This window comes from Schistocerca piceifrons, chromosome 4 (assembly GCF_021461385.2).
Source record: "Schistocerca piceifrons isolate TAMUIC-IGC-003096 chromosome 4, iqSchPice1.1, whole genome shotgun sequence".
In the NCBI taxonomy this organism is placed as follows: domain Eukaryota; kingdom Metazoa; phylum Arthropoda; class Insecta; order Orthoptera; family Acrididae; genus Schistocerca; species Schistocerca piceifrons.
Genome location: NC_060141.1, coordinates 316,087,243 through 316,231,421, shown reverse-complemented (window position 1 = coordinate 316,231,421; position 144,179 = coordinate 316,087,243). Strand labels below are relative to the sequence as shown.

Sequence of the window (144,179 nt, the reverse complement as noted above, 5' to 3'; positions counted from 1 at the left end):
GTTTCCCCCAAAAGACTTAGTCTCTCAGAGGCATCAGTCCTTTCCAAAGGACTTACCTTTTGCTCCACACGAAAATTCAATCATGCTGGACTTGTCAAAGATCTTCCCTCCTTCTCCCCCCATCTCTACAACAGAAACACTTTTTTACCATTAACCCTACCAATGAAACTCATCCCAATGCCAATGCCTGAACCCTGCCTCATTCAGTTCACTCCTCCATCTAACTGTGGATCCATCCCCACAGCCACCCAAATCACCCCCATTTATTTTCCAGAATTTCTTAACCTCATGCCTTGCCTCACCATCATTCCCAAATCCCTCAGCATGGAAGCTAACCTTACATCTGCAGAAAGAACTGCAGTCCACTACCTAAAAACTGATCCTGACCTTACAGTCCTATCTGCCAATTGTGGACTGTGGTTTTGAATCATAGGAATTACCTCTATGCCAGCTGACAGATTCATCCACCTACAAAACCTACCACAGTGACCCCATTGCAAAAACACAACAGGATATCCAGTATCTCCTGAAATCCTTGGGCCCCATTGAAAATCTCTCCCCTAAGTCTATCTGTCTACTCACTCCTTCTATTTCTCGCAGTTGAACCTTCTACATACTTCCTAAAGTCCATAAACCAAGCACCTAAGACACCCCACTGTGCCCGGAGAGTGTGCCCTCCACTGAGAGAATCTCTGCTCTCATTGATCAACACCATCAGCCTATCTCATAACCTATCCTCCTATACTAAAGACACCAATCATTTCCTCCACTGACTCTCCACAGCTCCTGTTACTTTACCACACAATGCCCTGCTCATCACTATTAATTCCATCTCCCTCTACACCAACATCCTTGATGCCCGTGGCCTTGTTGGTATTGAATACTACCTATCCCAGTACTGACTGATTCCTAGCCTACAGCCTCCTTCCTAGCTACCAAGACCAACTATATCCTCACCCACAATTTCTTCACCTTTGAAGGCATCATTTACAAACAAATTCATGGTACTGTCTTGGGCAGCAGCATAGCACCATCCTATGCCAACCCATTCCTGGGCCATCTAGGGGAATCCTTCCTAACCATCTAGAATCCCAAACTCTTCAGCTGGTTCACATTTGTTGACGATATTTTTGTGATCTGGACCGAGGGTAAGGACATCCTATCCACATTCCTTCAAGCCATTTTTCTTGATGTTGACCCCCACCTCAATGGCTACATCAGTACCTCTGTCCACATCAGTCCTACCAGTTATCAGCAATACCTCCATTTCGACAGCTGCCATCCATTCCATACTAAGAAGTCCCATCCATACAGCCTAGCCACATGTGGCCATAGCATCTGTGGTGACAAGCATTCCCTCTCTAAATATACCAAGGGTCTTCACAGACCTAAATTACCATCCCAACTTTGTACAGTAACAGATCTCCCATGCCTTGTCTCTCAAGTCACCTACCAGCTCCCACATTCCCACCATCCAACCACAAAAGAGCACTCCCCTTGTGACTCAGTACCACCCAGGACTGGAGCAACTGAATCACATTTTCTGCCAGAGTTTGGACAACCTTTCATTGTTCCCTAAAATGAGGAATATCCTACCCAATGTCCTTACCACCATACTGACAGTGGTATTCTGCCACCCACAGGAACTGTGCAATATCTTTGACACTACTCCATCCCTGTCCAAACCCCTAGTTTCATGGCCCATATTCCTGTAATAGACCTAGTCACAAGACCTGTCCCCATATTCTCCCACCACCACCACCACCACCTGCTCCAGTCAGGTCACAAGCATCACCTATCCTATCAAGGGCAGGTATACCTCTGAAAGCAGTCATGCAATCTACAAACTAAGCTGCAACCACTGTGCTGCATTCTGTGAGTGCATGACGTCAGCTTTTCTGAATTGCACATACGGGAACTCTCCCTGCAATATATCCTACATTCCCGTAAGCCCCCTGGCCTCAACCTTCACTAGTCCCTGTCCCTCACCCACCTACCCCTTCCGTGCTTCCACTGCAGCACTACACAGCCTTCTATTCCACCAAAACACTCTTTTGTCCCCCTCATCTACTTCTCTCCTTTTCCTCTGCCCCACCCCCCAACCCTACCCTACTCGTCTAACCTGCTGAACTTTAGTATAAGGCTGATACAATCCCACCAGTCCTAATAAAGAACATAAGTGCCTCACATTTCTAGGTTCTGGATGATCCTTGATTGCTCTTATTCATTCTACATCTGCTTTAATTCCTCAAATTCCTACTAGGTGTCCTAAGAATTTTAGTTCTTCCGTATCACAGTGTGATTTCAATAGACGCCAAGTGAAGTGAAATGTGGTCAAGGAAGTTTGATTTGTGGAAATTATGATCTGTCACCCTTTTGACCTTAATGATGACATGTACTAATAAAATTTCTTGCAGTCACATATATTTATGTTTTGCTGATTTGGACCTGTTGCAGTAGCAGTTTATGGACTTCATCTCCCATTGCACTGTTTGGGTGCTGAAAGAGGGACTGGATTTTCTTCCAAACTACCAAAATAAGCCAGAAGAATTCCATGTTAACATGTGTATTAATTCTTCTTAATACAATAACTTACACTCACAATAATTTTCACAGTCTTCAAAATCTGTTGTTATGAGTAAGTGATCTTTACAGCATCTTAGTTCAGAGAAGATTCAACTGACTGCTCATTAGATTTTTGCTTGTCACACCATTTACATTGTTGTCATGAGAACCCTTTTCTCAGAGGCTGCAAAACATCTCCAAGCCTACGTCGTTTGTCACACCTGCAAATATTGCAAACCATTCTTCCCACAGTGTGACATCCAAAACTTAACTGCTAATAAAATCAACTTCCTTCATATCTCACAAGCACCTTCCACCATTATGAAAGCTTGAGAAATGTGATACATCTTTTTATCAAAATTGACACTTCACATCTCAGTGCTAAGTCAGAATGTACTATCCTCTCGTGAAAGTTGTATGATTTATTTTATTTAATACTGCTTTGTAATTTCATTAACAGAGAAATTAATTGAGAGGGATAACCATTTTAATAGAGAACTCAGAACTCTGAACATATTGCAGTTTGACATCAGCTTCTAAATGCTTTGTTAAAATCATATTTAATATTTCATAAGTTACAGTGCAGAAAGTGAAATCGTTATCCCTGATCGTGGTCTTGTTTAGATGACCTTTCTGATGATGAGTAAAAATATGAAAATTAACTGTCCCAGCCACATGTACAGTTTGCATTAAAATGAAAGTCAGACAAAATAACTGAAAGATGCAGGCTTGATTTCAGTACTTAATTGGTTTGCGGTAGGGCCACTATTGCTATAGATTTTAAACACCTCAGTGGACTGCAAATCATGTTTTAAGTTGGGGCAGATGGTGAAAGGAGCCAACTACCATAGATAAAGCAGGCAAAGTTATGAACATTGAGTTATTATTAAAATTATGAAAAATAAAAATTACATGTTACCAAAGAAACTTACATGGTTACTCTATGACCTCTTGATGAGAAAAGACAATGTAAAGTCAGTATTGCAACTATTTAAAAGATATGGTTACAAAGTGTAAGATACACTGCAGGGTCATGGATTATGTCTCTGATTAGTTAATGTCTCTGATTAGATACATCTCAATTACCAATGTCGTTAATTGTTACACAGAATATTATCGATGTAGCTGTAAGTTATGCTACATGATCAGCTACATAAAAAACTCAGATATATGGGTTGTTTTGGGGAAGGAGACCAGACAATGAGGTCATCGGTCTCATCGAATTAGGGAAGTACGGGGAAGGAAGTCGGCTGTGCCTTTTGAAAGGAACCATCTCGGCATTTGCCTGGAGCGATTTAGGGAAATCACAGAAAACCTAAATCAGGATGGCCGGACGCAGGATTGAACTGTCGTCCTCCCGAATGTGAGTCCAGTGTCTAACCACTGTGCCACCTCGCTCGGTCAACTCAGATACTATAAAACAATGTATTTAAATGAAATTGCCCCTAATAATGATTACGCAAAATGTAAAAAATCTTTAAGGTTGAATTTACGTTGTGCTTATTCATTATTAGGGACAGTTATGTTTAAATAGGGTGATTCTAACATTGTTTTTCATTGTAGAGCACCACCATCCCAAGGATATTTCACCACTCACGGGAATAAAGAGCCAAAAACCAATGTAAACATCAAATAAATAAATAAATTTACATCTAGATGTGAACAGCTATCGGAAGATGAAGCTGTTGGTTCAAAACTGGTCATGGTGCTAATTGTGCACATAAAAGTAGCATTATCAATAGTGGCTAGTTGCTGTTTTCCTCTTTGTAAGAATCAACCAGTATGTTAGCACTTCAAAGCAATTTTGTTGCCACCTTACTCACAGCTACACATTTTGGGCCACATCAAACTTTCATGTTCTCTTAATGAAGTTTATTACACCCTTCAGATATTTAAAAATATCGTTACTGCTGTAAAGTTGCAAAGAAAAGAAGAAGGAAACGAAGAAAATGCCTATTAGGTAAGGATTAGGTTCAAAGTCATATAACTTCTTATGCTGATTTAGAATAAAGTTATTCATTTGCTTCATACTTTCATTTTGGTTTCTACTTAACATTTTATAACATGTAAAAATCCTGACCACCACCACCATCACTATAATTTATTGCACATAAACAGGTGATTTAGGCCCATGTCAGAAGACAAAAGTCCATGAATCATGACTAAACAGAATTGTAATATCACAAAAATTTATTACATTTGTATAAACTTCTTTATTACGTCAGTCTTTGTGAATCACAATCAGCAATACCAAAATTAGTCCTTGAAATGAAAGCAAAGAATAGAGGAATGGTTGAACAGCTTAATATATTTGATGGGTACATTACTTTGAGGTAATTAAATCCCTCTGTAATCTTTAGTTGATTGTGTCACCTGGCATGAAACCAATTACACAACTCAATAAAAGTTTGGAATACTATTGTAAAATGTAGACTGTGGTAGTAGGGATCTCACTGACCTAGGCACTTCTTTCATTATCCAGTTATAGCCCATATACTGAATGTTGTTTACTACTGGCATGCTTTTTGGGCATTTCCCAGTCATGTAAACATACCTCTTCTGCAGCAGCACGACACGAGCAGTCCGCTGTCAACAACAACTTCATTCAGTTTGTGTTCCACACAGCAGTAACATGCCATGTCGAGGTATACAACACTTTGATAGAGTCAGTGTAGTGGCTTTACTTTCAGCAGGTCATACACAGCAAGATGTTGCCAATCAGTTACGTATCACTCGAACTGGTATGTCTAAAGTATGGAGGAAGTAGGGAGATGGGAAATTTGAACGACAGACTTCGTGGTGATAGTGTTCATATGACAACACCAATGCGGGGTCACAGGCCCTAACATCAACTGCCAGAAATATTGGAAATGACTCCTCCTGGGCAGTAGGGGTTTTTATCTCACACCAAACAGTACATGGAATATTGCATCAGTGTGGTCCTCATTCCAGAAGACCAATGAGAAGTTTTGCACTGAACCAATGGAACTGATGCAGTCAGAGGACCTATGCTCTTTTACATCGACATTGGACCATTGCAGACTGGAGTAATGTCATGTTTGCTGACAAGACCAGGATTGATTTGCAACCAGACACTAGATGTGTTAGGGTTTGGAGAAGTGCTAGAGGACACCAGGAATGCCAGTACATTCAGCAAGTCCATCCATTTGCAGGTGGAAGTGTAATGTTCTGGGAAGCAATAATGATGGGACTGTGGATCTCTCTAATTCTCATTTATGACAATTTGACTGGTCCCCTATACCTCCAAGAGGTCCTACAAATGATTGTAAGGCCCTACAGATGTGAATTCAGTGACAACTTCGTAGTTGATCATAACTTTCTATTCGATGACAATGCAAGGTCACATCATACTCTAGCAGTGTCTCGACATCTTCAAAGATGCAACATCAATCAGTGCATTGGCCAGCACAGTCCCCAGACATGTATGCAATTGAATGTGCAAGGGACCTGTTGAAGGCCGCCATTGCACAGTGACCAAATCCACCTAACATTCTTCAGGACCTCACTGAAGCCGCCATTGAGGAGTAGGACCTCATACCTCAAGATTAACTTGATGGTCTCATCCAGTGCATGCCTCATAAAGTGTACAAACTTATCTGTGTGCGGGGAGGACATACTACTAAAGACTGATAATCATCATCATGAGATAAAGATTTTCTGTTTTTGTTTTCAAGATGTACCCTTAGGAGAGAGCCTATTTTGTTTTGTAATGATTTTTTTGTAACTGACAAAAATCATTCTTGTTTTCAGAAGCAATTATGCTTAGTTTGTTAATAAGGTATTCTACACTTCTCGATGGGTGTACTATAATTAGTCATTGTAATAAACTCTATGATATTCCAAACTTTTGTTGGAGTGTGCAGATAATGACAGAAGCACAAATTTTGGAATAGTTTATGATAAGGTTTAAGTGATGTTTGTCTGCTTACTTGTTTTTCTAAAATTTAATTACTTCCTCAATTGTGTTTATTGATTAATTTTGATGCTGAAAACTCATTACACTGACCATATCTATTCTTGTCCCTCAAGAGCACTGTCTGTATATTCCTCATTTTATTGGATAGCATATTTGTGAACTCACTTCTCAGATGTCATCCAGATATGTTTGATTACAAAGTAATTGAAGAATATTCAAAATGAGATCTATGTATATGTGCTAGAAAAACTGGCTATTTGATAGTTTGCAGAAATAAAATTGTATTTAACTAGACAATACTATTAAAGGATGTATGAAATATACATATCTCGGAAGCTCTCATAAGAAAACTGAAAGAACAGAACAAGTGTACAAAATTTGCTAACATAAGGGAGGAACTTCCTCCAAACTCTCAACTCATGTCAAATGAAATAAGAATAAATTTAAAACTCAACAAACACAGAGCAGACATAGTAGCGCACATTTCTTAACATAGCAGTGTATTGGCAACTGAATATCCATGAAGTGAGGGAAAAAGAAAGCACTAGAAATGGATTACCTCAGGTGAGTTGCCTTTTGTGAGCAATTGCTCTACTGACTGAGGTACCCAAACATGACTCATGACCCATCCGCACAGCTTTACTTCTGCTAGTACCTCATCTCATACCATCCTGACTTCACAGAAGCTCTCCTGCAAAACCTGCGCAAGACTAACATTCTTGGAAGAAATGCTATTGTGGAGACATGGGTTAGCAACATCCTGGAGGTATTTCCAGAATGAAATCTGTGCTCTGCATTGGCGTGTGTGATGATATGAAACTTCCTGGTAGAATAAAATTGTGTGCCAGACAGAGACTCAAACTCAGGTCTCAAGTCTGTGAATTATCGGGAGTACCATTTCCCCTATTCCCACTGCACAATTTTCCAATGAGAAACAAAAATCCAAGAATACAAGACCTTTGACTGAGTCCAAAAGAAATATGATCACGTACATTCTAAATGTGTGACAATAACATGGTCTCCCGCTACAATGATGTCATCCTCTCTTGCGACTGTGCCATTGCCCTCTGTGTCATCTACATCAGGCCCTCAGGGTTGCCTGGCTACACCTGTGACCCTGGTGGTTGGGGCCACTCTCCCTACTGTTTACTGCATCTCTTTTGGGAGCATCAACTTCCTACCTGCTACTCAGTCCCCAACCACCAGCTGGAGTAGCAATGCCTTCCTCTGGAATTCCTTACCAGGAAGGGGTCCCTCGGTTGTCCCTTCGCAGGAATCTGCTAGCCTGCAACTGGATACCTACCAGCGACTGAAGGAGCCACAGGCTGGGGTTGTAGAACTTCATATTCTTCCTTTGCACCAGAATCTGGAGCAGACAAGCCCTTACAGAAGTAAAAATCATCTAAGGAGAAGAAGGACAAGAAGAAGAAGTCCTCCAAGAAGGAGGAGATTCTGGTGGCCACTTGTTGCTGGACCCCACATGTTCCACCTGTGTATCAAAGGTGGCATTCCTGGTGACCCCTGACTCCCCCCTGTACCCTGATATGGAACAAATGTGTACTGATGCCATATCCTCACAAGTGGTGGCAGGAGACAGACATGAGGCATGACCTGCCTAACTGGTCCCTTCATGCCCCCACAGGGTACTGATACCATGATCCTCCAGTGGAACTGAAGCGGTTTTTTCTACCACATGGCTGAGCTACTACATCTGCTGTGCATTTCCCCTGTTTTTTGCATCACCCTCCAGGAAACCTGTTTCCCAGCAATGCGGACCCCTACCCTCTGTGGGCTATTGGGGCTATTTTAAGAATTGAACTGACTTTGAAAGAGCATTGGGTGGTGTTTGCATGTACTTCCTGGACTCTGTTTACAGCAAACATGTGTCACTTGATATGAGTTTGGAGGCTGTGGCTATTAATGTGAAGACATCTCTGGAATTTACCATCTTTAATGGGTACCTGTGGAACAACAGCTGTCATTTTTCCCGAGGGCATTCAGCTTTACTGTATGGTTAAATGACGATGGCATCCTCTAGGGTAAAATATTCCGGAAACGTGGACGATAAATAGTTTGGACTAGAAGAGAAGCTTTCAAAATGTGGTGCTACAGAAGAATGCTGAAGATTAGATGGGTAGATCACATAACTAATGAGGAGGTATTGAATAGAATTGGGGAGAAGAGAAATTTGTGGCACAACTTGACTAGAAGAAGGGATTAGTTGGTAGGACATATTCTGAGGCATCAAGGGATCATCAATTTAGTATTGGAGGGCAGTGTGGAGGGTAAAAATCGTAGAGGGAGACCAAGAGATGAATACACTAAACAGATTCAGAAGGATGTAGGTTGCAGTAGGTACTGGGAGATGAAGCTTGCACAGGATAGAGTACATGGAGAGCTGCATCAAACCAGTCTCTGGACTGAAAACCACAACAACAACAATGTATATCTCCCTCCAAAGATGAAGTGACCCAGAACATATTGTCTGCACTGTTTTCTCAGCTTTCCCCACTCTTCTTAATATTCATTGCCTTCAATGCCATCAACTTTTTTGGGATGGAACTACAATTACTGGCTGTAGTAAAGCTGTTGAACACTCACTCACAGAGCTCGATCTTTCCTTTTTGAATACTGGTGTTCCCACAACTTTCAGTGTGAAATATGGGTCTTATTCAGCCATTGGTGTTTCCTTTTGCAACCCTGGTCTTCTTCCCTCCATCTGTTGGAGAGTCCATAATGACCTATGTGATAACGATCATTTTCCAATTGTTTTGACCTTCTCTCAGCATCACTCACCCGGGTGTTCTCCCAGGTGGGCTTTCTACAAAGCTGACTGTGATGTTCCCACCACTTACTTTGCCCTTCACACACTGCTACACAGAGGTATCAATGTGTTTGTCCAGAGCACATTGCATCCATTCTTCAAGCAACTGACTTAGTGATCCTCTCTTCCTTGTGACCCCTCATCAGAAGACAGAATCTTGGTGGACTCCTGAAATCACCGGGGCCATTTGAGATTGCAGACAGGCTCTCCAAGACCACAAGTAACATTCATTAATGGGGCACCTCATTCCCTTTAAATGGCTCCATGCACAGGTCTGCCACTTCATAAAAGACTAGAACAAGAATGCTGGGAATGGTATGTTACTACAGCTGTACCACGGTCTCTCCTTTGCAGATTTGGGCTAAGATTCTACTCCTCTATGAACACTAGCCCACTGTAGGTGTACCGATATCTCTATGACTAGAGTTGTCCACACTGATCCAGACAGTGTTGCTGAACATTTTGGTTTGCATTACACTCGAGCTTCTGCATCTGTCAGTTATCAGCCTGCATTTTGTTTTCTCAAACAGCGGTTAGAGCGACTTCATGTGGAGCCCTACAATGCTCCATTCTGAGCGGGAATTCCTCAGTGCCTTAACCCTTTGCCCTAACAAATGTTCAGGGCCAGACCACATCCATAGCAAAATGCTCAAACACTTATCAGTGGATTGCCAATATCATGTCTTTGCCACGTTCAACCACATCTGGAGTGAGGGTGGGTCACCATTCATTGGCAAGAAAGCATGGTCGTCACAATGCTGAAACCAGGTAGACACTCCCCTGAGACGGAAAATTATAGCCCAATTAATCTCACTAATGTTCTCTGCAAGTTGCTTGAACACACGGTGAGCAGGTTGCTGTGCTGATACTTTGAATCTTGGGGTTTTTTGGGTCCATCCCAAGGTGGTTTCTGTCAAGGCCATTCTGCTGCTGAGAATTTGGTCCACCTAGAGCCTGCTATCTGGTCGGCTCTTGCCCAGTGTCAACATCTTATTGCTGTCTTCTTCACCTTGCGAATAGCTTACGCCACTACATGGCATCACTACATCCTTGTTACGCTATACGAGTGGGGTCTCCAGTGCTCACTCTCAATTTTTGTCCAGAACTTCTTGTCCCACAAGAGATTCGAGGTTCAAGTTGGCGCTTCTCCGCAGTACCTGCCATCCACAAGGGAACAATTCCCCACATAGCTCTGTGGAGTGTGTTCTCCTTTTTCTAGTGGCCTTCAGTGGTCTCGCTGCAGTTGTGGGGTCTACAATGTCACTCTCCCTGTAGGCTGAGGTCTTTTGCATCTACTATTGCTCCTCAATTGTAGGCGTTTCTGAACATTGACTGCAAGGTGCCATATGAAAGGCACAGTGCACTCATGTCTATGGCTTCCAGTTTTCCACTGCCAAGACGTGTCATGCACTTCGGTCACCATCTTACTGTTCATCCCCAACCAGAACTCTACCTTGATGATGAAGTGCTCAATGCCTTATTGTTTTCTGGGTTTGGTCTTTGAGCCCAGTTGATGTAACTTCCCCACCTTCGACAACTTAAGCAAACATGGTGGTGACATCTTAATATACTTCTCTCTCTCAGAAACACCAGCTGGGATGCAGACTGCTCTACACTTTTTGTGTGTCTACAAAGCTATGATGCTGTCCTTGATTGGTTATGGGAACCTAGCATGTGGCTTGGCATTGCCTTCAGCATTGTGGATGCTGGACCTGATATGCCCTTGAGGCGTCCATCTAGCGGTAGGTGTCTTTCAGACTTGCCCTGTGCATGGCCTACTTCCAGAGGTGGAGCTCCTTCCTTTCAGACCAGGCACCAACAACTGCTGCTCAACAATGTGGTACATCTTTTCTGCTGCCCAGAGCATCCAAATTACCATGTTATTATTGCTGGTAGGGGGATTTGGCTCCCACAGCAGAGGCTAAGGGCTGGAGTCATGATTGCAGTTTGCCTACAGAGTCTCTGCTCTCAACTCCAGATTCCCCCACAGCTGCTTCTCGTCAGGGAGAAATCGTGTGAAACCCCTTGGTGTATACTATTTCCTTTGATCTGTTTCGATGTACCCTTTGGACCAAAAGACTGTAGACCCCATGGGTTTTCACTGCCTGTTTCTGGGCATTCTTGACACATTTCTGCACTAGTAACATTATAATTTGATGGCCGAACTCGTTTAACTTACCCACTTGCAAGGTGCAATGAACTACACTCCCTGCCGGATGGACACAATGTATTCACTGCAGAATTGTGCCCTTTGCTTGAGCCTCAGCCACTTTTGTTCTTGTTCCAATGAGAAATTCTTAATTTGTAGTAACTCCCCGAATAGTCTTCAGGCTATCAACCAGTGCTATCCTTGACAACCAATGGTTGCGACTATCCAGGATCTCCTGCATGACCTCCATCAATCTGGATGGCTGATCGTTTTTCTATGAACTCTTGGTCACACTGGGATCCCAGGGACTGGTTGGTCAAATAGGCTATCAGGATGCCGACTTCGGAGTTGGGAGTATTGGAATTGGAGGCTTGGAATTTGGATTGATGTGCTCTGGTTTCTCCAAATAAACTGCAAACCATAAACCTCTCCCATGGCAGTCCTCTCCCAGAGATTCAAATGTGGGATATTCCAGAATCTTTCGCCAGTGGAGAGATCATCATGACACCTTTTTCAATTACAGGCTACAGGTCCTATGGATACACATTATGTGTCTTTAATGCAGCAGTTTCCATTGCCTTCTGCATCCTCATGGCATTGATCATTTTACTGATTCTTCCACCTTTAAGGAGAGTTTACCACCCCAAGGGCAAGAGAGTGCCCTGAACCTCTGTCCACGCCTCCACCCTCTTTTTAAGATGAAAGTCTTTGGCCACCAATGCTGATTATTATTTAAAATTTAAGCAGTGGCATAGTTTGTACCCAGGACTGAGGACATTTTGATTACTAATCAAGAACACTACCCCTAGACCATGGGTGCAAGTCACATTGGTGTGTAGAATGTATGAGTCTGGCGATGTACCATCTGACTTCCAGAAAAATATCATCCACATAATTCTGAAGACTGCAAGATCTGACAAGTGTGAAATTTATCACACAATCAGCTTAACTGCTGATGCATCCAAGTTGCCAACAAGAATAATATACAGAAGAATGGAAAAGAAAATTGAGGATGTGTTAGATGATGATAAGTTTGGCATTAGGAAAATTAAAAGCACCACAGAGGCAACCCTGACACTACAGTTGATAATGGAAGCAAGACTAAAAAAAAAATCAAGACACGTTCATGCGATTTGTTGACGTGGAAAAATCATTTGAAAATGTCATATGGTACAAGATGTTTGAAATTCTGAGGAAAATAAGGGTAAGCTGTAGGGTCAAAAGGGAATATTAAGTGTGGAAGATCAAGAATGAAGTGCTCGGATTAAAAAGGGTGTAAGGCAGGGATGTAGTATCACTCCTACGAAAGAAGCAATTATGGAAGTAAAAGAAAGGTTCAAGAGTGGAATTAAAATACATTGTGAAAGGGTATCAATGATATGATGACGTTGCTATCCTCAGTGAAAGTGAAGAAGTTTTGATGATCTGCTGAATAGAATGACTAATCTGATGACTACAGGATGTGGATTGAGAGTACATAAAAAAAAGAATGAAAGCAATGAGAAGCAGCAGAAATGAGAACAGTGAGAAACTTACTATCAGACTGATGGTCACAAAATAGATGAAGTTAAGGAATTCATCTACCTAGGTAGCAAAATAACAAATGATGGATGGAGCAAGTAGGACATCAAAAGCAGACTAGCACTGGCAAAAAGGGCATTCCTGGGCAAGAGGAGTCTACTAGTATCAAACATAGGCCTTAATTTGAGGAAGAAATTTCTAAGAATGTACGTTTAGCACATCATTGTATGTTAGTGAAACATGAAACATGGACCGTGTGAAAATCAGAACAGAAGAGAACTGAAGCATTTGAGATGTGGTGCTATGGATGAATGTTGAAAATTGGGTGGACTGATAAGGTAAGAAATGAGGAAGTTCAGTGCAGAATTGGAGAGGAAAGGAATATGTGGAAAACACTGACACGAAGAAGAAACAGGATGATAAGATATCTGTTAAAGCATTAGGTAATAACTTCCATGGTATGAGAAGAGGGTGTAGAGGGTAAAAATGGTAGAGGAGGACAGGGACTGGAATACATCCAGCAAATGATTAAGAACGTAAGTTGCAACTACTACTCTGAGATGAAGAGGGTGGCACAGGAGAGGAACTCGTGGGGCAGGCCACATCAAACCAGTCAGAAAACTGATGACTAATAATAATAATAATCAATGAGTACTGCTTTAGAAACAGGGAATGCAGTGACAATGAAATGAGAAATGAAAGGGAAAGACTAGAGTGGCCGGCACAAAAGTACTGTCCTCAAGGTCACGGCTGCTGCCAGCCACCAGTAGGGTGACAGGGTGATTCGCCCGCCTCTCGGCTTTGTTGCCATGTAGGTACCGTTAGTGGTGTGGTAGGTCAGAGTAGCTCAAAGCTCAATGTTACACTGCTATATCGAGTGTTTACTTCTGAGCTCAGTGTCTTAGTGTCTTTATAAAGGTGCTTTCACGTGTGTTCGGTGGTGAAGAACAATGAAAGAGCAATGGCCTACTTGTAGTACTCCTCCGGTTGGTGTGCATAAAGGGCGGAAAGACATTCATAAACAATTGAAAATTATCATATCAAATATACTCAATTTTTTTTACTGATCTGGCCGACAATGAAAAAATGAGGAATAACTTAAATTTTGCACATATTCATAAACTTATTGTTAAAGCGTGTGGTGTCTCCAAGTCAACTGTAGGCCATATTAGCAAATCTGTATCATTGGCAAAATCTCCAGATATGAATGAGCATTTAAATTCTCCAATAAAGGAATATGAACGTGAACGGAAATCAACCAACTTTGACAATTTTAACAAAGAGCTCGTGCATAGAACTGTACTTCGATATTACGACAGAGGAGAGTATCCAATGGCTAAAAAAATACAGGCTGACCACCATGAAACAATTAATTACTTGGGCTCAGAGACCTCCATTCTTCGTCTTCTCCGCTCCCTTGGTTTACAATTCAGGAACTGTAATGACAGACGGAAGTTCGTAATGTAACGCAGAGATATTGCAGCAGCAAGAGCAAAGCTTTTGTGTACAATGCACTTCTTGCATGCGGAAGACAGCAGGCCTGTATTGTACTGGGAAGAAACTTAGGTTTCACAGAACCACACCAATAAGTATATATAGCACGTCTAAAAAGGAAATGGCAGTTTGAAAATGCCTACTGGTAGAGGTGGTCGATTAATCATTGCCCACGCTGGTTCATTAACCACAGGCTTCACATCAGAGGCCAAACTCGTTTTTTGTGGTGGGAAAAGTTCTTGCCAATCCAATTACCATTCAGAAGTGAATGGAGAAGTTTTTAAGAATTGGTTTATTCGACTGTTGTCTGCACTGGAAGAAGGATCAGTTATCACGATGGATAACACCAGCCACCACTCCATTCAGATAGAAAAGCTGCCAGGTTCAAATTGGCTTGTGGCAGATATTATTATTATTATTATTATTGTGGAGTGGTTAAAGAGAAAGAATGTTTCATTTTCTGTCAGTGAAACGAAGGCTGAATTCCTGTCTAAGGAAGAAATCGTAGGTGCCAAAAAGATTTATGAATTAGATCAACTGGCAACTGAAATGAAACCCCAAGTGGTATGGCTACCACTGTATCACTGCCACTATAATCCCATTGAATTGATATGGGTCCAAGTAAAGCGATAAGTAGCGAAAAGACATACTACTTTCAAACTTGCTGATGTCGAGAAACTAACACACGAAGCTCTTGACAACATTACTTAGCATGACTGAGAGAGGTGCATAAAACACGCAGAAACATTGCAAGAAACTGATTTCTTGAAACAGGGTTTGAGAGAGACCATAGTGGAATCTGATAATACACCTGGCTGAAACAAGCAACAGTGAATCTGACGACATGGAGCCAGAAGATCCTTCAGTTTGAGTAAGTGCCATCTATGTAAAAAGCTGACTTGATTTAAATGTTTGTCTCTTCATTTCAGTTATAGAGGACATACTGCACATGTTTTCCCCTCACAGTAGATGTCTGGTAAATTTATCACAAGCGGTGGCGATTAGTTTACTTGACAGTAACATTAATTAAAATAATATTGTCAATTCTGCATTAATTAACAGCGGTTTTCCTAAAAATATGTATTGAATGTCTTTACATTCAGATATAATCTTACTGCATTCAGTTTACTTGTACATTCGAAATTTAACTCCCTTTTTTCATAGAAGGATTTACTGGCTGTTTCGTAGTAAGGGTAATGCAGTTTATAAAATGACAAAACACTGTGATGCTTCTGTATTGACTGTATAAATAATCAATGCAGTAACATCAGAACAGTCCCAGCACCTATTCTGATTCTCCAGGAAGAGCATAGAACTCTATGATATTTGACAAATTTACAAAAATCTAGAATGTAGAATTGTGTTACTTTAGTATGACAGAGGTTAGTATCTGATGGGTAGAGAAATACAGGATAATGTCCATGATAAAATTGATTATTTTGGCCAGTCACTTCAGTGCACTGTCTTCTCTGCCCACTTGGTTTTTAATTCAGAAATTGTAATGATGGACGATATTTGTAACACAAGACAGGGACATTGCAGTAGGAAGATCAAAGTTTTTGTATACCAAGCACTACTGCCTGCTGAGAATGATAGGCTTACAGCAAATTAAGAAAAAACTTGAGTTTCACAAAACCTTTCGAACAAATATTTTGCTCAACCTGAGTGAATGACGAAGGATATGTACTGGCAGCCAGTAAAATATTTTTGGGAAGTAGGGAATATCCTCAGTCATATTAAAGTGAGCTGTCCGAACAAAACTCTTGGTGATGGCCTATGATGACTTGGGCGCTGTTGCACACGGGATATCGCAGAAGTAATTTGCCTCTGTACATGGTATGATACAATAATGATGTCTGAAATGTTAGTAGTTGTCTTAACAACTTTCTCGCAGGAAGTTTCTTTGCAGTCTTACAGAACAAAAATTCATCATCGACCACATTTTCCACTATGCTGTAGGCACAGTTTCACACCTCTTGTAATATTTTATTTTTTATCTCAGAATACTTTTTATGCTTCCAAAATAAAAGACACAGCATATCCATCTGTAAACTTTGAGGATTTTCATACATTTTTGTTTTCAGTCCAATTACATTAGTGATTCTGTTACGACCATAGGTTGAAGTAAGAAATTATTTTCCTTCAAAATTTCATGTAATGTTAGTTTTAATTTTTTTTCATAGCAGTATTCCGTCATATTCTAGACTGAAAATAGAACTGCCCAAGGATTTCTTTTTCTTTTTTAATTTCTATGAACATTTGAAATTATCACTATGAAAAAAAAACTGGCAATGCTGTAAGACGGCGAGATGACCTTGAAGCCCTATTTCTGTGCCAGCCACTATAGCTGTTGCGGTTGTGGAGAAACGAGTGTTTGAAGTGGTTGCCACCACATTATGGTGATCACCAGGCCATATTATAAAAGAAATGAACATGAAATGGATTAATGTGTCATAGAAGGACACAAATGTTGATGGTGTGTCACTAGAAGGACCAGGTACAGCTTCTTCTTCTCTTTTTTTTTTTTGTGGTAGTATTACCATCGCTATGCACAACACTGCATGCTACAGCGCACAATACTGTTACGTAGCTAAGACTGGCAGAGGGTAAAAATTCCAGACGTGCACAAAGTCACCAGACTTTAGCTGATCAGAGAGGGGCCAAGTTAAATTGTGCAGTCTGGGGTACTTCCAGTAAAATGAATCATCTTCAAACAGGTCAGATAAGTTTTGTAATAGAATACTAATTGAAGTGGCACAATGATTAAAATACTGGACCCATATTCTAGAGGAGGAGGGCATTATCCTCATATAGCTTCCCTGATGTTTTTTTTTTTTTTTTTTCTGAACCACTTGAGGTTGTTCAACTCTTTGAGCACTGTGACTGCCACAAGGGGTGTTCAAATACAGAATTCAGTTGTATATGCAGGCAAGCTATGTGGTACATGGAACTTGTTTCATGAACAGATGCACACAATGTGACAAAATGAAGGAGCCTTCTATATCTAGGCTGAACATTGAATTTGGATATAAATACAGATCTATTTGTGTTGTTATTCTTAATTTATGAGTGATATCAAGTTATTAGTTTGATTATGAAGTAAAGAATTTTTATAACTATAACTTTCATCAGAGCTTGAGGACAACTTAGGAGTAACCCATCTTCCATTCCCATATTTAATACAGTCAAGGTTCTCTTTACTGTAAAAGAACTTAAGATCAGAGGGATCCTCACTACCACCTTTTAACAATTTATAGTTAAGTGTGTCAGCCCATCTGTTAATTATAGAAAATTAAACTTATAAGTTAATTAACTGGAAAGGACCCACTTTGCTTCGTCATTTTTTCAATGTACTTTCTGAATTGCAAAAAATTTGCAGTTAATGATTTCATTTATGCAGCATCTCACTTATTTAAAGTATATTTTTTGTAAACTGCTTTTCATGTTTTGTTTTTGGATGTGAAGGTGAACATGCTATGTATAGGTATATGTGAAAGAGACACTGTTCCTTTAAATTCAGTATGTGGAACTGGAAATTTTGCCGTAGTGCTCTACTGACAGTCACTCTGTTCATTGATTTTGTTGGAACGTGGAGCCTTTCAAAGCTGAATGGTAAATTAGTTGAAATGAATGAAGTTCATGGTATGAATATTGATTTGTCTTCTTCTATTCCAGTTAATATTTCTGCCCCTATGATGTTGTTTACAAGCTTTCTTTGGGAGGGTATGCTGGGGACATTGAGCAAATTTATGAATTCTATTGGGAAGTTTACACTTTTCTCTCAGTTCATCATTGTATCGATGGATACAATGATGAGAGTACTCTACGGCATTGGCCCCTTACATAGCTTGCATTTATTGTGAATCTCTAACCCAGAACAAAGTCCCAAATGAATGGAAAAAAGTGCAGGTGACTCCTGTTTACAAGTAGGGCAAAATAACAGACTCACAAAATTGTAGACCAATATCCTTAACATCAGTTTGCTGCAGAATTCTTGAACATATTCTCATTTTGTATGTAATACATTTCCTGGATGTGGAAAAGCTTCTCTCAACAAATCATCAGGGATTTAGAAAGCATTACTTATGCAAAGCTCAGCTTGCTCTTTTCTCACAGGATACTGTGTGAAACATACAGGAAGGATGAGAGGCAGATTTCGTATTCCCAGGTCTCTGGAAAGTACTCGACACAGTGCCCACTGCAGACTTTTAAGGAAGTTATGAGCATACGGAATAGGTTCCCAGATAAAAGAGTGGCTCAAAGACTTCATAAGTAATAACACACAGTATGTTTCCTTGACATCAAGTGTTCATCAGACACGAGGGTGTTGTCAGAAATGCCCCAGGGAATGTGATAGGACTAGTCTTATTCGCTACATACATAAATGACCTGACAGACAGGATGAACAGCCGTCTGCAGCTGTTTGCTGTGGTGTAAGGGAAGGTGTCATCATTGAGTGACTGTAGGAGGATATGAAAAGACAGAATTTCTACCTGGTGTTATAAATGGCAGGTTGCTTTTAATGTGTAAAAATGTAAGTTAATGCACATGAGTAGGAAAAACAATCCTGTAATATTTGAATACAGCATTAGCAGTGTACTACTGGACACAGTCATTTAAATATCTGGGTGTTATACTACAGTGATAAAATGGAGTAAACACATAAGGACAGAAGTAGGGAAAAGAAGAGGAATCATCAACTTCAGTTTATTGGGAGAATTTTAGTAAAGTGTAGCTCAACTGTAAAGGAGACTGTAAACAGAACACTAGAGTGACCCATTCTTGGATACTGCTCAAGTCTTTGGGATCCTCGTCAGATTGGATTAAACAAAGACAATGAAGTAATTCAGACGCATGCTGCTAGATTTGTTACCAGTAGGTTCTATCAACCTGTGACTATTACGGAGGTGACTTGTGAACTCAAACAGGAATCGCTATTAAAATGTAGAGAAAACCGGCATTTGAAGCTGACTGAAAAACAGTTCTACTGCCACCAATATACGTTTCACTTAAGGACCATGAAGACAAGATAACAGAAATTAGGATTCACACGGAAACATGAAGACAGTTGTTTTTCCTGTGCTCTATTTGGGAATTGAACAGGAAAGGAAATGACTTGGAAGTGGTACAAGGTACCCTCTGCCATGCACCATATTGTGCTGGCGGATTATTTATGTAGATGCAGAAGTAGATTTAAAAATTTGTCCTCCCTGGATATCATGTTCTGGATTCGCCGATCTGTTTGTTGAACTACGTCATTTTTCGTTGCTAAAATTGTTTGCTCACATAACCATTTTTTGTTTATGTAGTTTCTCTCTATAAGCAGATACACTCTCTCTTTTTGAGTTTCTCCTGTGTTATTGTGATGCAAAATTCTTTGGTTAAGATGATTTTTACAAAGTTTGATGTCTACCCACTTTCATACAGTCTTTCCTTTTCAGTATAAAGTTGGGAAAGTCCTATTTCACCATTTTAAGCACGAGAGTCTCTCAAGGAGTGTTCTAAGTGTTGTGGCATTTGCTATTGCGATGAACAGTGCTATGTCCACAGTATCGCATCCTGTACTGTGTTACTTGTTTGTGGACAACTTCTCCATTTTCTGTGTGTCCTTTAATCCTGCAATGGCTACTCGGCAATTGCATTTGATGATCAGATAGTTGATGAATAGTCAAACAACACAGGTTTTAATTCTCATTGGACGAAACTGTTTGGGTTGACGTTTTTTTCCTCTCCCACTCTCTTTTAATTTACTGATTTTAAGTGGGTAGACCAGGGTGACACTTGATTTTGGAACTGATATGTGTTGTTTTCATTACAATAACAAACAAAATAACAGAACTGACTTCAGACCTTTATTGTAATCCTTAAGATTGTATTATGTATTTTAAAGTGAAAAATGTGTACCCAGAGGATATTACACAACGCCAATGAAAGGCCTTCACAGAGCATGAAGGCACTTGGTTGGAACTCTGAATGTCCAATTGTCAACCTAGAACCAAAGTTCAAAAACTGCTTTGAAGTTGGTGATATTATGTAATGTAGTATGTGAGGATACTAAAAAATTAAAAAATGGCAGCACTCTGAAATAAAAATAAATTTTTTTGACAAAAAAGTCATAAAAACATGCACCAAAAATCAAAATCATAGTATATAGCAAAAATACTACATTTTTGTTGTTGTTACCTTCGGTCCAAAGACTGTTTTGACCCAGTTCTCTATGCTATTCTATCTTGTGCATCCTCTTCATCCCTGAATAACTACTGCAACCTAAGTCTTTATGAATCTGCTTATTGTATTCATCTCTTGGTCTCCCTCTACAATTTTTACAACCCACACTTCCATCCAATACTGAATTGGTGATCTGTTGATCTCAGAATGTGTCCCAGTAACCGATCCCTTCTTTTGGTCAAGTTGGACCACAAATTCATTGTCTCCCCAATCTATTCAGTACCTCCTCTTTAGTTTCATGATTAACCCATCTAATCTTCAGCATTCTTCTGTAGCAAACACATATCAAAATCTTCTGTCCTCTCTTTCATACATGGCTACAATCCAGACAAATATCTTCAGAAAAGATTTCCTAACACTTAAATATATCTTTGATGTTAACAAATTTCTCTTATTCAGAAATGCTTTTCTTGCCATTGCCAGTCTACATTTTATATCGTCTCTACTTCGGCCATCATCAATTATTTTGCTGCCCAAATAGCAAAACCCCCCACTACTTTAAGTATTTCATTTCCTAATCTAATTCCATAGCATCACCTATTTTAATTCAACTACATTCCATTATCCTTGTTTTGCTATTGTTGATTTTCATCTTATATACTCCTTTCAAGACACTGTTCATTCCGTTCAACTGCTCTTCCAAGTCCTTTGCTGTCTCTGACAGAATTACGTCATTGGCAAATCTCAAAGTCTTTATTCTTCTCCCTGAAATTTAATCCCTACTCCAAATTTTTTTTTGTTCCTTTACTGCTTCTTCAAATCCTATGTACTACAGTAGAAAAAACTCCAACTCATATGTTACAAAAAGATATAATGTAGTTGCACTTATACTTCATGAGTTATAGCTCCCGCCATCTTGAAAAATGGCATTTTGAAAATAAAAGCATCTAAAGTTTCAACTTGCATTTTTAATATTGAAACTCCAGACCTTTAATTGGCAATGCCAGCACTGGGATTACTTTTCACAGCTTTTTCTCTATGTATAAATATGTTAGTTTGTCATTTTCAAGCACTTGTGATTTACTTGATGTAAAAACCAAGCGAAACGACAAGTTAAGCAGATGCGAGACAAGCACATGCTTTCAGACTGTTTACCACAAACGGATCATGTTACAATGAGAAATCTTGTTGGGAATGGTATTTTAGTTGATACTAATGCAGTCTGTGATACTATCCAAGACTAACAGGGCCTCGGTTCTATTGGTAACTACTATAGTATTGTATCAATTGCTTTCTAGCATTCGGATGCACCAGACTCCCCTGCAGTAAGTCGAAGTTTTAACATATTTTAACATTTATGGGACACACTGTATGAATGAGTCTTAAAAATATTCATTCTAAGGAATATTTTAAGCCAATAAAAAATCAGGCTAAAAAACATTACCCTTGTCTACCTTCATAAGACTTGGGGATACTGTTCTCACTTTTAAGGTAAAGGTGGAATATCTGGGCTTCACTTTTGTTGAGAAGGTAACATGGCTGCCACATCTTAAAGAACTAAAACTGAGATGTCCCAAGGGGCCTTTGTGTGACCCCAACCTTAATACAGTTGCCAGGTTTACAGATCAGCAAGGCCTTCGAACCTCAACGTTGACTATGAGCGTGTTAAGCTGTAATTGGGGGCTTATTGTACGAGTTAAATTGCTAGCCTGGGTGCAGAGGCCGGTGAGACTCTGCTGTCTATTAGACATCATCTCCTCATGGTACACCAAGCATACAAGACTTTGTCCATTCAAAAATCGTTAGCATCCATCTCCATTGCACAGCTGTCATTGGAACAGCTGTTTCATCACTGTCCGTAAGCAACGAGACTGTGTGGGATCCATGCATGGGAGAACCTTGAGTTAATACAGGTGGGGGCGTTTAAGGCCCAAAGCCAGGGGTGGAGTAGGGGATTCCCCTGACTACTAAAGACACACAGCTTAGTTTTTGAACTGCTTATAGTAATAACTGTACACCAGACAATTTTTTCAAAATTAAATTTAACAATATTTTACATTGACACTTGGATTTTAATACTGTTTACACTGATGAGTCTAAGCAGCTGGATTTTATCAGCTGATCTATCATGTTCCCCAACAATGTCCTCAGGGTGGGGCCCCTAGAGTCATTTTCTGTTTATTACATGAAATTCCTTGCTATTCTGAGGGCACTGGGGCAGATGGGACAGCAACATGGCAAGAAATTCTTCATCTGTTCAGATTCTCACAGTGCCCTTCTTGCTATTGGTCAGATGCAGCCAGCAGATTGGATGGCGCAAGAAGTGCAGGATGCTCTACTTCTCTTGCAAGGGCAAGTTAAGGAAATAATTTTATGATGGGTCCCATGGCACATAGGGATCTGGGGGAATGAATTTGCTGATCCAGCTGCCAAGGAAGCTCGATCCCTCCTATCTCCTGCTCCCTGCTCAATCCTGCAGCACGCTGTCATGTCCTTTGTGACCAAGAAGACCATGTGTTGGTGGGGGGCTCAGTCGTTGGAAGTGAGGAAAAGTAAGCTACATTCCTTAGAAACTTCAGGGTGACAATGGCTTAGATCCTTCTGACAATGATAAGCTGAAAAAGTAGCCGTTACATGGCTTACAGTGGGACATTGTCCATTGACACATGGCTTTCTCTCGTGTAGTGAGGAGCCATCAGTGTGTCACACATAAGGTACACAGCTGTTGACATGACATATTTCATTTGAGTGCATTTTATATGACAGCCTGAGGTCTAATCTGGGTCTCCACAGGATCTGCCCTCTATTTTAACTGGTAATGGAGTGAGTGTGGTTTGTGTTCTAAGAATTAGTGTGATGTCCAGGATTTTTCCCCAAAATGTTGGATGTGAGATATTACTGTGTCATAGTGTGACTCAGTCATCCATTTTTTCTAGGTAATCATCTAGCCACAGTCATCTGACCCCTTTTTAACTGTGTCTGTACCGGTATTTTATCCTTGATTTTATCTAGTTATTCTGCCATATTTTGTCTGAATTGTATTGAGGGCATTTCGGATTAATATTTGGTGGCCTCATCCACAAATAATAGTAATAATACGAAGTGTAGACATATGCAATACTTGCTGTTTCAGAGTTTTTTTTTTCCTAGAACACTTGATAATATTGTATAACATTCAAGAATATATGTAAAACCTTTAGAACATTATAGATCACCCTTAAAGTTTTTCCATTTAAAAATATGGAAGAGAGAGATCCTGGTGACCATAATGTGGTGATGACCACTTGAAACACTCATTTCTCCTCAACCACAACAGCTAGACTTTCCATTCACTCTTCCTCCTCCCAACATTCCCTGTTTCTAAACAAGTACCTAAAGTTATTTTTTATATTGTCAATTAATTTTCCCCTCTATAAATTGTAACAATATGAGTATGTGGGTGAGTTACCCACCTAGGCCTGGTATTGAGTTGTTGTTGTTGTGGTCTTCAGTCCTGACAAGGGAACCTCCCCATCGCACCCCCCTCAGATTTAGTTATAAGTTGGCACAGTGGATAGGCCTTGAAAAACTGAACACAGATCAATCGAGAAAACAGGAAGAAGTTGTGTGGAAGTATGAAAAAATAAGCAAAATATACAAACTGAGTAGTCCATGCGCAAGATAGGTAACATCAAGGATGATGTAAGCATAGGTGTGTCGTGGTCTCGTGGTTAGTGTGAGCAGCTGCAGAACGAGAGGTCTTTGGTTCAAGTCTTCCCTCGAGTGATAAGTTTATTTTCGTAAAGTTTTGATCTGTTCGTTCGTTCGTTGACGTCTCTGTTCACTGTAATAAGTTTAGTGTCTGTGTTTTGCGACCCCACCGCAAAACTGTGCGATTAGTCGACGAAAGGACGTGCCTCTTCAATGGGAACAGAAAACATTTGATCGCAAGGTCACAGGTCAACCGATTCCTCCACAGGAAAACACGTCTGATATATTCTATACGACACTGGTGACGGCATGTGCGTCACATGACAGGAATATGTTGTCGACCCACCTAACTTGTACACTTGGTGAATGGTTAAAAAGATTCTTCTACCTTTCCCGATTTAGGTTTTCTTGTGGATGTGATAATCACTCCCAAAAAAGTGATGTGACATAAACTGAAAACAAAAAATTAAAATTTCCACTCCAGGGAGGACTTGAACCAAGTACCTCTCGTTCCGCATCTGCTCACGCTAACCACACGACCACGACGCTCCTGAGTTCACCTTGTCCTAGATTTTAATTATATTACACATGAACTACTCAGTTTGTATATTTTGCTTATTTTTTCATAGTTTCACACAACTTCTTCCTGTTTTCTCGATTCATCTGTGTTCAGTTTTTCAAGGTATATCCACTGTGCCAACTTAGAATTAAATCTGAGGGGGGTGTGATGGGGAGGTTCCCTTGTGAGACTGGTTTGATGCAGCTCTCCATGCTACTGTATCCTGTGCAAGCTTCTTCATCTCCCAGTACCTACTGCAGCCTACATCCTTCTGAATCTGCTTAGTGTATTCATCTCTTGGTCTCCCTCTAATGCTAAATTTGTGATCCCTTGATGCCTCAAAACATGTCCTACCAACCGATCCCTTCTTCTAGTCAAGTTGTGCCACAAACTTCTCTTCTCCCCAATCCTATTCAATACCTCCTCATTAGTTACGTGATCTACCCACCTTATCTTCAGCATTCTTCTGTAGCACCACATTTCGAAAGCTTCTATTCTCTTCTTGTCCAAACTGGTTATCGTCCATGTTTCACTTCCATACATGGCTACACTCCATACAAATACTTTCAGAAACGACTTCCTGACACTTAAATCTATACTCGATGTTAACAAATTTCTCTTCTTCAGAAATGCTTTCCTTGCCATTGCCAGTCTACATTTTATATCCTCTCTACTTCGACCATCATCAGTTATTTTGCTCCCCAAATAGCAAAACTCCTTTACTACTTTAAGTGTCTTATTTCCTAATCTAATTCTCTCAGCATCACCCGATTTAACTCGAATACGTTCCATTATCCTCGTTTTGCTTTTGTTGATGTTCATCTTATACCCTCCTTTCAATACACTGTCCATTCCGTTCAACTGCTCTTCCAAGTCCTTTGCTGTCTCTGACAGAATTACAATGTCATCGGCGAACCTCAAAGTTTTTATTTCTTCTCCATGGATTTTAATACCTACTCCGAACTTTTCTTTTGTTTCCTTTATTGCTTGCTCAATATACAGATTGAACAACATCGGGGATAGGCTACAACCCTGTCTCACTCCCTTCCCAACCACTGCTTCCCTTTCATACCCCTCGACTCTTATAACTGCCATCTGGTTTCTGTACAAATTGTAAATAGCCTTTCGCTCCCAGTATTTTACCCCTGCCACCTTTAGAATTTGATTGAGAGTATTCCAATCAACATTGTCAAAAGCTTTCTCTAAGTCTTCAAATGCTAAAAACGTAGGTTTGCCTTTTCTTAATCTTTCTTCTAAGATAAGTCGTAGGGTCAGTATTGCCTCAGGTGTTCCAACATTTCTACGGAATCCAAACTGATCTTCCCCGATGTCGGCTTCTATCAGTTTTTCCATTCGTCTGTAAAGAATTCGGTTTAGTATTTTACAACTGTGACTTATTAAACTGATAGTTCGGTAATTTTCACATCTGTCAACACCTGCTTTCTTTGGGATTGGAATTATTATATTCTTCTTGAAGTCTGAGGGTATTTCGCCTGTCTCATACATCTTGCTCACCAGATGATAGAGTTTTGTCATGACTGGCTCTCCGAAGGCCGTCAGTAGTTCTAATGCAATGTTGTCTATTCCCGGGGCCTTGTTTCGACTCAGGTCTTTCAGTGCTCTGTCAAACTCTTCACGCAGTATTGTATCTCCTATTTCATTTTTATCTACATCCTCTTCCATTTCCATAATATTGTCCTCAAGTACATCGCCCTTGTATAGGCCCTCTATATACTCCTTCCACCTTTCTGCTTTCCCTTCTTTGCTTAGAACTGGGTTTCCATCAAAGCTCTTGATATTCATGCAAGTGGTTCTCCTTTCTCCAAAGGTCTCTTTAATTTTCCTGTAAGCAGTATCTATCTTACCTCTAGTGAGATAAGCCTCTACATCTTTACATTTGTCCTCTAGCCATCCCTGCTTAGCCATTTTGCACTTCCTGTCGATCTCATTTTTGAGACGATTGTATTCCTTTTTGCCTGCTTCATTTACTGCATTTTTATACTTTCTCCTTTCATCAATTAAATTCAATATTTCTTCTGTTACCCAAGGATTTCTACTAGCCCTCATCTTTTTACCTACTTGATCCTCTGCTGCCTTCACTATTTCATCCCTCAAAGCTACCCATTCTTCTTCTACTGTATTTCTTTCCCCCATTCCTGTCAATTGTTCCCTTATGCTCTCCCTGAAACTCTGTACAACCTCTGGTTCTTTCAGTTTATCCAGGTCCCGTCTCCTTAACTTCCCACCTTTTTGCAGTTTCTTCCGTTTTAATCTACAGGTCATAACCAATAGATTGTGGTCAGAGTGCACATCTGCCCCTGGAAATGTCTTACAATTTAAAACCTGGTTCCTAAATCTCTGTCTTACCATTATATAATCTATCTGATACCTTTTAGTATCTCCAGGGTTCTTCCATGTATACAACCTTCTTTCATGATTCTTAAACCAAGTATTAGCTATGATTAAGTTATGCTCTGTGCAAAATTCTACCAGGCGGCTTCCTCTTTCATTTCTTAGCCCCAATCCATATTCACCTACTATGTTTCCTTCTCTGTCTTTTCCCACTGGCGAATTCCAGTCACCCATGACTTTTAATTTTCGTCTCCCTTCACTACCAGAATAATTTCTTTTATCTCATCATACATTTCATCAATGTCTTCGTCATCTATAGAGCTAGTTGGCATATAAACTTGTACTATTGTAGTAGGCATGGGCTTCGTGTCTATCTTGGCCACAATAATGTGTTCACTATGCTGTTTGTAGTAGCTTACCCATACACCTATTTTTTTATTCATTATTAAACCTACTCCTGCATTACCCCTATTTGATTTTGTATTTATAATCCTGTATTCACCTGACCAGAAGTCTTGTTCCTCCTGCCACCGAACTTCACTAATTCCCAGTATATCTAACTTTAACCTATCCATTTCCCTTTGTAAATTTTCTAATCTACCTGCCCGATTAAGGTATCTGACATTTCACGCTCCGATCCTTAGAACGCCAGTTTTCTTTCTCTTGATAACGAGGTCCTCTTGAGTAGTCCCCGCCCGGAGATCCGAATGGAGGACTATTTTACCTCCGGAACATTTTACCCAAGAGGACGCCATCATCATTTAATCATACAGTAAAGCTGCATGCCCTCGGGAAAAATTACAGCTGTAGTTTCGCATTGCTTTCAGCCGTTCGCAGTACCAGAACAGCAAGGCCATTTTGGTTAGTGTTGCAAGGCCAGATCAGTCAATCATCCAGACTGTTGCCCCTGCAACTACTGAAGAGGCTGCTGCCCCTCTTCAGGAACCACATGTTTGTCTGGCCTCTCAACAGATACCCCTCCGTTGTGGTTGCACCTACGGTACGGCTATCTGTATCGTTGAGGCATGCAAGCCTCCCCACCAACGGCAAGGTCCATGGTTCATGGGGGGAAGTGGTATTGAGGAGAGATGAATTTGTTGCACAGCTAAACATTAGCAGGTCCCAGGCCAAACGCACAGGGCGCGCTGCAGCCAACTTGGCTAGTTGACCATTTCCGTCTCAGGTGAGCATGTCATTAGAAACAGGTAAATCCCAGATCTGTGAGGTAGGAGACAATGTACTGAAGGAACTAAGGCTGTACGTACAGGTTGGGACTTGTACTCAAGTAGCTCAGTTGGTAGACCACTTGCCCGTGAATGGCAAGTTTCCAGATTCAAGTTTCAGTCAGGCACACAGTTTGGATCTGCCAGGAATTTTCAAATGTCATTTTGTTAGTGTACCATTAAAGAGAGAGAGAGAGAGAGAGAGAGAGAGAGAGAGAGAGAGAGAGAGCGCAATCATCAGGACTGAGTACACTATAAGGTCTCTCTATGGGTCATTAATCATTCTGTTTCCCCTAAAAATTTTGAAAATTGTAAGACTGTTATTCCAAGTTGAGTAAATAATCAATTAAAAATAATATATAAATCATCTCATACATAAAAAACAATCTAAAACATGCTCCCTAATAGTGATGATAATTCATTAGCAGCCTATTCTATTGAAGGACTGTTCACAGCTGCCATTCCACAAATAGGAAATAGTTGAGTGAATAAACACAGTTGATTTGATCTACTGTACATTTGTGCACGTCTGATATATTGGATGTGTCAGGTAATGCTTCACTGTAGTTGTCTGCTATACACAGACTGAACACACAGAGTAACTGAAGATGTATGTACCATGCAGAAATAGTCTATAAACATGTTTAGTCAATGGAGTGCAACCAGTTTTCATACGACTCCTAGAAATCTGTAACTTCAAACACCCTGCCAAAATGGAGTGCCTCAATTGCACAAAAACTAGATCCTTTTTATCTGATATAATAAAAGGCAGTTATAAGATTAAAACCAGTTCTACAGGGTGATGGACAGCATCCCATATTGTCTTTGGTCCATGTCTCCTCCACAATTAGTGACAATGCATTGTCATGGGGCAGCATTCAGGTATATGGCAACCTCCCTTTAGACCTGATGAAGCCTAACTCCCAAAAATGTCTTTTGTGTAAGATATGCACAAACATCTTCTGAATCATACTTAAAAAATTCATGCCTGATTTGTTCATGCTGGCCACTTTTGTCCAAGAACCACGTGTATGCCATTCAGCACCTTACCTTTATTGCCCTGAAATGTGATTAAAAAAAGGTTTGTTACCAGTTACCGTTTGGCCAAAAAGATTTGGATTTGTCTCCAAAAATTTCAATTTCTATGATGCGGTATGACGCCTGGTACTTGGCAAAAAAACTTCTTTGTCTTTCCCTTCTGCATATAAGAAGTTGATAGCACCACCAACCAACCAACCTTGTACTGTGGCGTTCTTGCCATGTGGCTCACTGCTTCTTCCTGTTTCTCCAGTGCTTGTGTATTTTCTCTCTGTACTCTATTCCAAATTTCCCTAATCACTGTGGCAAATTCCTTAACACCCTCTCCAATCTTCCCTTTCTTTGCTTTCAATATGTCGAACAGCGATGGCATTTTATGACCATATGGCTATAATGCTGTATTCATATGCTGTTCTGAGTTGTAGACGGAGACGACGTACTTCAAATAGACATCCCACTTGGTGTGACTGGATGCAACGTAGTATCCAAGCATCTTCCCAATTGTCCTGTGCACCCTTTCAGTTCTTCCATTGGCTTGTGGATGAAAGGACTTGTTCTTAACTTCTTCACATTCAATAACACGTACACAATTCCTTGAATAGATCTGAAATGGAATTCATTCCCTGGTCTGTTACTACTATTCGAGGCACTCCAAACTTCAGTATACAGTTATTAACAGATCCATGTCCCACTGTTGCTGCCTGCTGGTTTGGCATTGTGATCATTTCTACATATTGTGAAAAATGTTCTATGATTGTGAGTACATACTTATTTCCTGCAGGTGTTTCATTTGAATGGACCTAAAACATCAATCCCCAGAATTTCGAATGGTGCTAATCATTCGGGTGACCTCTGCAACGGAACTCTTGCTCAATACAAATCTGCTCTCTGTGCACACTGTAAGCAATGCTGCACACACTGGTTTACATCTGTCTGTGTATTTCTCCACCAATACCTTTCTGCTACCTTTTGTTGTTAGATCTGCAATCTCCATCATCCGCTAATACATGACGTGAGCTTCTTGTAGCAGTCTATTCTTTAGCTTCGCTGGTACCACTACCCATGATCCCAGCTTGGTTTCCCTGCATAGCAACCCATCCTGCATACAATACTGCTTAAAATACTGCTCACAATCGTCATCCATTGTCTGTGTAGTTTATCATTCCTTATGCTTGTTACCCCCAATACATAAAACATCTATTTTTCTACTTAAGCCATCCACATTTCCATGCTTCTTCCCAGGTTTACGAGTGTCTTTGAAATTAAATTCAATTATTGTTACTGCCCATGGCATCAACCTACCAGAAGAATCCTTTAATCCCAACAACCACTTTAATGCCACGTGATATGCTATTAATCTTCAACTTTTTACCAAAAAGATAACCTTTCATATATGTAATTCCATAAATAAGGCTTTGCATAATTTGTCTTGTTGGGCAAGCTACTGGATGTCCTGTGCCTTCTATCTCTTGGACAACACACAGCCAAGTGCATGGTTTGATGCATCACACGATAAAAACAAATTCTCTATTACAATCCGGAAATACGAATATCAGACTCCATGTTAAAGCTTCTTTTAGCTCCTCAAAAGCATGCTGGCACTCTTCTAGTACCCTTTTTTAACAATTGTGTCAATGGTCTGGTAATATCCGCAAATCCTTTTATGAACTGATGGTAATAGTTATGTCTTCCATGAACATACGCACAGCCTATGTAACCATCAGGCATAGTCGTCTGCGTAAACCACTTCATGGCCCCGGTACATGTCGAGAATCGAGAGGAAGTGATAGTGGAGAGCCACAGGGTTAACGGAGTCCTTAGGGCCATGCGAAAGGTCCAGAAGAATCTGCGGCCTAGGTATATACCATGGAGGTGCACAAGAAAGGACCTCGAGGAGAGGTGGTAATGGGAAGGACTGCAGTTCAGACAGAAGGGACCAGATGCGAACCCCAACCTTAAGCCCTAACCTAGACCACTGATGTGGGAGATGAACAGCTAAGGTTGGGAAAAGTAGATGGTAATTTGGATGCGCAGGAGAATTATGAACATGCGCAACATAACTGGTGGGCGATTTTGCATGCCTAACCTTCAATGGAGGGACTATGGCCTCCACCAGGACACTGGTCAACGGACTCGCTCTAAAAGCTCCCGTCGCTAGGCGAATGCCACAGTGGTGCACTGGGTCGAGTAAACGCAACGCTGAGGGCACCGCTGAACCATAAACCAGACAACCATAGTCAAAGTGGGATTGAACAAGGGCTCTGTAGAGCTGCAGCAGCCTCAGCAACTTCCAGCGACCACCAAGGGACTGTCTTTCGGCAGGGGCACCCTAAAGAATGAGAGATCGCGTTTTCCGCCGCAGAAACAATCGTCGTAGTGACCTGCTCAACGACAACACTGATGGCACCATGTGGGGGAGATTTAGTGGTGACAGCAGAGGTGAAGGCTTCCCAGTCTGCCTTGTTTAAAGCCCATCTGGGTAGGCGTCTGTGGCTATGACGCCAGGGGAGTGACAGGAATATGTGGAAGTGGTCCTTACCACACAGGTTGTCATGAGCTCTCCGTTTGGGAACGATTTGGGGTCATGTTTCTTAGCATTGAAGTTACATCTTGATCGCTTGGAGACTGCTGGTGTTTGACCACCAGCAAGAGATGACGTACTACACTTCATGGCGCATCACCTGCCCTGAAGCCACCCACTCCTCCCATGGGCGCCACCCAGCTGCAGCAAAGGCCACCTGGCAGGATGGCCACTGCCAGCAGACCCGATGCCCCGGGGTGACAGGCATCTACTCCTTGGCATATGTGGGTAGTTAACAGCGCAGGCATCAGCAGAGCGATCCGTGTGGTCAGGGGTCTACAACCAACAGGGTACATGGTGGCCCCATCACAACAGACTGGCTACCGTGCTGGACATCAGGCACAAACAAGCTAAGAAATCCACTATCGTCGACAGCACAGAAAGTGATACTGCACAGAGGATGAGGAAAATGGGAGGGTGACCTCTCACAACAGCTGGAGAATGAGTGGAATTGCAGATCCATGTTGACGAAGGATGGGAGAGGTCTCAGCAGCGCATGATGGACACTATGAGCCATGTAAGGCACCCTTCCCCAGTTGGCTCGCTCTTCAGGAAAATTTTGAACAATGGCGGTAAAACCCTACAGGGGACCATCACATAAATGCTGAAACATGGGACACTCCTTTTAGTTGCCTCTTACGACAGGCAGGTATACCTCAGGCCTATTCTAACCCCTGGACCCGCAGGGGGATCGGGCACCTTGTCTGTACACATCTCATTTCCGCATGCAACCCTCTTAAAAAGAGTGTCAAGCACCCTTTGCTCAGTTTCTTGCAAAATAATTTCATTGACTGCAGCATCCTGTCCTAATTCGTAGGTACTGTCTTATCCGCAAATTATTCACAGTTTCTGTATTTGTCTTAGTTATTACCCCTAACTGTTCCTTATAGCGTCTGGGACTATTTTGTTTCGTATGTCTCAGAATTAACCCTTTTTTAAATTTTTCAAATGATGTTGCTCTCTTAGAGCTTCTGTATACCCTTCATGTTTTTGCTTCTCCTGTTAGTCTCAATTTTGCCACACTCAATAATTCCTTACCAGACCAATCTTCCGACTGAGCGTTTTCCAAGGTCTCCCACAAAGGCCTGCACATCCTTGGTTTCCAACTTGTGACTGACAAATTTATACCCCATTGTGATGGTTGCAATTCTACCAAGCCATGCAGTTCTGTGTTATGTGCTGTTAATAATGCTACTTTTCCTAACAGTATGTGTACTGCTTCCAGTTCTGACACATCTTGTGTTTCTGGTTCTGTCGAAGCTTTGTCCTTGACAACACTCAGTTTCAGAACTAACACTTGCAAGACAAGGACATAAAATACATTAACTTAATTCTAATGTCTAACCATGAGCCATCTCAACTCCTGGCATTGCCTAGCCATATGTCCCCAACAGTTACATGTATAACATTTTACTGAAACTTATTTCGTAGATGATGCTGAATGACCCCTCAAAGTTACACTGTGCACATGTAACAGGCACTAACAATCATGTCTTCCATTACCTCTAAAACTAAGCAAATCCACTGGTTCTGTACTCGCAATAAAACCTACTTTACAAAATGCGCAATTGTCAAACTGCTCCTCCATGATCAAAATACAATAAAAAAAAAACTTTTTTGACTTGTCGTACCATAGGCTGTGGGCTCAGTTGGTGCTCTATGGCGATATCAATATTCTGACAGTGTTGAATGATGCTTGGATTGTCACCTGTGGAGAGTGAAATGAATCAGTACAACAATAGATTTGTTCAATTAATTTCGTTGGCCCCTAGTTCATCAGAAACAGCAGGGGGGAGGTGTCCAGTTGCCTCTCTTGTGAAACAATATATCTCTGGCTTTGCTGAAAGCACAAAGAGCAGGGCCAAGAGTGGCGTCACTCGAATGCCGCTGTCAGTGACATCTCTGGCTGCATCCACGATGACAGTGCAGCAGCGCAGCCGATGATGGCTGTGAACTTCCTCCAGTGATCAGGCGGCTACCTTGTGACTCAGGGCAGGCTGACCTGCCTTTTGCGGTCGAACAGCGGACCCTGTATTGTATTCCAGTTGTCACCCTGGGCGTCACAGTCTTGTGGTGTAGGCTGTCATAATGAGAAGAGAATCATTTAGTACACAATGGTTGAGTATTTATATGCTCCAGGCTATGTTCATTTAGGGCTTAAGTCAAATACTCTAAACACTTGTGGTGATAAGTGAGGAAAAGTTTCCATCCCTCCACTAGCATACTGCATGTCAGTCACCAATGTTTTGCTTTGCAGTGCATAGCCCTTCACCTCCACCCAGCATGTCATTCTCAATGGAGAGCAGTCTTCCGAAGTAAGAGTGATTTCAGGTGTGCCGCGGGGGAGTGTCGTAGGACTGTTGCTATTCACAATATACATAAATGACCTTGTGGATGACATCGGAAGTTCACTGAGGCTTTTTGTGGATGATGCTGTGGTGATTTGAGAGGTTATAACAATGAAAAATTGTACTGAAATGCAGGAGGTTCTGCAGCGTACTGACGCATGGTGCAGGGAATGGCAATTTAATCTCAATGTAGACAAGTGTAATGTGCTGTGAATACATAGAAAGATAGATCCCTTATCATTTATAGCAGGTCAGCAACTGGAAGTGGTTAATTCCATAAATTATCTGGGAGTACGCATTAGGAGTGATTTAAAATGGAATGATCATATAAAGTTGATCGTCAATAAAGCGGATGCCAGACTGAGATTCATTGGAAGAATCCTAAGGAAATGCAATCCGAAAACAAAGGAAGTAGGTTACAGTACGCTTGTTCACCCACTGCTCAGCAGTGTGGGATCCGTACGAGATAGGATTGATAGAAGAGAGAGAGAGAGAGAGAGAGAGAGAGAGAGAGAGAGAGAGAGAGAGAGAAGATCCAACGGAGAGAAGCGCACTTCGTTACAGGATCATTTCGTAATCGCGAAACGTTACGGAGATGATAAACTCCAGTGAAAGACTCTGCAGGAGAGACGCTCAGTAGCTTGGTACGAGTTTTTGTTGAAGTTTCGAGAACATACCTTCACTGAGGAGTCAAGCAGTATATTGCTCCCTCCTACGTATATCTCGCGAAGAGACCACGAGTATAAAATCAGAGAGATTAGAGTCCACACAGAGGAATACCAACAATCCTCCTTTCCACGAACAATACGAGGCTGGAATAGAAGGGAGAACCGATAGAGGTACTCAAGGTACCCTCTGCCACACACCGTCAGGTGGCTTCCAGAGTATGGATGTAGATTTAGATCTGCTTTATCTTTCTTGGCATTCTTTCTCGTAATTTCATTCTTATCTCCTGGCTTCACAGAATTACTCAGGATGTTTATTTGTTCCGTTTGCCTTTTCCTTTGGTTCCAATTATCTACCACTACTTAGTTTTCTACAGCTGCAATTGACTGTAAATTATCTTTTTCTGATTTGTTACGTATTATTCTTCCACACTTTGTGACCAACTTTCTTCCTCATTTTAGTGCTGGCTTCAGATCATCTACCACCAAGTCTTCTGACTCCTCAACTGTTGTAGGCTCCTGATTTGTACCCAATCTATAAAATTATTGCTTTCAGAGTTAGTTAAATTTATGTTATTACATGATGAGGGTCCATTTTGTGGTGAGAATGATGCTGGTGATGCATTTGAAACTTTTAAGCAAGAAATGTCATAATTATAGGACTATCTCCAATATTCTACTTCCCCTTGATCCAATAATTATTTACATAGTGTCAGGTTTCCTGCAATATCAAGGAGGGTGGAAAAATAGCAGAAAATTCGCCGATCGGATGTAAAATTTATATACTGTGTATTAGTGGACTACTCTGTATGCTTATTATAGGCCCATAGCACGAAATTACTATCTACATACACATAGAAGGATATGCAATATGGCGATTACTCTTTGGTACAATAAAATACGCTAAAAAGGAGAAAGAATTGCATTATTCAGATCTAAGCTAACTTTTTTTTTTTTTTTTTTTTTTTTTTTTTTACGGTGAGTATGTTTAATAGGCCTAAACTTTTCTTCCTGAAAACAGCACACGACATTATTATGCACTTGCCATTTTCGGTTAGTCTGTTCAATCTACTGCATACATCAACTAATCATTGAACCATTAATAACTCATTGCACGTTAATCACTACACTGCTAAACAAAGTTATTCATCACCAACATACTAATTATTGCAATGACATAACAATGAACGCAATATATTAAATTTCCAGGCAGAAACATTCTTCTGAGGTTCAATGTTCCATACCTAAGAATTGAATGTTACAGAATATGATGTTTTCATACTTTGCTATGGAAGAGCTGAGCATATCTGTATTGAGGTAAAGGAGTTTTCATCTGACTTAATACGTAGAGCCATGTAAAACTGACAATTTTTTAGTTACTTGCGTTTGCTGTCTGAATAATTACATTAAAAAAGTTTTTGTTTTAAATACTACACCATCTACTCGATGTTTACGAAGCCTCACATTTATTCTTCACTAAAGGTGATCATTTGTTCCCTTGTTTTAATTTATTGTGTTTGCGCTGGAAATAAATCGAAGGCGTTGTCAAAACTGTCTGAAATAACATTTGTGTCAGACAGCATGCAGGCTTTATCACACAATCCCAATGCATTGGATACATATGTGCATTTTTGCTTTTAGTGCAGAATCCCAATAAGCAAACAGCTGTCAGTATTATGTAAGTGGAGAACATGAGAGCTCTAGACTTTGCAAGTGCACGAGTTCACCTACTCATCTCTTCATATTGGCCAGGAAAAAGAATCCATCACAATATTTACTGGACACACTTAGTACTTGGCGCATTTTACAATGCAACTAGTTTTCAAGTCATCAGGGGGCTTCATCATCTCTCTTTCCATCACTGTTGGATACCCATCACCCATAGACTAGCTATAATTGTTACCTTAAGGCATTTGCCAAGGATCACTGCATGGTCCACATGATGGAACAAGGCAGTTTGCCTTGCAGCACATTGTAGTTGATGGGACGCAGACCTCAAATTTATTGCAGTGGCTCTATGAAGGCTGCCTTCTGCATATGGAGTTTCAGAAAAGCACACAAGAAGGTATTCCTTAATGCAATATAACTTCATGAATATATGTCAATATGCAGTGTTCGCCTGATTTGCCTTTCACATGACCTGCTTCCATGGACAGAGGTTGCTTTAGCATCTACATGTGGGGCAGAATACAGGGAAGTACTTGTTGACAGATTGGGTGACTGCATTAAGGTATTGATGATTTTTCACAAAAAAGCACATTTCAGACAGATTATGGTTCCAATGTGATAACGCCTTCCAGGTACAAGGAACACAGAAGTGTATTCACGGATCATTTTTCTGGGAAATGGATAAATGTGGAGGCCTAGTTTCATGGTCTCTGTATGCCCATCCTACCCTTCATAATGTTTTCATTTCCTATTCGATCACACCCCCCCCCCCCCCTCCCTTCTTCACTCGTGTCCATTGGTCCATTGCAGATAGCACTCTTAGTTTAAATTTACCTGTCTGTGATTTGTTCATGAACAGTACATAAATTTTCCCACTGTTTATGTCATAGTAATTTCCCTTCCTGATGGCCCTAATCCTGTGCCAGGTTAAATAAATCAGATAATGATAAATACGCTGTATTTCTTCCTGTGAGGGAAAGTATTCTTCTCTGCCTCTAAATGTTGAAGGCATGGTAGTGTGCATTAATGAAGGTCTAACTATTGATCAGCATATAGTTCAGTGATAAAGATCCCAAGTAGTCTAACTGTTTTGAGAGACAGGAAAATCACTTTGAACACTTGCTGTGAAGGCAACATATTTTTTGTGACAAATAAGCTGTCATTAATAGGTGGGGACAGGGAAAATTGTTTTATTTTTTGTTTTTTAGCAAATTTGGCGTTATTTTTTGATTTTTTTAAACAGATTTGCTCTTATTTCTGCAAACCTCGTTGTTACTTTTGTGCTACATTTTGTGTTATTTTTTCCACACTTCTAACTAGATTTTGCTAAAGGTTGTGCTGTTTGTCATATCAGTTTTATTTTTGCCAAAATCCGATATTGTTTTTATAAAATTCATTTTTTGGCCAAATTAGCTTTTTTGAACATTGATTGCATTTCTTTTAGTGTAAGTTGATGCTGTCTTTTTGCCCAAGTCAGAATTTTTTCCAAATTAGATTTGTCTGCTAAATTTGGTTTGTTTATTCATCATTTCAATGTCCCCCCCCCCCCCCCCCCCACTGTAATTTCATCATGTGGGTTGCATGGGAAATGAACTGAGATTTTAAGATTGTACACCAAAATCAGTCTTGAGAGAATTTGAAAGCTGCAGTTTTAACATTTAATACCTATTAATCATCCACTTTCTAAAACTGAGTGGTTTGAATACTAAATCTTGTTCAACATTTACACATTGAAAAACTTTATAGTTATTCTTGTTTTATAACAATGTTTGTTCAAGTAACTTATCCTTAACTGAACAGTTAATCACGTATGTTCACCATCGAGACTAGTGTTCTACTTATTTGTATATGTTTGGTTAAGGAAACAGGACGTACTATAGGGAAGACAAAAGTTAGCACATACAACCGAATCTACCTAGAAGCAATCCTTCCAGCTACTGGGTAGCACTGTTGCACTGTACTGGTTAAAGATTCTTAAGAATGCTATTACGAAATTGACATTTTATGTCAACCTAATCATTAAAGCAGTAACAGTTGTTAAAAACTAATAGGAAAAGTAATTGTAGGTGTTGCTATCTTCATTTCAATAAAATATTACATTTATTTCCATATTAGCATGGTATGATGGCATGTTTTAAAAGATAACAAAGATAGACAAGTCTTATTCAGCAATTCAAACCCCATTCTGGAAAACAGTCCTACTGACAATTTTCAGTTTTCGATTTGACTTTAGTACATTTTCACTCAGTAAACAGATACATACAATAGGGTGAAAAAAATTTTGCATTTTACAATAAAGGAAAAAGGAACCCTGAGCACAATAAACTATATGGAATATTTTGTCAACAACTTTATTTACCATCTGTTTAAACACATCCCCAAAATCCACCAGAGTATTTAGCCATCATAATCTGCAACTCAATAAGGTAGATAACGTAAACCTCAACATCTGTTGCCATTCATTCTATAAAAATCAAACAAAAAAACTCTAAAAAACTGTCAGTCATTGTCTGAGACATTCCCTGCCGATTTTACATGTTTACTGTCTACTCAATGAAATAGTTCTTAATACTAAGCAAATATGTTGCTACTGTGAATCAATAGGTCTCATTATACATGAAATGGCACATCACAAGACTGAGTCCAGTGTTGATAGTTTTTAATCACATGAATATCTCGTATTCAGCACATTCTGTACTTATGGCTCTCTCTCTCTCTCTCTCTCTCTCTCTCTCACACCCACACACACCCACACACACACACACACACTTTTTTAAAAAATTTTTACAAAAATGCTAGACAGTCACTTATCACAGTAACTATTACTGTGTCATTTAAATTTCATCATTCCAAAGAAAGCATAGACATGCGAACTCTCTTCCAATATGCAAAATTGAATCAGGTACACTAAATGTAATTGTTAATGATTTTTAAAAATTATATGTATTATTCTGAGTTCTTAAATTTACTATCACTTTTAAATCTGAGTTTTTGTGAAATGCACTGACAGTGTTTTATGCCATAGTGTACCAGTGTCTACTTTCAGTGCTCTAGATGTAAATAATAGTTTCTCATACAGAAAAGGAAAAAGTCCTGTCTGTAACCTCACAATAAATTTAAAAATTTTATTCATATTAACAAATACACTGCTAATTTTCCAACAGTGTTGCAAACTATGTGGAGGAAATAACTCCACCCCTGAATGCAATAACAAAATATGAAAGCTTTCAAACCTACAGCTGGCAGGACAGTGAATCCAATAAACAAAGAAACTTTCAGGAAATAGATTAAAGACTTTAACATAAGGCTTTATATTTTCAGGAACATACTCAGTTGATTTAATATTGTACCATCCATTTTTTCTGTCGAATGTATTTTCTTCCATTACATGGACTTTCCATGAAGTGTACGGATATAAGCAAAATTGGAGTACAAGTAATTACAAAACTTTATATTCTTTCTTTTTCATCACAGCTATAAAAACTTATTCCTTCCTTCAATTAAACATTCATAATATGCTCTACATTGATAATCTCTCAATATTACAGTAACCAAAACTTAAGTGAATGTAAAGTGTTTTACTAAATGAGTACAAAAATCTATACTCTAGTACACAAACAAAATTTCTCACATTTAAAATTCTAGTATTCCTGCAAGGGCAAGCTAAATTAATATACATAATCTTAAAAGTCACATGATGCATCACAGCTCATGCAGTAAAATATTTTATGTAATCTGGCAACACTGGTTATCTGAAACAATCATAATACACAATCAAGGACATGCCATTTCTCACTGTGACCTAAAAAGTAATCAATTGCTTCAATAATTCAATGGGTGTAATAAATACTGTGATGATCAATAAGAACTGTCATGAATACATTTCTCATTTACTCATTAAAATCAATAAATACAATGAATTTTTGTTTGCTCTTTCTTGTGGTTTACGTGTTTACCATTCCTGATAAGAATTCATGTTATTTCTGTTTTCCTCCCTGTTGCAGGCACCACTGTTTCTGCATTCAAAGCCATTTTCATTTAACGACCCAAACCAAATTCTTTAGCATCATCATCTCTAATGTCACCATATTCCCACACATTGAGGTGATTCTTCTTTGCCACTTCTTCTGCAGCTTTGTATTCTTCAACCTTAAAAAGCAAATATTTGAAAAGATTATAACATCAACAAGATACTCAATATTATCCATAGTATTTAAGCAACTATTTGAGCACAACAGTATAATAATAAAAACAATCTCCTCCCCCCCCCCCCCCCCCCCCCCCGACACTCTGTCTGTCTGTGGAGAAGGAATTAGTCTAAACAATTAGTATATTTTTTCCTTTCTGTATGTGTATTGCCTAGTTTCATTTCGTTGAGGCACTAACTACACTGATATACTAAATTAAATTCCATTTTGGAATATTTATTAATTTCTTTGTTATTAAGTTATGGCAGACATCTTCAGTGTTTCCTATCATTACCACTTACAGCATTACAATCAGCTGTCTTGCTGTTGTCGCCAAAGTAATTCTCATTGATGCTGTACTTTGGTCCTGAGCTAGCAAATTTATTTAATTAATTATTTCTTAAGTTTTTAATTAAACATGGCTTGCCACGCAGTATTTTTGTATTGAATCATCATGTGTTATTCCAAAAAGTTATATTAATAGCCTTGATCAGATTAGACCGTACATAAATGTGCCGGTAAACATTATTGTGTTGTGGCACAATTTGCATTATTACATGTGTGTTGTTTGTGTCACAATAACTACACTACAAATTTTTGTATTAGTCTTTCTTAAACATTTGGTCGGAAGTATGTTTCTTTTAATCAGAGAATTTGAACTGAAAAGGGTAATTTTCACTTTGCATTTGCATCACATTTATGTAATAGAAAATGGCCACATATTGTTGCAACAGTAGTTTTCAGGCATTTGCAATCAACCAAAGGTAATTGAACGAGCCATTAGGACAATTCTGCAGCTAGGCACTCCAATAGTACTGGCTCATCATCCTGCAACACCTCTCTCTGCTGTCAGTGGCGAACAGGACTGCTACATGCTGTAGAACAGTGCAGGGTATCCACAGCCACCTACTTGACGGGAACCTCATTCCTAAACACTGTCGGAGCAAGTATAAATTCTCCCTGCTCAGCTGGTAGCAGAATTCCTTCACAAGCATGCATTCCAGTCATCAGCTGAATGCGTGACTAAGCTATCAGAGCCTCATCGAGTGTGTCACCAAAAAGGCCAAGCTACTGAGCTACAAGCTGTCAGCTAGCGTTGACGATTCCAGGCTGCTAACTGGAATCATTTAAATGAGGCCACCTTATGGGTGACAATGCTCGACACTAAAGCCACACTCTGAAGATTGTGGGTTGAACTAGGAATGTTGTCACATTCCTGCCACCTGCCTCGTGTAGCTTACACTAGCCAAGCCAACTAACTCTGCTGTGCCGCGGAGCTGACGCCTAGGTTGGGGTCAGCAAAGGCAACGTCGACATCAGTTGCTGTCCCAGCAGGCTTTACAGGCTGCTATGGTGATGATAATGATGATGATGATTGGTTTGTGGGGTGCTCAACTGCGCAGTGCCTGTACAAATTCCCAACCTTTGCAACACCCAGTCATCTCGAGGCAGGTGCTATGAGCCAGTAGGGTCAGCATGTGTTGCCGTCATCACTGTATGAAAACAACTAATAATAAAAATGTTCTTGTTAGAAAGCACTCTTATCTCTGAGCTCGCCTCTGTATTGGAGGTCCCATCCCTCAGCTTCCCAAATACAGCTCGCCTGAGGCAGATGTTATAGTCCTTCAACACTGGTGTTAGCCAATTGTAGCAGTATGAATGAATTACAAGAGCCTCTTTTGGAATAACTAGCTAGTTATGTAGTGGACTAACAACCGTATTGTACTAAAATTATTTTGTTCTTTTATACTTAAGCAACTAGTGAGCACTTCTAGTGATTCAGACTCAAAACAATTTACACTGCAGTCACGAAAACTGCCATAAAGTTTCATTTAAAGTTCAACAGTAGATGTACATTTCTTCTCAATCCCTTCAGTTGTGCTTCTAATTCCAGTACCACATATTAGTTTCTTCTCATTCAAATAGCATGGTGAGCACTGGAAGATTTGATTGCTCCAATGAATCCATATGCGCTGTAATTAGTTTAATCTTTTCATCATAGTTTCCACGGGAGTGGTGATTAGAGGGCCTGAAATATATTCCAAGTTCTTCACTTGATACTAACAATAGAAATTCCTAAATGGAATAATACCCGAGACTGGTTGTTGAAACTTTGTGAACACAGTTCCAGAGCTAACTGGTATACATCCTCAAACATTTCATGACACCCTTCTTTGCAAACATTCGAAATTCTGGTTAGTCCTATTTGGTATGAAGAACATACAATTGAGCAATATTTTATTATTGGATGCACAAACATTCACCTTGTGGACTGACTGTGGACCCAGTATTCAGACAATGATGATGCCGAGACTGAACCTACATGATAATTCTATTTCATATACATGCAGACTGTTACATCTAGTTATGTGTATGGCTTGACTGACACCAGTTGTGAATTACTGATTTTTGGCTCAGGGTGTAGTTAGTGCCGACTTGACATCAAAAATAATATGCTGCATTCTTCCTACCAAGCAATCAACCCAATTACAAATTTTATATCTATCAAAAGCGCTGGCAGGTCAATAGACACACAAACAAACACAAACACACACACAAAATTCAAGCTTTTGCAACAAACGGTTGCTTTATCAGGAAAGAGGGAAGGAGAGGGAAAGAAGAAAGGATGTGGGTTTTAAGGGAGAGGGTAAGGAGTCATTCCAATCCCGGGAGCGGAAAGACTTACCTTAGGGGGAAAAAAGGACAGGTATACACTTGCGCTAGCCTTCTTGTAGATAGCTAGATAGGACCTGTGGTTCCTTCCAACTACTGACCATAATGTTTTTTTATTTGAGGGATCTATGGTTTGCAGGTGTAGCTTTACAAACTTTTACAAATGACCACTAGAGGACACTACGGAGATGAGATACTACTACTGTTTCAAATTATTTCATCTGTTGTGGTAAAAAATTGAATATTCAATCCTAAATGAATATTTATCTGTGAAGATAATTGTTTCTGATCGCTTTCGCGTTATATTATCAAAGCTCTAAACCGAGATCATCTCAACTGGCACAAGGAAATGCCAAAGCCACACACAACACTGTAACAGGAGGTGAAACTTTTATATATTTGTATGAACCTGAAACTAAGCAGCAATCAACATGTTTGTGTATGCTAACAAGGGAACCTCCCCATCGCACCCCCCTCAGATTTAGTAATAAGTTGGCACAGTGGATAGGGCTTGATAAACTGAACACAGATCAATTGAGAAAACAGGAAGAAGTTTTGTGGAACTGTGAAAAAATAAGCAAAATATACAAACTGAGTAGTTCAAGGGAAGATAAGCAACAATAAGTAGAATACGAACACAGGAGCGCCGTGGTCTCGTGGTAACGTGAGGAGCCAAATACAATTTCTATCAGTTCAGTCACTAATTTAGTTTTGTTCAACTGAGCTCTCAAGTTGATGTTTACTTTAATTACTAATCATTTCTGATGTTTATGCATGTCATCACATATGCTCGATGTCTTGGATTGATGTATGGGGTCACCTAACTTTCCTTTTAAATTGGGATGGAGGTAGGGAGAAGGTGTCCTATTCTTAATGGATATCTATTTCCAACAACCTCATTCTTACAAGTGGGTTCCTCTCAGCCTAGTTTGAGTGATCTGCCCTTTATAATGTTCCCCATTTTATTCCTCCATTCCCTTGATGTGGAAGACACTACTAGTTTCAAAACAATGATAGTATAAACACATTCCTGTGTGTATCAGAAATACTGACATTTCTTACATGCTGGACAGCAATTGTCTTTTTTCTAATAAAAACATAATACGGTTAAGAACACAAACACGGAGCATTAAGTGAGAATACTTACTAATTTTTGGAGTCTTTTTTCTCTTCTACTGTCAACCAAAAGGAGACCATCTTTAATAAGATTTTTAACGATATCTTCTTCATGGTCATTAACTTCAACCAATGTTACATGGGGCAGGTTGCCTATCCTGTATTCTACGTTAAGTAAAACAGGACGATTTTCCACATCACTGATGAAAGCTTTGACTGCTTCTTCTCTGTAGTCATTCTGCAAAGAGAAAAGATTAAAAATATTTTTAAATGAAGGGATAACAGCAAGTAGGCAACTGCATGAAGGCCAGCAATGGGTTTTTCTCACTTTGTGTAATCATAAGCAATGGAAGATCAGATAGTTCATGTAAGCTCTTCGCAGCGGTACATTTCTGTATGGCACCCCTCTATGGGCGGCTCATAAGTGCCATAAATGAAATGCGTGAAATTTGTGGAAACTTCATGTACTCTTTTTTATTTAGATAGCAAGTGTTCCATGTAAGTCTACTGTTCCAAACACTAACTCAAAGAATATGCCAGATTGTGTGTTACTGATAACAATGGAAACCCCCATGGCAATATTATGAAAAAGATACATTTCTACTCACCACACAGCGGAGTTGCCGAGTCACAGATAGGCACAACAAAAAGACTGTCTAACAAGTAAGCTTTCAGCCAAAAAGGCCTAGACAATACACTAGACGACACACATGTGTAGGCAACTCGCACACATGACCACAGTCATTGCCTGCCGAGGCCAGACTGTGAGCAGCAGTACGTAATGGGAGAAGCAATCCAGGTGGTGAGGGTCAGGAGGAGGCCGGGGCAGGAAGGAGAAGGATATCAGGGTAGGGATGGGGGACAGTAGAGTGATGCTTGTAGCAGCATACAGTGTGTGTGTGTGTGTGTGTGTGTGTGTGTGTGTGTGTGGGCAGGCGTGCGTGCATATGTACGTGTCTCTCCACTGGATGGTGAGTAGTAATCTATCCTTTTCATAACGCTGTCACTATTCCATACTGGATTTTCCACTGTTTGGATTCCTCAATGAGTAAGACAATCATCACAGTCTAACAAACACAGCTTTCAGAGTGTAACTGGCTTATGTACAATACTAACAAAATTCTACTATTGTAAGCATATACAGTGTCATACGCATGTACTGCACAATTTTCATGAAGTTATATGAAAGAATTTTTAAAGAAAAAGAGCAAAATAACTAATTCACAGGAATGACCTAGACGACACTAACCCACATCTTAACACTGCTAGTTCATGTGTCTTTCAGAGAACTTGGGGTGGGTGGGGGAACACGGCAATCAGGTGTAGCAACACCTGTCGACAATGGAAAAGTAGTCACTGGTACCAAAAAATTTACCACTTAAAAAATACTCTGTGTCCATCAGCAGCAACATCTAGACAATAGCTAAATTTGTTATAAACTTTAAACAATGTATCCACTTTTACAGAAGTTATGGTAGCTGTTATTCTGTTTTTCACTTCTTCTATGTCATGAGGTAAAGTGGAGATGAACACAGTTTAGTAACAGTCAAAGTTTTCATCACTGAAGTGATGTTTCATACTAAGTTAAGTCAGTACTATGACTGGACTCTATATTCTTTTTAGTTTTTGGAATCAAATGAAAACAGAAAATAATTTTCCCCCATGCACACACACACACACACACACACACACACACACACACACACACACACACACACACAAAAACCCGAAGTTCCATCGGCTAACTTAATAGAGGAAAGGACTATGGGAAACAACACAGCTTAACATCTCATATTTTTCTACACCTTCAGCTCCACTCCTTTTGTGGCACCAAATGCTCGACTGCCCCCTACAGTTTTCTCTCCCGTTTTTCTTTCTTTCTCCTCTACTACTCTTCAATCTCCATAGCTTTTAATCTCTCACTTATCACACAACAAATGTCTAAAACAAAATTCTACTACTGTCTCCCCATTTTGTTCTACAGGATAGTACCAAATAATCATTTCATAACAATTTGCTTTAACAGATTAAACGTAAGAGAAATATCAAACCTTCTTGTAAATTATCATTTGCTAACTTTTTATACCTCTCCATGCTCCCACAGTTATCTCTTGCTTTTTTTGTAAGTCAGTATAATTTTTTTAGTTAAATCAAATTTCTAGTTTGGAAACTGTAAGCCGATGCTGAAGTAATTCATACTTTGTGATTGAGCTAGGATTTATTAAAGGTAACAGGAAAGTGATGACAACATGTCATACTTTCATTCCAAAATTATAGTAGAGGAAATTGCTGAAAAGTGATTTTGGGTTAAATGCATCACCAAATCAGCAGCTATTTGTGCCACCCGATATAAAAGTAACAAGAGTGTAGGGCTGTCAAACTCAAATATGTAACTATTCTTTAGATATCATCAGTTTACTTTTTCTGTGGGACATTTAATGAAAGTATCTTTCTATGGCAGTGTGGCGAAATTTGGCATTAATGAGTTATGGCAGCAGATGAACGATGCGAATGTCTTTGCTAATAGCTTGAAACTGCCTGCAGTGTGTCTCCTGGGCTCATCACCATATTGGTTGGACTACAGATCAGGCTCATCCAAGAATTGTACCCAGGGGGTGCGGCCGCAAGGCAGTGTAGTTCAGCACCCCGTACATGACCGTGTCACTAGTGCCTGCATAGGAGCAAGATAGAGAGCTGTGGAGCGAGTGAGACTGCACAGCACTGCTCTGCGCTGGACTGCCCCGCTGTCAGATCCAACATAAACAAAACAACAGAGGAAGCGCAGCTCTATAAAAGTGGTCGATGAGCGGTAAAACAAGCAAACCATCTCCGGTTTAGTTGACAATTAGTGTTCATGTCGCAGAGTTACTATGTGAAGCTTTAGAAAACATTATCCAAAACAAGAATGGAAGGATTCTACTAGTACTGCACATGCACACTCGTCATATGTATGGTAGGCATCTTCTAAAAGAAGATCAAGTTCTTAAATGAACTAGTGTCATAAATATCCTATTTTAGAAATAATTTGATGTAAGGGATATAGTGTCTCATTGTTACTGTTAGTAGTTACAAGTAAATGCTTTTGTTGTACTTCTTTTTTGTATCCCTTTTCAGAGCTTAGACATCGGATCCTTAGTTTGCTGTTTTGTACGCAATAATTTTAATTGACGAAGTTTGAAAACTTATTAAGTAAATAGAATTAAGGTTATAAAGATCTTTAATCCTTACACTCAACATTGTTAAAGAAGACAATTAACTCTTTTTCGCGAAAATGATTTTGTCTAGGTTTGGCACAATATTCCGGGAGACTGATAATCTCAAAGATTTAGTCAAATTTTTATTGCGAAATAGTGAACGGTTCTTAGTCTTAGCAAAGCTTTAAAACCGAAAAATGCACTCACTCACAAATACACATGGAACCCAACATTGAGAGAACTTTGGCCACGTGCTTGTGTAATAGAGGATACTTCTCTCATGGAAAACAACTGTAAAAGTCATCCGAAGTTTTACAAATAAGAATGCAGTCCTTCAGGCAGATATTGCACTACAGGTCGATCAGTTCTAGTTGAAACACTTGTGAGATGTCCTCCGCCCGAAGGGAAAACGGGTGAACAAATATATCTAAGGCTGGTTGAAGCTCACTTATCTCCAAAAATCTGTTTCCAAACACTTCTTCTAATTCGCAACTGATTTGTACATAATCTGATATATCCACACCATCTTTAATTCTGTCTAATGCAGGGAAGTGTTGACAATTCTCCTTACGCAACTGTTTTTCCCCACAATTAAGTTCTTTTTTTAAATGTTTGAATCGTCTGCACTAAATAAACAACAGACTGATTTTCACCTTGTTCGAAGTATTTAAATGACCAGTTGGGTCACTCACAAAAGTCAAATTTGCCACCCATTTAGGATCAGGAGTAATTCTGGACATCCTTCCATTTCCAAAAATGTATTGATTACATCCATCAAGCAGAAAACCTGATGAAGCACCTTCCCATTTTACTTCGGCATGGTAGGGGACGTCCGGGTATTCCGCTTTGATATCAGCCAGAAATTCTTGAAGTTGGCGACTTGGGAGTCCATGTGAGCAAAGATAATTAACTGTTCGAACAACTGTGTCCATTACATTTTTTAGTTTGACAATCTTTGCACAAAGTGTCACCTGGTGTATCAGACAATGGACTGCGGCGAATAAGGAACAGCTGACTTCAGCTCTTTTTGACGTGACGTAACCCAATAATTCAGTGTGTATCCCTCGTAGCACAGAGGCTCCGTCCGTTGTTACACTGGTTAGGCATTACCATTTTAAACCCACTGACCTGAACACGTTTTTCACAGCTAGAAAAATATTCAAACCCGTGGTTGTGTCTTTTAATGGTATAAGGTCGACAAATTCTTCGGTGACACACACTGTCGTTGACAGCCCGAATAAATATAACGAGGTGAGATATGTCTGCAACGTCCATGGACTCGTCAGGAGCAATAGAAAATGAAACAGTGTTTGCCCCTATCTCCAGTAATTGCTGATCCATATCTGAGGCGAAAGAGATATTTTTTTCAAATTTTTCCACGAGATCTGCTGGACAAATACAAATCACCAAGTCGACCAGGCAATCCTTGATGAGATTTCCAGCTGCAAAGGATTTCCCTGCTTTCGCAATTCTCAGCGAGCATTTGTAACTTGAGCGCAAACTTTGCCCTCCTGTTTCCTGCTCTAACCAAGTGGAAAAACCTTACAATTAATTTTGTATGATCCTGCTTTTAAAACACTTTTTATCATTTTAACAATTAATTGTTTCATTCATTGAAACCCAAATAAAAAAGTATCAAAAAGATTGGTTTCCGATTCGTTTTCCCCCCAATTCCTCTCAAAAGTGGCCATAGACACTAGCAAGGACAGTGAAATGTGGTTGCAAAATAAATTTTTATCTGCTGGAATATTTGCATTTTAATTAATTGAAAACATAGATCAAACTACAATATATGTTTTCCCATCCATCAAAACACAAATACACAAAAACAAAGAATGACTCTTAATGACACTTTACTGCCGGAGAGAGCATTTGTCACGGTTTTTCAGAAAGTACCAAAAAATAACGCATCTGAAACTTTTGTCTGTGCGACGCAATTTAATGCAACCTAAATATAAAAATTAACCGAAAATAAATGTTCCTTGTTGCTCAGGAAGTTTCATATCAGCGCACACTCCACTGCAGAGTGGAAACTTCATTCTGGAAACATCCCCCAGACTGGCAAAGCCACGTCTCCACAATATCCTTTCTTCCAGGAGTCCTAGTTCTGCAAGTTTCACAGGAGAGCTTCTATGAAGTTTGGAAGGTAGGAGACGAGGTACTGGTGGAAGTAAAGCTATGACGACACGGTGTGAGTCTTGTTTGGGTAGCTCAGGCGGTAGAGCACTTGCCCGCAAAAGGCAAAGGCCCGAGTTCGAGTCTCGGTCTGGCACACAGTTTTAATCTGCCAGTACATTTCATATCAGCGCACACTCCGCTGAAGAGTAAAAACTTCGTTCTGGAATCTGATATTCGTTAACTGGCACACTGCTAAGTGACATATCAGATTATTAAATATAATTTTATTTATTTCCCACTGGGTTTAAATAGTGCGGATGCGCCGCTGCTCCTTTTTTGTCTGCTGCTGTTGACTATCTTGATCCACTGTAGCCTTACGTCTGTTGACTAACGGTTTTGTGTCGTATCAATGCTTTTGACCCCTGCTGTCACGGTGGTCTGTCTTCCGTACGAAGCACACGTACAGCGGCATGGCGAGGCGCGGTAGGTGGACCGCACGGGCATCCAAGCAACACGGCTCGGCCACTGCAGCAACATACAAATTCGCCGGGGTCCAGCGCCCTACATATAAAAATTAACCGAAAATAAACGTTCCTTGTTGCTGACAATCTGCCAGGAAGTTTCATATCAGCTAGCGCCCCCCAAGGGCACAGTTTGGATGAGCCTGCCCTAGATAACAGGGAAACCGTGGCCTAGTCAGATGAGTTCCAAATTCAGTTGGTAACAGCTGATTGTAGGTTTTGAGTGTGGTGCATACCCCGAGAAGCCATGGACCAAGTTGTCAGCAAGGTACTGTGCAAGCTAGTAAAGGCTCAATAATGGTGTGCGTCGTGTTTACATATGTATTGGTTCCTCTGTTCTGTTCGGCTATTTGGAGACCATTTGCAGCCATTATGGACTTCAGTTCCGAAACAAAGATGGAATTTGTGTGGATGCCAATGCGCCATGTCGCCAAGACACACTGTTAGCGATTGGTTTGCAGAACATCCTGGAGAATCTGACCAAATGATTTGGCCACTCGATCACCTGACATGAAGCCCATTGAACATTTTTGGGACATAATTGAGATGTCTGTTCGGGCACAAAATTCTGCACGGGGACCACTTTTGCAATTAAGGATGGCTACTGAAACAGCATGGCTCAATATTTCTGCAAGGGGACTTCCAACAACTTTTTGAATCCATGCCACTTCGAGTTGACGCACTATGTATGGCAAAAGAAGTTTCGACACGATATTGCAAGGTATTTCATGACTTTTGTCACCTCAGTGTGTATCCATTCACTTTGACACAAGTGATTCTTTAGTATGTCGCATTTTTCTCTTAGTAAGTGCAAATTTTTGTTCCAAAAAATCAAATTTTCTACTGGTACAACGTTGTAGTTTTCCTTTACTTTATTTCTGCCTCTTGTAGAATCTTATTATTTCTTGGCTACAAGTCTTAGTTTGAGCAGCATCCGTTTCTTCTTACATTCCTCTCATATCATTGCAGTCTTTTTTCCATTACATCCTACATTTTGAATGTATGAAGAATGTGCGTTTTCAACATCAAGTACAACAGATTTTCTTCCATATTTTCTCAGCTAAGACACACTGCTTCCAAAGAAGAGTCTTCCTTTACAAGGGTGGACTGAAAGATAATGCCTCTGAGTTTTAACATAAAAACTGGTAAGGCTTTTTAAATAAAGCAAATGTTATTAACATTCTACATCTTTATTCTTCATGTCTACATACATGCAGCCTTCTGCTACTAGAGGGCTCCAAATTGTAGCGCATAATATGGTGGTGTGTAATATAACTGTCAGTGCCTGAGAAACAGCATGCAGTAGTTGAATTTTGAGACTGAAGAGTTCGTCCACACATGGAGCACCCTCTTTTTCACAACGACAATGCTAGAACTCATATGCACTGCAATATCTGCAACAATCCAATGGCTTGTGTTCACTATCATTGATCATCCTCCATACAATCCTTTCTGACTTGCCCCCCATTCAATTTTCAGCTGCTTCAAAAATTTAAAGAACACCTTTGAGGACTTCACTTTAATAGTGATGAAGTGGTGCAAGCAGAAGTGAGGATGTGGCTAAGTCAACGAAGTCCAATGTTCTACAGTAATGGTATCAACAAACTGATCTCTTGTTGGGGGGAAAAATATGTTCATTGCCAGGATGACTATGTTGGGGTATGAATATGTACACACGAAGAATAAAGGTGTGAAATGTTAATAATGTTTGTTTTATTCACAAAGCTTTATGAGTTTTCACATAAAAAATTCAGAGGCATTACTGTTTAGAATGCCCTCTTTCTTACATTCCTACTACTGCTGGCCAGAGAGGCATGTCAAAACACCCAAGTTTTATTAGCAGTAAGCATGCCTGGCAGCTCGAAAACCCATGTGCAATAAGGAAGACTCCTGAGGACGTTGCAGTCCAAGAGAGTATAGACTGTTATTAAATACAAATTAGGTGCTACTGTTTGCAGCAAAGAATTTTCTAAAATGATGTTACAGGGCAAAGCTATTGTAAATGCTCCCAGTCAGTCCCACGATTTTTTCCAAAAAATGCATCTAACCATGGTTGATGGTATTGGTTACCTAAACAATATGAAATTTCTTAAGAATCTGGAGGAAAAGGGACTTATAACTGTGTGTAAGCAAACTGTGAGAAAAACAAAAGAAACAGAACGAGTAATTTAATCCTGTGGAATGGGATACCATAAATTCAAAGAGGAAGTTGAATGAGAAAGACAGGTGAACAAGGTAAGTAAACTTTTTCTTACTGCAAAATTGCCTTAACTGTTAATACGAGGGCCGTTCAGAAAGTAACCTCCGGTTGATTTAAAAAAATACACCAAGTTAAATAAAAATATTTTAATATATACATCTTACAACTACATCTTTGCACTATTTTTCTACATAGTCTCCATAGCGATTGAGGCACTTATCGTATCTCTTCACAAGCTTTGAAATTCCTTCTGCATAAAAATCACCCGCTTGTGCCTGGAGCCAGCCTGTGACCGCATCTTTGAGCTCTTCATCGTCATCAAACCGCTGTGACCCGAGCCATTTCTTCAAATGCATGAAGAGGTGATAATCACTTGGCGCCAGGTCTGGGCTGTAAGGTGGATGGTTGATAACGTCCCACTTGAAGGACTCAAGAAGGGCCGTTGTTCTGCGAGCAGAGTGAGGACGGGCGTTATCGTGCAAAAAAACGATACCGGAAGTCAGCATACCACGGCGTTTGTTCTGTATAGCCCGTCGTAACTTTTTTATTGTTTCACAGTACACGTCTTGATTAATGGTCGTACCACATTCCATGAATTCAACCAACAACACCCCTTTGGCATCCCAAAACACCGTTGCCATCAGTTTTCTGGCAGAAAAATCTTGCGAGGCTTTTCTTGGTTTGGTAGGCGAATTTGAATGTGCCCACATCTTTGATTGTTCTTTTGTCTCAGGGTTCACGTACTTAATCCAGGTTTCGTCACCGGTCACGATTCTGTTTAACAATGGTTCTCCTTCGTCCTCATAACGTGACAGAAAGTCTAATGCAGAGGCCATTCTTTGAGTTTTGTGGTGGTCGGTAAGAATTTTGGGCACCCATCGTGCACAGAACTTACGGTAACCCAATCTTGCTGTCACTTTGTCTTACAAGAGAGTCTTAGAAATCTGTGGAAAACCAGTAGACAACTCCGACATTGAGAAACGTCGATTTTCACGAACTTTTGCATCAACTGTCTGAACGAGTTCGTCAGTCACCAATGATGGTCTACCACTCCTCTCTTCATCATGAACGTTTTCTTGTCCACTTTTAAATAAACGTACCCATTCACGGACAACTCCTTCACTCATAACTCTTGGTCCGTACACGGCACAAAGCTCACGATGAATAGCAGCTGCAGAATATCCTTTGGCTGTAAAAAACCTTATGACAGCACGCACTTCACATTTGGCGGGGTTTTCTATTGCAGCACACATTTCAAACTGCCATAAAAACTAAACTAGCGCAGGTACGATGTTCACTCGACCACGGCTTGATGCCGACTGACCTGTTGAGTGCGTGAACGCACAGATGGCGTCGCTACTCCCCCCACAACCTGCACTGTGACCAATCGGAGGTTACTTTCTTAACCGCCCTCGTATATTTATCCCACTGTGAGAGAAGACAGTCAAATACCTTTATGGAAAAATATTTGATGTTGCCTGTGGAACCGTGACTGTATCCAGATGTGCATCTTAGTCCAAAGTCAACTGACAGTCAGGAATGTCTTTCCTCAGGGCTCCAGAAATATGGAAATCACACAGGAAGAGATTGGAACATTTTGGAAGGTGTATGGGCTTCCCAGCCAAATTTTACAGCTTAGTCAAAACTACCTACAAACAAAATAAGACACACGTTGCTGAGGTTGTTTCGACTGTACGGATGTTTTGCTGGGAAGTGCTTGCACATCCTCCAAGCAGCCCTGATCTCTTCCCATGTGATTTCCATATTTTTGGAGCCCTGAAGAAAGACACTTGTGGCCATCTATTTGCTATGGACAAATAGCTTGGGGGGAGTCACTGACTGTCTTATCACACAGTGGGAGAAATTTATTAACAGTTATGGTGATTGCTTTTGAAATAATAAACCATTTACTTTTTTCCCCATGTGGTTCATCTTCATTTGATTGCCCCCTTATAAAAAAGGCAATTTATAAAGAAATGACATATTCACATTTGTACTAATAAATCAGGTCATTAAATGAAGGACACATCTAAATTTCACAAGAGATAATGCTACTATGCAAGAAAAGCCTGAAAGAGGATATGTCCAAGTTCCCTTCCTTTGATAAGAAAGTTTAATAAGAAAGTTCAATATCATTTGGTCCTCAAATATACAAAACAACTATGCAAGCCATAAATGAATTTGGAGAGAACATAAGCTGCTTAAAACAAAAAAGGTTGTTATAATTTTCTGTGGACTTCCAACAGTATCTGATAGCAAGAACCTGTCTTCCTGGTAAACTAGAAAGATGTGGGTTTAGGGGAAATGTTTTGCAGGTGATTGATCATGTTATACCTGTCAAACAAAAAACTAAGACTGGTTATAGCTTCAAATAAAAAAATAATCTGTAGTAATGGAAAACTGTTTTATAAGGTTTAATTCTAGATCCAAATCTTTTCATATTTTACATAAATTATTTACCTGTTGACATAAATTCTATTTAGTACTATTAACAGGTAATACCTGAGAGGTGACTAAAACCAATAGCTTTGAGAAAATTCCACAATTTTTCTCTATTTCAAAAATAATGCAGCTACGTGGTTTTGATTAAATAGCTTACTATCAAGGTTCTGAGTAAAACTTAATTATGTAATTTAAAATTATACAATCAAGAAGAAATGAACTCCAAGTCACTCACAAAACCCAGAAACTATAGGAAGCAGATAACAGCAAATTCTGAAGACTATATTTGAACAAAAATCTGTTCTGGTCCATAATCTATTCAGCAAACAAATTGAAGAGTTCAGTGCTTGTAATGTCTAATCTTTCAAGACAATGAACAGGAACGTGAAAAGGTTATGGACAAGTCTTTTTTGAATCGGTTATAAGATACAAAATTATTACTTTTATTATTATTTGGATTGCCAACTATTCTGTCTGAACAATTTTTATCTGCTTTGCTTCATGCAGCACAAATCCTCAAATTTATTTGATTTAATACATTTCCAACATAATTATTGTAATGTAACAGGACATTTGACTGAATACTTTGGTCCACTATTGATATTCATACCAGCTAAAGATGATTGTGGTAGTGGCTATTTGTTAAGTAGTGTATAAAAAAGGAGCAGGTATTGTGCATCCCAGTCTGCATTTGTAAGGTGGGTGCATGCACTCTAATAACATGGGCAGTGGCGAGCAGTCGTGAAATGCTCACTGTTCATTTGCCTTACGAGGCTGTGTGTTGTTGTTGTTGTTGTTGTGGCCTTCAGTCCTGAGACTGGTTTGATGCAGCTCTCCATGCTACTCTATCCTGTGCAAGCTGCTTCATCTCCCAGTACCTACTGCAGCCTACATCCTTCTGAATCTGCTTAGTGTATTCATCTCTTGGTCTCCCTCTACGATTTTTACCCTCCACGCTGCCCTCCAATACTAAATTGGTGATCCCTTGATGCCTCAGAACATGTTCTACCAACCGATCCCTTCTTCTGGTCAAGTTGTGCCACAAACTTCTCTTCTCCCCAATCCTATTCAATACTTCCTCATTAGTTACGTGATCTACCCATCTAATCTTCAGCATTCTTCTGTAGCACCACATTTCGAAAGCTTCTATTCTCTTCTTGTCCAAACTATTTATCGTCCATGTTTCACTTCCATACATGGCTGCACTCCACACAAATACTTTCAGAAACAACTTCCTGACACTTAAATCTATACTCGATGTTAACAAATTTCTCTTCTTCAGAAATGCTTTCCTTGCCATTGCCAGTCTACATTTCATATCCTCTCTACTTCGACCATCATCAGTTATTTTGCTCCCCAAATAGCAAAACTCGTTTACTACTTTAAGTGTCTCATTTCCTAATCTAATTCCCTCAGCATCACCCGACTTAATTCGACTACATTCCATTATCCTCGTTTTGCTTTTGTTGATGTTCATCTTATATCCTCCTTTCAAGACGCTATCCATTCCGTTCAACTGCTCTTCCAAGTCCTTTGCTGTCTCTGACAGAATTACAATGTCATCGGCGAACCTCAAAGTTTTTATTTCTTATCCATGGATTTTAATACCTACTCCGAATTTTTCTTTTGTTTCCTTTACTGCTTGCTCAATATACAGATTGAATAACATCGGGAGAGGCTACAACCTTGTCTTACTCCCTTCCCAACAACTGCTTCCCTGTCATGTCCCTCGACTCTTATAACTGCCACCTGGTTTCTGTACAAATTGTAAATAGCCTTTCGCTCCCTGTATTTTACCCCTGCCACCTTCAGAATTTGAGAGAGAGTATTCCAGTCAACATTGTCAAAAGCTTTCTCTAAGTCTACAAATGCTAGAAACGTAAGTTTGCCTTTCCTTAATCTTTCTTCTAAAATAAGTCGTAAGGTCAGTATTGCCTCACATGTTCCAGTATTTCTACGGAATCCAAACTGATCTTCCCCAAGGTCAGCTTCTACTAGTTTTTCCATTCGTCTGTAAAGAATTCGTGTTAGTATTTTGCAGCTGTGGCTTATTAAACTGACTGTACGGTAATTTTCACATCTGTCTGCACCTGCTTTCTTTGGGATTGGAATTATTATATTCTTCTTGAAGTCTGAGGGTATTTCGCCTGTTTCATACAACTTGCTCACCAGATGGTAGAGTTTTGTCAGGACTGGCTCTCCCAAGGCCGTCAGTAGTTCCAATGGAATGTCTACTCCGGGGGCCTTGTTTCGACTCAGGTCTTTCAGTGCTCTGTCAAACTCTTCACGCAGTATCGTACCTCCCATTTCATCTTCATCTACATCCTCTTCCATTTCGATAATATTGTCCTCAAGTACATCGCTCTTGTATAGACCCTCTATATACTCCTTCCACCTTTCTGCTTTCCCTTCTTTGCTTAGAACTGGGTTTCCATCTGAGCTCTTGATATTCATACAAGTCGTTCTCTTATCTCCAAAGGTCTCTCTAATTTTCCTGTAGGCAGTATCTATCTTACCCCTAGTGAGATAAGCCTCTACATCCTTACATTTATCCTCTAGCCATCCCTGCTTAGCCATTTTGCACTTCCTGTCGATCTCATTTTTGAGATGTTTGTATTCCTTTTTGCCTGCTCCATTTACTGCATTTTTATATTTTCCCCTTCCATCAATTAAATTCAATATTTCTTCTGTTACCCAAGGATTTCTACTAGCCCTCGTCTTTTTACCTACTTGATCTTCTGCTGCCTTCACTACTTCATCCCTCAAAGCTACCCATTCTTCTTCTACTGTATTTGTTTCCCCCATTCCTGTCAATTGTTCCCTTATGCTCTCCCTGAAACTCTGTACAACCTCTGGTTCTTTCAGTTTATCCAGGTCCCATCTCCTTTAGTTCCCACCTTTGTGCAGTTTCTTCCGTTTTAATCTACAGGTCATAACCAATAGATTGTGGTCAGAGTTCACATCTGCCCCTGGAAATGTCTTACAATTTAAAACCTGGTTCCTAAATCTCTGTCTTACCATTATATAATCTATCTGATACCTTTTAGTATCTCCAGGGTTCTTCCATGTATACAACCTTCTTTCATGATTCTTAAACCAAGTGTTAGTTATGATTATGTTGTGCTCTGTGCAAAATTCTACCAGGCGGCTTCCTCTTTCATTTCTGTCCCCCAGTCCATATTCACCTACTATGTTTCCTTCTCTCCCTTTTCCTACACTCGAATTCCAGTCACCCATGACTATTAAATTTTCGTCTCCCTTCACAATCTGAATAATTTCTTTTATTTCATCATACATTTCTTCAATTTCTTCGTCATCTGCAGATCTAATTGGCATATAAACTTGTACTACTGTAGTAGGTGTGGGCTTCGTATCTATCTTGGCCACAATAATGCGTTCACTATGCTGTTTGCAGTAGCTTACCCGCATTCCTGTTTCCCTATTCATTATTAAACCTACTCCTGCATTACCCCTATTTGATTTTGTATTTATAACCCTGTAGTCACCTGACCAGAAGTCTTGCTCCTCCTTCCACCGAACTTCACTAATTCCCACTATATCTAACTGTAACCTATCCATTTCTCTTTTCTAACCTACCTGCCTGGTTAAGGGATCTGACATTCCATGCTCCGATCCGTAGAACACCAGTTTTCTTTCTCCTGATAACGAGATCCTCTTGAGTAGTCCCCACCCGGAGATCCGAATGGGGGACTATTTTACCTCTGGAATATTTTACCCAAGAGGACGCCATCATCATTTAATCATACAGTAAAGCTGCATGCCCTCGGGAAAAATTACGGCCGTAGTGTCCCCTTGCTTTCAGCCGTTCGCAGTACCAGCACAGCAAGGCTGTTTTTGTTATTGTTACAAGGCCTAATCAGTCAATCATCCAGACTGTTGCCCTTGCAACTACTGAAAAGGCTGCTGCCCCTCTTCAGAAACCACACATTTGTCTGGCCTCTCAACAGATACCCCTCCGTTGTGGTTGCACCTACGGTATGGCTATCTGTATCGCTGGGGCTCGCAAGCCTCCCCACCAACGGCAAGGTCCATGGTTCATGGGGGGAGGCTGTGTGTATGCTTTGGTAGTCCAAGCTGGCAGTGTCATGGATGGCTTTGAGTAAGAGGGCCACTGACAATGTAAATGGGGACCCAAAACAGATTAATTACTTTTATGTTAAAGAGAACTTTAATGAATGGCACAAGGATCAGACATAATGGGTCTGCAAATGCTAATGTTTTATATTTGGTTATAGTACTTTAAGTTCTAATTATTAAGATCTGTCATTGTGAGACTAAGACTTTAAATACCTCTAAGTAGTAGTCGTGATCTAGTACCGCATTATCACCAAGCAAGGATCAAAGTCCAGAACAAAAGACAGTTTATAAACAGTAGTGGGACAGAGCAGCTGGACCACCAGAACAATTTCTAAAAGTGACCATTCATCAGCAAGATTAATAACAGGTAACTGGCAGCACATCTGACATGGTGAAAATGTATCAAGCGCAGACAGCAGCTAAATTACACCAGTAAGAAGAAAACAACATCAATCTCTCATTGCATTATGAAACCAGGAATAACAGAAGTTTCATGTTTTCAAAAGATTTAAGATGTATGCTCAAGTTCTACAATAAATTTTTATGAAAATGTACAAAAACATAAAGACTAGGAATATACAATTAATGTAATTCAGCATTTAAAACTGAACTGTAACAAATGTCTTAACAGTTCATCTGTATGTGATGAGATAATAAAATTGACCTGAGTACACCATAAACATCCATTCCTGAGCATCTAATACAGTAACAACTCAATGCACTGCTTTAACTTCCTCATATAACATCTAATTTTACTACAAAGCAGAATCTCAAAGGAATAAATAAACTGCCTCAATATATCTGTTTTAATCAACAGATCTTGAAATCTCCAAGAGTCTTCCAGAGTTCTCTGATTTCTTTTATAAACAGTGGTGGGACAGAGTAGCTGGACCACCAGATTTTTTCCACAGTAAAATCCACCTCCCTGAAAATGTCATGATTTCCTGACAAAATCACCCTGCGTCAACAGCATCCACGTTGGAACCCAAATTTAATCATCATCAGACCACAGCAACTGATGACTTGTGGCATTTTATTAGGAATCTATAATTTTCTATGCAACCTAAGAAAGGTACCTTTCTCATACTGTGCCTCACACTGGCCTGTGGCTCTACTACTGCTGCCCATAATCCCAGCTCTTAATTACTGCAGTTCCTTATAGGAACTCTTAACAACCCAAAGAGCTTACTATCTCTTCCAAGAGATTTTCATTATGCTCCCACATGGTGGCTACTCAAATTTAGAAAAAAAAGAAAAAAAAATCCTGAGAATTCCAGATGAGAGAAGGCAAATGGCATCAAGAAGCTCCTGATAAATTAATCGTGTGGGAGGGTGGCAGCATACCAGAATAACGACTTTTCTTTCCTCTCAGCTGAGAGATATACCAGGCATATACAGTGTTTAACCACAGTTTTTAAACATACATAATTTATATGGAATAACATTCATATAATTAACGCACTTTGAGATATTAAGTATTTTAAAATTTGCGAGTCATAAAACTCAATAAAATTCAATTTCAATGCTCGATCAAAAACAAAGAATTCCCTGAGATTTTATGAAATTCCCTGATTTTTTTCAGGTAAAATTTAATTCCCTGAGAATTCCAGGTTTTCCAAGTGAATTGCCACCCTGTCCCAACATAACCACCACCTCTGCACAAAATCTCCTCAAACCTGTTACCTAACTTCTGCGGCCTACTGTCTAAAAGCTGTATTTATACAGAAGCCAGGCCTGCACCAGTATTATTTCCATTCCACATACTACTAATTACTACGTCACCTTAACCTATGACAATGGGCATGGTTGGATGTTGGCAGAATATTTATACCAACCAGTACCCACATGAAAGCAATATTAAGGAATCCTTTCCTCACACCTTCATTTCATACATAAATGTCTATTTCATCTTTGGTGGGTGAAGTGAAAAATGATGAGATCATCAAACTGCTCTGGAATCAAAGGTGGCATACCTACCGTACACTTTTCATAGATTTCTTGAGCGGGCTTTTTCTTAACTTGAGTGAACAAATCCAAAGAAATGGTAATATTGCACATCATGTCCATAATTAACATTTAACTGATTTTTTCCTTAGTGATGATTAACTCAGAATCAATCCCTATTTCAAGAACATGCAGCCCACTAACAACAGTTGTTTGCCTTTCTAAGTGAAACACACACTTGCAACCCTGGCAAGACACTCCTTGCTACACAAGCACACTGCCTCACCCTTGTCTTCATTCCCTCCACTTGCATGAATACCCTAGTCTATAAACTTTGTTATGTCACCTAGCCCAATAAGAACAAATTTGACTTGGCAATATTTTGACACAAATTACTGTATTGGCATGGAATGCATCGATCAACTTCTCCACCTGAGTTGTTATTTCCGGAAGCCATGAAATGAAACAAGGCTCTCACTACCTATTACTTTCCTCACACCACACAGTGTACCCATTACATTTCAACCTCTGAAATTTCCATCTCAAATTCTATACTCCTTCTCCAGATCATTTTCTTGCCTTATGCATTGATGGCATACCATACCACAATATAATTCCCGCACATACTACTATTATTCTTGCACTTACATACACTAACAGTGTATGCACAACTGTTCAACTTTATATGACGACACACATTTGTCAAAAAGAAAGAATTAGCACATTCTATTCCGTCTGCCAAAGGACAAAATAACCATTAACCCAGTAACAATGTGTCTGGATGTCACCCGTCAGTATTGTTTTACAACAGGTGCTCTGTTCTCAATACCCAACTGTGCTCAAATTAAATTAACTAACACTATCATGATCTGCTTCCTTTCTCCTCTTCCTCCTCACAACATTTTTCCTATATCTCTTTCCAATTTAGTTTTCCATTTTGTATCTCCTACACCTTTCTAGCTTGCTCTCTCTCAGCTGCCTCTAGTGCCATTTGCTTCCTCCCACCTCCACACCTACAGTGTTACCTATTGCTGCCCATTTTTGCTGGATTTGCACTTTTTATGTTCAGGCAATCCATCTCTTACATCCCTCTGGTTTCTTCACAACTCCATCACTTTTCGCATTTTCTAATATCTGTGGTTAGCATGGTTTACTTAATTAATCCCTTATTAGCCTTATTCCTTCCAACCTCCTCCTCTCATTTGCTGGATGAAAAAATCACCAGTGATTAAAGTAATGAAGTCTACTAGACTACGTTTGAGCAGCACTAGTGTGCACACATACTACTATGTAGGCATACTATAGAAACTTAAAAAAAAAAAAAATTTTTTTTTTGGGTTTCAGGAGTAAATGCAAATAAAATGTTGCATCCTAACCGCATACAAGGAATATGCTGCATCTCAATTGGAGTGTGGATTGTGTAGGGTGGGGTGAGTGAGAGTAGAAAAAAGTTGGGAAGGGGAAGAAGGGTAAAGGGACACCAAAGATATGGAGGCAAGAATGTGCCCCTCCCAGAGGACCTGTGTATGGCACTTGAAATGGATTGGGAAAACAAAAACACAACACAAGGAGACTGCAGAAAGAAAAGTCGGGTTGAAGTGAGTGGGATAAGAACTAGAAGAGATTGAAGCCAGAAAGATTGCAGGATGTGTTGTAAGGACAGGTTTATTCTATGTAATTGGCAGAAACTGGTAATTGGGAGGGGTGGTTGGGGGTGGGGGCTAGGGAGAGAGGAGGAGGAGGAGGAGGAGGAGGAGGAGGAGGAGGATCTGGATCTGAATGGGATGGGTTGTGAAATGGCCAATGAAGTTAAACGGAAAACTAACAAAATACATACATGGTAATAGTTCTGCTGCATTGAAACATTGATTGGAAACCAGAAAATATCAATATATTACTGTTTAACACATGATTTAGTCAATAGTTTCTAATACAGTTAATTAACACGTATGCAACTGCTTTAGAAGAAAGACTAACAATTAACTACTTACATCATTCCTTGGTAGCTGAACACAAGCCAGTGCATATTCCTGAGCAAAATATTTCTCAGAAGAATATTCAGCTGGCAGTTTTGCACAATCTGAAACATTAATTGTTTCCCTGTTGCCATAGTCCACATAAAAAACAGACACATTGGAGCCAGAAATCTTCTCTACTTTTGCTCTGTACCACTCACGATCCAAACTAAACCTGGCAGCACAAAGTTCACCTTTCTTAGGTGTGTGAGCACCAGGTAACGGAGGATTAGTTGTGAATTCTTGTCTTATTTTTGCCATCAGCTGTTCTAAGTTTGGAACTTGGTCAACCATCTGAGCATAGAAATGCAGATCCGGAGTAGCTTCAATAATGAGTACTTTCTGGTAGTCTATTTTTCTTTCCACTACCCTCTCTTCTTCAATTTTTTTCTCTTCTTCATTTTCTTCAACATAGTCCTTCCATATCTAGGTACCACAGAAATACAATGTTAATATAAAAAATTAATTAGAACACTTAATTAATAATACTTGACTAATTTTGTAATAAACAGGTTAAATCTCCACGTTTCACACAAAGACCTACAATTTCAATACATCTAAAAAATTACAATAAAGGAAACTAGAGGTGAAGGAACATTATGTAATAGTTTTCACTTGGAGTAACTGAATTTTTGATGTATTGCCTGTTGGCTTTCAACTTGGGATTTTTGGCCAAGATTAAATTAATGATTCATCTGACGTTTCTCCAACATGAGTGGGCGGCTCTGTCCAAGATTCACTAGCAATGAAGCTTGATTCAGTCACTTGTACTGGTAAAACATGAAACAAATGTCCATCAAAGATCCCCAGATCAAAGCCAACAGGCAAAATGTCAACATGGAACCACAAAAACCTCAACAGTTTTGCACTTTGTTTTGTCTACAGTCATCACATTTGTTAACTATGAACAATGATTACACTGATGCAAACTGAAAAATTGTCTAAAAGCTCTTTTCAGTAATGTAGATTTCCAATAGTTAACATAGCACTGTGAAGATGACTGGCAGTGACCAATAAAACACACACACACACACACACACACACACACACACACACACACACACACACACACACACACACACACTTTATTGAATTTATTTATAGTACGATACAATCACAATGTGCTTATTATATTACAGTTTTGAAGTGTCCTACTGAACAACTAAAGCAACATACATACGTTTTGGTACAACAATTCTACTACCTCCCCCACCATGCTAAACGCATTATTTCTTCTGAAAGCTATAATGGACATACATACTTTTAATTTCTTCGCCTTTGCTGTGTCTTCTGCTGTTTTCAAAGCACGATAATGCTCTGATCGTTCAGCTGTTGGGTGAACAGATGCCAGTCCCGTTTCCACTAGTGCAACTGACAAGTTAACACCCTCAATCCATAGCCATCCTATGAAATTTCCTGCTTTGTCCATTGACTCCACATGAATTTCTACCTCACGTTGCAAACATTTGTCTTTTGTGAAGGCCAAGGCTTCTTCACCATAAGGTTCACCTTCCACAGTTCCAGTATTTCCTGGTCCTGGTCTTGAGCCTCTTGGGCAGTTAATACCTGTGACACAAATTTTTACTATCTAAGTAATGGTATATATTGAAAAATTAAGATTTTTAACACAGGAGCTTTGATCACCATGATCAACTGTGCATACAAACATATGTAGCCACCGCACAAACGTGTAGAATACATGAAAAACCTTGACAAGAAGATTGACACTGTTCCTAAATGATGTTCTCTGGAAGCCAACTTTTATAAGTTCATAAATGTAGTAATTGAACACTTTTTGAAAATTGATAAGGAATAAGTAGGTTTTCACACATCATAGCAATGTACCTGCCTGAAACTTATCTGTAACGGGCACTGAAAATGGTTGCTGCGACAGCTCATGTGACAGTGATTTCAGCGAAATTATTCAACCAGCCTTACAAATAAAGTTACTAGTTGTGTACGGTATGTGTAAAGTAGAGACTTTAAAGTGCCTTTGCATAAAATTCTTGTATTCACAACTTGCAAAGTTTGGGATATCCTATAGCACTGTTTAGTTCCTGTATTTCCTACTTCAGGTTGCTGTTACCCAGCCACTCCTTCATGGAGCTGTGTTGTTGGATCAAATTTTGAATGTTATTAGTAGAAACACTTATTAGGTGTTATTTCTTTGTTACTGAATACTATAGAATTACCTCCGTCAACACCATTTTAAATTACTATTCACCATATAGCGGAGATGCTGAGCCGCAGATAGGCACAGTTTTATTTGTGACAGTCTTTTTGTTGTGCCTATCTGTGATACAGCATCTCCCTTACATGGTGACAATTTCCCTTTCATAATATTGTTACTTTCCATCCTGGATTTTCCATTGTTTGATTTGTTTTAAATTATTGATTTTTAATTTTCTGTTACTTTTTCCTCATTACTGAAACTTTTTATTTATCTATTTATTTATTTTTTACGAGTTTGCACCTTTTGCTTTTTCTTTACTATCATCCTTGTCAAACTGACAATCACTGCACAATTCTTATATTGTTCCTCTGTGTTATGATATTTTCAGTTTTTCTAATGAGATTCTTTATGTACTGAAACCTTTGCTCATGAAATATTTCCTTCCTGACCCTGTTCTGAGTGAGACAGATTAAATAGGGATGAAATGAATATCAGAACACTATAAGTTCTCAGCAATATGTCTCAATTTACATAAGTCTTGTCTTAAGACTTGTGTCAACTTATGTTTCATTCACCCTCCATGAATTTTGAGTGATCAGTTGTGGGCTTTTGTGCATGTGAAGAAAAAAGAATATCTGTAAAGTGCCCAGGGTGTATAACCTCAAACATCTGTATGACAGCTATTTTTTACAGTAACTAAAACAAGTACGAATACCGAAGTACTTATGTATGGATACCAATTATAAGTAATATTTTCAACATAATCACAGTGGTCATTACAACTTTTACTGTAATGGCGCTCCAGCCTTCCTAAAATGTGTGGCACGAAGGTAACTCTTGTGACTTGCTGCTTGGAGTAAGGCATTCTAGTTGAAACCAGCTAAGACCCTTGTGTGAGAGATGGCTTTACTTTGACACAATGAGATTCATTCTTAACAATTTATTTTACTTTTAAACATAAAAGCATGCAGCTTTACTGTATGGTTAAATGATGATGGCGTCCTCTTGGGTAAAATACTCCGGAGGTAAAATTGTCCCCCATTCTGATCTCTGGATGGGGACTACTCTGGAGGAAATCGTCACCAGGAGAAAGAAAACTGGTGTTCTACGGATCGGAGCGTGGAATGTCAGATCCCTTAATCGGGCAGGTAGGTTAGAAAATTTAAAACGGGAAATGGATGGGTTAAAGTTAGATATAGTGGGAATTAGTGAAGTTCGGTGGCAGGAGGAACCAGACTTCCGGTCAGGTGAATACAGGGTTATGAATACAAAATCAGATAGGTGTAATGCAGGAGTAGGTTTAATAATGAATAAAAAATAGGAATGCAGGTAAGCAACTACAAACAGCATAGTGAACGCATTATTGTGGCCAAGATAGACATGAAGCCCATGCCTACCACAGTAGTACAAGTTTATATGCCAACTAGCTCTGCAGATGACGAAGAGATTGATGAAATGTATGATGAGATGAAAGAGGTTATTAAGATAGTGAAGGGAGACGAAAATTTAATAGTCATGGGTGACTGGAATTCGACAGTAGGAAAAGGAAGAGAAGGAAACGTAGTAGGTGAATATGGATTGGGGCTAAGAAATGAAAGAGGAAGCCGCCTGGTAGAATTTTGCACAGAGCATAACTTAATCATAGCTAAACCTTGGTTCAAGAATCATAAAAGAAGGTTGTATACATGAAAGAGGCCTGGAGATACTCGAAGGTTTCAGACAGATTATATAATGGTAAGACAGAGATTTAGGAACCAGGTTTTAAATTGTAAGACATTTCCAGGGGCAGATGTGGACTCTGAGCACAATCTATTGGTTATGACCTGTAGATTAAAACTGAAGAAACTGCAAAAAGTTGAAAATTTAAGGAGATGGGACCTGGATAAACTGACAGAACCAGAGGTTGTAGAGTGTCTCAGGGAGAGCATTAGGGAGCGATTGAAAGGAATGGGGGAAAGAAATACAGTAGAAGAAGAATGGGTAGCTTTGAGGGATGGTATAGTGAAGGCAGCAGAGGATCAAGTAGGTAAAAAGACGAGGGCTGGTAGAAATCCGTGGGTAACAGAAGATATATTGAATTTAATTGATGGAAGGGGAAAATATAAAAATGCAGTAAATGGAGCAGGCAAAAAGGAATACAAACGTCTCAAAAATGAGATCAACAGGAAGTGCAAAATGGCTAAGCAGGGATGGCTAGAGGACAAATGTACAGATGTAGAGGCATATATCACCAGGGGCAAGATAGATACTGCCTTCAGGAAAATTGAAGAGACTTTTGGAGAAAAGAGAACCACTTGTATGAATATCAAGAGCACAGATGGAAACCCAGTTCTAAGTAAAGAAGAGAAAGCAGAAAGGTGGGAGGAGTATATAGAGGGTCTGTACAAGGGTGATGTACTTGAGGACAATACTATGGAAATGGAAGAGGATGTAGATGAAGATGAAATCGGAGATATGATACTGCGTGAAGTATTTGACAGAGCAATGAAAGACTGAAGTCGAAAAAGGGCCCTGGGAGTAGACAACATTCCATTAGAACTACTGATAGCCTCGGGAGAGCCAGCCCTGACAAAAGTCTACCATCTGGTGAGCAAGATGTATGAGACAGGTGAAATACCCTCAGACTTCAAGAAGAATATAATAATTCCAATCCCAAAAAAAGTAGGTGATGACCGATGTGACCATTACCGAACTAATAAGCCACGGCTGCAAAATACTAACATGAATTCTTTACAGATGAATGGCAAAACTGGATAGAAGACGACCTCGGCGAAGACAACTTTGGATTCCGTAGAAACGTTGGAACACGTGAGGCAATACTGACCCTACGACTTATCTTAGAAGATAGATTAAGGGAAGGTAAACCTACGTTTCTAGCATTTGTAGACTTAGAGAAAGCTTTTGACAATGTTGACTGGAATACTCTCTTTCAAATTCTGAAGGTGGCAGGAGTAAAATACTGGGAGAGAGAGGCTATTTACAAATTGTCAGGGTGTATACGTGAACAATAAAAAAAAATTCCCCGGATTTCCCGGTTAAAATTACACTTTCTCCCGGGTGGAGATACACTTTTTCCGTGTTACGTGACAGTATAGTTTTCCTTGGAACTGTAAAACTTATCAGTCCTTTCGGAAAAAAAAAAGGATCACACACGTTTTGGAAAGATCTTTGATGTGCAGCAACATGTATGCTACATATTTTTGTATCACGGAAGTCTAAATTTGAATTCTACCAAACGCCGCATGGTACTTTCCGAAGCATTGAAATCAAGATTGCAGTGCAATTTGTAGCCAGTCATAGCTCATGTCACATGCTCTCGCCAGCCGATGACAGAGGATATTCGAGCATAGCACACGTGATGTAGTCAGCCAATAGCGTTATCACTGTTAAGTAGGGCGTGCACACAAATAGGAAATGTCAATGGTTTAAATTATAATATATATACTGTTACTACAAGAAAAGCAGAGCTTTCACATATTATCTTGGTCTCTAAGATTAATAAGGCGCGTGTTACACTTTGAGAAACATCCCACAAATGTGCCGGTAAAATTTTTAATAAAGACATAAATGTCTTGATCTTCTGGGTTCGAAATTTTTATAAATGTTTGTACTCATAGACCTGATTTTTAAATGACAGTCAAACGCTCTGTGATCTAAGAAATTCATCGTACTTTCTCGCACACAGTTCATCTCACATAAAAGGAAATTTACTTTGAAAATAACGCTTTTCAAATAACCATTCGCAATATTTTCCCGCATCCTGTTAGAAATAGGTTTGTTTCAGTAGTTGCCAGAGAGCGCCAGATAACAGGCGTCATCACGCTTGCGCAGCTACCAGGATGCTGGAAGCTCGTATGTTCGTAGGTGTAAGGCATTAAAAATCTTACATTATGTCATAAAAGAAAAAAGACATCAGAGGATACTCCAAGAGCATCGGAATTTCATGCACCATACTAAAACGCGTAATTCGGCTTGAAGTGCACATTCGCATGTAAATTTTTTTGGAGTACCAGTGCTGTATTATCTAATGTTTGGTTCTTCATTATGGCATAATGTCATATGTGATAGAAGATGAAAACAAGCACTTTTGAAATGCAGCGAACAGTTTAAACTAGCCATAGTGTGGAATGAAACCACTTCGTTTTAAATGAACTTATTGCCTCATCAGGAATGATTAAAAAGCCGAATTGCTTTAGCAAATTGATAAAAATAACTTCATTGTTCTGCGAGGCAATTAATACTTGACTGTCAGAAAGGTGGAAACAAAATTCGAAAGTAATAACATATTTTAGCCTTCCGTACTCATGTGAGTGTATTTTAATTCACTTGATAGCTCCTGGCCATAGAAAACCATTTTGTTTTCACTTGACGTGACAGCAATAAACGAAGAGGAAATAGGAAAATCACTAAACGTAAATACCGGTCATGTGGACACTGTTCAAATTGCTCTGAGCACTATGGGACCTAACATCTGAGGTCATCAGTACCCTAGAACTTAGAACTAATTAAACCTAACTAACCTAAGGACTTCACACACACCCATGCCCGAGGCAGGATCCGAACCTGCGACCGGAGCGGTCGCTCGGCTCCATACTGTAGCGCCTAGAACCGCACGGCCACTCCGGCCGGCGAAGTCTTCCTAAGGCCTTTAACACATTTTGCTGTTCGCAGTCGCCTGTATGAGCACTGTGTTTAGTTGTTGTACATGGCGCATTTCCTTTGCAACTTATGTTTTATTTTCGGTCCCCCCCCCCCCCCCTCTCGTTCATGTTTTATTGCTGCATATTATTCTGCAGTAGTGGGATACATAATATCCTTAGTTAGAGTATTGTTTCTTACCAGCCAAAATTACAAAAATTTACCTAAAAGATAAAAAATAAATAAATAAAAAAAAAAAATAAAAAAAACAAAAAAAAAGAAAGAAAAATGGAATTCCAAAAAATTCCCGGGTTTATCCCGGTTTTCTCCTGGATGAAAAAATTCCCGGGTTTTTCCCGGATCTCCCAGTTGTCCCAGGTCGTAGACACCCATGAAAGGGAAGCAGTGGTTGGGAAGGGAGTGAGACAGGGTTGTAACCTCTCCCCGATGTTATTCAATCTGTATATTGAGCAAGCAGTAAAGGAGAGAAAAGAAAAATTCAGAGTAGGAATTAAAATCCACGGAGAAGAAATAAAAACTTTGAAGTTCGCTGATGACATTGTAATTCAGTCAGAGACAGCAAAGGACCTGGAAGAGCTGCTCAATGGAATGGACAGTGTCTTGAAATGAGGATATAAGATGATCAACAACAAAAGCAAAACAAGGATAATGGAATGTAGTCTAATTAAGTCGGGTGATGCTGAGGGAATTAGATTAGGAAATGAGGCACTTAAAGTAGTAAAGGAGTTTTGCTATTTGGGGAGCAAAATAACTGATGATGGTCGAAGTAGAGAGGATATAAAATGTAGACTGGCAATGGCAAGGAAAGCATTTCTGAAGAAGGGAAATTTGTTAACGTCGAGTATAGATTTAAATGTCAGGAAGTCGTTTCTGAAAGTATTTGTATGGCGTGTGGCCATGTATGGAAGTGAAATGTGGACGATAAATAGTTTGGACAAAAAGAGAATAGAAGCCTTCAAAATGTGGTGCTACAGAAGAATGCTGAAGATTAGATGGGTAGATCACATAACTAATGAGGAGGTATTGAATAGAATTAGGGAGAAGAGAAATTTGTGGCACACCTTCACTAGAACAAGGGATCAGTTAGTAGGACATGTTCCGAGGCATCAAGGGATCACCAATTTCGTATTGGAAGGCAGCATGGAGGGTAAAAATCATAGAGGGAGACCGAGAGGTGAATAAACTGAACAGATTCAGAAGGATGTAGGTTGCAGTAGGTACTGGGAGATGAAGAAGCTTGCACAGTATGAGTAGCATGGAGAGCTGCATCAAACCAGTCTAGACTAAAGACGACCACAACACCAAATGTATTCTCTTAAAGGTAGTTTGTTTGTGGTAGCTATATATTGGTGGACAGTTTGCAATCTTCACAGCATTACTGGAAGTCCTCGTATGTATCCACTCTCAGGTATTAAGTTCCAATGCTTATTGATAGCACAAAGGCAATGTCCTGACAAGTGCTTTTTTTTAAAACTAGGGCAACATCAAAATCTTAAGGACCGAGTTGTGTCTAGGAAACCATTGTCTTTGTGGAGCATTCCAGTGTCCCCAACGTTTGACATATGAAACAGACCTTCTGCCCACATCCCTTCTTTATGAAAACTTGTTCGACAGTTTTCCAGAAACACAAATTCCCTGCAGTTAAGAAAGAATATTTGTTCATTTGTCCTTTCTTCTGTCAAAGAGATTGGCTAGTGTACAACTTTTCATTTTGATATTTACTTCTGGGATCGTATTCTAAATTCCTCATTTTTTCCCCTTTCAAGAAAGTCAAGCATACATTCTTAGAATCAACCTTTTGTTAAAGTGTGAGAACCATCTAATCATAGGCCTTCATCAAGCCTAAATCTTCATCTGGTGAAAGGCTAAAGATTTAAATTTAGTTCACTACCTAACTAGCCTACAAGTCTTTCTCCTCATCACTCTTCATCAGTTTTTTCTTATTGAAGACCTGTCTGAGAAATCTGTCTTCAAATTTACCACTTGGATCTCCAAGAATGTTCCCACAGGCTTCCTGCAACATTTTAAAATGGGTGATTCCTCCTCAAAGATTTTAATGGGCACATACTATCTCTGAATTTCACTGTTCCATTTTCTGTAATGAATATAGTAACTTAATTTATCGTACACTGTACAATTACATATTTCACTGACAAAGTCAACACTTTTACTTCGCATTAAGAAGTTTATGAACACACAAGTGAGGGGAAAAAAGTCTGCAGTATTAGCAGATCATTATTAGTGATAAAAGTCTAATTTTCGGCCACATTTAATATTTACTCTGCAAATAAACTTACTGTTAAGCCAATTCATGAAAGTGCACAGCATATCCTAATTTGAATCAAAATGATCTGCCTGTCAACATCTCCTCTGTGGAGCTATGTACAGCTTCACAAAGTCTCAAATGAATATTGACTGCCTGCCACAACACGAAGCTTTGTTGCTTCTGCAATTTGCAAGCTACTGGGTACCATGATGACTTTGCTCTACAAACAGCCTGTGGATTATGTTTCTATTTGCAATATAAATGGGAGAACTGGTAAATCACAACAAATCATTGTGGTGATTAGTTCAAAAACACCCAATACATTTATGTACTATCTGTAGACAAAAACCATTTTCATATGTAAGTTTGTTTTGTTTTTGGACCAGACACAGTGAAGCCCATCCAGTAACACATTTTTAAGTGAACATAGGTATGACTTGGACTAATCAGAATGCTTTCTTAATAAAAGGCAAATGCCTTGGTGCACCATTTGGTGTTTTCACTCACTGCACAAAAGACCAATATTATGAAAATATTTTTATATACAAGTCAAGCTCAATATAAGAAACAGTTTCCTTGGTTATGTAATGCTGATTGAAGTTTGTTCTCTCTCTTTTATAACATTCTCAGCAAAGAAATAGTTTTACACAAAATCACAGAAAATACTTCATGTATACCCAAATGAAGCATAATATTTACTCTTATAAAGTATGTTTTATGTAGTGTTATTTTCAGTTTTTGGACATTAACATTGTTGTGTTCTGCAATACGAAGACTGGATTGATGCGGCTCTCAACACAAGCCTCTGCAAAACTGTTGCATCCTATAACCAGTCGAACTTGCCAAACCTTTATCTCCATCTACAACCTTACTCCTCATGGTTTCCTCTCTCACAAAATGAACTGTTCCTTGATGCTTTGGGGTGTGTGATCAACCTATCCCTTCTTTTAGTCAAGCTGTACTGTAAATGTCTTTTTCCTCCCATTTGATGCAGCACTTCATCATCAGTTAATTGATCTATTTCTTTACATAAAGTGTAATAAAAAAAGTACTTTTTGAATAAACAGCTTCGTTAACAAGATCTTGCAGCCTAAAGGTAGCAAAATGCTGAGGCTCATATTTTTTTCAACTACTTTCATAGATATGTAAAGACTACACAGAGAAAAGCAGAAGTTGCATTTTGTAGGCTAGTGTTATTAGCAAGACTTTTGAATATATTTGTTTATAACCCACTATTATTTCCTGATTTTTTCAACAGCTTGTTTTTATCTGGCCAGAGTTAAGAACTATATTTACTTCTCTTCCAGCTTTTTTACACTTTTTTAAGAAACTCCAAAAGTTAAGAGTAAACTTCACACTTAAAGCTAAGAGTGTCACTCTGTAGCAGCTACTCCTGTACCAGAGGCCTGCAAACAGACTATCATAAATGCTGTTAGTATGCTCATTTACTTCCACTTTGGAAAGATTTAAAACTACTCTTTTTTAATGGAGCTATGTGATGTGAAACAATTGGGTCCTACTAGTTTTAATTACTGTTTCTGAAATCAAATGGTTTTAAATTACTGTACGGTAAATCTAAAGACAAACAAAATTGTTCATACAGAAATCTGCAGAGTCATTTAATTAAGCCCAGAAAACTGTAACACTGTAAGACAACACATATTTAGTAGTGCTGGAAAGCAATAAAAGGAAAAATACTGGGAACAGGGTTTTTGTTCGCAGATGACTTTCAGTAGTTCTCTCTGGCACAAAGCAACATAGAGCTCTACGAGTAAGTGAATTAAAATGTAGAACTATTTGTCATTCTGGAGACGTGACTCTGTAAAATGAAACAAATTATATGAAATGTTGCAAATACTGGTTACAAATGCTTTTTCAGTCTTCTTCACAAATTATTATGTTAACAGTAAGGAATAAAGATCAGCACACTAAATAAAAACGAAGCAGCCTTAAGATTACATTAGCATATTAACTCAGACACTACAACAGTCTGAGTAGTGCACAAGAAAAATGGAAAGAAGATTATAGTTTCAAATTTCACTGATAATGACACCTTTAGGTATGGCAAACAGGATCGGGAGGGGAAGGAAGTGTCCTCTTTTTCAAAGAAATCTCACCCATTCATCTTACTTAATTTGGATGCGTATTTGAATCCCATTCCTCTAATACGAGAGCTAACTGCCTTAACCACTATGTTCAGAGAGAGAAACAGATGATGTTGGAAAATAAGTTAAATTGCAAAACCCAACAAAAATCACAACTGATAGCTTCCATTGCCTTTCCAAGAAAATGTATCAAGAGAAAAATTTAAAGAATGTAAATGGAGAGAGAGAGAGAGAGAGAGAGAGAGAGAGAGAGAGAGAGAAACATACAGCCAACTGATGTCATGTACTGAAGTAAGATACAGAAAGCTGATTGAAGTCTGTGCAAAAGAAAGACTGGAATAAGTGGGGAATACTTCATGTTTGTTCGAGTGACTTCTCTAATATGATTATTTCTGTTAGTGTTTTCCAAAACTTTTTCTGTACTTAGTTTCGTACTTGTGTAAAGTAGTTACGTTATTATTCTTATGCTCTAGATACCTATTACATTTTTCTACCCAATAGGGTGAGAGGAATGTGATGGATGTGTCCAATGAAAAAATTAATTCAATGATGCAACTGTAATTAGCAACAGTCATTCAATCTTTATGTTATTTTCATCAATTGTATTTGCTGTATCACCAGTAGCACCTCAGAATTTCAATCAGATAGAGAGCAGAAAGACTTATAAATTATCTTACCTCCAAGTAGGAATGTAACAAGACACGTCTCCTTTGGGATATATAGTCTTAGGCGCGAACCACTGGCAACGAATTCTACTATTGCTTCTGTGCGTTGTGCCCTCTGGAGGAATGGTAAGAACTGTTTTGCTTTATTTAAATCCTGGAAAAAGTTTTCAAAAAATTAGTCTTATCTGGATTGAAAATCATTAAAGGACTGAATAAACACACAATGCAAAAAGTTCATGCCCACTACTAATTCCTATATTTTAGTGATATTCATAAAATATTTGCTTCATGTTACTTCAATTTTCTTCTCTAGATTACTTCAATTGCAAAATGTGTCCGTAACAACTTGACAATCCATTATACATTCCAGTTTGACACAAGAAATGAATAAATTGCTAATGATGATCACCTACTGCGTATCCTTCGCTCTTCAACTATCAAGGTTTCCACTGTATGACTACATGTCTATGTTGCAACTCTAATTATTCACACACCTGCCAATAATGTGTACATGTAGTATGAAGTTACACTGACATCTGATCACGTCTCCTGGCTGATTCACTTTTTTTGTGATGCAGTTTATGTCCAACAACAGTCTGTCGGTAAGATGTAACGAGGTTGTATCCATGTGGCACATACTTTTACTTTCCTATTGTTGATCTTGCTCTCAGAACCATTACTCAAATTTATTCCCTGTAACCTGTAACTGTGTTCCCTGACCACATCCATGCCTTGCTACATGTCACTGGAATTTCCTTCTGGGATACAATTAGGAGACCATGAATTTACCCAGCATCCATGACCTCTCGTTTTCATCATTTGAAGCCATAGGTTACACATGTAAAATTTAGTAGGTTTTAGCAGTTGTCTACTCTTTCAATTCGGATTCTAAAGTCATGTAATGGTAGTCTGGGTCCACTGCCTCACCCACCGAAAGGTAACTTGCTGAAGTCCATCTTTCGTGTTGTTGTTGTTGCTGCTGCTGCTGCTGCTGAGGTTTTCATTTGTAACACTGGGATAGTGTCAGCTCTAAACCAAGTGGAAATTGGTTCCTGCTACACTGTTGCTCACAAACTTCAGCCTACTAAAATGTTAAATGGCCTCTGGCATTATTTTGGGTTTGCCAGGCAGGTATTACTACAGTTGATGACATGACTGGCCACCCTGGGACTGTGTCAATAGCGTATGTTGACAACATCCATCATTCTTATTAAAGGTGTCGCTTATGCAAATTATTTATTGCTTTAAGTTAACATCTTGACTCTGTCCTCTTCCAGTAGCCCACATTCTACACCCTATTACCGAACTTTTGTGATCAATGGCCCTTTATGACAATGTCAACACGCTGCGCATTGCTTGTCTATATCGATACATCTCCCTCATCACTATGCCACACTGATCCTAGTTTCTTCACGTCTTCCCAACAGTCTTCATATTTACAAAAGACAGGACTTCGTTTTTAATTAGGCTTCTTTTGAATAATACTCTGCTGTGTACAGGAAAGCAACCCGAGCCTGTAACACCAACTTTCTCGTTCTCTGCTTATGCTCTTTAGGATAATCACGATTTTTGTAATACACTTACCAAGTCTGACAAGTTGCTGTAAAACTCCTAACACTACAACTACAGCCTACTCAAACAGCAACATCTCTCTGTATGAAACTGAAACCAGTCTTGCCTTACAATGAAGTGATTGTTACCATCAATTTTCCTGCAAAGTATGTTGGTCATTGAGAGTTCCAACATTACATGGAAAATGAAGTACCTCAGGAAAATAGCTGGCAGGTTGGGAAGGAAGGTCAGTTGTGGTCCCTTGCCCAAGATATGGAGGCGGCTCTGCCAGCCTCTGCTGAACATACTGAGTGCAACGGACTGCAAATCTCAGCATTTGTTGGCACAAATAACACATCTGTAGTCAGAGGCCATGCTCCGTTCCTATAGCTGAATTCACATGAAAAGATGAAGCACTGCTCACTATCTGCAGCATTTTACCCAGTATTGATAATGGTCTTTTGATTTGGAGTCAAATGGAAGGCTAAAGCTAGAGGTTCAGACAATGATCAGCATCTCTGATGAGGATTTCTTGAACTCTGCTATCATATAGTGACATAATCTGTATAATGTGCACACATGGTAGGCGTGTCTGCGGATCTAGTCCTGCATGTAGCCAGTGACAATTATCAAGGAGATGGTTAGTGGAACTGTCCAGGAGGCATCCAGCTAGCAGCCACCATGCAGTGGTGATCAGCCATACAGGGTCACCTTTGGGTCAAAGGCACACCCTGATAACGGCAGACCTTCTTGAGCATCCATATCACTATAAATTTATGCTGAAATAATTTGAAACCCGTAGAACTAACAGAAACAAACGAAGTCCATGCCGATTTGGGACACTGAAAACTGGCAGTACACCTCTGACTGTTCTGCCACAATCCATGCACACAATTGAATTTTTGTTTCTTAAATGTTCAAGCTGCTGAAAGTAAGACCTTTTCATGACTTTTTATGCTTTAGAAGTATTGATTAAAAAAGTTTAATGCACACTATAATTCTATGAAGATTAATAACAGCTGCACAAAACCATATTCCATCCCGAGATGATGGAGTTGGCGGTCATGTGTGCATGTCGTGTGCTTGCTTGTGTGTGTGAATAGTGTGTGTTTCTCTTCTGCTGTTTAAGGGCGTGGCCGAAAATTTTATGGAAGGGTCTTAATTGTGCCTGTCTGCAACTTAATATGTCTTCTTTACGTCAAGTAGCAATCTATCTTTTCCTACACTGAAAATATATGCCTGTAGGGCAAGAGCTACCAGAATATATGACAATCTGTGCTAACACTGTTAAAGATTCTAATGACTTCATTAACTATATACAACAATTAAACACACAAACACATACAACAACATGTAATAGGGAGGGCCTAAAACAGGTTAAGTAATTTCAGATCATACCACTGCAACAGGTAATATCTGATTAGCTTTTTAAACCACAAAAACCAAATCATACAATAACAGGCAAAAAATGTAAACTATATTATCAAAAGTATCTTGATACCTATTAGTGGACATTTATGCAAGGTGTGCGTCTTTAGACTTTATGTCTGCCTGAACTCTGCTGGGAAGACTTTCAATAATATGTCTGGATGTGTGTGAAGAAATAATTGCAGCCCAGTCTTCCTTAAGAGCCGAAAGCAAAGAAGGTAGTGATGTCGGACTGGGGTCTGGAGTGGAGTTTGTGTTCTAACTCATCCCAAGTTGTTTCATTGGGTTCCGGCTGGGACTCTAGGCAGGGTGGGCCAGTCTGGTTCAGAACAGTTGCTGTCTGTAAACCAATGGCTTACATATGACACTTTATGATTGGGTACACTGTCATGTTGATATAAACAATCATCATGCCAATCTGTTCCTCTATTGTACACAGGCACAATGCTGTAAAATGTGTTCACATGCCTTTGCATTTTATTAATCACAATAAGAGGACCATACTCAAACCATGGAAAACAATATGCTTACCACAACACGACTTCATTCGTACTTCAATGCTGGCAGAATACTTGACAGGAGGTAATATTTTCCACGCGTTCACAGAACCCAAACTCTTTCATACAATTGCCACAGGATATAGAAAAATTCATCATTCCAAATCATCTGTGTTCAGTCACCCAGTGCCCAGTGGCATGACTCTTTACATCATCTCAAGTGCTGCTTAGCATGAGAAATAGTTTACGTGGATTATAAGGAGCTGCTTAGCCACTGTACCTAATTCGTTTTAGCTCCCTATGCTGTGCTAGTGGACTGCTGGCAGCACTTCGGAACTCAGATGAGTGATTCCTCCTGCCAATTTCAAGTAATATTTTACAACCAGCGCCTGAGGTGTTCAATAGTCCTCCTTTGTCAAGAACATAAAGTCTGCCTGGTCTTTGTTTGAATAGAAAATTTATATAAATGCTAAAGTCAGGATCTGACATTACCTCCATACTACAAAAAATACTGCAGTATTTTAAGGAAAGTCATTAAAATGTCCAGAAGTATGGAAGTCCTGAAAAATAAACAACACAGATAATAAGATTAAAAGTATATGGGATTGTCAAACAGGAGAAAGGACAGCCAGCCAATGTACAGGACACCAATCAGTCACAAGTTCCACAAGTACTTTTAACAAACACTTTCTAAATGGAGGAGCAAAAAACGGGGTTCAATGGTTCAGTTGAAGAAGAAAGAGGATATATTAAAAATGTCATTCCATAAAACTTTATGCTACTAGAAGCAGTACCAACATCCTCCACTGAAAGTAACAGAATTCTAAAAAGCAGGAGCTCTCATATGCTGTTGACAGAATTTCAAACAGAGTTCTGAAAAGTTGCTCTAACTTAATAAGGAATATCCTCAGTGATATTGGTAACGCATCAGTGGCATAGGGAATCTTCCAGACAGCTTAAAACATATAATTTTACGCCTCTTCATTAAAACAGTGGGTGACTAAACAGGCTTAAACAACAATCATCCAGTTTCCTTACTGACGTCTTTAGTCAAACAAAATATTTGAAAAAGTAATGTACTTAATAGCAGTCTCACACTTTAGTGGAAACAATTTACTTGGCATATCACAGTTAGGAATCCAGAAGGGCTACTCAACTAAGAATGCGACTTTATAAATTCACTCATCAAATAGTACACACCTTAAATAATAAAATACCGGCAGTTGGTATTTTTTGTGCACTTTCAAAGGCTTTTGTGTAGATCATGTAACTATTAGAAAATTAGAAATAGGGTGGAACTGATGGTTTTATGCACAGCTTATTTGAATCGTACTTAAGAAACAGAATGCAAAAAGTTGTGATGAATAATTCACAGTGGAAAAATCACAATGAGTCCCGCAGGGTTAACTTTGAGTCCAGTTCTGTTCCTGATATATATGAATGACATTCTACTTAATTTTCAACAAGCAGAAATTGTTACTTTTTGCAGATGATATTAGTGTTGCTACTGCAAAACCCATTATAGGGAAAGCAATTGAAGAGATTGTAAATAATATTTTCGAAACAATTAGAAATAATTATAATATAAAGAAAATTATATAAAAAATAATTATAAAGTAAATGGTATTTTCAAAAGAATTATGAAGTTGCTCTCAGAAAATGGACTCTCCCTAAATTGTGGAAACACACACACACACACACACACACACACACACACACACACACATTCTGTACAACAAACAGAGTCATAACAACAACTGATGTAGCACAATAAGCAGGAGTCAGTAAATAGGATAGAATACTTCAAATCTTTGAATATACATACTGATGAAAACGTGCACTGGAAGAAGCATATTACTGAGTGTCTCAAACAATGAAATTCATCTACTACTGCTCTTTATACAACTGCTTAGCGAAACAAATTAACCTTTTGCCATATTTAACATTTTTTCCACTCAATAATGTATTGTGAAGTAATTTTTCTGGGGTAACTCACGACTCTCAAAGAAAGTACTGAGTGCACAAAAGTGAGCACTAAGAATAATATGTGGTGTTAACCCACAGATGTCACACAGGTACCTCTTTTATCTCTTTGAGGAGATAACTTTCACTACGCTGTCACAATACATACAGTCACTAATGAAAATTGTGATTTGGGAACAAAGTGATGTCCAGTGTTTCCAGTTGTTAGTGCAGCCATAGGTACAGCACAAGCTTAAATTGTGAAAGGATGAGGAAGGAAATCATCTACGTCTTTTTATCAAAGGAAGGTCATGGCATTTGCATGGAGCAATTTAGGGAAATTGTGGAGAACTGAAATCTGGATGGCCAGGCAGGGATTTGGATCATCATCCAAAATATGAGTCCAGTGTGCTGACCATTGTGCCACCTTGCTCTGTCACAGTTTTTAATTGCAGGCGAGCACTGTAGTTCAAACACTATAGCTTTTAGGCATTTTACACTACATTTTGGCAATCTGCAGGCTGTGTGCTGGAAGAGTGTTGTACGACAAGACTATATAAAGTCCAATGAGTGAGCAGATGAAGTAGTAAAAATACAGACAAGAAAATTTCGCATAAATGATAAAATGAAAAATAATGTGAAATCTGTAATTTTTAACAACAAAGTCACAAAATTTGGGGTTTTCCCTGTTCAATGTAAAAATTCTATAAAACCGAGGGTGGCAAGTTGACTACTATTGGTGACTGATAAGTTAGTGAATAATGAAATTGGATTGACCTTTTTTCTCAAGGCTGAGAATTTTGTAAAATCTTAAAATGACATATGATTTCTCGTGTGGCTCTAGATGTGATATCAAAAGAAAATACTCTGTTTCCAACTACCTCCATTCCAGTAACAGTTCTTCACCAAATGTCATTTTCCGACACCTTCGCACAAACTGCTGTACAAAAAAATGCGTAATTTTGACAATCTTTAACAATCTGCATCAACCAACTACATATTTTCATTGTACAAAGGTGTCAAACCTGGCACTTTAGTTGTACAAACATGTAAATCAACATAATGCCTGACTACTTTTCAATTAATTAATTACAATTTTGTTACATAGAGTGTAGTATATGAATATTCTGTGTTAAAATAATTTTTGGAACTGAACTAAGGAATACAGGTTTTCATATTTCAACATAGCTAGTACATAATTATAACTTATAAATAACTTAATTATAGAAAGCAACTATGAAGTTCAAAGAAACTCAATCATATCAGCAAAGACTTTACCTTTTAAAGTTGTGTATGGAAATGATTAATTCAAGATGGAACAGTTCCTTATTGATGTGGTGGCCACGTATGGTGCAGTAAATGTCAATAAATTGCCACCTCATCCAATCACTATTTCAATAAATTTAAAGGAAACAGGTGACCATCTGCTTAAAGCTTTTCTGAAGAGGTGAGGAATGTTTTCAGTGACACAGGGGGGGGGCACCAACAGTCAATGAAGTGATTCACATTGTAAAATAAATGACAAGGAGTGACTACACATTAACAGTCAAGGAGGACAGTATAACGAGAGTTGAGTTTTGGGCATCACAGTTTTCGGGGATGAGATTAAAGAAGTAGTGAAAATATTAAACAAGAAATTATTGGAGGAAATATTAAACAAGACATTACAGTGTTTCGATTTATTCAGCACTGTGCAAAACATGTTTCTTGGTGAAAGAGGTCCAAACACTGGAGCAGCACTTCGTCAATATAAGGGGCTCTCACATTCAGTGCACATACTCAATATTGCGCACGAATGCAGAACTCTAAGACGTATCAATGATAAGGAGAATGATTTACAGTGATTAATAAGTTCTTGTCAAGCTGACAACTGTTTTTTTTTTAAAAGATCTGGCCTTCAGAACCACCTGCAGAAATTGAGAGGAAATTTGGACACACAATGGGATACCAAAGTAGACATTTTTGAGTCAATTAAATTTCAGTGGTTTGAAGTTCTAGCAATTCTGTCAGAGATAAATAAAAAAAATTTAATTGATTCTGGTGACGAAATGTTTGATAACAATAAGCTTTCCGACACCATTTAAAAAATTTTACTGTTCCCTACAAGAACATTTAACTTCGAAGTCAGATTTGTAAAATATTATGAAACTACATAATGATGATCTGTGAAGTGCCTAACCAAACTTTTAACATGTGTGACAGTAATATTATTCTACAACAGGCTGTTTCAGATATGGACAGAGACAGTGGGGAGCATTGTCTCTTGTTGTGAACAATCAAATAGGGTGGCACAGCAGGGTCTTGTAATCTGTCTGCCGTAGTTTACACGATTGCTGACCTAATACTCTTAGCACTCGCATCAAAGTGTCTCTGAGCAGCTGCAGTGAGCACTCCATAGAGCTCCTGCTTTATGACACTCATTGCACCTTACTTGGTCCACAGAGCAATAAGGAACTCTACCACCTCACGTAATTAATCTCCACATGCAACTTCAAAAGGTAAAATAACTTTGCTGACAAGATTCATGAGTTTTTTTTTTTTGTTACCTTCAAATACCTACATATATGAAACTCATGGATGCATATCTTGTAGATGTGGATAGCATTTATTGCATCCAAGCTGACTTCTACCTACTGAGGTGAACAGGAGTGCAGTCCTGACTTCATAGATACACTACAATGGTCATGCCCAAAGGTGGACACTGAGCCACACTTACCACAAATTGTACTACCAATCAAATGGCAAGTTCTTCAACAACAGTTTAACTAAAAGTTATTTTTCAGCATTACCTAGAATAAACTATAATTTCCAGTAGCAGTATAATATGCTGGAGAATTTTAGCCCTCCGTCCACCCACCTCTCTCCAGCATGCACTGCTCAAAGACAGCAGTTACTACCCAGATAGAGTATGTGTTGCACGCACAAAAGGATTTAACTTAGAGGTACCCCTTCCTACATTGATTTTGCAATGATAAATACTACAGCCACCTTTGAACTATTCTGTCTCAAGTGTTGGACACTTTTCAACAAGTACTGGAGTTTGCAAGCTCACACAGCAACATAGGTAAATCAACTAAATGCAGTTTGAATACTAACTGATTATCTCGTGATTCTTCACTGATATGCTTAAAAAAATCATCATTTATATGTGGATTCAGCAAATACTTGTGAACATAAAAACTGACGTGTGTGCGCAGCTTGACTACTCCTGCGAAACATGGCTCCACACACTCATCTTTGGCGTTTTTGACCAGTTCAGCAATGCCCAAAATCTAAAGAGCTACAGATTATCAGGGTTTTCTATTCTGCAGTCCATGATGAAAATGTAGTCTTTGAAAAAACACCAAACAATGTTTAAGAAAGATACACTGCTCTTACACAGCACTAAGTGTGAGAAGTCCTGCAAAGTCTCAAGATCAAATATGTCTCCACAGAAGAAAAATCACTCTGTTCACCAGGAGGGCATTAGGAATTTATCAGTTATATACCTGTAATATTTACACCCTTTCTTTTTCTTTTAATTTACAATCTGATGCTTCTGACACAAAAAAAGGTTCTAACTTTTCAAAACACTTAGACTTATTAGAGACATGGGCTGTACAACAGTGCATTTGAGAATTTAATGCTGGATGTAATATGCATGTACTCACCCCAGACACGTCTGCCACACGATGATTTGGTATATTTTTCTTAGAATGCAATCCATTGCCAGACTTCGCTGCCTTCATTTCTGCTGCCAGCAGTTCATCATAATGAGAAGATCGCTGGTCATCATCTTGGCGATACCTGACTACGGTGGCCAGACCTTTACTAACCATTGCCTCTGCAACATTCCTTAAAAATAAATAAATCAAATCAAATCAAACAACAGGCTCATATGAAAAGTCTTTTAGATAAACAGATGTGTCAAAGTATATCATTCCCATGTCTTCCAATAAAGGACAGAATGAAGTCCCAATGACATGCTGAGCTCGTAATCGTAAGAACAAAATAAAGTGTTACTAACAAAACTGAAATAAAAACAAAACATTGTACAAAGTTACTGAATAAATGGCTCTTAAAATTAAACTAATTTTATTACTGTTACACTGTTTTCAGTACGAACAGGCAGAAATCAGGCTTGAAATGCACCTTATTCCAGAAAATGCTCAAACATCACATGGATTGCATTTTGCCCTCTCAAAAAATTTCCAATTCCAACAGCCTTGTCGCAGTGATAACACCGGTTCCCACTAGATCACCGAAGTTAAGCGCTGTCGGGCTGGGCTAGCATTTGGATGGGTGACCATCCGGTCTGCCGAGTGCTGTTGGCAAGCAGGGTGCACTCAGCCCTTGTGAGGCAAACTGAGGAGTTACTTGACTGAATAGTAGCGGCTCTGGTCTCATAAACTGACATACAACTGGGAAAGCAGCCTGCTGACCACAGGCCCCTCCTTGTCCACATCCAGTGACACCTGTGGGTTGAGGATGACACAGCAGCCGGTCGGTACTACTGGGCCTCCACGGGCTGTTCGGACGGTGCTTAGATTTATATACATATATTTTTTTAAATTTCCAATAGCAGTATTTCAGGACAAAGATTCAACACCCTTTAATAATTTTTTTTACAGAATTTTCTGCCAACAATTATTCCACTTTTAGTACTCATTCGCTGCACGATCTCACCTCCTTCCTCTACCTGACCATGACGTTCTTTTTAATCACAGTCAACTGGAGCTACCACAAAGAGGAAATAAGGCTGCCTACAGTTGGAAGTATATGTAAACAGTAACATGTGTAACTGTGTAAAATGGTATTCAGTAAGTCTGTAATAAAAAAGAGTTCTCATACCCTGTCACTTTGTGTTTAATATAGGATGTATTATTATTATTACTTTGTTAAAATTTGACATACAAAACTACCTAGCAGCTCTTTAGTCACAATATACAACAAATACATAGTTTACAAAGAGTTACAGCACACACCGTGCCATGCAACTGTTATTGGATGAAGACAGACTACACATAGTACAAGTCCACTCACCCCAACCCAGTTAACATGATGGGCAAAAGAAAACTGGTCCGGAAAATATTTACAGGACTGACATGAGATTGACCCTTGTTAATGAACAACATCCTTTTTATTCACTACAGACCATGTTTCATGGTATTTTGTCACTAAGTTTTGCATTGGGGACTTTTATGGAGGTTTCACCAAACACTTCCAGCCAAACACTTGCACAAATGTTTTGCACAAATTTTCCACACACTGTGCTCTGCATAACACATAAACAATCAACACGTTTTATTGTGAGCGCCATTTTGTGTTGCATTTAACTGGTCACTAAACAAATTTACTCCTCTCATTCAAACATTTTGACACAACAAAGTACTCAGGACAGAGCATGTGGGAGATGTGCTTGTGCAGACAAGTGATGGCAACTTATTGGTGCATTGAATTCACAATTTCCAGCATTTTCTATGATGAGCACTTCTTTTCCTTAAGAAGCGTCAAGCGAGTCGCTCTTACAAATATTTTCTGTGCTATTTTTGTTATTCTGTATATTACTGACGTAATAGTGATAGGGCACTGACTGGAAAAATTAGAACCTGCTTCATGATCACAGTCCATGAGTTAATATCACAGATCTCAAAATCAAAATGTTGCTACAATAATGTTGCTTCTGTGCAGGAAATTCTCATTTCACAAAATTCAACGGGTTTGAATTGTCAATATTGGAACAAGCTTCCTGAAAACTCACTGGAGGGCTCCAACAGGTTTGTTGGTTACAAAAGCAAAGTACATTTACCAGGAGCTACTCTATGAAGATTTTTAATGTTCATCTGTTCATCACAGTTCTTTGCTGGGACAGGATTCTGTCCTACGTTCAAAACAGACATCACTTCATATTTCTCTACATGCACCTAGTGCCATCAGATGGAAATAATTTTCTTACTATGCAGTTCCCACCAGCTGCTCATGTTCACAATATCATATCAAAGATTTCTGATACAGGCCCAGTTATTTTCAATTTCAAAAATGAGTTCCAAAACATTTAACATGTCTGATATGCTTTCTGTTGAAGCTGCCAATACCTTATCTGGCTGCTTCTGCAGTGTCAAATTTAAGTCTGTTAGTGTAGTGGGTGAGACCATTGTTTCAAATTTCTGCACTGTCTGTCCAAGTCCAACCTCACATTTCTTTTTCCTTTATTTTTTTCATGGAAGAATATTACACCAATATTTTTTTGTGATTTGAAATTCATTGAAATAACTGATTAAGGAAATGAGCATTTCAACTATTATTAAAAATAAATTTTTATCATCACATATCTTATGACATTAACAGCAACTGTGTCAACAACAATTCACTGTACAGTGGAATCTTGCATGGCAAGTACAATTTCTTCCATAATCCTACTCATAGCATGAAACACTCATTAAGTGAAACAATTTATCCCATATAAATTAATGTAAAATACAATCGTGTGTTGCGTCCACATATTCAAAGAAAAGTAGACATAAAATATCATGTACTTTATTATTCATGATACATAACTAATTCTTTTTAGTTGGAAGCTATCTATAGTCATTTGTTTCTGCTGACACTTCAACACTTGGCAAAATTGCGACACTGTATTATTGTCAAATTTGTAGTGCATGTAGCCACTGCTTTATTGGGGTGATAATTTTCAGTGTACAATGCAACCGATTCCCACACTTTTAGCATTTCTCTTACTGTGACAGAAGACAGGTTCTTTGCTGTTACCACCTCCTCCTCCAAAGCACTCTTGACAACTTCCTGCAGTGAAATACTGCAACTCCATAAGTCTTCGGTGTTCATATTTTGTCTGCGATCTTTCACAAGCTCACCGATATCACTTATCTAGTTCTAGTCCCATGCTCTTGGCCAACGACACAATGCCACAGACTACAGGCTCCACAGGTACTGGAATCAAATGCCTCAGTCACTTTTGACAACGCATTCTGGCCAAAGTTTCTTCCAAGCAGAAATGAGAGTTCTCTTGGTAACCCCTTCCCACACCTTTTCGATCATCCTGACACAGGCAACAATGCTGAAGCGATATTTCCAAAACTCTCCCAGACAGATTGGTAGCTTCAGTCAACTCAAAACAATGCTAAAAGAGTGCTTTAGTGTAGAGCTTCTTAAAGTTAGAAATAATCTGCTGGTCCGCAGGCTGGAGTAACAGAGTGGATTTGGGAGGCAGAAATTAGATCTCAATGAACTGAAATTCTTCAGGGAGATGGTCTTGTAGGCCTGAAGAATGAGCAGGAGCACTGTCCATAAGAAGCAAGATATGGAGTGGCAGATTCATTTCAAGCAAATATTTTTTTGCTAAGGACCAAACACTTCATTGCTCCAATCACAAAACAGATCACATGTCACCCAAGCCTTGTTGCTGGACCTCCACACCACATTTGCCACGCTCTTGTGGACTTTACACTTCTAGAAGACTCGCGGAGTTTCTGAATGGTAAACAAGCAGTGGTTTAATTTTCAAATTGCTGGTTGCACTGGCACAGAATAGCAGTTAGAGATGGTCTTTCATTGGCTTGTGACCAGGCAATGCATTCTCCTCTGCTGTAATAAAACTATGTTTCAGCATCTTTTTCCAGAACAGTCCCGTCCCGTCACAATTAAAAGCCTGTTGTGGCACTTAGAAGCTACAAGCATCTTGGAGTTGCTGATGAAAGTTATCTGCTGCCTTCACATCGGAGCTAGCTGCTTCTCCATGTCTCTCAATGCTGTGGTTGCCAATTCTTCTCTTAAACATCTCAAAACCACTCACGGCTTCCTTTAAACACTTTGGCCACTGAGGATCCTGGCGTCTTCTTAACGAGGTTGACGAAAATCATTCACACCTTCTCACAAATTATGTTCTCGTTAATAGTGTCTTCTTGCAATTGCTTTTTATTTATCCACATAAGGAGCAATCTATCAGCATCATCCAGAATACAAAACCGTTGTTTAGATACTCCTGTCACTCCCTTTGAAGCATTTATGTCCTTAATCTTGTCCTTGTTCATGAGGATAGTACAAATAGTTGATGTAGACTGAGTGCATGGGTGGGCTAAATCAGCAATGCTCACACCATTTTAGCATTTTTCAATGATTTTACTTCTCATTTCTAAGGTCATTTTCTTTCCTTTATGGTGGTCTGCTTGCAGCTTTATCTTTGGGGACATTTCTACAAAGGTTATTAAAATATGCAAATGAAAAAAAAAAAAAAAAAACCATTTGTGAACACAACTTTAGAAAAAAATGTCTGATCACAAACTGCACTGTGATGGTAGCAGAAACAGCACTAAACCCAGACTGCAGCAGTACTAAAGACGTTGTTCATATGCCACTGCCAAGAATGAAAGCTTCATATGAACATTTCCCACACTGCACGCAAATGGCTAGATATGTCAAACACAATTGTCGTCACTTGTTATGCGAAATATCACTCATGAAGTGAGCCATTTTTTTTACAGTTTGTTTTGCCCATAATGCAAACTGTGTGTTATGGGAGGTGCTCGTTAAGTGAGGGTCCACTGTATATGGAAATTGAAATATTAGAATTTGTATTTTTTCATTTTCAGTTATTGTCCATACGATTATATAAGATTTCTAATGATAAAATCGTCTTTTTAATAAGAACTGAAATACTTATTTCTTTTGTCAATAATTTCATTGTATCTCATGACAAGATACTGGTGTCACATATTTCAACAACAACAACAACAACAACACATAAAACACACACAATTTAAGATTGGATTTGAGCCCGGAGCACAAATGTATGAATCTATGCTATCAGGCATTACGCTACTGCATCACTAGGTTGCACACTGCTCAAACATACTGATAAAGTAGGCCAACACTTTCATCATCACATTCTCAGAAACTACAGAGTGCAAGCACCTACGTCAAAATGTGTGTCCCTTTATTTTGACCTCCCTTTCACCCTGTAAAGTTCTATCTGTGTCAGAAGGTTACCTATGGTGGGAGCTCCCCTCGTGGGCTCATAAGAGTGGAAAGCTTTCGGAAAGTCACCTGTGTGATACACTCTTCAGAAGGCTTGTTGCTGATAAGGCACTTTACTAGTTTCACTTACAAAATGACTAGACATGGCACTGTTGTTTCTAATTGCTCATATTTCTTCTTCTTTCATCCAGTCTGTGGCAGACTCTAATACTTTTGCAGTTAATGTGTCAAAGGCGGCGACATATGGAATATAGTACGCTTTAGCTATATTAATAGCAAAAACCCATTTCACCTTAATTGCTTGCTGGAACATACGCCACTTGTTCAACAATATAGGAGCAAAAATAGTTACTGAATGTTTCACGAGTAAAACTTTTAAAGCTGACAAGAAAAATTGACACACGTAATATATAGCTAAGTTTACTGTGAATCTCCTACTATATCTAGTTTTCAAATTAAAATAATTTTTAATGCAATGTTAACTCAAGTATTTGAACTTCACTGACTTCATAAACCAGATGCAAAAGACAGACATAAGCCACAACTCCACAGTGCTGCAGCTATAGGATCGAGTGTGGCATGTTGCGGTCAAATGCCAAAAAGTATGATTTATTTGAGGCTGGAAGGGGAGAGGGCTCTCTTGAAAACAATTTCGATCACTAGCTTCATTTTGTACATATAAATATATAATCTAAAATGCACTGAGTATAAACTTGCCAGTGACCACATTTTTCACCATGGATTTCTCTATATATGTTTCTGTAATTACTTAATTTTGAAATATCAAAATGACTAAGTATTATCGAAAAGAGAGCAAGTTCATTATCAAACTGCCATACCAGACTATAAAGTGTAAAAGAATTAATTTTTTTTATCAGATAGTTTCTTTAAAATTGAATGAGAAAAACTGTGTTGCAGAGAACATATGCAAAACCTAAAACAGTGGCTTCATTTTTTTTAATGCCAAAAGGGTTCCCCCCCCCCCCCCCCCTTTCGTACATTACATTCTGCACAGAAATTAGAGTCGTCTTAGATTTAAAAATCTAGTCAATTAACGTGCTTCATTTCTGACTGTATCACTATTAGCCATAAGAATAATATGAATATAAACATGACATGATATGTATATTCTTCCGCGTTTGCTGTTGTCTCACTCTAGTTTCGTAGTTTATTTGGCAGACAGGATTTAAATGAGATAGCAGCAAACACGAAAGAATACACGGCAAAACGTTTATATTCGTATTATTCTTATGGTAAAGAGAATACTGCATGTGATTCACAATTCATTAAAGTTCCTATTTGCAACCATCTCTTCTCACATGTAGGAAAAAATTCAGAACGTAGAGTTGGCCATATTGACAAACATCCCAAACAGTCTTGCCAGTCGGATTTTCGTAATACATTGAAATGCTGCCACATTCGAAGATGAACAATACGGAATTTGTATTTACTTCGTTGGATAATGTATGAAAATGCAATGGTCGAAAGTCGGGGCGGAGAAAAAGAGCTCGTCTTCCACCTTTTTTTTATTTTATTTACTGATGCAGAGGTTTTGGCTCCAGTATTTATCTTTGTGCCTGCAAAGCATGCCTGTGTAGCGCTACATATATTCGACGGCAGAAGTTAGTTGTGGCGGCACCTACCAAAATTTTTCAGAACTTCCGCTCACTTTGCACTCAATTCTAAGCCGCAGGCGGTTTTCTGGATTACAAAAACCGGAAGAAAGATGCGGCTTAGATTCGAGTAAATACGGTAAGCCCACACCCACCACAATAGTACAAGTTTATATGCCAACTAACTCTGCTGATGAGGAGGAGATTATGGAAATGTATGACAAGATAAAAGAAATTATTCAGACAGTGAAGGGAGATGAAAATTTAATAGTCGTGGGGGACTGGATTTGGTAGTAGGAAAAAGAAGAGAAGCAAAAGTACCAGGTGAATATGGGCTGGGGGAAAGGAATGAAAGAGGAAGCCACCTGGAAGAATTCTGCACAGAGCATACTTTAACCATCGCTAACACTTGGTTTAAGAATCATGAACAAAGGCTGTATACATGGGAGAGACCTGAAGACACTGGAAGGTTTTAAATTTTAAGACATTTCCAGGGGCAGATGTGGACTCTGATCACAGCCTATTGGTTATGAACTGCAGATTAAAACAGAACGTACTACAAAAAGGCAGGATTTTAAGGAGATGGGACCTGGATAAACTGAAAGAACCAGAGACAGCTGAGAGTTTCAGAGGGAGCATCAGGGAACAACTGACAAGAACAGGGGAAAGCAATACAGTGAAGAGGAATGGGTAGCTTTGAGAGATGAAATAGTGAAGGCAGCAGAGGATCAAGTACATAAAAAGTCTAGGGCTAATAGAAATCTTTTGGTAACACAAGAAATACTGAATGTAATCGATGAAAGGAGAAAACATAAAAAACACTATATATCAAGCAGGCGAAAGGGAATAAAAATGTCTAAAAAATGAGATTGAGAGAAAGTACAAAATGGCTAAGCAGGAAAGGGTAGAGGACAAGTGTAGGGGTGTAGAAGCATATTATCACTAGGGGTAAGGTAGATGCTGCCTACAGGAAAATTAGAGAGACCTTTGGAGGAAAGAGAACCAGCTGTATGAATATCATGAGCTCAAATGGAAAACCAGTACTAAGCAAACAAGGGAAAGCAGAAATGTGGAACGAGTATAGAGAGGGTCTATACAAGGGAAATTTATTTGAGGGCAATATTATGGAAATGGAAGAAAACATAGATGAAGATGAGAAGGGAGATATGATACTGCATGAAGAATTTGCCAAAGTGCTGAAACACTTAAGTCGAAACAAGGCCCTGAGAGAAGACAATATTCCATTAGAGTTACTGGTAGACTTGGGAGAACCAGCCATGACGAAACTCTTCCACCTGGTGAGCAAGATGTATGACGCAGGTGAAATAACCACAGACTTCAAGAAGAATATAACAATCCCAATTCCAAAGAAAGCAGGTGGTGACAAATGTGAAAATTAAAAAGAAAGTCATGGTTGGAAAATACTAACACAAATCCTTCATGGAAGAATGGATAAACTGATAGAAGCCAATCTCGGGGAAGATCAGTTTGGCTTCAGGAGAAATGTAGGAACACAAGAGACAATACTGACACGACTTATCTAAGAAAATAAGTTAAGGAAAGGCAAACCTACATTTATAGCATTTGTAGTCGACTTGGAGAAAGCTGTTGACAATTTTGATTGTAATACTCTATTTGAAATTCTAAAGGTAGCAGGTAAAATACAGGGAGCAAAAGGCTATTTACAATTTGTACAGAAACCAAATGGCAGTTATAAGAATTGAGGGGCATGAAAGGGAAGCAGTGATTGAGAAGGGTGTGACATAGGTTTGTAGACTATCCCCAATGTTATTCACTCTGTATATTGAGCAAGCAGTAAAGGAAAAATTTGGAGCAGGAATTAAAGTCAGGGAGAAGAAATAAAAACTTTGAGGTTTGCTGATGACATTGTAATTCTGTTAGAGACAGAAAAAGGCTTTGAAGAGCAGTTAAACGCAATGGACAGTGGCTTGAAAAGAGAATAAAGCAAAATGAGGATAATGGAATTTAGTCTAATTATATCTGGTGATGCAGAGAGAATTAGGTTAGGAAACAAGACACTTAATGTGGTAGACAAGTTTTGCTATTTGGGAAACAAAATAACTGATGGCGGCTGAAGCAGGGAGGATATAAAATGCAGATTGGCAACGGCAAGCAAAGCATTTCTGAAGAAAAGAAATCTGTTAACACTGAGTATAGATTTCAGGGTCAGGAAGTCCTTTCTGAAAGTATTTGTATGGAATGTATCCTTGTATGAAAGGACGATAAATAGTTTGGACAATAGAGAATAGAATCTTTTGAAATGTTGTGCTACAGAAGAATGCTCAAGATTAGATGGGCAGATCACATAACTAATGAGAAGGTAATGAATAGAACTGGGGAGAAGAGAAATGTGGTGTGACCTGACAAGATGAAGGGATTGGTTGGTAGGACACATTCTGAGGGATCAAGGAATCACCAATTTAGTACTGGATGGAAGCATGCGAGGTACAAATCACAGAGGGAGGTCAAGAGATAAATACAGTAAGCAGATTCAAAAGGATGTAGGTTGCAGTAGTTACTCAGAGATGAAGACTCTTGCGCAGGATAGAGTAGCATGGAGAGCTGCATCAAACCAGTTTGGACTGAAAACCACAACAACAACAACATGCGAAAAGTACAAGTTTTACTGAAAAATTAACTACAGTCATGAATTTAGCTATTATTCATCTACATAAAACATTACTTAAATTGATTAAGGCCAGAGAACTTTCATAATGTGAAAGAGACACAGTGCCACATTATTCCTATTGGTATTGAGTCGTGTGCATGACATGTCACTGCCATGTATCTGCTACGCTGTGCGTCATGTCACTTGTCACATTACTTCGGTGGGCCAGTCTTCTTCTTAATCTTCCTAGAAGGGAAGTGGTCTGGACGTATCAGGCAGGCTCAAGACTGAGTGACCTCTCAAGGACAACCAGTGTTTCCAACATCCACTGCAGAGAAACTTAAAATTCCTTATTGGAAGCAGCATCTTACAGTAGCTTTTTAAGTGGGGGCACGAAATGGCCAATGAATATGCCTACAGTCAGCTCAATTCAGACTTACTGGAGAGCTTAAATGTAAAATAATTTTGGGGAGCAGTCTGGAGCTCACACAATTGAGCAGTCAGTCAGCAGCCCCCACGAAATGTTGATGGAGGGTGGTGTTTTTATTGCATTTATCTGAAGCCTGGAATGGGTGCTTCTTCATGATAAACCAAGTTACTCACTGCAGTGTTGAAAATTGACGAGAAGAGATTCCTACACATGCAATCAAATTTTTGAAGCCACCAACAGAGTAACATAGGGTTGGGTCCCCAGGAACTACACACTGTGTCATTCACTCTAGTGAGCCCATGTTTGCAAGTAATTGACAATAACCTGTAGTGATTCTCTACAGCCTTAACAATAGCATTAAATTACAGAGGAGCACCATGGCATATCAGTTAAGTTATCTGACTGGGAAAATAAAGTTGGAGTTTGAGCACTGCTGGGTGCTTAGGTTTTTTTTATGGATTTGACTAATCTTTTTTCAATTAATATGTATAATTTTTTTAAAAGTTTCTAATCATTTGCTGCATCATTTTAATTGTCATTAACTATCTTACGTGTTCTCATTTCCATTCATTCTTTTTTCGTTTGGAATCTGTCCATGTGATTTCAATTATATTTATGTTTCTACGTAAATTTAATTTCTGTCTTTTCATTATGTCAGTGTACAAATTATTGCAAATGTTACTTCTGTTACTCATTTTCCTTGAACTGAATTTAGTTTTATTTGTTAACCTTACTTTGTTTAAAGAATTACAAACAAAAATATATTTATATCATTTAACTAAATAAAAATAATGGTCAAAATCATTTTGTAAATGGCAGTACCTCTTGGGACTTGACCCAAAACCTTCACCATGCCTGCTGAATAAATTAACCCTTCTGCTAGAGTAATGTACTGAGATCCTGATGTTATTTTTAAGGCTCCAGAGGATCATAAGAAATTCTGAAATTCCTTTTAATCAATTAGGGGCCTTCAGATTGAATGGCACGGTGTTATGCTTGGGGCCATAAACTACACAATTGTGTAGGTGGTTTCAAAAAGTTGATACCACCACTGGTGACCTGTCCTTGTGATAGTATAATCCATATGGTGTCCCTGGACAAAGTAATGGAATTTTGTTTAGGTACTGTCCTGTTTTCCTCTATAAGTTGTAATGTAACTAAATTATCATGCACACTGCCCCCCCCCCCCCAAGTGGCGTAAAGATATGTAACAATATTTGAGGAGGTTAGTTGGTACTCACCATATAGCGGAGATGCTGAGTCGCAGACAGGCACAACAAAAATACAGTCAGAAAATGAACTTCCAGTAAAAAAAAAAAAAAAAAAAAACCTTCGTCAGAGATAGAATGTAAACACACACACACACACACACACACACACACACACAGCAGTCTATGGCTGCTGAGGCCACTTCAGCCAGAGACTATAGTCATGTGAATGCAAGTTGCATTTTTGCGCATGCGCCGTGTGTGCGCGTGCGTGTGCATGTGTGCGTGGGTGGATGGGGGCCACGTGCGTGCACATTCTGTCTCCGATGAAGGTCCTGTTGGCCGAAAGCTCATTTTCTGATAGTCCTTTTGCTGTGCCTATCTATGACTCAGCAGCTCTGCTATATGGTGAGTAGCAACTATCCTTTACATAATACTGTTACATTCCATCCTGGATTTTCCATTGATCAAGATATATATATCCTTTAAATTTTCATTAAAGAGTTTATACATGTTATTATTTTAGGAAATCATTACAAAGTGTATTTTTTTTGTCTCACACGGAACAAGTGCGGATCTGAGCAACACAGAAGTGTATATTTCACTACGAGTGGACAATTGCTGTGATGGTCAGAGTGACAACGGTAACCAATGACCAGTGATCATGAGAAAAAACCACTGCTTTGTTCAAAGACTCTGGGCCAGTTTTAACCAAAAAACAAAAAGATTATACCCTTCGTATTTAGCTTTGGAAATGTTTACTCTGTATGTACTTCATAACAAAAGGTCGTCTGTTAGACCACAAAGTTGTGCATATGAGAAACTTCTAATAATTGTGATGTTAGATTACTTTGAAGAGAGGAAATATTTTGTTGGTGGAGTGTTAATATAAACTACACCCATCTGAAAAGTTTATCTGAGAAACAGTTATCCTATCTTAATCGAAGCTTTAAGGAAGGTTTCATGAAATGAAAAGTCTCACATGATTACAAGAAATGAAGCTGTCAACAATTACATCGTTATATTATCAGATTTGACTTACACAAGCATTACTAACTTTTGAGACATTAAAAGATTGCTTAACTAAAAGATAAAGCTATAAATAAAAATGTGAATTTCACCAACATTTAGTGAAAGGAAATTTCTGTATTTTACGATATTCTGTTTTCTAGTCATTTGTTGTATCTTTAGTTGATATTGCAATTAAAACAATCAATATATTCTGATGCTATCTTACACCATCCAAAGGCAGAAATGATCTGAATACTAACTATAAAACATTCCCAAAAAGAACTTGCATACGAAATGAAAGTTTACTGATATACAACATCTCAATAAACACCTATTCAAAAGAATTGTGTGTTTATGGTGCGGCTGCCCATAGTTGTATAAATGGGAGCGTATCTTGGCATACTGTTGTGGATTAATGAAAATGGACTTTCCAGCAAAAAACAGAAACCCAAGAGCAGCATGCAGAGCCCTTAGCTAATTGGAGGTGGGCTGGATAAAAATGACAGACTTGGCTAGTACTAATTCATGCCAATAAATTTCATTTGTTCGCGTGCAAATTTGAGAGATATTTTTTAGTGTCTTTCCACAACGAGGTTTAACTGGATTCCAGTACTGTTTTGATTACTGATGATAGTTGCTAGTGGCCAGTTGGATACGGTGTATGAACTGCTAGCAGTTTACACTTTCCACATCAATGATTGGGTAGCTACATCTTCCTGAAAGTAGTTTGATTTTTACACGGCTTTATTTGCTGAAACTGGAGCAGTGAGAAGTTTAACTTTGTGTCACGGGTGACAGTGAGAGTTGCCTACCCCAATTTAAACTGATTTTACATGTGTAGCAAAGAATATATTTAATACAGGTTCACCAATAAATGTTGCCATTTTATCTATGTAGTAGTAAATAATGAAGTGTTTCACATTCAATAAAGACTGGACACAGCTGCAATTTTAACATCACTTTATACGCCTTGCCGTGATTTGAAGTCATCACTAGAGATCTAAATCACTGTTACGATACAGCAACAACTACACTTAATCTGTCAACTGAATGTAAGCTCTACGGCTTTATGCACCCGTCTATAGCACAATGTTTAGTATGAAGTGTCAACTGTGTTGTGTATGTTTCCTTTAGTGGTATTTTTATTAGTGGAAATTTTAAGGTAAGGCTAAGATGATTGAGGGTAACCAGGGAGATGCATTACAGTAGATTCTGCATTCTATAATGTTGCAAAATGCTCAAATGGAGAACAGATTAAAGCAGGGAAAGAAGGAAAGGGAAAACAGGAAAATGAAGAAGAAAAAAACAGATAGAAAGGAAAGGGAGGAGAAAAAGCAAGAAAGAAATACTGCATTCACAAACTGGAGTTGAAAATAGGAACAGTAAGACAGGGTAAGGCACCTAATCAAAGATGGCCTTGCTTATTGCGGGCAAGTGCTCTACCATCTGAGCTACCAAAGCACAACTCACGACCCGTCCCCACAGCTTCAATTCCGCTCGTACCTCGATTCCTACCATCCCAACCTTCACAGCTCTCCTGCGAGGTCCCAAGTTCGAGCCTTGGTCCGCCACACAATTTTAATGTACCAGGAAGTTTCAATTCAGACTATGTTCGGAAGCAAGCAGCTGGCCTTTTCAATCTGATAACTTCTCAAGAACTGAGCATTCACACCTGCTAGCAGTTCACAGTGAGTTCAATAATTTGTATGACAGGACTTAATGGGATAATCTGATCAGGGAAGCAGATTTAATGGGAGGACCCAGACTATATGTAGCAAGTTTTCTGTATTTCAAAGAAATGCAGGGAACAGTTTTAGTCTACACAGTTAGGAGCATTGCTGTTTGAGTATTTGCCTGCTTTCCACCAAAACAGTAGTAGGATTTACCTACCCAGCAATGATCAGCTGTTGATTTTTGCCGTTAGATCATTTTTCTGGATCATGAATCATTTTAACTTCTATTGAATTATCAGCTTTCTCATAAATTATTTAATGAGGTTATACCTGAATGGTTTTAGTTATGTAATTTAGATTTGTATGCCAAGTTTGTTTTCCTAACATTAGCTTCAAAGAGGTGTATGCAAACCACCTACACGTTAACTGAATATTTAAAGCTGGGAGGCTCATAACCCTGATAAGAAATATTTATCTCTGTTGCCAAAAAATGGTGGGCTGCATGACATTTAGTTTTGTGGCAGTGACTGTATGATGTTTCCACAGCTATTCTCTCATACAGGGCTGGTTACTGGAAGGCTGTGGCTTTCTTCAGCTTGGAGTTGATGGACCAGTCATTCCTAATCCTCCTAAATGGCTGGTGGTCTGGACAGAAAAAGTAGGCTGAAAGTTAAGTGACTTTCCCACAACAGCCTGTGTTCCAGCACCCATTGCAGAGGAACTTGCATCAGACATTGCAGGAAGCAGTGAGTCACATTAGCACTATAACTGTGAGTAGAAAACGGCAAACAAAAATGCCTGGAGCCTGCTTCTAATTTGGACTGTTTGAAAGGTTTAAATGTAAAATGACTTCAAAAAGTAATCTGGAGTTCACAAAATTGAAGAATCGCTGGCAGCCCTTGTAGGGCCCTCTGGCTTTGGGCAGGGAGGGGGTTGTTTATTTCTGAAGTAGGTACTTCTTTGTGATCCACCAACTTACTTATTGCAGTACAGAAGACAGAATAATCTAAAGAGCATTCCCAGGAATGGGAGAGCAATTCTGTTTAGGTACTTTCTTATTTTTCTTGGCGAGTGTTATGGATTAGTAAGCATGCTCCAAATATTTGTCATTTTAATTTCAATTCTGATCCTGGCAGAATTTCATCTTTCACTGCAGTCCATGTACACACTGAAATCACCCCATCACAGCATCATTAGAGGGGCCAAAACAAATGGTGCAGCACTTACGCACTTTATGAATGGGCTATGCCATTTTATTTCAGTCCCTCCAGCTGTATGCTGCATTATTGTAGTGCAGGTACTTCAAAGCGTATGAGGGCTGCGTAAATGTATTTGCAAACAATAAATTAATTGGTGTATTGCCTGTTGGCTTTTGCCTCTGGCTTTTCAGCCAACATTTGTTTAAGTAGTTTTCTGACATTTCGTCAACACAAGTAACGCGTTGTTCAAGGCTTAACCTCCATTGCTGGCGTCAGAAAGGCAACCTGTGATAATGTCAGCCACTCATGCTGGCGAACCTTCGCCAACATACAACTGCTGAAGATCCTGAGACCCAAGCCAACAGGGAATATGCAAACACACTCCAACAATTTCATAAATTAATTCTATATTTTTGTGTGACAATTAAAACTTCAATAATAATGCAACCTTTCATATGTAATATCCATGTAATTTGGTTTGATTACAGTTTAAATCAGCAGTAGTTGCTGCTGCTATTTGTCATTATTGCTCGTAATTGTCCAGTCTCCGGAAGTGTGTTTTCTGTCAATGATTTCTTAAGAATTTTCCAAAATAAAATTCAGTCATCAGAAGCTGTTATATTTTTATTATACTTTACCAGTTTCAACAAATTAATTTGTCATCTTCAGAAGTTGGCTTAGCAGCTGTCAGTATCTTCTTCATAGCAGCATAATGCCATAATGTGTCCAGAAATGTATATATTTTAGGTGATTATTGTAAAAACAGATCGACAATTTACAATAATTTAATCACTTCTACCGTATTAACTATTACAAGATGAGGTTTTTCCCTGAATTCTACATTTGAAAACTACGACGTCATCTTGTATTTGCATACTGCACTATTGCTGCTGGGTGTCAAATTTTTACGTTGTTTAATAGAGTGATAGAGACCTCATTCTACATTTGCAGATGAAGCCTCACTACTGAGGTCATTTGCTGATTTATTTACAAGAATTTGGAAGGATAGCTAGACCACATGATACTCGCACTCTAATAGGTTCGAGATTTCCTGATACACTGAAGCACTCTATGCAGTACTGAACTTGCTCAAACAATGTTGACTCTCACAGTGCTAGCACATGGGATACACGACAAACTAGGAACTAGCCACCACTTTAGTCTATTACTCTGCGTAAAATTTGACAATTTTCTGAAACTCAGGAATTCATAGAATTTAATACTATCATTTTACAAACTCTTGTATTTGAGCAGGTTTGCAATAAAAGTTTTCATACATGTATGTACATGGTATGCAACATTTATGGTGCTTTTCAAGTAACACTGAAAGGTAAACATATCCTTAAAAAAAATTTAAAAAAGTACATGGCACTGTAATGATTTGCCAGGGTTACAAATGAGAAATCAGTTGCTGCTCACATATATTAGAATACTGGGTAAAAACTTACCTTTTTATCAGCTTTAGGACAAATGTTTAAAAACTGAAGTGAACCATTTTAATAACTGGTTCTTACGAGTATAAATTACAGTAGCAAGACCCGTTGTGGGGAGAGTACCAACCGTCACTAGATTGCAGGGCGAACGAAAGTTTGAGAATTTTTCTGAATTATAACGGCGCGCATAGGGAAACATTCCACATGGGAAAAATATATCTAAAAACAAAGATGATGTGACTTACCAAACGAAAGCGCTAGCACGTCGATAGACACACAAACATACACACATAATTCAAGCTTTCGCAACAAACTGTTGCCTCATCAGGAAAGAGGGAAGGAGAGGGAAGGTGGTGTTATAGAAGACCTGCACAGTAGTTGCTCAAGCACAGCATTGCGGAAGGACTGGAAGGGGAACAGTGATACCGGTGATACCAACTTGGCTGAGAGCTACGATTATTGCAGGGAGAGGAATAGTGAGCAGGCAGTAAATTACTGCATGCTGCCATCCACGCGAACCTTCACCACATACTTCGGCTTTTTAGAACATCTATCATGTTTAAACTGCAGTTTGCCTGAATCCATTTGAATTAACTTTGAAACTGGACAAATGTTTCCTGCATGAATGCTGTCAACGCTCACCGTGAAGTATGATGGGAACAAAAGAGGGTGTGTCAAAATAGCTGTGTTCTCTGGTTCCACCATAGCCCTTCAGGTATCAATATATTTGGATGAAACAGAAATATCAATGACAACGAAGATATAAATTTCACAACTGTGCTGTTAGGATGATGATTGATTATGATTAAAATCCACAAACAACAAACTCTGTAGGTAAAAAAGGGAGTGAAGATACAAATTAATGTACACTATTCTTTTTTACGTTATTTCTTCTTGTATTATCAAAATGTAGACAATCAATAAAAGGCCTAATTTTAAAATTGGTATAATGGCAGATATTTAATGTCACTAAAAATGTAATTTTGATTGGTCACTGCCAGTGTTTCTAGTACCATGCTTTGCTGTTAGGAGTGAACATTCCAGTTAGTAAGCACAGTGCTACCACTGAAGCTCAAGACTAGTTTTGGACGATTTTATAACTGTTTTGTGTGATTGTCGCTTTCGCAATGGTTGATTTTTGTGAACAGCATGTGGTGGTGAAATTATGAGTTTTGCTCGAAAAAAGTGGAATAGAAACTAATGCCTGAATACTGTTTGCGGAGTTAATTCTGTTGCCCCACAGGCTATTACTGGTATACTGCCATTAATGATAGATGGTACACAAGGCAGTTATTCTGCAACAAATTTTTCAGCCCTAATGATCTATTGTGGAACAATTCGAGATACAAAGTATCCCATGTGATTACTTGCATTAAATTTGTTTATACTAACAGACAGCTGCCAAATTTGGCACAAAGTCATATGCAAGTTTTAATGCACTTTCCCACATTATTTTGTTTTTATCCAAACACTGTCACTTAAGTGCATACAAAAACAAAATCTGAGACAATTTACATCACAGACCATTCAAATACCAATAATAGTAGTCATCTCATTAAACAATCAAAAATCCAGGATGGAATGTAACAATATTGTTATGAGTGTGGTTTCAGTTGTCAGACTGTAGTCGTGTGTGAGAGTTGCGTTTGTGTGAATGTGCGTGTGTGCCCAAGTTTCTCAGTATAGATATGAAATTTGGTAAAGTGTCCAGTTTCATTTGCCAGTACCCAAAATTTGTATCCGCATTTATGGGTTTCTGTGGCATATACTGCTTTAGGCTTGACCTACCTTTGAATCAAATCATAGATTCATCCACAGCAGGATGTTCTGTTGGCAAATAATTTTTACGAGTGTCTTGTTTAAGCTGTTGGCACACGGACCGTGCAGCCGAACGTTGAGCGTGCCGAGTTTCTGACATCATAGCACGGAATAGCACATTCGGGAGTCTTTCCGAACATGCAGAGCAGTATCTGGCAAGTCAGATATTCTGAGCGTGCGTCTGAGTGTTGACCAATTAGAGGGCACAACGGCGCCTATGTCACACGACTTCAGTACAGAGTTGTGAGGCACCATATTGGCATTCATTTCAAGCCTATACGTATATTTGCCGTTTCTGGGCACCAGCAAATTGAGAATTACTGGAAAACCTGTTGTTAACTGTGTGATTCGTTTCCAATAAAATAACGAGGAACATCATATTTGTGGCAAAAGAATTATTGTAACTTGCGTATTACGAGAGTAGGCTATTTGAAGGTAGCGACACACTGAAGATGCACCCAAAACGTATTGTTCTTTGTACAATTTGTTATAATTAAATTTCAATTAGTAACATTTCTACAATTAAGGTTTTCAGCGAGGCTTAAGATAACGTGATTAAGTTCACATGGCGTGGTGTTGGTTTAGCATAGTGAGTAGCGTCACTGTCCTCTAATGAGTTGTTGGGTGGAGTGGCAGTTCGCCCCTTGGCACTACCAAATTCTTTTTCCTAAAATTTGCGTTTTTATTAGGTTCTGATACTTTATTATTAGATTGATATAAATATATACTATAATATTTGATGAATCTACAGGACAGCTTGCGCTACTTGTATAAAGATATTTTGCTACTTTTTCTTTTACGCTTTGTAATTCACATGTTGCAAAGATTCTGCTACTGGGTACAAGCAGTGATCAAGTAAGACTGACCTTGGGGTTTTACTAATATGTGGGAATGATGAAATAATGTTTCTCTTATGCAGAGAAGTATTCCAAATTTGTAATGCACTGTTTGTAATGGATCTTTTATAAGCCTGTGTCCTTATTAACTGGACATGGTACTTTCCTTTTCGTGGACAATGGAGTAAATGTGCATTTTAATAGAGCTAGCATGTGAATTTTAGGTGCGCCTATTGAGTAAACAGTGTGATTTATGAACTAGAAACATCCTTCAACTGCCACGGGAGTGCGTTGCGATCATGTATACCACTTTGGGGCCCATGTACCGTATGCCCAAGTCGCATCGTTCCTGAGTGTTCCATCAGGTGGGCGTATCGTCACAGTTTATCATAACCTTTTCCTTCACTTTTTGGCTGCAGATTATCATCATCATTCACGTGTATATGGCCTAGCAACCACGAAAATCTATTCCGAGGCATGAGAGCTGAAATGTATGAATCACGGAGAGCTGGGTCAGAAGACCAATAATCCTTACATGAAGGACATTTTTTGACCCCCATTAATAAACTGATGGCAATAAATTTCTTGATTTCCTCAGTTTCAGTTGGTTTGAAACTGGCGGAACTTCCAAGTTTCTGTGCCACATATAAATTTGTTTGAAACACAAGAATATCTAGTATGCCACCACCAAATAAGCAGCCAAATATTTTAATGGAGTTTGTTTTGTCAGAAAGAATATTTGAACCCTATTTACGTGAAAATTCAATAGTTTCTTTTGCAAGTATGTCTTGCACCCACTCTATATGCTCTATTAGTTCTACATTATCACACACATCGTTGTCGTTGACATCACTAATGCGAACAGAGTCACTCTCAACAGAAACACTTTCACGCACATTGAACTATGTTCTCATCAGGTACAGTAAGTTGTGGTTGCTGATCGATTTCATCTGATTCACTTTCAATGTCTGAAGCAATTGACTCTGGATCACTTTAAATTTCTGCTAGTACGTCCATTAGCATATCAGTACTGAGGTCATAAGCTCTAAATTGCTTGTTTGCCGTCTACTATCCACACTGACGATCTATAAAGAATAAAAAATCTGCTCTCAGATTTACCTATGAAGGTCTTTAACATTAGGGCATTTCTATGTCATTAACTTGTGCGGTCTTCTCTTAAATCTTGTAGTTTCGAGAATAAGTCCATGATCTGTGCAAAGATCAATTAGTCTTTGACCATTCTTGTTTTTCAGTTTATGAGCCGGCCATTTACCAACAGCAGTGCGACATTTTCTTTCTTTCCCAATTTTTCCAATGACAACTCCTAGCAAGATTTTAGTATGAATGTCAGGGATGTTTGATATCAATTGGTCCAGTTCTTCCCAAAATATTTCCCTTCCTTCCTTATCTTTCATGTTTTTGTCATTTGTTGGTGCATAGACATTAATCAGTGTATATATTTTGTTCTGTGTTTTGATTGTTAAGGTTGCTGTTCTTGGCGAATTTGACGAGAAGTTCTCCACTGAGTATCATATGCTATTATGAACCAGAAATCCCATTCCCAATTGCACGGCACTTTTTATTACTCTTTTTCCCCAGAGGTCCTTTGTAGAGACAGTATCCCCCAGATTCAAATGGGTCCTGATCTATGTTTCAAAGTTCCTGAAGGGCTGTTATTAGAATTTTGTGTTGATTCATTATGTCTGTTAAGTGTTTCAGTTTACCAGTTTTCATTATTGAATTTATATTTAATGTTGCAAAGAAAGCAAATTTTCCAGGTTCGCTGAATTTAAGTATCTGTCTGCCTTTTGTCTGTTGGGCTGCCAGGTGTTCCAACTCACCACAATCTTCTAAGTGACACCCCACCATATCCGAGTGGTGTCTTATCTTGGACCCACGATGCTGTTAATCCAAGACGGTGGATTCTTTCGTTAGAAGACTCTCCATGTTGGATTAATTGTCTGACCAATGATCAGTGTTCTGACCATTGTCAGGATTTATGATTCCAGATGTGATCTGGAAAAGTGATAAATGAAATATGGTGGGATGATGAATGATCCTTGTAGATAAATATCCTGACTATTTTTCCCCATGTTTAAAAAGTATGAAAGTATCTCGATGTGATCATCCTCATTGATAAGTTGGAAGCATTCCATTCGGCATCTGGAATTAAGTAATCGTAAAGCTTGTAGCAAACGCTATGGAATTTATATTACACTGAACTTGTTGAATGGTGCCTTATCTGCAATCAGAGCTGAAAATTTTTCCAGCAACTGCTTTCCCACTGTAGTCATCATATGGCAACCCATGAACACCTCACAACACTCAACAATAAACACGAAACATGATGAAGTTGGCACCAAGCTAGTGTTTTGTTACGCTTTTTGTGCCTGCATGCTACAAGCCAATGCCATCTAGTTTGAAAGTAACGTAGTACAAGATGATTGTATGTTTGACAATAAGCATAGGTGCAGTACGGAGTCAAATTCTTTTCAGAAATCAAGAAATACTGGTTGCCTTGATCCAAAGCTTTCAGTACGTCACATGAGAAAAGTGCTGAGTTGGGTTTCACATGATTGATGTTTTCGAAGTGCATGATGGTTGGCATTGAGGTCATTCTGTTCAAGATACCTCATTATGTTTGAGCTCAGAATCTGTTCTAAGATTCTACAACAAATAGTTGCCAAGGACATTGGATGTTAGTTTTGTGCATCACTTCTACTACCCTTGTTGGGGATGGGTGTGGCCTGTGCCTTTTTCCAAGAACTGGGCATGGTGTTTTGTTCACGGGATCTACAACAGATTATAATTAGAAGAGGGGCTACCACAGCTGCAAATTCAGTGTAGAATCTGATGGATTCCACCGGGCCTTTGATCAATTTTAACTATTCAGCTGTTTCTCGACACCACTGACACTAATACTTATTTCATTCATCTTTTTGGTTGTACAAGGATTAAAGTGGGGCATTTCTCCTGGATTTTCCTTTGTAAAGGAACATTTAAAAACAGAGTTAAGCATTTCAGCTTTTGCTTTGCTCCCCTCAGTTTCTGTTCCTGTCTCATTCGCTAGGAACTGGACACTAACTTTGGAGCCACTAACAGCCTTTACATGCGACTAGAATTTCTTTGGGTACTGTGTAAGACCATTTGACAATATTTTGCAATGGCAGTCATTGGAGACATTGCAATAGTCACAGAGGGCATCACACATTGCTCTCTTGCCAGCCAAATGCATATCATTCAGCAGCGTTCTATCGATAGCATTACACTTTGTTTTACACCTATTGTGCAGTAAACAGTTTCTTTAGAAGATTCTTTACAGTCACTGTATACTATGGAGGTTTCCTCCCATTATCAGGAGTTTCTATTAGGTACATACACTCCTGGAAATGGAAAAAAGAACACATTGACACCGGTGTGTCAGACCCACCATACTTGCTCCAGACACTGCAAGAGGGCTGTACAAGCAATGATCACACGCACGGCACAGCTGACACACCAGGAACCGCGGTGTTGGCCGTCGAATGGCGCTAGCTGCGCAGCATTTGTGCACCGCCGCCGTCAGTGTCAGCCAGTTTGCCGTGGCATACGGAGCTCCATCGCAGTCTTTAACACTGGTAGCATGCCGCGACAGCGTGGACGTGAACCGTATGTGCAGTTGACGGACTTTGAGCGAGGGCGTATAGTGGGCATGCGGGAGGCCGGGTGGACGTACCGCCGAATTGCTCAACACGTGGGGTGTGAGGTCTCCACAGTACATCGATGTTGTCGCCAGTGTTCAGCGGAAGGTGCACGTGCCCGTCGACCTGGGACCGGACCGCAGCGACGCACGGATGCATGCCAAGACCGTAGGATCCTACGCAGTGCCGTAGGGGACCGCACCGCCACTTCCCAGCAAATTAGGGACACTGTTGCTCCTGGGGTATCGGCGAGGACCATTCGCAACCGTCTCCATGAAGCTGGGCTACGGTCCCGCACACCGTTAGGCCGTCTTCCGCTCACGCCCCAACATCGTGCAGCCCGCCTCCAGTGGTGTCGCGACAGGCGTGAATGGAGGGACGAATGGAGACGTGTCGTCTTCAACGATGAGAGTCGCTTCTGCCTTGGTGCCAATGATGGTCGTATGCGTGTTTGGCGCCGTGCAGGTGAGCGCCACAATCAGGACTGCATACGACCGAGGCACACAGGGCCAACACCCGGCATCATGGTGTGGGGAGCGATCTCCTACACTGGCCGTACACCACTGGTGATCGTCGAGGGGACACTGAATAGTGCACGGTACATCCAAACCGTCATCGAACCCATCGTTCTACCATTCCTAGACTGGCAAGGGAACTTGCTGTTCCAACAGGACAATGCACGTCCGCATGTATCCCGTGCCACCCAACGTGCTCTAGAAGGTGTAAGTCAACTACCCTGGCCAGCAAGATCTCCGGATCTGTCCCCCATTGAGCATGTTTGGGACTGGATGAAGCGTCGTCTCACGCGGTTTGCACGTCCAGCACGAACGCTGGTCCAACTGAGGTGCCAGGTGGAAATGGCATGGCAAGCCGTTCCACAGGACTACATCCAGCATCTCTACGATCGTCTCCATGGGAGAATAGCAGCCTGCATTGCTGCGAAAGGTGGATATACACTGTACTAGTGCCGACATTGTGCATGCTCTGTTGCCTGTGTCTATGTGCCTGTGGTTCTGTCAGTGTGATCATGTGATGTATCTGACCCCAGGAATGTGTCAATAAAGTTTCCCCTTCCTGGGACAATGAATTCACGGTGCTCTTATTTCAATTTCCAGGAGTGTATTTATCCAGTACATATCAGCTATTCTTTTAAACTTGAGCCATAGTTCCTCTAAGTGGTACTGCCCTGTGCTGAAAGTTTCAAGTTCCTCATTGAGGTATGATGATATTGATTTTGTTTAATCTGGTTTCCTGAAAATATACAGTTTTACATTGATTATACATTCATAGCCCCTGTGAAAAACCCATAATGTCAATACTGAAAATTCCCCGATTTTACACATCTTCGTAGTAAGGTTTACCTCAATTCTAAGATCTTAATTGACATCTGGCTTGACTTCGTCCCGTTTCCTTCCTACTGACATTTGATGTGACTGAAGAAGTTATAAGAGGCAAAAAAGAAAGGTGGTTAACACCACAGGTGATGGAAGAGTTGAGGGAGTATTTTAGGCCATCACAGATAATAGGGGAGACATGATAGAGGAAATGCTGACATAATCCACGATCAGTGCTGCCAACACATCCTGCAACAGTGAGCTTCACCATTAAATTATAATACAACTACTGCTAGGTTGCAGCAGTAATGGAGAAACAAGACAGTCGACACCAAGTGTTACAGACCGAGCCAATACGTGATGAAGGCGCCCATCCACCACCTCTTCTTGTGCCACTTGCAACTCAGTTTCATTTTTTTGTACGAATCTCCGATGTAATGCGTTCAGCAATAATATCAATTGTCAACCTTTTAAATTCAAAAATTGAGTAATCAAGGAAATGTCCCCCATTCTGGCTAGTGGACTCTTATTGGCTGGAGACTTGTTACGTCACCCAATAGACAATGCAGCCACCACACCACACTAAAAAATGTAAAATAAGCCGCCTACTGGATGTTTGGAGAGGGGGAGTGACTCTATAAAAATGGGAATGCAGGCAGGGATGAAAACATCTTGTGAATTGCTGAAAATATACTTTTCGTGCAGATTATGTGCTATGACAGACACATCACATGGAAATAGAACAAGAGTTTTGCAACAGCACATTTTAAAGACTTTCATCTTCAAATCCGACACGATACAGTTGCAACACCTACATACACTACTCATGTATGCACTTTTCACCCCACATTGTAGATCGTAAAGACTGGCAGTGGTGACAGAGGGCATGAAGCAAAACTGTAGCACCTGAGTTTTCTTTCACATTTACATTTTATACACTTTACAGAAAATCACTGACCAGACTTCTAATAGGCTAGTAATATCAACTGAGGAAGTAAACTCATTTTTTCATGTCTCTGTTTCTCTCATCAGGCCTAAAATAAAACATTATTGGTGGTGGGCATATGAACTGCAGCTCTTAAGAAAAGCATTATTTAATAACAGCAATGGTGACAAAGTGTCATTAAGTAGATCTTCACATTTATGCTTACGGTTTAACCATTTAGCTGCTCTGATGAGTTTGGTTTGATTCCACATGTTTATCAATTTTTGCTTTTTTCTGGGTGAGCACAAAGGATGATCTCCCAAAAACATGTGTTTTGAACATATAATTTGAGGTCACAGCATGTTAGAAAAAAATATGCTCGATTAGCTTGTACCCAGATATTAATTTCAATTTTTTCCATGAGTTTTTAAGTGCAGTTATACATCTAATTTTTTTTTTAAGAACTGATTATTTTATAAACATTCACTTAACTACCTTCACGTAGGTAAACTGTATACAAAGGATTGCTATTTTTAATCGTATATGCCAATTACACATAATTTTGCTCGTATTTTTGGGGTTAACATTTTCCTCAAGTCTGAATTTTCCTTAATTTCGCATTTTTTAAGGCTGGACCACATGAAAACATAAAACTGGGTTTCACTTTATAGCTTTTTGCATGTTTTTGCTTTTTGTAGTTTGGTAATCATAAGGTGTGATTTACTTGAAAACTAGCATTACTTTTTTTTATTTTTACAACATTAAAAAAAGGAGTCAGGCCAGAAACATTTGGAACCTACCTTCTATATCACCTCGCCACAATTTGGCTGTTTCAAAAGTGTTGCAATTTCCGAATTTCCGGGGTTGCAGTTATGGTGGGACCATTTGTTTTTGGGTGCTGGCAACTTATCGGATTTCACTTCTATACTGATGTGAGAATGTTACAATGTTTCTTGTTTCCTAACATACAGTCTGCCTCATTCATTATGTAGAACCAGCAGCTGACATACCCCCTTTTGCTCCCATCACACCTTAGGTAAGCATCGATGACATTGCTGCAGTAATTTAGACTATTCTGTCCCCTGCAGAAATGTATGCTAATGTTGTGAATTTGTCCAATTTTGAAGTTGTTTCAAAAGGATTCAGGCAAACTGCAGTTTAAACAGCATTAAGTGTTTATAAAAACCCAAACTATGTAGTACAGATTTCTGTTGGTTGGCAGCACGATGCAACATGCTGCCTGCTCACCACTCCAGTTCACACTCATCATTGTTCTCAGCAAAGCTGGGTGTCACTGTTTCCCCTCCTGAACCTTCTGTAGCACCGTGCTTGAGCAACTGTGGATCTGACAAATATCTTCGAGGATGTATAACATCACCAACTAATACATACATGAAAGATTGCAATCACGACCCAGTTCTATTCTCAAACTTTCACTCATCCCACAATCGACTGATATTTGTTGGTACTATCTTCACAGCAGGTCCTGCCACTGTAACTTATTCTTCTGATGACAATTAGTTTAATATAATTTATTTTGTATTTTAGATATTTTATTCTGTATTAATTATCTTTCTTGTTTTATCTGAATGACACCATCATTGTTGATTGAAAGATGGTAACACTTGTACTCAGTATTCTAATACATGAACAGCAACCAAATACCTCATTTGTAACCCAACTGGTATCTCATAACAGTCTCTTGCAACCAAATAAAATAATGACTTGCAATCAGAATCAAGTAATGTTTTTTAAAGGACAACATTTTTATCTTTCAATATCACCTTTACTTGAAAAGCACCATTAATGTTTGTAAATGGTATCCAAACATGTATGAGAACTTTTACTGCAAACCTGTTCAAATACAACAAGAATCTGTAAGATAAAAGAATTTAGTGCTATGCTCTCTTGCTTTTCACAAACATGTCAAATTTTGAGCAGATCGAAAGACTGTAGTCTGTAATAGTGGCTAGTTCACAGTTTCTCATGTATCCCATGCATTAGTGCCATGCTAGTCATACGTCATGTGATTGATTGAGCGAAGTCATTACTGTATCCAGCTTACCAGGAAATCTGGAGCACAAGTATTGTTTGTCGACCTACCCTTACAAATTCTAGTTCACTCTGGGGAAAAAACTATCTAGTAATTGAGTAAATATGGTATTTTGTTCAAAATTACTTTAAGCTCAACAGGAGACCCCTACCCACAGCAATCACCTGCAGCTGCCAAGCCAAACCTTCATCCCCCCACCACAATATTTACTGCAGCACTATGCTTCAGTTTCAGACAGTGTGTTCTCAAGTGGGATTGTTTATTTCACAACAAGATTTTGTTTGTTTTCCATTTCTTACAGTTGCTCAGTTAACATTTTATCTGTTATTATTACTATTTTTTCTGATACTGGACAATGTCTGAAGCAATTTCATCAAACATTTAGTGGGAAAAGTTCAGGCAGCTCTTTCTTGGCAAGGGAGAGGATAGTCAGTAGTATTGGTTTGCACGTTGTGCGCCTAAATTGTCAACAATTATTCTTGATAATGCTCCCAAGATGTGCTTAAAATGATAAGACCATATCAAATGTTGTGCTGGCAGCAATAATTTTAAAAATCTAGTACAGTTTGAGCACTCCCCAACAAGATTATTAGGGAAGATACCGCAAAAAAAAAAACTGTCAATCATGCACTGCACACCAAGAAAAAAACATGGCAGAATGGCAGTATTTTAGAAAATTCAGTAAAGGTAATGATCATTTAATAATTGTACAGATGGAGTCAAATGAACATTTCGAGTGTACAGCTTATTTATATATTTATTTTACCTGTCAAAATTTGGGCCTTCACACCTTCTCTTACATCTCACCAGAATGTCTAAGTAATTGCATAATAAATTTTGAACTAACAATAACAAGGTAATTAGCAGTAGCTCAGTATGAATGAGATTACTCTCAGGATCTTAATTCTCATCACACACTGTTGCTGTTTTCAATGTAATTGCTGCCACACTGATGTATTTTAAAATGTATTGCTATTATTCTTTCTTCCAACTGGATAGGTTCAAATGGCTCTGAGCACTATGGGACTCAACTGCTGTGGCCATCAGTCCCCTAGAACTTAGAACTACTTAAACCTAACTAACCTAAGGACATCACACACATCCATGCCCGAGGCAGGATTCGAACCTGCGACCGTAGCAGTCGCACGGTTCCGGACTGCGCGCCTAGAACCGCGAGACCACCGCGGCCAGCAAACTGGATAGGTTTCCTCACTTCAATTAAGAGGCATATCTTTTTTAATTTTGTCAGAAATAAGTAGAAAGTTTGATCACACACTGTGGTAACAGGTTAATTGTAAATTTAATGATATGTTTCTCATAACTAAACAAAAGAGGAGACATCTTCGTTTACAGATGCATGAGGGTAATATTAAATACAGAATCTCAAATTCTCTCATGCTGGAGATCTGACAGATAATATTATGTATCCTGAAGGTTTTGTTGGCACAATATTTACAGCTAAATTCAATTAAGAACTTTCGATGATGTGAAAGTAAAGTAAACCCTCTGTGTATACTATGCTTATCTTCCTATTACCGTTTGTGTTTGTGTTTATGTTGTTTGGCTGAGGAGACCACAACAAGGTCACTGGTCTCATTGGATTAGGGAAGGAAGTCAGCTGTGCCCTTTCAAAGGAACTATCCTGGCATTTGCCTGGAGCGATTTAGGGAAATCACGAAAAACCTAAATCAGGATGTCCGGACATGGGTTAGCCTGTTTAAATAGTGTGAAGTTGACTTCTTGTTTTTGTTCCAAGTCAGGCACAAATTAACCAACGGTAAAAAATTGCTAAAAAAATATCCTCCATGTAAAATTAAGTTAAGTATTCCCAGTACTATTATTAAATACTTTGAACAATCTACTCAGCAAAGGTTCATCAAACACCACAATTATTAAATTTCTGTGCAAATTGTATTATTTTTTAAATTTGTTTGTAAGTCAAAAAGCACTCAATTTTGTGGAACTTATTAAAATAATGATTTCAGATAAAATTACTATCTACTTACACTCCTCCAATAGTTACTGTACAGCATATTTTTTCAGGAAAGTTGTCTCTTGCTGTTTGAATGTAATCAACAACAACATTAACCCTTTTCCCAATAAGTTTCTTCCGAAGAAATTCACGAGCTTCAAACATCCATGGGATGTCATACAGAGGACGGAAAACTTTGTTTCTCTGTTGTGGAGCATCATCTGTCTTGCCATCTGCTTGCCTGCAAGCACACTGTCCACATTATTTCCAATGATAAATACCAGAAACTTAATACTTTTTTTACATCACATCTTAAATAATAAAGATTATGTTTGTATCATTAGTCAGAAAACTTAACAGTGGGGAAGGAAGAACTGACCTTGGTGGCCGAATACTGGCAAGAAACACCTTTTTAACCTTGCCATCAGGTAAACGAACATTCAACGCATCTCCATTCATAACTTCAACTACAATTCCCGAAAACTCTTTTTCTTTTCCAGAAACCTATAAACAGATTCACAACAATTAAGATTTTATTGGCAGTGCACTGGCATACAGCGAAGCCACACACAGTGTTCATACTGTACCTGTGGACCTGTTGCTTGGTAATCTTTCCACAAGCGTAATTTTTTTTCCTTTGCCACTTTCTCTGCTGCCCGTAACTTTTCAGCACCCGTTGTCATGAATGCCATTGACCAATCAACACAACGTGCAAAACCTTGCTTCAAGAGGACTTCAGCAATATTTCCCTTCTGCAATAAAATGAAAGTGAACATCCACGTGTTTTAGAAAAGACAAATTTCATTTGGACAAAAACTCAAAAATTTGAAAACTGCACACTTATTGCATTAGTAAAAGAAACCAAGAAGTAACAACAAATTTTGAACTTGAGTTATTTAATAAGAAGTGAGATTTTGTAAGATGAAAAAATGAATATCAAACAATGGAAAATCCAGGATGGAATGTAACAATATTATGAAAAAAAGTTGCCACTCACATACACTGGAGATGGTGAGTCGCAAATGAGCACAACAAGAGGACAGTCTTTCTGTTGTGCCTATCTGTGACTCAGCATCTCCGCTATGTGGTGAGTGACAACTTTCCTTTTATAATATTGAAAAAAATTAATATAACCTATTAAGAAGAAAACTGCAGGAAGAAATAAATGACTTCACACACCGGGTGAAGGATGCTGCCAACAAAGTTGTTGTTGTTAACAGATTCCAGGACAATTTCAACATCCCTCTGAAGCAACATGCTTTCCACGACAAACTTGGCCTCATCTGCATATGGTACAACTGCTGTAGGATCAGGCTTCCCATCAGCGTCCAACTTGAAACCTGGGCACTGCAAGGTACAAAAATTTCAGATATCAAAGTAGTGGTAAAACGAGCTCAGATTTGCCACATGAATCAGTACAGCTGCACACTCATTATTATCAAAGCAAACAAGGCAATAAACCAATATGACACTGCTTGCTAAAAATTAATGTTAAACAAATTGTTTCCACCTATGAAATTAGTTCATGTACATATAGGTGTTTATCAGATGTGGTACAGCAATGACTTCAGAATCTACTCTTTGCCACATTTCCCAAAAACGACATAATTACATCCAATCTAATTTATTATTATAACAATTTATAATAAATATGAAATTATGGATTGGCCCAATGTAGAACTCCAAACAGCACTCATTTGCTGTCAGTCATTAATATTAAACAAAAGCCATTTCATTTTGTCAGTTCGAACGTTCTCTATTTCGATAAAGCAAATCTGTTAAGTCCAACAGATCCACCAGAAAAAGGGACTCTCTTCAGTAATAAAGTCTACCATATAGACTAACAACTGATACTGAAGAAGCACTTTATTTCTTGGAACAATCAAAATATAATCTGCTTTTATATACTCTCTGGATTGAATCAAAGACTGTCATGAAGATGTTACACTAATGTCTTCTTTCAATAGCTCACTAAATGCAGTTTCACCAATTTGACCCAGTGACAGTAATATATAGTTCTTTGTTTACGGCATTACCATCCAATAAATGAGAAAATTCAAGTCCCGCAGTTTAAGAAAGTAGAATAGTATTCGTGCACTGATTAATTACAGCATGTGTCCTATGCTATTCAAAGTGATATTTATATGTGCATGCTGGCATGCAATCTCTGTCAGCTGTAACACACACTTTCCAAACTGCCCAGACAGTGTTTCTAGAGGAGTTTTGAAAGTAATTACTTCTATACCCACCATACAGCCTAGACCTGGCACCATGAGATTTCTTTCTAATAAGCAAGAAAGCTAAGCTGCATCATCGTTTGCAGTCCACAATAAAATATAATCACTGGGTTGAGACAGTTCATTGCAACTTTTATTAATAAATCAATGTGTTTCAAGGTATGACCCTCATCTTCCGGCTACAATGGCAGTACAAAGAAACATTTAGCAAAAGAAATAAAGTATTGACGTAGTTCTTTACAGTCTAGGCATGTCCTCTGGAAAAAGAAGGGTGCTCTAGTATGAGAGAATATTGACTTCATCTGTTGGTTACCTATTCTCATTTTTTTAATAATAAAATAATCATTCACTTCTATCATATGAAATGGCTGTCTTGTGGTAACAGAACACACCACAAGATGCCGGCCATTTCATACGAACAAAGCTCGTGGTTATTAAAAAAAAACTTATCATCATCATCATCATCATCATCATCATCATCATCATCTTGGACAGTTTCCAGCCACTGGCTGTGTCTGTCGGGAACACAAGCCTCTCCATCGTGTTCTGTCTTTCCACCATTCCCCCTCTTCCACCTTCGTCCAGTTCTCTCCTCTTCTCGTCACACATTCCTTCACTCCCTTCACCCATCTATCTCTTGGTCTTCCTCTGGGCCTCTTCCCCTCCAATGGCAGATCAAACATCCTATTTGGAAGTCTTCCCTCATCCATTCTCTTCATGTGTCCATAACACTGCAGTCTTGATTTTTCTATCCTGTCCTGTACTGGTTCCTCCTTTAGTCTTTCTCTCACATACACATTTTGCAATCTGTCTCGTCTTGTTACCCTCAACCTGCTCCTCTGGAACTTCATTTCACTAGCCTGTATTCTACTTTTGTCGCTTTTGTGCATTACCCATGTCTCACTTCCGTATGCCAATATGGGGACAAAGTAGGTTCGGTATATAATTCCCTTGGATTTCTGTGGCACCTCCTTGCTCCAAATAAGTCCCCTAATGCATTTGTAGAACTGCCCTGCTTTTCTGCACCTTTCATTTATTTCCATTGCGTTTCCCCCCTTACTTTCAATCATGCTTCCCAGGTACTTGAAGTTCTCTACCACTTGTAGTTTTTCCCCTCCACACGTTATATCCACATTTGGCCTATTCTTCTTCCTTGTTGTGACAATTATTTAACTTTTCTTTGGAGAAATGCATTCCATATTGTGCTGCCGTTGCCTCCCATACATCTAACTGCTCTTGCACCTCCTCCTCGCAATTTCCCCATAACATCAGGTCATCGGCAAAAAGCACTGCTTTCATTTTATGATCTCCAATTGCATCTGATACTTGCTGTAGGATTTCATCCATAACAATAATAAACAATAAAGGCGAAAGTGCACTTCCCTGTCGCAGCCCATTTTCCAGCTTGAACCATGCAGTACGTTCCCTCCCCACTTTCACACAACTCTCACTTCCCTCATACATTTTCCTGACTTTTCGTGTTATCTCTTCATCTATCCCTTTTGCGTTCAGCACATCCCAGAGCTTGTCCCTACAGATACTGTCATACGCCTTCTCAATATCTAAAAAGGCCATGACTAAGTCCTTCCCGTACTCATAGTGCCTTTCCTGCAGTTGCCTTACTGCAAATATGAGGTCCGTTGTTGATCTTCCCGGTCTGAAACCATACTGCTCCTCTTGCAGTCTACTTTCAATACTGCTTCTTATTCTCTTCTCCAGGATCTTTTCATAGATTTTTCCACAGTGGCATAGCAGGGTGATTCCTCTGTAGTTCTCACATCTCCTTTTATCCCCTTTCTTGAAGATCGGGACTATAATTCCTTTCTTCCAATCCTCAGGAATTCTGTTCTCCTTCCACACCACCCTCAGCACTCTGTATAGCCACTGGGTTCCTACTTCTCCTGCTGCTCGTATCATATCCACTGTTACTTTGTCCCAACCTGGTGCCTTGCCCCCTTTCATCCTCTTTATGGCTTCTTCCACTTCATTCCAAGTTAGATCATCAATTTCCCCACTATTATAATCGTCTGCTGCCTTAGGCTCTCCATCGCTGTTAGTTACCCGCTTGGCGGCATTCAACAGATCTTCAAAGTACTCCTTCCAAATCTTTTTGAGCTCATGCATTTCCTCCACAACTCTTCCATTATTATCCATGATCCTCAGGCACTCGCTTCTGTCGTTCCTCTTATTTATTACCATGGTGTAAAGTACTTTTTTGTTCCCTTCACTGTCCTCTTCTAACATTCTTGTCCATTTTTGCATCCACTTCTTCTCCGCCCTTACTATGGTCTGTGCCGCTTTCTTGCTTTCCTTATATTTTACCCTAGCTCCCTCTGTTCGGGTCTGGAACCATTCTCTGAAGGCTTTGTTCTTTCGAAGTACTGCCTCTTTACATATGTTGTTCCACCATGGGGTTTCCTTACTTCTCCTCTTTGTGCTAGTTCTTCCGCACACAGTCTCAGCTGCCTCAACTAGAGCCCTCTTAAAATCTCCCCATTCCTCTTCCACTGTTCTCTGATCTTCCTTTGGCAGCTTCTTTCTGATCAGTGTCTGGTACTGGGTCCTCCGTTCATCCTCTTTCAGCATCCATGTCTTCAACCTTTTCTCCTGTATATCTGTTGCCCTCCTATCTTTTCTCTCTCTCAGGGTGGCTACCAACAGCCGATGGTCACTGTCTAAGGCCTCAGATGGAATGACCTTAACATCTGTGAGGCTGCTCATCATCTGCCTTATGTGAAGAGCAAACTAAACTAACAAATTAAGTGAATATTCCCTTATATTTGATTATACTTCTCTTTCTCCACAGGATGGCCAGAGGACATGCCAAAACCGTAAACAGTAACTTTAACATCTAAGTGTGCTTTTGTTAAATGTTTGTGTGTGTTGCCACTGTAGCCCGAAAATGAAATCCGTACCTCAAAAGATGTTGCTTTATTAAATAATTTATGTACCATCAAAAAATCTGACTGGTTGCAGTCTCTGAAATCTTTGGTATTTATTGTTTATAATTTCAAACTTGCCCCTCTTTTGCGTTCCTGTCAATGACTCAATGCTTCTACTATGAGGTGAGGTGCCTCCACTACTCCCAAATTATTTACATTCGACCGGAACTTTCCTCAGTTACAAACATTAGAATGAAAGCCGTAACAGTACACCTGTCATTTAAAATTATACATTTGCAACCAAAGGAAAAATACAACTGGGAATAATTATTCCTTATTGGTGATGAAATGCACCTTCCTAAGATGTACTTTTTTTCTTGTCTGTATGATTACCACAATGTCTAGATTATTCAACAACAGCATTTACAAAAACTATATATACATTAATGAAATATCAAAGTTACATTTAACACCATGGGGTTCTTAATATTGCTACATATATTGAAAGATACTTACACGAATACCAGATATCATCAGTGTTATGTGATAAAAATCAGGTAACAGAAAAGCACGAACTGTTGACCCATCACGGACATGCTCAATAATTGCTTTTATTGGTTTTTGCTGAAATTTGTCCACAAAATTTCTTGGATTTTCAATTGCCCATTTGATGTCTCTTACATGTTCCTGGAATAATAAAAACCAGTAGATAACAAGAGTACATGGATAAAGTGTGGTACTACCTCACCAAGGGAAGTGTGTGCGCTCAGTATTGAGAACATCCTTTTAATGTGTTGCAATTTCAAGGACAAAAGATGTTGGACAGCTAGCTACCGTCATTTACAGTCCATGTTGTTCTTTTAGGTATAAAACACAGTGAGAACAATGAGTATAGACTTCCCTGCTATATCACCTTAAATTAGTTTCTCAAAAACACTGCTTTCCAGGCACACACCTTAATCAGGTAGAGCTATAACTGTTCATTCATGCAGACTTAAATATAATAGCATAACATGGTATTTAACAATACTATGAAAAGGGAAGCTGCTACTCACCACATAGCGGACATGATGAGTCGCAAATAGGCACAACAATAAGACTGTCTCAAATAAAGCTCAGCCACTTGTGGTGATCGCATCTGCAGTCACGAGAGGTCCCTCTCGAAATATAGCGAGGGTCTCACTGAAGCCTCCACAGACTGTAATTATCCTCCCAACCTTGTACAAAAAAATCTCCTGTGGTTTATCTTTCAAGTCTCCCACCATCTCCTCAAGTCCCACTGTCCGGCCATAGAGGAGCATTCGCCTTGCAACTCAGCACCACCCAGGACTGGCGCAACTGAATTACTTTCTCCACGAGGGTTTTGACTAACTCTCATCGTGCCCTGAAATGAGAAATTTCCTGCACTATCCTTCCCCTCCCAAAGTGATATTCCACTGTCCACTGAAACTACACAATATACTCATCTATCTCTACACAGCCCCTGCTCCCAACCTCTTATCTCATGGCTCACACCCCTGTAACAGACCTAGATGCAAAAACAGTCCCATACATACATACCACCACCACCACCACCTACTCCAATCTAGTCACAAATGTCACTTAACCCATTGAAGGCAGGGTTACACATAAAACCAGTCACATGATCTACAACCTAAGCTGCAACCGCTGTGCTGCATTCTATGTGGGCATGACAACCAACAAGTTGTCTGTCCACATGAATGGCCAACGACAAACTGTGGCCAAGAAACAAGTGGACCACCCTGTTGCTGAGCATGCAGCCAAACATGAAATCCTTCATTTCAATGACTGCTTCACGGCCTGTGCCATATGGATCTTTCCCACCAACACCAGGACTTCTCTCCCATCAAGTCCCACCTTTGTTCCCATTCCATAACTACACAGCCCTCATTGCATCCAGTCTTTTTACTTCTCTCCTTTTAGTTATCCCCCCCACTGCCTTCCGTCTAACCTCCCAACTGCACATAGCTGCCCTACCCTCTCTTCACCTTGTCCCTGCATGCTCCCGAGCAGCACTTCACTGTCTGCCACCCCTACCCTATTATTCCTCCCTGTCCCTAACCCAGCCTCCTCCTTACCCCCACCCAGTTGCCACTCCCATCATGCACTGGGGCTGCTGCTCGCAGTGTGGCTTCAGTTGCCTAAGACAGCAGTCCTGTGTGTGAGAGTTGCGTTTGCTTGTGTTTGTGTGTATGCATGTGTGCATCTCGTCTATTTTTGACGCTGTCTTACTGATCAAAAGCTTTATTTGTGACAGTCTTTTTGTTGTTCCTATCTGTGACTCAGCATCTCCACTATATGGTGAGTAGCAACGTTCCTTTTCATAATACCGTTACTTTCCATTCTGGACTTTCCACTGTAAAAAATAGTATTTAACATGATACTGGTGTTATCAATAATACAGGCTTTTGTAACAGCTTCATCTCTGTAATGTATAAGACATCAACTAAAAATTATCAGTAACACAGGAAAAATGTATTTTAACCAAACAAAAAGAACTAGGTGGCTTTAGAAACTGGGTGAGCCGCTTGCACATCATGAATGAAATTGTAAAACGCTGCCATGGATGTGAATTACAGCTTTGCCTTGGATCCACAGGCTTTGATAAAGCTCTCAATTTACAGAAAATCTGTACTAACAGCCCTTCAAAACCAAGGTGCTTATTCTATTTATACCAGTATTAGGAAACTAAATGACTTACAGGTGATTCAGGAGGAATGCCACATAATTTATGAGGCAATTCCACATGTAGAAATAAATGTAAAATGTCCTACGAAAACATGTCCAATTTTCAATCGTTACAGAGTTGGAGAGGCTTGAAGACTACACACGGCCGTAAATGAATATGAAGACAAGTTACTTACGGAAATACTGTACAGGCACTGTGATAAACAGAATAATGGTGGACAGATGGCCTACCCATCATGCAGGAGGTGTGGGGTTCTCCATTCTCCAACAGTTGGCAGCATCATGTCGTCATACCGAGGCAACAGCTGGAAGCGTACTCAGTGTTCGATAGTGGGTTGGATCAGTGCGCAATCTTGTAGCCGTGTGTGTGTGTGTGTGTGTGTGTGTGTGTGTGTGTGTGCGTGTGTGTGTGTGTGTGTGTGTGTGTGCGCGCGTGTGCGCGCGCGCGCACACTTTAGTGTTGTTTAATTGAGAAAGTCCACTGTGTCTATGAATACCAACATGCCGCATATGTTCACTCACGGAGAATATGCAGACATATTGTTTGTATATGGGTACTGTAATAGCAGTGCCCATGTGGCTGTGACAGAATACCAGAAATGTTCCCTGATCGACAAACCCCCCATGCCAGGGTATTCCCCAGGATTTTTCAACCATTATGTGCATTTGGATACAACCAGTGTACACGTAACACCATAACATGAGGCCGCCCAGTTAGTTGAGGAAAGGGAAAACATAACTGCAATGGTGTAACTGAGTCCCACCACCAGTACACGGCTTATTAGCAGTCAGCTCAGTATTCCACAAATGCAAGTGTGGTGTGCTTTACATTTTGATGTGTTGTTCCCGTTCCGTGTGCAGCCCATGCTACATCTGCGTACAGCAAGCAGATAACAGTTTTATGTATGGTGGGCTGTACACAAAGACATCATGCAATACACTATTTACGAATGAGGCTACATTTACATGCAATGGTATCATGAACACCCGGAATTCTTATATATGGGTGACAGAGAACCCACATGACACTAGGGAAACAAGATTCCAAATAAGGTTCTCAGTGAACATCTGGTGTGGTACGACTGATGGCCTGCTAATAGGACCTGTGTTCATGCCAAATTGAATAAGTAGATTTCCTGATAGAAGCCCTACCTACACTTTTGTAAGATGTGACATTAGAGCAACGATGGGAAATGTATGTGCAGCATGATGGATCACCACTTCACTGTGCTGGACAAGTAGCACAGAACCTAAATAACTCATTTCCTCAATGGTGGATTGACCATGGTGGACCATTAACTGGCCTGCCAGATCACCAGACCTAATAATGTTACACTTCTGTTATCGGGTTGGTGAAAGGGGAATGTGTATGCTATGAAGATGGCTAAATGTGAAGAACTTGTTGCTCACATCAGCAACACTTTTGCCCGCCGAGATGATGTTCAATATGCAACACAACACATCCTAGAACAAGTTGACAAGTGCACTGAGATTGGTGGGGGACTTTCTGAACACCTCTTGTCAACTGTCACACCATAATTCTTTCCCCCACAGCACCTATACAGCATTTTGGTAAGTAATATTCACATTTGTCTTCATGATCATTCATGGATGTGTATAGTCTTCAACCCACTCCAGTTCTGTAATGATTGAAAATCGGACACATGTTCATAAGACTTTTTTGGTGTATTTTCACATGTAGAATCAAATCACAAATTATGTGACATTCTGCCGAAATCACCCTATATATCAATACAGAAACTCTTATTAGATTGCATCAGTATAGTGGACAATTCAGAATTTAAAGAGGTGTCTGACAATGGGAATTCCATCACTAAAGCTACTATTAACAGCTCCGGACGGTTTTCAAACAACTAAACTGGGAAAAATAAGGAAGGTATGTTAGTGGAACATAACTAAATCATGATGGTTTTGCAAATGGCTTTGTACTGTTTGCCACCTGTGCAAAATAATCTTCAAAACTGGAAAAATTCAACACAGTTACTTTGAAAGTAGCCCTGAAAAAGACTTATGCGAATACAAAATCTAATACCATAATAATCACACCAAAAGGAAAACTGTACAAATTAAAAACAAAGTACCAGAACCAGAAGATGAGATTTTATACTTTGAGTAAAATATGGTGGCAATGGACTGAAAAAATGAGTAAAAATAGCCTGTAATGTTTTTGATAAACCGAATAAAAACCGCGAAAAATAAGTTTAAAATGTTCCAATCAGCCTTTAGTCATTAGTTTTGACTTCCAGCACTAATGGTCAGTTGTGCAACCGCAGGATAAAGCCAGTAACAGCTATCTGAGGAATAGGCAAACTATGGTATAACTGGGAGCATGTATCATGTAATGTCATTTTATTCCTTGGTTAATCATTCCTGGAGGAGCGTTTCCATTCAGTCAGGTCGTGAATGGAACTTTCAGAGTATTTTGTATGCAAAGTTCACGATATTTAGTTGATTCCACCATTGCCTGAGGAAACATTCGTAAACATGAGTGCAAAGTATTCGAAATGTCAGAATTATGTTCTTGAGGGGACAGACTAGTGAAGCAGCCATGGACTTCAAGAACTTGGTAGGAAACATGAGCGTTGACATCATCACAACTAATGAAAATATTGATAAACATTTCTGCAAACTTGAAAGCTATGTATACATATAACACAACACTAATACAGGGTGATCAAGATGTCAGTACAAATTTTAAAACTGAATAAATCACGGAATAATACAGATAGAGGTGTACAAATTGACACACATGCTTGGAATGACATAGGGTTTTATTAGAACCAAAAAAATACAAACATTCAAAAAATGTCCGACAGATGGTGCTTCATCTGATCAGATAGCAATAATTAGCATAACAAAGTAAGACAAAGCAAAGATGATGTTCTTTACAGGAAATGCTCAATATGTCCACCATCATGCCTCAACAATAGCTGTAGTCGAGGAATAATGTTGTGAACAGCACTGTAAAGCGTGTCCGGAGTTATGGCGGGGCATTGGCGTCAGATGTTGTCTTTCAGCATCCCTAGAGACGTCGGTCGATCACAATACACTTGCGACTTCAGGTAACCCCTAAGCCAATAATCCCACGGACTGAGGTCTGAGGACCTGGGAGACCAAGCATGACGAAAAGGGCAGCTGAGCACACGATCATCACCAAACGACGCGCGCAAGAAGATATCTTTCACGCATCTAGCAATATGGAGTGGTGTGCCATCCTGCATTTTGGTTCTAATAAAACCCCATGTCATTCCAAGCATGTGTGTCAATTTTTACCTCTCTATCTAAATTATTCTGTGGTTTATTAAGTTTTCAAATTTATACCGACTTTTTTATCACCTGGTATATTAAAGTATGTTAAATAAAGAATCACATACATTGTTTGACCAGTAAGAGACTGGTTTCGAAAGTTCACAATTTTCCAAATCCCAAACATTTTCATGCAGACTCGGGGAACAGATAGCATGGAAGTATAGGAAACAAAAGAGGGAGGGGGGGGGGGGGGGCACCATCTTGGAGCTTCATTTTTACGAGGGATAAAGCAAATCCAATGGTGCTTGTGTGTACTAGAATAGAATTAGTAAAGAAGTAATAAATTAAAACATCATGTCTGATGCTGAAGTTTTAATGCACGAACAGTGAAAATATAGAAAGTGAAACTTTTTTTTCCATTATTCTGTAGGAGGTGCCAGAGAAAGAAAGTTTTGAGGTTTTAAATTACATGTAAAGTTTGTCTTAAGTCTCTTAAGTGCTTTCATTTTCAAATACTGGATGAATATAGTCTAGATAATTCGCATGCTGACAGTTATGCTGCCTGAAGATGTATACACATTTTAATAGTTGACTTATTGTTTTGAAGTTTTAATGTAAAATTCTACCTTCTAATAAATGACAGTCAATGTTTTTGAAACTGTTAATAATCTAGTGACGATTTCTAATCAGCAAGTAGCTTGTCTCAAGGCTACACTTTGAAATGCCAATTAGTTCTATGCACCAGACGTCTGGGTGTGTGGCTCCTGTGGAATACAGCTCTTATGGGCCTACCCAAGGCTATGTCCTTTCAGCCTACAGCTGTCCTACCAACCACAACAATTTTCACATACCACTGCTTACATCAAAAGTGAATGAACAGAGTGACAAAATCCCTTTTGAATCCTTTTCCCTTTATGCCTCTATTGCTGTTTGATGCATCATTGTGTGTCTTTAGTATTAATGTTGTAATAGTGTTTTAGATGTTTTTTTGTTCTTGGCATTAGCAATTCTATTCGTTGTAGGAATACGATGAATCACTAATATTACATTACAACTGGTGTTCAGCTGGTTTGACTGTAGTGACAGACTGATATGTAGCACTGCCCGAGGCCTACGTTATGTAGAAAAGTGATAATTTGGTTATGATTTGGCTACGTCAATGAAAATGAATGCCAAAAAAGCAATGGTGACCAGTGGCCTGTAGTGCAGCTTGACGTTTACATTTGCACCCCTATTTAATCGACTGATTTCGGGAGAAACTAATTTTTTTTTGTACTCATTTTAATTGATCTTAGAAAAAAAGTTTGTAAATGTCTCACTACTGCGCACTGACATATGATAACACGTCACCATCTAGAGAGAGGTTCATGAATGAATAGAGGAAATAGGGGTATGAAAAACCAATTCCTTGCTTGCTGATGGCTTATGCGGAGATAGCTGACTATCACCGGGAGTAAGACGAACCAACTGCAAAATGCGAATTTCACGAAATCAAGAAAGGCATGTGCTCAAGACATATGCGACTTCATCATAACTCACATCAATGATTTGATTCAGTTTTAACAATAACTTGCCAGTTGCACAGTTTTTCAAACTGTCATTTTGGAAACATCGAATAGCTTTCCCAAGTACAGAACAAAGTAGATGTGGATTTGTTTAAATTACAGCCTTCAGACTTACATCACGAGCTAAATTATATTGTATAGCCAAAACGATTTCATGAAAGCATCAGATACTTTGAACTTAGTGAAAACAACTTGGCAGCTCTGCCTCAAAGTGATAAGCTACTGCACTTAACAGCGATCTACCCCAATGGCAGCCACATGCCAAATGATGCTTCTTTACACCAAAACAGATGAAACAACTCATACGAAATACTATGAATAAGGACATGCTGTGCACTTGTAATGCATTCTATTAAAAAGGACTATCGGATCATCCACATTTCAATGAAATGGCAACTGGACCATTACGCAGTGCAGAAATGGAGATGAGCAAATTTGACCAATAAACAAATGAATAAGAGTAAGCAAAAGAATTGCATTAATATGTGATAAGGACCAATTCCTTTGTTGTAACCTATGAAATTAAAGTTCTTAAAAAGGGGTGGTAGTGTGTTCCAACACATGTGAAATTTTCTGACTCTTTAGTACAAACCTTAACAAAAATGATACATTTTGGACAGCTCTTTAATGCAACGTATCACTCAAAACTGCATATCTTCATAATATACAGATATAAATATGAAAACCAACAAACACTACATGTTAGCACTGCAACATAGCGGCCTATCAGTTTGCTTCTGTCAGCCAATCACAGCGAAAGATGCATGGTGTCACAGAAACATTGCTATTTTGTCTTGCAAACTCATTAACACAGCGGACTGTACACATTCAAAACATTAAACACCAAGTTTGGAATTGAAAACAAGAAAAACGTTACACATACAGCAAAGCTACCATACACCACATTAAAGATCTCTCCAAGACGTGTCTTTTACAACAATTTCTGCGATAACGTACAGAGAAATGTGAGAATGTGAGAATATCAGATAACTGTGCTACCTATGAACCCTACCTTGAAGTTAGCTTTTTGTGTTATTTAGTAGTTCATTAATGAAATGGAAAGGAGAGTATGTAAACTTTAGGTTAGAGATAAATATTGCACCTCCTCTGGACTCTTGGTTGCGGTTACAGACTTATCTGTTGTGTACGTCTAGGTTAGTTCCAATCAGCAAATGTAGCAGCTTTCTCTTCTGTGGAACATAAGAGCCATACCTGACAGTGAATGTAAACTATTATTAATGAAAGAAAGCAGCTGAAATTTAGGAACCTATAAACACTGAAGAAACAAAGCTCCAGAATGCCTTGGAAGAAAATGTGAAAAGAAATAATGGCATGTCATGGAATAGTTTTAGAAAACCAATGGAATGGAATGATCTTAAAAGAAGTGTAGCAAAATCACAGGAAAGTACTACAACTGAGAAGGTGGAAAAGAGGCAGCCATTAAAAACAAATGGGGCAGGATTTAACAAACACAGCATGAAAATTTAAAAATGTTGACAGTGAACAGCACAATATTGGTCACTCAGAAATGATATTAATCCAGAAATTAGCAAAGATGAAGAATGAATGGAAAAGATATGAAACTGATATAAAATTTAAGCATCATATGGGTGCTGCAAGCTGACCAAATAACTTTAGAGTGTATAAAAAGAGCACAACCATTACAGGTGAAAAAGGTAATTAGTGAGTGGAAGGGGAAAATAATATAAGAAATCAGGCCAATCGAAAGTGTGGATTCAGTGCAAGAAGTTGAGAGAAGATTAGTACACCTTCAGAATTTCTAATAGAGTTGCACAACTCTGAAAGAACAAATATTCAGATATTTATGAAATACCAATGGAACTTACAGACATCATGCCAAAATGTGGGACAAGAACTATACAACATCAGCAACTAAATTAATTTAACTGGGGAAGTTCCATCAGATTTTAGAAAGAACGTAATTATTACAGTTCCCTAGAAAGCTAAAGCGGACAGATGGGAAAAATACTGTACACTCAAGGTACAAGCATACGCATAAAAAAAAAGACTCAAATATGTAGTTCACTGCAGACTGGAATAGAAAATAAAGAGAGTTAGGAGAAGATCAGTTAAGTTTTAAGAGAACAAGTACTCAATAATTAATTTAAGCAATGTGATTAACAAACCAAGCAGATTCAAGAAAAGCAAGAAAACATACATTATTGTATTCATATATTTGGAACAGGTTTTCAATAATTAGTAACTGAATAAAAATTTTTTAATTGTTAGGCAAATGGTGTCAATTACAGGTAGAAGGGAAGACATTCTCTTGATGCAAAGGAGACTTGATTAGGAAGCACTGACAGTGGCACAAGAGATCTAAATTAGAAAGATTTAGGACACAATGCTCACCCAGCACTGACATTTAATTTGTCTACTGAAAAGGGAATGAAGGAAGTATAAAACTATCTTGATACAATGTTTGGACAGAAATTGGTATGATACAATTAACTGAATACACACTAAGACATTGCCAAAAACAAACAATCGAGTTGGGTGCATTATTAAATGAAATTTGGGCCATCTGATAGCTATAATATGCACACGGTCAAAAAGAAAACCATAATGTTGGTTTGTTCTACAGTTTTTTCAAGGTGCAGACTTGTCTGAACAAACAACATTCCAACAATGGATGAAATTGCCAGTAGTGATATACCACGTGCTTATATGGATTATGCCTACAAGGTTTGCCTGCTCATTTAACCGATTTCGGACTTCTTGCTACATCCCCCTCCATGTGTAAGACCCTTATTGTTTTAATGTATTTTATACTAGTCTATTTGCATTTTTTACAGAACATACTCATTTATCACTGATATAATGGATGCTGTGCACAGAAACTGAAACCCATTGGTCACTCTACAACACCAGCTATCACTGTGAAAATAAGTAAAAGTTTACACTTTATTGTCTGGTCATTAATTTTCATTCCCATTTTTCTGTTGATTTGGCATCAACCTCAGCTCTTCTATAAGCAGACCGGCCTGCAGTATTATCTTGTGTCACAATTTAAAACATTTTCTGCAATTTTAACATCAATGTTTCCATCTATCACTGTATCTCAGCAGTGTGACATAAGAACTAACATCTTAGTGTGGTAATACTTCACAACATGTCTAGTTAACAGGCAATGGTCAATTACCAATGAAGATTGATTTTGAAATTTTCTCCAGTGTTCAGTTGTGTGTGTTATGTAAATGGGACAATACTCTGGCAAGCTTGGTTACTTCCACCTTCAAGTGGTCTTTATCATATGCCACAGGCACCATCTCACATACTGCCTCCCTCCCACCGTAGAGTTCAGGCCCACTGTTTCTGGGCACAGTTCTGCTGGCCAGGTGGAAGGAGTGTGTGCTGCTGGGACAGGTTTCAGTCCGTGCTGCAACTGTAATTGAAGATTTTGCTGATTCAGAGTGGGTGTGTGTGCGCGCATCTATGTGGTGTGATATCAGCTCTTCTGTTGCCATTGCATGAGTGGATCTTCCAGAATGTCATGCTGCGAGCACGGTCAAGTATGGGTATCACGCCTGCCTTGGTAGGAAACCACCATTTATCAGATCATCATGTAATCCAATCTCAACCGATTCTTTTAAAATGCAACCCCAGAGTGTGTTGCTGAAATACTGGTGTCATTTGGACGACACCACCTGGCTTATTACTTGAAAATATTTCAAAATCCTCACATACCTGTAAAGTTTCAAACCAAACACTAATTAAGCCTGCTGACTCAGCTGTGAATGCAACTGGAGTTTTAATATAAGGCTGTTCCACTTTTATCGTAACATTTACTAATTCTTTCTGTATGTACATGGCATAAATGTTTTGATGATAAATGATGAAAGAACACAGTATTTCAGCTCGCCATTCCTGCCAGTTGAGGCATTTGTGATATCTGTGAATGAGGCAACAAGGAGCACTATTGTTAAACATCACAGAAAAAACAGTGGGTATGCGTGTTGACAAGATTGTGCAGTTCATGCTTAGATGCATCGTGGTACACTAATCTACCTCGTCCTCTGCAGGAGGCGGCAGCAATATCTTCCTGTCACTGTCACAAGGGAATAGCAGCTCAGCCCCACAAAAGTGCCCAGCCATGAGGACTAGAGACATGTGCAGCTATATCAATATCTGAGAGTAATATAACACTCAGATAAACAAGCAGTGGATGTTGATAGCTGCTCTGACATTTTCATTCTTTTAATTTAATTATTACATATGAGGCTATAGGTCAGCATCCAAAATTAGACTGTATTAGCATTGCAATATATATTAAGAAAGAGTAACCATAGTTTACTGAAGCAAAGTCACCATAATATTTTATGAGAGTCTGAATGAACAATTACAGTCATTAAAGGAGTGAACACTGACCACTAACTCAAGTACAGCCTGCTTATTGTCGGTACATGAAAGGACGAGTAGTGCCAAGCAGAGTCATGGATCCAAGGAGCTCTGCCATTCACTGCTTGATGGCAATGGCATCATTTTCACAATGTTAGTTGACTACTACTTCGTAGTTCTACTGATATGCCACAAAACATTTATAAATTATATACTCAAACCTTCCTCCAAAATCAGTTATTGATTAATGAAAACTGTATCAAAATCTCTACACTAGCATCAGATTATCCCAAATACACAAAAAAAGAGTGAACAGGTACTGTGTGTGTGTGTGTGTGTGTGTGTGTGTGTGTGTGTGTGTGTCCAAAGACCACAAACAAAATAAGATGAAAAAAAACTGCATGTTTGATGTAGATGTGCTGGTACTTCCGTTAAGCTTAGTATGAACAGACTGACTGTTACACTTTTTCTGCAATTTTTTGCTGCAGAACCTTTGTGACTGGGACTTCCTCACCCCACTATGCAAAGAATCGTGTTTGCTTCTTTGTTTGCCTCCTCAAGGAAAGCGAGAAGCTGAAAGTTGAGTCATCTGCTGTGCTGCTGCAAAATATACATTATATAAATAAAGCAAAGCTGCATTCCTCGCCGAAGTAGACTTTCAGAAATGATTTACTTTATGTATAAAACTTTGAAAGCCTCTTGTTTTGAAAGCTCATGTTTCACTGTGCAGTTGTTCTGAAACATTTTCAATCAAATTGATATCACTTAAGATGAATTGCATATCTCTAATCAGTTTTCCAATGGAGGAAAGGGCAGCTACATGAAGCTTGAAATACAAACCATGCTCCGTTTGTGGCGAATCTCCATGTCGCTGAGAGGTGAATGCTAGCTGAAAATGCAGAATGAAAAAAACATGACCTGGTTGCGATCTGATCCCACAGCCTTTCAGTTCGCAGTCACATGCTCCCCACCACTAGACCAATGCGCAAGATTTGAATTTGGTCACGTCTGCTGCTCTAATTATGGTAGCTGTATGCTAGGTGGCAATGGTATTGTTTGTGCAGTGGTGAAGGACTGTAATTAACCATAATTCAGACAACTTATACGAAATATTTGTAAATGATATATATAAGAGGTGACATTCCAAATGAGGAATGGGTGAAATATATATCTGTTACGCTGTTTCCTAGTTCCACATTTTACATAATAGGTTCAGCTCTGTATCACACCATAAATGAGAAAGACACAACCTGCCCCTCTCAAAGTGATTTTCTGGCTCCAATAGGTCTAAAACATAAGTTGATCCAGCCTTACAGCACAACTACAGGGACTGGATAAAAATGTGGAAACACTGTAAGAAATGCTTGTTTGCTCATAAATACAGGGGACAGCCAAGCCTGCAGGTTGCACTGTTGAGTTTGAACACGAATGGCACCTGTGCAACGTCCTAGAGTGCAAGCGTCAGTCATGATCAGAAGTGTGTTCTGCATAGTTTTGAATGCATTGTATCAGAGCTAAGTGGACTTTAATTTGAGCGAATTGTTGGTGCTTGTATGGTGGGCACTTTTGTAACAAAGGGAACCAAAGTTGTTTGTGGTTTCAACATGCACCTTATCAACTATTTATAGTGCATGTAGGGAAATCATCTGCTAAGTCACAACAAGTGCAAAAGTCTGTTGAGTGATTGTGCTGGATGATCATTGGCAAGGATGTTGACAAAAAATAAGAGGACAACAGCTGCAAAAGTCACTGTTGAACTGAATATTGCACTCGCGAATCATGCAACACCAAAACAGCACAAAGGCAGCTTCACAAGCAGGGAATTACAGGCGAACTGGAATTCCAAGACCACTAATCAATGCAAATGCTCGTAGCAAGAAAGTGGTGCCAAAAACACAAAACCTGGACTATGACGCAATGGAAGAATGTCATTTGGTTGGCTGTGTCTTCTTTCACATTGTTTCTGACAACTGGTAGCGTTTACATCCATGAAACATGGCAGGGTTTCAGTGATTATTTGGGCAGCCATCCTCGATTACTCTATGGTCACATAACTTCCAATGATTATGTGAGAATTTTGGCTGATCATGTCCAACCCATTGTAAAATGGGTGTTCCCAATGCCAATGCTGTGTTCAGGGAGCCTGTTCACACAGTTCACATAATCCAGGACTGGTTCTGTGGATGAGGATGAACTGTCACATTTCCCCTGGCCCTCAATCATCAGATCTCAAGTTTACTGAACCCTTGTGGTCTGCTTTGGCAAGTAGAGTGCATGATCCTATCCATCTCCATCACTATTACCTTAACTTGGCACTATTTTATAAGAAGAGTGGTATAAGATTATCTTGAAAACACAGTATCTGTATCTATCCATTAAGAGATGACTGGAAGCTGTTTTGAATGCCAACGAGTTTACTGAACCGTATTAGGCATGGTAAAGTGTTATGTTTTTGTACTTCCAACCTCTATACCAGATACACTGTAAATTTTGTATAGGCTTTCCTTCATCATGCTCTTAAACTCTTTCTTCCCTACCCCTCAGGGTCTCCTAGCCAAGTATGTCATATGACTGTCTTTCCTAAGAATGTCATTTCCCTGTACACAACTGCAACTTTGTTACCTGCAAATAACCTCATACAGCTATAGACATTACCCGTCAAGTCATTTACCTATATCGAACAGTTTCACTCTTGACTTTGCCGCCCTATGAAGAGTAATGTACTGAGTGCCTTTTTTCTGTTTGGTATGAATTATTCAATCCAACAGCATCTGTCAACTAGATAACTGTGCTTAATGGTTTCTGGTGAAATAAAAGTATCAACCCCAGCTCCTCTACCTACAGACTTCTGGATTGCATAAACAAATAGACCAAGGTATGATTCACATAATCTGGGCTTGTGATACCCATATTAGTTCCTGCAGAGAAGTTACTCAATCTTAAGAAAATTCTTCACTTATGAACACAAAATTCGTACTATAATTTTATGGCACAGAGGTCAGTTTCATGTGCCTATACTTGTGTGTTTCTGTACTGTAGCCATCCTTATAGATTCGACTGACATTTGTCTTTTCCATTCAGTGGCACACTTCCACCTATCTTTGAGAATTTTATTGAGGAACCTCAATTCATTTTCAATTCTGCACTTGTCTCTATATTTGTAATTTTTGAATCTGGTCAGCAATCAAACACAGAATCTCATCTGTTTGTTAGTGAGGACAGACAACCACTGACTACTACAACTGCTACTACATTTTAATTAACACAGTCACTGGAACCAACAAATAATTTTAAATTACTTTCAACCTTTTTTCGTAATGGATTGTATGATGAAAGATGAAAACTAACATGATGAATCAAGAATCAATGTGAGTAGCCAATCACAATGCTCATTAGTAATTCTCTAAGTTTCATAAATGAAGTTAACTGTTACTTTATGCTATGATGTACCAAGTTACCCACATCCTCTGAATCTGTGAAAAAAAATCTGAAGTAAGACACACTAGTAGATGATTGCAAATACAAACATATCTCTGCCTACACTGCACAGCAATCATTTTTGACATTTAGGTTTTTGGCTTTGCCATCTACCAACCTATTTATCACATTCCAGCCTAAGTCAGACCTTGGTCTACACTACAGATCAAAGTCACCACAATCAAGGTTTCAGGTGGGTGAGCAGTATCAAACTAGTCAATAACTGTGGCTTTCAGTGTGATTGCTGCATGTTCAACCAACAGCAGTTGAATTTGTGCTATTAGGTCACAACCTAATCAGTCTTCACTAGCTGTCTACAACCAATAACAAAAAACTGAAAACAGCAACACCTAATGTAAGAGCAGCAGACACCATAAATGCACATTAGGCCATACCTGGATAGGATGTGCAGGTGTCCCCCCAATAAGTACTATCAACATTGCTGTTTATACTAAATCATTGGCCATCTTTTCCTCTTGCACTGCAATGCAACCAATTGAAGACTTAAAAACTTGCTAAGTTTCACAGCCAGAATATCTAACCACATAAAAATATCACATAAATATCCAAAATTCTATGACTAATACAATTTTTTTCAAAAAATCCACATATTGAGTATCCACATTCAGTTTATATCAATGCACTAAATAAACAGCACTTTATGACAAATCCATTGCACGACAACTCTTTGTCAACCCTTGCTAAACACAGTGGGAAGTTACTTCACTGACCAGGTGAACTATCTCACTGGTAAGTATAAATGAAATCTTTTACCAGCTTGGACTAATTTCAACTACAATTCTAACATTACACAAGGCTGAACTGAAAGATATAAAAATGTTCCCAACCAGAAAAGTGTACTATAGGAGTCTATGGTTTGAGACATCATTAAGGTTACTAAGCTCTACTAACAGAAGAAAATTATATGCTCCATATGTAGGCCTATGCTTAATCTATGTCATTTATGCAACAATGTCACATCAGACTACTGAAGTTTTCTACTGAAGTTGTAAAAAAATAAATAAAATAAACAGAAATTAAAATTATATACTGAAAAGATGGGGGTGGTCCACTTAGCATATTGTAAAAGAAAAACCATGTTCGAAACAGAAACGTAGAATGAAGAAACACATTTCACTGCAGCAGAAGTTCTCTCCCCTATTTCCCAAGTAATGACAGAGGAGACATTTATTAATTTGGAACACAGGCTGTCAGTGAAGGAAACAAGTGGAAGAGAATGATAAAGTCTTTAGGACTGTTGAACAGGCATGTTAAATAAAACAATGCAGTAGCAACTTTAAAAAAAAAAGGGGGGGGGGGGGGAAATCAAAGTGCCAAGACTAAAATATGAAGCAGACTTGTTATAAGCCTTTAAAGTACAGCACCAAATTAGTGCAGATACAAATGCAATCATTTTTGCCTAGGGGAGTTACACAAATACTATTACATGAAAGGGGAAATTTACCAACCAAACAGCCTCCACAGTTGCAAATACAACCAAATAGCAATGAAGTAAACTTCTCAATCGGACTATAAGGCAGTGGATTTTTTCCACCAGGCTGTATGTGAAAACTAAGCAACATTATTTACTGGGAGCTTCACGACTCCTCACTGTTCAACTATCTGCCCACAGTAGTGAGACTGTTAGTAAACTTAAAGAGTAGCAATGAAGCATTCATCTTCTAGCAACACATATACTTCTTTTCACATTAAATCTTCTATTGTACATCATGGTCCTTCCCACAATTGTAAACTGTGCAGTAACACTTATAATTACCTGTGCACCTGTCTGAGCCCACTTTCCCTTTCCTGCTGCTTTCGCATGCTCTTCAAGCTCTGCGAGTTTTGCATGTTCTGGGCTTGCAGACCGACCACCTTCTCGGCGAACACTTGCCAGGCCCTCTGCTACCAGACTTTCCGTTACATTTTCTGCCGTACTCAAATCTGATGATAGACGGAGAAAAATTAGTTAATATAAACTTCATTACATAAGTTGAGTAGTCAAACAGCTTCATGCACCCACCTTTTCCAAGATATATACATCCGTATTCTCTGCTCGTGTTCTGAGTCTTATCAAGGGTGAAAAGAACTTCTTCACCAATAAGCTTTTTCCGTAGGAATTCTCTAGCATCCCATGCGTATGGTTCATCCTTGGTTTCCTCTGAACTGAGAAAAAATATACCTCGATAAGTACACGGGCAAATATTCATATTGTACATAAACTGTATAGAAAGACTGGGGAAAAAATGTTTACTTGGCTGTTGCTCGACGACCCAATTTCGGTGCGATTATATTGGAAAGGATTATAGTTTTCTCCTTTGGCGGACCGCCTTTCGGTTGCCCTCGGATGATTATAGTATCCCCCGACAGGACCTAAGGCAAGAAACTATTCCAGTAACACTGCTTAGGTTGTGTTCCATGAAAGCCATATGCGACGTTCGTCTCAAGCATGGTTTCTGCTACGGCAATGTTATGCCAACAGGGCACTACAGAAAGCATCTCGAGGAAAATCCTTGAACACAAGGCACATACAATACCTACACACTTATCGGCTATTTCTAATAGATCAACTTTATTTCACAAACTTCACTTACTTGTTTAACAATACCACGGTTTACTTTCGGCTGTTGAGTAGTCATTCTGCTGGACCATGCAGAGGTGTGCTGAAAAAGGTCAGTCACGTGACGTCACACGCGTCTTATCGTCGAAACGCTGCCAAAGTGTCTGCGTAGAAGTCAGAACATTCATTCGGTGCAGCTACTGCTCCGTTTTCTATCTGGAAACATTCTCTGTATGTCAAGCACTCTTAATGTATTTCACTTGCTTATCCGCTGCTGTGGGTTGCCTTTCTCCTGGTGATGTGAAGAAACATGTGTCACTCCAATAGTTTCTATAGCACTTAGAACCCACTTGCACTTAAATAATAACTTTGACGGAAGTAAGCACAAGACGAGAGCTTAAGTGTTGACAAATCAATGTGTTCTTTTTTATGAGAAGTGATGTGATAAGCGAAGAACTGCAACAGTACAGACGCTATAAAATAAATCCGAAAATAGCAGCTGTTTCATGTTCTCGTCGATTATTCACGCAATTGCATGGAATAATATGCCAGAAGCACATTTAATGAAGTAAGCTCTGGAAGTAGATTTTATTGAATTTATTTTCACATCACTATGCTCCGATCGACAAAGCGTGACCACTTCTGCGCAGACATTATTTTGCTCCTTCAACAATCATACCCAACATCAATGCTGAGAATGTAGACCTCGTACAAAACCCAAAGAAATTCTCGTTCTTTGTTCAACTTCAGTAGCGGCACCAAACCCAGTGTCCAGATACTCAAGGATAAGGCAGGAACCGAAATCGAGGTTATGAAAACTGAAGCAGAAATGTTGAACTCTCTTTGATGATCCTTCACAAGGAAGATCCAGATGTACTGCCCCAATTTCTCAGACAATTTCAGAAATGAGTGACATAGATATTAGCTTCCCCACTTTAATTCTCGCACAAGTGTAAAATTCTACTCTATGAAAAAAATAAGTGCGTGTGTTCTGAGAAACGGCTGAAAAGTGAAAGCCATAAATAGGGGCAATCAGTTGGATGCTGTCCTTCATCACTCCGAAAAGCGGTTGCTTATCAGTACGACTCTAACGATTGTATTGCTATCAAACAAAGTTTGTGACTGGGTGGCGGTTCTTGAGAGGATGAGACATCACGTTATCTTAATGGAGGAGTGTTATTGACCGGAGGGAAAGCTTGTCGGTAACCTAGCTGTCGTGCTATGTGCTCTGACAGACAGTGTTCATTGTAGCCACAGGCTAGAGAGATATTTTCCTGAAAAGGCACAGTCAGGGGAAGAGACTGTGACAGGCTTCAGTATCTGGGTACCGGAGTCAGCCCACAATGGAGATAGCATATAAGACGTATACACATACAAATATTAAACATATACACATAAGGGCAGCAAGAAGCGTTGCATTTGTTTGACTCTGAAACACCTAAAGTGGCAGAAGCTTGAAAACAGACATCAACCATCCACCCAAAGCTTACATGAAAATTTCAAACAGCCAGAACTAACACATTGACTGCCGCGAGCGCACACAGTTTAGGTTAGCGCCCGACACTGTGTGTCCGTCGGCGGCCAACCTCTCAACTCTATTTAATATCTTCAGCTTTCTATGGAGTGTAAAGTTGCGAGAAACGAAGCTCACAACATTTAGGAAGAAATTGCACCCGGTTTTTTGTACAACGGCGTCAACTCAGTCAATAAATGCAAATAATGTACTGAACATAGTGGAGCGTGTGGCCGAAGGCCGGCGCACGGAGTCATGCGTAGACCTCGGCTCGAGGATATGTCTCCCGGAGCTTCGCGGCGGTCAACTCGTTAAGTCAGAAATGTCGGAATACACCACAATCCCCTACATATTCCTCCTGCGGGGAGCGCGAAGACATATTTTTTGGCGTTCCTTAGTTGCGTTTATTCTTGGAGATGTGAAATGTCAACGCAACTGAACTAAAGGCTGTTTTGTGCCTACGCATTTAGATTCTTTTGATTTGTGAAGCATTTCATGGTGATTTTGTGAACTTGGTGTTCCGTATGTGTGCTTCGTTGGCCCGTGTAAGCTTCACCAGGACGGTCGATTTTCGGTATTTCGAAACACATTTCATTTAATCACTTTACATTTGAAAGTGAAAATCGGCCATCCTTGTGTGTGCAGGTCACTAAAGTTGGTTCATAAATAAAAATAATAGAAACTCATGCACAAAATGAAACATTTAACCAGTCATTCTACATGTGTTCCATGTGCAAGTGGAACGAAAAGAAACCCTAATTTGTGGTACATTAAGATGTACTCTCTGCCACGTTTAACCAGTCATTCTACATGTGTTCCATGTGCAAGTGAAACGAAAAGAAACCCTAATTTGTGGTACATTAAGATGTACTCTCTGTCATGCACTGCGTAGTTGTTTATCAGAGTGAGTCTGTAGAAGTGGATTTATTGGGAAGAATTATTTACAGACAGTGTTACTATTTCTCAATAAAGACACAACAATTTCCTTTCACTGTATTTCTCTTATCTTAGCTGAGAGCTTTATTCAAAACTATCATCATCAGTAGGCCTGTTTGTCATATATAACAGGTTGACTACAGTATTTTCACCTCTGGATTACGCCAAGCTAATAATCAGGGCTGCCAGTGTTTATTATGCATTTGCTTCTCTGTTGCAGTGTTACATTTTTCAGGATAATCAAACACTTTCTCATATTGAATTGACATTCTTCCCCTTGAGTCTCCTCCTGTCTTTTGGCAGTGCATAATTTCATAAATCTATATCTACATCAATACTCTGCAAACCACTATGAGATGCATGTCAGAGGATATGTCCCATTGTACCAGTTACTAGTGTTTCTTCCTGTTCCATTCACATATGGAGCATGGGAAGAATGATTGTTTAAATGCCTTATTCTAATCCTATCCCCACAATTCCTATGTAGAGGGTTGTAGTATATTCTTAGAGTAACCATTTAAATCCAGTTCTTGAAACTTTGTTAATAGATTTTCTCAGGATAATTTGGTTCTATTTTCAAGAGTCTTCCAGTTCAGTTCCTTTAGTATCTCAATGACACTCTCCCACAGATTAAACAAACCTGTGACCATTCATGCTACCCTTCTCTGTATACGTTCAATATCTTCTGTTAGTCCTATAGGGTACAGGTCTCACACACTTGAGCAATACTCAAGAACTGGTTGCACGATTGATTTGTAAGCAATATCTCCTTTGTAGAACCCATGTGATCATTCCATTTCGTATCCCTACAGAGTGGCACACCCAGGTATTTGTATGAGTTGGCCAATTCCAGCAGTGACTCACTGATATTATATTCATAGGATACTACATTTTTTCGTTTTGTGAAGTGCAAAATATTATATTTCTGGACGTTTAGAGCAAGTTGCCAATCTTTGCATCACATTGAAATCTTGTAAAGGTCTGACTGAATATTTATAATATTGTCTTCAAGGTCATTAAATATACAATATGAGCAGGAAGGGTCCCAACACATTTCCCTAGGGCACACCTGAAGTTACCTCTACATCTCATGATGACTCTCCATACAAGATAACATGCTGTTTCCCCCCTGCCAAAAAGTCCTCATTCCAGCCACAAATTTCACTTGATACTCCCTATGATCGTACTTTTGACAATAAGTGTAGGTGTGGTACTGAGTCAAATGCTTTTAGGAAATGAAGAAATGCTGCATCCACTTGGTTGCCTTGATCCAAAGCCTTCAGTACGTCACATGAGAAAAGTGCGGGTTGAGTTTCACATGATTGGTGTTTATGAAATACATATGGTTGGCATTGAGGTGCTCATGCTGTTCAAGATACCTTATATGTTTAAACTCAGAATATGTTCTAAGATTCTACAACAAATAGATCTCAGGGATATTTTAGTTTTTTGGATCACTTCTACTACCTTTCTTGTAGACAGGAGTCACCTGAATGAGACTTTCACTCTGCAGCAGAATCTACACTCATATGAAACTTCCTGGGAGATTAAAACTGTGTGCTGGACCGAGACTCGAGTTCAAGTCTTGGTCCGGCACACAGTTTTAATGTGCCAGGAAGTTTCATACCAGCGCGTACTCTGCTGCAGAGTGAAAATCTCATTCCTCCAGAATATCCTTTCTTCGAGGAGTGCTAGTTCTATAAGTTTCGCAGGAGAGCTTCCGTGAAGTTGTAAGATAGGACACAAGGTACTGGTGGAAGTAAAGCTGTGAGGATGGTGTGTGAGTCGTGCTTGCGTAACTCAGATGGTAGAGCAATTGCCCACGAAAGGCAAAGGTCCTGAGTTCGAGTCTCGCTCCGGCACACAGTTTTAATCAGCCAGGAAGTTTCAGGTGTCACCTATGCCTATTTCCAAGAATTGGGCACAGTTTTTTGTTTGAACGATGTATGATAGATTATAGTGAGAAGAGGGGCTAACTCAGCCACAAATTCGGTATAGAATCTGACAGAGATCCCACCAGGACCTGGGGCTTTGTTCAGTTTTAATGATTTCAGGTGTTTCTAGCCACCACTGACATTAATACTTATTTCATTCATCTTTTCAGTGGTATGAGAATGAAACTGGGGCAATTCTTCTGGGTTTTCCTTTGTAAAGGAACATTTGAAAATGGAATTAAGAATTTCAGCTTTTACTTTGCTACCGTCAGTTTCAGTTCCTATCTTATTTGCTAGGAACTAGACACTAACTTTGGAGCCACTAACAGCCTTTACATACAACCAGATCAGTTGACAATATTCTGCAATGGTAGTCATTGAAGGCATCACACACTGCTCTCTTGACAGCCAAATGTGCTTCATTTAGCTTCTTTCTATCTATAGCTCTACACTTTGTTTTACATCTATTATGCAGTAATCACTGTTTCATTAGAAGTTTCTTTATGGTGACTGTATACCATGAAGGTTCCCTCCCATTATCAACAGTTCTACTGGGTACATATCTGTCCAGCGCATGGTCTTTTAAAATTATCTTTAATAAATAGTTGGCCTTAGGTTCTATGAAAACCAAGCTATGGTGCTTGAATATGTCTATTTCATTGTTTGTAACTCTTGTTTCACTCTCTGTTGAGAGTGTAATAGTTTCTCAATCCATGTCCCTTAAATCGTGGTAGTAGGTAGCAGAAGCTTCATATCTACATTTAAAACAGAAAAGCTGTATTACATAGTAGACAAATCTTAAATGAATATTTTGGTGCATTTTATGTACTGGTGTGGTTAAAAATGTGGAAACACCAAAAACACAACACACTACCATGCCTAATAAAGCATAGGAAAATCATTGGCATTCAAAAGAGCTTCCAGTCATCTTGGAAGGGATAAATACTTGTTCTGTCTGGTTGGAAATCTTATACCATTCTTCCTGCAAAGTAGTGGCATTTTACAGGTAACAATGACAGAGCTGGATAGTGATCATGCATGCTACTCTCCAAAGTAGAAAATAATGGCTCATTAATATTCAAATCTGGGTAACAATGGGGCCTATGCTAGTCAAATCATCACAGAACCCCGACCCTGTTTCACTCTTTGGATGTAAACTCAGGCAGAAATTGGAAGCTGTGAAAAAAGACTCATGCGACCAAATAACAATTTTTCAATGCGCCACAGTCCAGGTTTTATGCTTTTGGCACCATGTTGTCTTTTTATGGGTATTTGCATCACTGATTTGCTTTGAAATTCCAGTTCACCCTGCAATTCCATGTTTATGGAGCTCTTTTGTGTCATTTTGATACTGCAAGGTTCGAAGTGTGACATTCAGTTCTGCAGGGGCTTTCACAGCTATCATCCTCTTATTATCATCACGATTCCTCTACAGTGACATCTATCATAATCACACAACACAGACTTTTGTCTGCATTGTGACTTAATGAATGATGTTTTTCCACTTTCCATGTGTGTGGTACAAGTGTTCGATATGGTACCTCATGAAACACCAAACACTTTGGCTCCCTTTGTTACAGAAGTGCCCACCATACAAAGCACCAACAAGCCCACGTTTGAATACACTGCGCTATAGCATAATGCACTCACAACTACACAGAACACTGTTCTGGACACAACTAACACTTGCAACATATCAAGTACATTACACGTGCTGTCCATTGACAAGCACAACAGTGCAACTTGCAGGTTTGGCTAGCATCTTAATTTATGCTCAAGCATCCATGTTTCCATATTTTTATCCATCATGTGTACATAAATTGCACCTCCACTATGAAAAAAACTGCAACAAAAAAAAAAAAATGCAAAAGGGAGGCACTACTGAATTTTAATTCAGTTCCTTACAAATCTGTTGAAACCACCATCATTTTGTGTAAAAGGAGATTAGTTAAAAATAATTAATGGATATCAATCTTGACTGTTGGACAGGTAATGACCAGTACCACACAGAGGGAGCAGTGATGTACTGTAATTCTCATGGATTGTTATAGGTGATCCCAACCACCAAAATAGATTTTCCTTCCTTATGCTACAGTGCCTGGTTACATATGATTCCAATTTTAAATTCTTTTGTTGAATGGTGTGTGCTTCTCCGGGTAAATGGACATTGTGAGATCATCAGTTTGATTCAGGTTTATGAACCATCATCTGAGCCTGTCAAGAGATATTGCTATCAACAAAATTTAGTTTTACAATCATCTAATTGTATATGACATGTTATGTGACAATGATGTTTCTATTCTATTCTAATTCTAGCTGTTTGTACACCTGTAGATCACCTATATATAGTCCATAATTGATCATACATTACCAAATTTTTTTTCGTTGTGAGCGAGTCTCACTTTCAAAACTAAATAAAGTGCATGAAAACATCAATTCAGACCACAGATATGGCTGAATCTGAAAGCCTTGTGCACAAGACAGCACATGCCGAGTCAACAGAGAGAAACTGAAAAATGGTGGTTTTAAAAATCGTTTGTCAGTTACTCTTAATGACAGTATTGTGAGCATAAAACAAAATCTGTGGCAGGTGCAGATGAAACTTGAAAATAACATATGGAGACAATCGTTGAAACAACAGTTGATGAGCAAAGATTCTAAATTTGTGAGGAGAGAAAAGAATGACTGAACAGTAACATTTTATACTTAATTACAGTAAAATGACCAAATAAAAATAATAGATCAGCTTTTGGTAACATTCAAATAACATCCACGAAGAAAATAAAAGAAGCACGGGGGGGGGGGGGGGGGGGACACCTTTCGAACTGAACTTGGCAGTTTCTGTTTGTGTAAGAAGATAAAACCGCATTAGCTGGAAGTGAAACAAGCCCACATAGAAGATAATAGAGAGCAAGTAAAAGTATTGAGTTGTAGACATTTTCACTGACTATCTACCAACAAGCAGTGATATTGCACAGGAACTAAGGTGGCTTAGAATTTCCAAAGGAAGGACTAAAGAACATCTTAAATCAGGAAAAATCTGAAAAAGCCACTGAACTGGATAAAGTGAATACAGAGTTAATCAGCTCTATAGACAGCACTAATGATTAGCTTCCAGGTATTTAACCAAGCAATGACCACATACAAGATCACAGCCCGAAACATACCCTACATCACAACATGATGCATGAGACAACAGGGATTCAAACAAATGAACGTAAACACACAGAAGATGAAATAAACTCTCCAATATCACCAGATACATGTATGGCATAGTAGCAGGTCACATGACTGGAACAATACTACAAATAATAAAAACATGGAATTTAGAAATAAGTCAGTAATAGAAATAAAATAA

General features: G+C 39.1%; 2 protein-coding genes and 1 pseudogene across 2 annotated transcripts; 2 read left to right on the top strand and 1 right to left on the bottom strand.

Moving 5' to 3' along the window:
* Positions 1-14,625: 14,625 nt before the first annotated feature.
* Positions 14,626-15,123, top strand: LOC124795815. Its single transcript, XM_047259897.1, has one exon. The coding sequence runs from the start codon at positions 14,626-14,628 to the stop codon at positions 15,121-15,123; it is 498 nt and encodes a 165-aa protein (XP_047115853.1).
* A 23,994-nt stretch (positions 15,124-39,117) lies between these two features.
* LOC124796448 (staphylococcal nuclease domain-containing protein 1) lies at positions 39,118-136,752 on the bottom strand. The gene is made up of 15 exons (XM_047260653.1): positions 136,473-136,752; positions 136,133-136,251; positions 135,902-136,044; positions 135,656-135,822; positions 119,015-119,185; positions 114,559-114,726; positions 113,967-114,131; positions 113,759-113,883; positions 113,414-113,620; positions 84,247-84,430; positions 75,171-75,312; positions 64,552-64,856; positions 63,267-63,716; positions 44,790-44,996; positions 39,118-40,931 (listed from the first exon to the last, which is right to left on the bottom strand). The coding sequence occupies exons 1-15, from the start codon at positions 136,515-136,517 to the stop codon at positions 40,821-40,823; spliced, it is 2,709 nt and encodes a 902-aa protein (XP_047116609.1). The 5' UTR covers positions 136,518-136,752; the 3' UTR covers positions 39,118-40,820.
* Positions 84,792-84,909, top strand: LOC124796754 (annotated as a pseudogene).
* Positions 136,753-144,179: the final 7,427 nt, after the last annotated feature.

Bases quoted from the DNA above. Each gene is read 5' to 3' on its own strand.
- LOC124795815 (XM_047259897.1), top strand. From the start codon at position 14,626: ATGCCTACTGGTAGAGGTGGTCGATTAATCATTGCCCACGCTGGTTCA.
- LOC124796448 (XM_047260653.1), bottom strand. From the start codon at position 136,517: ATGACTACTCAACAGCCGAAAGTAAACCGTGGTATTGTTAAACAA. The intron at 136,045-136,132 runs GTAAACATTTTT...ATTTTTTCTCAG, and splicing joins GGTCGTCGAGCAACAGCCAA to TTCAGAGGAAACCAAGGATG. The intron at 84,431-113,413 runs GTAAGTAGATAG...TTTATTTTTAAG, and splicing joins ACAGTAACTATTGGAGGAGT to GAATGTTGCAGAGGCAATGG.